This window comes from Mercenaria mercenaria, chromosome 9 (genome assembly GCF_021730395.1).
Source record: "Mercenaria mercenaria strain notata chromosome 9, MADL_Memer_1, whole genome shotgun sequence".
Lineage (NCBI taxonomy): Eukaryota > Metazoa > Mollusca > Bivalvia > Venerida > Veneridae > Mercenaria > Mercenaria mercenaria.
Genome location: NC_069369.1, coordinates 37,514,345 through 37,658,523, shown reverse-complemented (window position 1 = coordinate 37,658,523; position 144,179 = coordinate 37,514,345). Strand labels below are relative to the sequence as shown.

The window sequence follows — 144,179 nt, the reverse complement described above, 5'->3', positions numbered from 1 at the left end:
ATTATATGAAACTTATCTGCATTTTCCTGTCAGATCAAGCATTCCCTCTACAAGAATACCACCCAGCCAACGTAACAGCTTAATTTTTAGCTCGACTACTCATAAAATAGTAGAGCTATTGGACTCGCCCATGCGTCGGCGTCCGCGTCCCGATTTGGTTAAGTTTTTGTATGTAAGCTGGTTTCTCAGCAACCACTTGTGGGAATGGATTGAAACTTCACACACTTGTTCACTGTGATAAACTGACTTAATTGCACAGGTTCCATAACTCTATTTTGCTTTTTTACAAAAGTATGCCCCTTTTTCGACTTAGAATTTTTTGGTTAAGGTTTTGTATGTAAGCTGGTATCTCAGTAACTACCTGTGGGAATGGATTTAAACTTCACACACTTATTTACTGTGATAAACTGACTTACATTGCACAGGTTCCATAACTCTATTTTGCTTTTTTACAAAATTTTGCCCCTTTTTCGACTTAGAATTTTTTGGTTAAGGTTTTGTATGTAAGCTGGTATCTCAGTACTCACTAACTGGAATGGATTGAAACTTCACACACTTGTTCACTGTCATGATCTGACATGCACAAAGCAGGTCCCGTAACTTTATTTTGCTTTTTTACAAAATTATGCCCCTTTTTTAACATAGAAATTTTTGGTTAAGTTTTTGTATGTAAGCTGGTATCTCAGTATCCACTAATGGGAAAGGATTGAAACTTCACACACTTGTTCACTGTCATGATATGACATGCAGTGCAAAGGGTCAATAACTCAACTTCGCATTTTACAAAATTATGCCCCATTTTCAAGTTCGAGTTTTGGGTTAAATTCTTATATGTAAGGTGGTATCTCAGTACCCACTAATGGGAATGGATTGAAACTTCACACACTTGTCCACTGTCATGAGCTGATAAGCACTATGCAGGTTCCATAACCCTATTTTGCTTTGTTACTAAATTATGCCCCTTTTTCGACTTTCGTATTCATTCAATCGACAAGGCTGTTGAATAGTCGAGCGTTGCTGTCCTCCGACAGCTCTTGTTATACTTGGAGGTAGCCATTATACAACAATTTTTCTATTGATGTTGTTCGGACGATTTCAGTTAGCAAACTGGTTGGAGGGTGTGGCAAATTATAATATATGCAGTGACTTCTCGTAGTTTTTGCCGCCAAGTGTGTAGATTTATAAATTTACTAATCAAACCGTTAAACGGAATGTGATGTTTAATAATAGCGGTCAAGTAATCACTTACACATGAATATTAGTGCACACTTATCACCAAAAAAATAAAAATTATTTCTACAAGAAAAAATAAATGCATTGTTTTCACTATAAATTGCCCAAAACATGAAATTAAAAACAAATGTTTGTTTTACATGTAAGATCAAAATATCTTCACCACGAATAGCATATCTTACATATTCACTCATGACTATGCCACTCTTGAAAATATCGCATCTGGTGTTCACTTATCAAAGATATTACAATCTTACTTTGAAGCAAACAAGTATCCTCTATATATTTACGTTCAACTTTCGTAACGGGTGAGTGTCAACGTTTTTTAATTAAGGTATTTTCAACTTTAAGGTTTAGGAGCCTATCACCAAAATACAGAAATATTTTATAAACGAACAACATCGTTACCAATATTTTACCTGACCATTACATGTTCTGCCGTACTGTCCCGTACTGAAAATATTCTGAAAAAGTTGAAAACTGTGTTTTACCTAGTTATGTGAAATTTCAACACTCGCACTCTATTACAAATGCATCAAAACAAACATGTGTAACAGTTCCTTGAAAATGGTGAGTTTTTAAAAGCGCTTGACAGTCTGGAAGTGGGGCCTGTTTAAACAGTTCTTTTTTCGGAATTCAATGCTTATATCAGTATACTGAGACTTGTTTTGCAGAGTAATATAAGTAATATAAACGCTATCATTACAGAAACAACAAAACAATTGTCAGTATACTAATATAAACATTGAATTCCGAAAACAGGACTGCCTAAATGGGACACACTTCCGGGCAGTCAAACGCCTTCAAAACTCACCATTTTCAAAGAACTGTTACACATGTTGGTTTTGATTCATTTGCAATCGCATGCGAGTGTTGAAATTTGCACATAATTTAGTGGAAAACAGTTTTCAGCAATTGTTTATTTTTATTTCTTTACAAATGGCTTTCATTTTCGAAGGGGACAACTTTTTCAGAATATTTTCAGTACGGGACATTACGGCAGAACATGTAAAGGTTAAGTAAAATATTGGTAACGATGTTATTCGTTTATAAAATATTTCTGTGTTTTGGTGATATACTCCTAAACCTTAAGCAGGCGAAATCATTTATAAATCATTATGTGTATGCAATATAAAGATTATTAGACTTTGCATGGAGAAATAATCCTTTTCTTTTACCGCAGAAAACTACAATGTATATCAAAATAATGTAAAATTAAACTTGAATATACATTCTAACACAACCCGATTTATATCCTTGTTAAACAACACAAACAACAACAGAAAAAAATAAACAATTGAAACCGTGTGTTATTATGCAGCACAGGCAATGTTTGTACGTCACAATCGTTACGTCATAGCGTTAAACGGCATAGCAACGCGCTGTTAAGAAAAATAACACAAAGCAGGCAAATATTTGGTTAATATCTTAAAGATTCATAATGCCTTTGTTCATAAAGTGGCTGCCGCATTTTTGTATGAACCTAAAATATGCCTAGTTGATGTTAAATCCTATTTACAATGTATTGCTTTCTCAGATATATACATATTGCCAAAGGCCTGAATATTGATAAACATAACAAAAAATATCATTAAATTCAATGATTATGATTACTTCCCTTTATGGCTTTAACCATATTTGTTCATGTGTAATAATGAAAGTAGTGATTTTTTAACCAGAAGAAAGTCATTTCTTGTTGTTAGGTGCGTCTTTTTATATAAGAGGGTTATGATGACCCTGGATCGCTCACCTGAGTAATATGAGCTACATGTTTCAAATGTCAAGCTGATGCTAAAATATTAAAAAGTAGGTCAGTAGGTCACATTCACGGTCTCTGAAAGTCAGTTTTAAGATCGGTGTGCAAAACTGTATATGCCATCCAAATTTCAAGGCTGTATCTTAAAAAAACAAGAAAGTAGGTCAGTAGGTCTAGATCAAAGTCAAGTGACCTCTAATTACTTGGGGTCATCAGGTAATGATAATCAAACAGTCTAGGAAATATGATCATATAACAATAACAAGTGACCCCCGGGGCGGGGTCTCTATTCACCTCAGTGACATAATTTGAACAGTCTTGTTAGAGAACCACTAGGCAATGCTACATACCAAATATCAAAGGCTTAGGCCTTGAACTTTCAGACAAGAAGATTTTTTAATATTTTTTCCTATACAAGTTTTAAAACTTCGGATCCCCTGGGCAGGGCCTCTTTTCACCCCAAGGGCATAATTTGAACACTATTGGTAGAGGACCACTAGGCAATGCAACATTCAAGGCTGTATCTTACATGTAATCCCAATTTCAAGGCTGTATCTTTAAAAACAAGGAAGTAGGTCAGTAGATCACATTCATGGTCACTGAAAGTCAGTTTTAAGATCGGTGTGCAAAACTGTACATGTCATCCAAATTTCAAGGCTGTATTTTGTTTTAAAAAAAGTAGGTCAGTAGGTCACATTCAAAGTCACTGAAAGTCAATTTTAGGACCGGAGTGCAAAACTGTACATGGCATCCAAATTTCAAGGCTGTATTTTAAAAAACAAAAAGTAGGTCAGTAGGTCACATTTATGGTCACTGAAAGCCAGTTTTAAGACCGGAGTGCAAAACTGTACGTGTCATCCAAATTTCAAGGCCGTAGCTTAAAAAACAAGAAAGTAGGTCAGTAGGTCACATTCATGGTCACTGAAAGTCAGTTATAAGACAGGAGTGCAAAACTGTACATGTCATCCAAATTTCAAGGCTGTATCTTAAAAAACAAAAAAGTAGGTCAGTTGGTCACATTAATGATCACTGAAAGTCAGTTTTAAGATCGGTGTGCACAACTGTACATGTAATCCAAATTTCATCTGTCAAGGTTGGGTAATCTCTAATCACTTTGGATCAAAAGGTAATTATAATTAAACAGCCTAGGAAATATGATCTGAGAAGTTTTGAAGTATTTTTTCCTATATAACTTACAGAACAAGAAAAAGATCTTTTTCTGTGGGTTGAAAGTAAGCGACTGTAGTTATTTTCATTTTCATTTTTGCATCAAATAGTTCGATTGCTTTGAGTGTTAATCATTTTCTATATGACAAGACACAAAAATTTCCGAGACTGACATGGCAAATGAGAAAAGTTCAGTATCACATAAAAAATAAATGACGAGTAGGCTGGTTCCATATTCTTTATTCCTTTTTCAAATAAGGAATAAGGAACTAATTCCTTATTTCCAATTCGGAGAATACTTTGCAAAAGCAATGAGAAAATCCTTACTCGCGGTTAAAAACGTTTCACAGCATATAATAAACATGTTAGATAATAACACGCACAAGTAAGAATAATCAAAGCACTGAAAGTGCTGACAGCAAGCGGCTCTTTGTAGATCATGGATGTCAGTTTGACAGCACCTTGATTTGTCAATATAATGAATAATATTGGAGTGGAACAAACAAGATGGTATAGAAATTGTTGTTGGACAGCAGAGCAGGTGGGGTAGAAGAAAACAACTTCATGCATAACATGTTGATTATGCCATATTTCATTGCAAGCAATTAAAAATTACAGCAGCTGTGGGGTCCTCTATTGTCATATGAATTACTAACTTAATCTCTGGATTAGTTTTCAAGTTCCAGAGAAGCATTACATATAACCATAGGTGCTAATTCTGAAACGAAGGTGGAGTTACGGTTCCTTCACACTGCGGTGTCCGCTAAGGTCCTGTCTTTGTAATAAATTCCCTTGCAAACTTTCTGCGTTATGCTAGAGTGATGACAACTTTTATACAAATTATAATGGAAGATAATTAAAAAAATAAACAGGGTAGCATTTGGTTCTTGGAAACTTTAATTTTCATTTTTAAATTAGATAATTTGTAATGCTTCCGACAAGCATAATAAAATATAATACAGGGAGATAATTAAAAACAATATGTTTTCAGAATGTAAGCGGTATTTTCCACGGATATGAGACAATATGCCTCATAACAGAGGTACAAAGATCGAATAAGGAACTGGATTGAATAAGGAATCAATTCCTAATTCCGTTTTTCAAAAGTTGAACAAGGAATAGAACATATATAAAATGAAAATATTAGTTGAAGAGTAATACAGTATTTTCAAAAAGTAGGTATACATTACCGGAATAAATATGCAATCAGTATTTTCCACGGGTATGAGAGAATATGCTTTAAAATAGAAATATAAAGTTCGAATAAGGAACTGGACATATATTAGATGAACTTATTTAATAAGGAATAAAGAACTGGTTCCCTGTTCCTTTTTTCAAAAGTCGAATAAGAAATAGAACACAAAAATCTTTTCAAAAAGTAGCTATACATTTCCAGCATAAATATGTAAGCGGTATTTTCCAAGGATACGTGAGAGTATGCCTCAAAATAGAGGTTATAAAGTTGGAATAAGGAGGAAATGGACAAACTTTTAGATGGATTTGTCAACTAAGAAATAAGGAACTAGTTCCCTATTCCTTTTTCCAAATTTTGAATAAGGAATAGAACATGCAAAAATAACGACATTTGAAGTGCAATAAAATCATTTCAAAAATTTGGTATACATAACCGTCATAAAATGTTTTAATTATGTAAATGGTATTTTCCATGGATAGGAGAGAGTATGCCTTAAAATAGAGGTATAAACATGATAAAGTTCAAATAAGAAACTAAACTTGGTACTAGATGGGAGTGTCCAATAAGGAATAAGGAATTGGTTTGGCAATCAGCGTTAAATGAGACCAGTACCAGCTCTGTGCACCTATCTGTTCGCTAGCCACTATCTCAGTTTTCCCGTTTTGGGGCGACCCCGCTACTATCTTTTTCGCTTATACCGGCGAAATCGTCGGCGACTCGACATCAAAACCTTCAACTGTCACGAGTTGCTCTGCTTCAAATGAGACCGGTCCCATTACCGCGAGCTTATTATTCGACTTTGTCAACTGGTATCATTCCAGTCCCTTATTCAAACCTTTTACTTCTATTTTGAAGCATACACTCTCAAATCCTTTGAAAATACTGCTTACATAGTTAAAACATTTTATGACAGTAATGTAAACCTACTTTTTGAAAAGATTCTAGTGCATCTGCCATTTCTTTGTGTTCTGTTACTTTTACGACTTTTGAAAATAAGCCTAGTTTCTTATTTGAACTTTATACCTCTATTTTGTAGCTTACTCTCTCATACCCGTTGAAAAATATCGTTCACATATCTAAAACATTTCATGACGGCAATGTGTACCTACTTTTTGAAAAAAAAGCCTGTTTTCTTATTACTTTTATGGTTCCACATCCCTTCCCACAAATTACTGAATATTACAGGTGCACATGTGTATTTTATCAGGTTTAGAATAAATATAAATTATATGATTGAACTTAGACGACAACAGTTTTAATTCTGAACCTTAAGGTTTAGGAGCATATCACCAAAATACAGAAAAATTTTATAAACGAACAACATCGTTATTAATATTTTACCTGACCATTACATGCTCTGCCGTACTGTCCCGTACTTAAAATATTCTGAAAAAGTTGCCCCCCACCCCCTTTGAAAATGAATGCCATTTGTAAAGAAATAAAAATAAACAATTGCTGAAAACTGTGTTCCACCTTGTTATGTGAAATTTCAACACTCGCATGCTATTGCAAATGCATCAAAACGAACATGTGTAACAGTTCCTTGAAAATGGTGAGTACTAAAGACGTTTGACTGTCCGGAAGTGGGGCCCCTTTAGGCAGTCTTTTTCTGTTATTAAATGTTTATATCAGTATACTGACACTTGTTTTGTAGAGTAATATACACGCTATCATTACAAAAACTACAAAACAAGTGTCTGTGTTTTGGTGATATACTCCTAAACCTTTATTAGTTTATAGTTTGTATTTATTTTATGTCTATTGTGAAGCAAGTTCTACAACTCTAGACATCTTATTCCTGATGGAATCCATCCATCGCAACAAGGGTATGGCAGATAAAGAGTCAGGTCCCCTTCTTAATGATAAGTGCCAAACAATGGAGCTACTGGTACCATTCTCAGGCCTGTCTTTGGTATGACGCGGTCGGACATCAAACTTTTCTACCACTACGCAACCGAGGCTTTTATACTATTTTCTTCCTTATACGAAATCAATCCTACAGAAAACCCAATAGAAGTTGCTTTAAGGTCATGTACGAGCTTAATTATCGACTTTGTCAACTGTATCATTCAGTCTTATTCAATACCTTTACTTCTATTTTGAACAAACTCAATCTATGAATTCTTAATGTAAAACATTTAGACAGTAAAAAACATTTGAGTTCTATCTCTGCATTTCTTGTGTTTGTTATTTAATTTTATAGCTGTTTTCTTACTTGAACTGTTTACCCTATTTTGTAACTTCTTGTCATAACTTGAAAAATATGTTCAATATCTAAAACATTATGACGCAATTAGTACCTACTTTGAATAAAAGCGATTTTCTTTTACTTAGGTTCAATCTGCCAAATTATGAAATTACAGTACATGTGTATTTATACAGGTAAATATATATTATGTTGGACTTAGACACAACTTTTAATTTGAACTAAGGTTGACATAATCTACCACACATACTTAAAAATTTTCATGGAAAAAACATCGTTACAATTTTACTGACCAATAAATTCTGCGTACGTCGTATAAATTTCAAAAATTTGCCCACCCCCACCCCCTTATGAAAATGAATGCATTGTAAAAATAAAAATAAAATGCTGACAACTGGTTCCACCTTGTTAGTGAAATTTCAAACCGCATGCTATTGCAAATGCATCAAAACGAACATGTGTAACAGTTCCTGAAAATGGTGATACTAAAGACGTTTGCTGTCGAGTGGGGCCCTTTACAGTTTTTTTCCGGAATTAAATGTTATATTCAGTAACTTACACTTTTTGTAGAGTTAAATTACATCGCTATCATTACAAAAAAACAAAACCATGTGATCTACTCCTAACCTTTATTAGTTATAGTTGTATTTATTTTATGTCTATCTGAAGCAAGTTCTACAATCTTAGACTCTTTTCCTTGGAATCCACCATCGCAACGAGAGTATGGCGATAAGAGTCAGGTCCTTCTTAATGAAAAGCAAAAATTGAGTACATGGTACATTATTTCCATTCTTTGTATGACCGGTCGGTACATCTAACTTTTCTACCAACTTGTAACGAGCATATTAAACGTAAATTGTCTTCCTTAATAAATGTGATCAATCCTAAGAAACAGACCAATAGAAGTTGACTTTTAAATCAGAAATTTCAGCCTAATCTGTGATTGATAGCAACTTGTAGTGCTGGACTGCGATCGTGCGTCAGATGACAGCGAGTTCGTACCATGTAATAGCAAGGTCACCATATGGGTTAATATATAATTTAAAGTTGAAAATGATGAAAAATTCATCTGAGCATTATATTAGAGAAAGAATGCGACTTGAAAACTTGGAATTACTACATTATTGTCCTATTTTACCGTTCACGGAGAGATAAGATGAGAAAATAAAGTTAATTTAGTCAATGACATTTTGTTTTCATTTTCCATTTACATGTTTCATTGTGAACTGTCAAGAAATATGTTTGCAAAATTAAATAATATTCACCTGTATCATTATTTCATAAACGTTGTTAAAGACAAATACGTTGCAAAATTAAATAACTCACACCCGTGTCGTTATTTGATACAAGTGTTCTTCATATAAATAGGTTGCCAAACAAATAACACTCATTATATTATTATTTGATATATAAATATTTCGCCAAATATAACAACACTCATCTGTATCATTATTTGATATACGTGTTCTCTGTATAAATATTTCGCCAAAACAAACAACACTCATCTGTATCACTATTTGATATACGTGTTCTCTGTATATATATTTCGCCAAATATAACAACACTCATCTGTATCATTATTTAATATACGTGTTCTCTGTATAAAAATATTTCCTCAAATCAAACAACACTCATCTGTATCATTATTTTATATACGTGTTCTAAATGTACAAATGTTACAAGATTAAATAGCACTCATCTGCATAATTATTAAATAGACGCGTTCTACATATGAAACGTTAATGAAACAACACCAAAGAGAGAAATCTACAGTCTTTCAATATCAAAATATTTTAACCAAAATTCAATGCAAAAATGAACAGAGACTGTGAAAAGTAGTTGTATTTATTTATTTATTTGTTTGTTTGTTCACTTTTATTATAGAAAAAGCACTAAAAATGCATCACCGAGCTATAGATCATTTTCAGTTCGTCCACGTTTTGACAGGTAAAATACACTCAACCAACAGGGCGTTATATTTGAAAAACATTGTTACGTAGATCTATAAACACACAGTTTGAATTAGTCAGATTTTCACAATTTGCACACGATTTAATCGGCAAATGTAATAGAATACTAAATTAAATGTAGCGAGCCCTTATCAAGATCAAATTATTTATATAAATGTGAGAAACATCTGCTGTGACTATTTGATAAACGACATTGTGTCTGAAATCATTAGTCCTCCACCTCAGATTCATGTGGGGAAGTTTGCAGTTACTTGCGGAGAACAGGTTTGTACTGGTACAGAATCCAGGAACACTGGTTAGGTTAACTGCCCGCCGTTACATGACTGAAATACTGTTGAAAAACGTCGTAAACCCTAAACAAACATGATTTATTGCTAGAATCGTATGTGATCATTAGGAAACATTTTCGTACCTAAAGTTCAAATCTAATATTGTTTAATATTGAAAACTTGATTCCAGAATACTTCAATTTTATTTATTTAGCTTACATACTTCATGTTTCAAGGCAATATTCAATCCGAAAGTTTTTTTCCTACTTGGTAAAGTGAAATCTGCGAACGACAACTCTGCTAGGACTATTTAGTTATCTGTACAGAGTATATTATAGATTGATAACTTACAGGTATGGTATGGTCTTTGGTAAGAAAACACAATTCACTACAAAATAAATATATACTTATGTGATCAACATTCATATGAAACCATACGTTTTGCATATGCATCGTAAGACGTTCATTTATAAAATATTAAATATAAACATCTAATTGTATGTGTAACTTAGTAGATGATAATTAAATATCACATGGGTTTACTTTCTGTGATTTGACTTTTGCTAAAATATTTGTTCAATATAAAGTGCATTGGAAAACCAACATAGTGCGTTTGCGACCAGCATGGATCCAGACCAGCCTGCGCATCCACGCAGTCTGGTCAGGATACATGCTGTTCGCGTTCAAAGCATATTGCAGTTACAGAAACCGTTAGCGAACAGCGTGGATCCTGACCAGACTGCGCGGATGCGCAGGCTGGTCTGGATCCATGCTGGTCGCAAACGCACTATGTTGGTTTTCTCATGGTGCGGCTCATTTGTATTTCACTGCAGGACATTCATTGAAAAGGATATGTAAATGTTTTGCGGAATTTAGGTCATATGCCTCAGGGAAATTCTAAATTATACGCAAATTCGATCCAGAAATGTCTTGACATCTTCCCCAGTTACTTATTCACTTCAGTCTAGACTCGAATGGGTAAAGTCGTAAAATAAAAAATGCAGGAAATAAAAAGGTTATTATACTACGGTGGCTGTTTTGCGCGAATTCGGTATTTCATTTTGTCGCAGCGACACAACGACAAACGCCGTCCCACCAAACGTCGCCCCTCAGAACGGGCTGACATTCGGCTGAGCAACGTTTGTAGGGGCGACATTAAGTGGGGTGGCGTTAGTCAGAGCGACGTTAAGAGGGTCGGAGTTGTTGGGGCGACGTACAGAGATGATCACAAAGTGATCATTGTCTAACCTAGTTTGGCACTTCGTCGGCATGTTTCGGTTCAGTGATTTTGTAGGAGTTATGCCTTGATTTTTCGTATTTTACCTTGTCAACGCAACTGCTGCGATACTACTAGAGGATGCACGATGCATAAAATTGCACTAGTTATGCATATGTGAATCGTCTTTAATTATGCCTATTTGAGATTATGATGCTTTTTGACACTCGTACACATTGCGATTCATACAGTTACCGAGTTCTGTGTTAAGCTGTAGCATATATCGAATGTATCTGTTTAATGATTCAGCATTATGCCCTTGATTATTTAGTTATCAATGTCTATCCACTGACTGATTTCACTACCTAGGGTGAGTGTATGGACTCATCGAGCCTGTAAGATTTACGGAGTTATAACTTGATTGACAATCTATTCACTGTGAAATTTCACAAAATAGGAGTGACGTGTACCATCGTTTATGTTGGATTTTATGGTCGTACTGTTACGTAATAGGTCCTAATCGTGTTAATGAAGACATACGTTTTCTTGAAGCAATCTTTTATCATTATATTTTATTATTATTATCATCGTATTATTACCAGATAATGTAATTAGCATAGTAAACGTAACAATCAATATCATTACCATATTTATTGATTGCAATACCATGCATCATTCTTATAGAAACTTATCCGCAAGTAACGGCAACTGACGGCAGTTAATGCTGTTGGTGACGTAAGATTCTGCAGAAAGTCCTATATAGTTTTATTTCAGCATTTAGTTTCTCTTTTGAAATTGACAAAATTTCTTCAGTCTCGTCCATGACGTCCAGCTACTTCGGCTGCCGATAAAGAAATTTTAATTACATACTTGCAGGGATCTTTTATCACCTAGGAGAAATAATTCGGATTAAACCCAAAGGAAATTTTTGTTCATCCTTTACACTCAAGTTTTGTTAAAATGACCATTTTTTCGTCCGTATTTGCTTAACAATCGTGTGTTATTGATGATCTTTCGTTAGTTTTTCAAACATGAAATAGTTCTTTTAATTTATATTCACAAATTTCTCAAACTCATTAGTAGGGGCCTCCGTGGGCGAATAGCTAAGGTCACAGACTTCATGTCATTTGCCCCTCATGCCACCGACCGCTATGGCTTCGGACCCTCGCTAGTAGGGCAAAGGTCTTTCACGTCAGGAAGTCATCCAGCCAGCTTGCAGAAGGGTCGGTGGTTCTACCAATATCTGTGCTTGATATAAGTCCTCAATGGGGCACTGGGGCTCTTTCTTCACCACGAAAAGCTAGAATGTCGCCAGTATGACATTAAAAGCTAGAATGTCGCCAGTATGACATTAAAACCGTCAAAAAAGGAATTAAAACGCATTAGGAATTAGTATTTAGTGATGGACAAAACAACGTTTGAAGACAAGTTTTTACACATTCAGAACCAAAACTTTATGATTTGCAGTTGGGTGGGGATAAAGACTTTGGAATAAATGAACAGAATATGAACACAGTAATAGATATGTACCTTGTATATAGAAGACCTTTTAAAATCATAGAACGGAACGAAACAAACCAATATCAGGCTCGGTTTCCATCGGGTCAGTTTATGAAAGGTAATTAAATGTATGCGATTCCTGAACCCCTCTAGCATCGCTTAAGTGGAAGCATATTTTACTATGGGGACCTTCGTGGTCGAGTAATCAAGGCGACTGACTCCAAATCACTTGCCCCTCAGCGTTATGTGTTCGAAACCTCGCTTCGGGTGTAGAATTTTTTTCATGCGAGAAAGCCATCCAACTGCCTTATATACGAAAGATCGGCGGTTCTATCCAAATGCAATAATTTCTTCAGGGAAACCTGGGTCTTCCTGCATCATCTAAAGTTTGAAAGTCACCATGCGACTAATAACTGTATCTGTACGACGTTAAACCCAACTAATAACAAGACAAAATATCTGTTACAACATTTAATGAATTTCGTGACTGAAATAATCAGAGTAATAACAACACAAGTAAGGGAATTCTTTTTTAAAATGCATACACTCGTTCTTTGCGTTGTCCTCTTTGGCTAAAATCCTAGGTTAGATTGTATAGAGGTCCATCCAACCACAGTTTCAATACAGCAAATTAAATTCTTGCAGCTTGATCATGATTTTCGCTACCAATTGGGAAGAACAAAGAGTACTATTTTACTTGCCGTCGCCTGTGTCGTTGGTGTTGCTTTCAAGTTACAATGTTACTGCAAGGTTCTCAAATTCAATTTATTACTTAGGTACTGTTAAATACTTTGCAACTGATTTTAATGGGATAGGTTGTGATTTTATCTAACTAGCGGAACTTTTTTTTTTCATCAATCAATATCTACATTGCCCTTCACAATGATGAAATAAAACTTTAGCATATTCAAACTAAATTAGCTAACATACTATATTAATTCATAGCATCAAAGTCGATGTAAACTAAATCCTGCCAGTTGGTAATAAATTTATCATAACTAGTAACAATTTATAGTTGCATAGTCTCAATCAATTTTACTACATTACGTACATATCTCAGCTCCTGCTTCCATATCTATTGTTTTGGTATCAATAACAAATACTTTATATTAACTACATCAATAATATTGTACCTTTAATGCTATACCACACCTGTTGTAAATACAATCAAGAAATATCGAGCCAAATGGAATAGTAAACGTTAGATATTGTTTGAGTATATCAGCACAATAAATAAATTGCAATGTAATAGTTAAAAAACAAATGAGTGAGAAATATTTTTCTTAAGTACAATGCAAATAATTGAATAAGGCTTAAAGACATAAGAACCCCTGTGAAAAACATCACAGAATGAAAACTGTGCCGAATGATTGGGCCAATTCTTACAGAAACAGGTTGGAGAACACCTTAGATATACGTAACAGAAGAGACACTGCTATTTGTCACAAAGCACAAATGTATATCACAATTTCAAAGTGTTTTCTTACATATATATATATTGATAAAAAAGGTGACAAAATGTCCTAGATACTATTAAAGGCACTGACATCCAGATCGTACGACAACAAAAAAGAATAAAATCTATATAAGGAAATTATTGCTGTATTTCTTAAGAATGCTTAATGAGAAAAACTGAACGCATTTGTAACGCGGTACCGGAGATAAACAGCCTTAGTTATAAAGCTATATATTTAACGGGCGCATTTTTAAAAATAGTTTAGAAACAAAATATCATGTTCTTATGTTAATAATATGACCAAAATATTTTTTAAAAGAAAGATAATTTTATCCAAACTCTGGAGTCTAGTCCCTTTAATACTAAAGTTACCACATTTTTATCAATCAAGAAAATTTTCAAAAGGCTTATCCAACTATCAAATGAAATTAAGGGAATGCCGAAGTTCAGGTTTTCATTAAATATTTGATATTCATAAGTCTTAAGGTTGACTCATCGATTTTTTTGGGGGTGTGAGGCACGAACACCCATCACTTCCGGGGAAACACTCATTTTTTCCATTCGTGTATACAAACCCCAAGTCATCCTCACAGCGTGCTTTCTCATCGGCGACTGTACGTAGTGGGTCTCTGCCCATAACATCATAGTCCCCGTCCGTCCAAAAATAACACCCATAATCTGTAAGTACATATAATACTGCATATTATATTGTCGAAACCTACTCTTTATTGCATAGATTCATAGAACTTGATACAACACCTCGACATTTATCAATAAAATTCTGTTCTAAAAAAAAGCCCAAAAGCTAGCGTATACTGAAAGCAAACTTCTTTTGTAATTTCGAATTTTAGTTTCATAAGTCACTACTGTATAATGTGTGACGTCATTTTCTATTGTTTCCGCATCGATAATTCAATTGTCTTTCGTATGTTTTTTAGAATTTCAAGATTGAATAATTATTATTCATTCATCGAATGGACGTCTGTTACTCACTGCGTAACAGAGGCAAGTCTTCTTTGTTGAAACGAGGCTTGAAACAGTGAAACAGAAATTATTAGAGAAATACCTGCACGTAATCAAAATTACAACTAACCACTTATGACAAAAATATTTTCATCATATGTTAGAGATGATAAACTCGTAATATGAAATGAGGCAAATCAGATTTTACACTTTTATACAACTGTGTTGCAACGAAACTATTCACTACTCAAAAGAATGTAAAATTTCGCGAGAGACTTTTCACTTTTCTTATATAATGTATGTGTAGAATTTAGTCATTCTTCACATGATATACAAATAAAACATCTTACAGCCGTCTATTTTGTCCGCAATAGAAATGTATTTCTATTCTTTGTAAACAAAAATACTGTCCTTAGGCAAGGCCAACACTCTCTTAAATTGTATATCGTCGAATATTTGAACGAGGTTGTCTTAAGGACAATTATTGATAGATTACAAATATTATTTATTTCAAGAAAGTACCTATGCGTTGACAACACCAACAGGTCCCACAATTTGGATAGTCTTCATTCTTTCCTTTTGTAAACACATGATATCGATAACTTTCACACTGCTGCCTGAGAGCCTTCAGTTTACGAGCAGGTCCTATTGTATCATTGTCTTCCTTTGTCCAATTGTAGCAGAAAAAGTTGTAGTGGGGGGCTAAAATACAAGTTAACTACTGTGAACGTATATAGTTACTATACCGGATTGTTGAACCTGACGGTCGTATGTGCATATCATTTAAAATACAGTGAGGTCCACTGCCACCATATAGTTTAGTTTATACTAATTTATTTTAGGTCAGTTGTGAAGCAAGTTTTAATAATCACTCTCGACACTTCATTTCTGATGGAATTATCGCCACTAGGATATGAGAGAAGAGAAGCCAGTTTCCGTTTGAATGCTGAGCGCCAAGCAAGGGAGCTACTGGTACCATTTTTCACGTCTTTGGTATGACGCGGCTTGGGTTCGAACCCACAACCTCCCGCACTCGAAGCGGACGCTCTGCCACTAGGCTATTGAGGCGGCTGAATGCCTACATTTAAGATTTGTTCTATATGTGACCATTCTTTTAAGAAATAAATCCTTTACAGTAATGTTTCCATACCTATAAGCAGACGTTTATGTAAAATACCTGAATTTGAAAAAAATTCGCAGTAGCAAAGCGCAGAAATGACTAAAATGTTAGATTTTAAAGCCTAAAGCTCAACACAATAACATAACATCATTTTGAGAATTGCATCGCGGTTCAATATTTTTCTTGTTCTCCGCAAGTAACCGCTAACTTCCCCACATGAATCAGAGGTGGAGGACGAATAATATCAGACACAATGTCTTTTATCAAATCGCCACAGAGAACATACGCCCCGCCCGGGGATCGAACTTGCTACCCCGAGATCCATAGAGCGGGCGGGATTCGTTTTGAGAAACTTCATCTCTTTTTGAGAAACTGCACCTCGGCCTCATAAATATCTTAAACTCATTTCGCAATTCGTACGGCAAAATACAAAATATTTGGCAGTTAGTAATTCAAATTACAAAGCGCAAATGAGACTAAAATATTAGATTTTAAAATCGTAAAAAAATTCAAAACAATAACTTCTTTTTCGGAAAGCTAATCGCAGTTTATATACTGTACATCTTGAATTGCAAAATAGAAGTCCATTTTACAATTCGAATCGCAAATTGCAAAACACTTTGCAGTTTGCTAATCGAATCGCCAAATACAAAAGAGTTTGTGGTTCTGCATTTGAATTGCAAAATGCAAACTTTATTAAAACTGCACTCCAACTTTAATTATAATTATAGTAACACGTCATCAAACTTAACTTGTTTTTGTACGTACAATGTAATGTTTTGAAACGTTACCAATGTCTATCAAATTTATTTGATTTACTTCATACAATTTATTATACTGAATTATCATTATGTTATAATAATGTTAAGATAGTACTTACTGTTAACTCGTTGGAAATACTGTGAACCAGGCCATGCTTCGGTGTTGCAGTTCGGGTATACAATATCAGCGCGACATCCAATACACTTGTTAGACTCCGGCTGGTAGAATACGCCGCGACAAATTTTTCTGTGGTGACATAGTTTGACACAGGCCATAGGATCAAACACGTTCTCATCTTCAAAGGCAGTTTCAGAAGGTTTACATCTATGTCCGGCTAAATTTGGATCATACTGGTATTTGGTGAGGCTTATACCAGTAGACGATATGAAGTTCCAGGTTGTAACGAAAGTCAAGAGACATCCAAACAAGATAGTCCTTCTTTTGTAATTCATGATAGCTTTCAAAGCTTAAGTCCGTAGAAATAGTTTTGAACATAAGACGTTAAGTGAATGTGCTTTGCTACTGACTGTCTAAACGACACGCACCAGTATGATGTTTAATGCTATATTGTCACCTGACTCTAAGCTTTTGAATAAATAATGTCTTTGACGGGGCGCTACTAGGCAACAACGCCTGTTCAAATTCAATAGCACTAAATGAAATATGTATCAGAATAGAATAGTCGGAACTCCAAAACATTTCTATGTGTAACGGTGATCTTCTACTAAACCAATACGTTGAAGATTGTGTGTACGGACATAATTAGCACTGACTATTACTACCAGTAATTTCTAACAAAATATAATGTCTAATAAGTGTTTTTGTTTTAAAGTTACTTACATAATAACCTGTCCAAAAGATTATTGAATATGGACCACATTAATAGTATAACTTATTTGTAATATTGTGTAATATTTGTTATTTCATAATGATTAAAAATACAGACCTATCATTCTGTCCAACAAATGTTATCTTATATGGATTACATGTACTAACATAAAAACATTGAAAATAACATATTATGTCCAGTTATTTGACATACAATGTTCTCAGACAAAAGTTATTAATATTGTTTTCAAGTACTGACATAACCCAATGCCAAACAAGTGTATAGGTATCGCACAGTATTATGGCGTTTTGAAATGTAAACAAACAAAATAGTAACATGAGATTAAGTCCATACGAATCGTTTCCGATCGAAACACTTTACTTCCGAATTCCCTCACACTCCCAATTATGCATTTCCGTAGAGGCAACCATAGATTCCCAATAGAAACAGGCTGGAAACAGGTGGAGCCAGTCATTTATTCCACAAGAGGAGCGTAAATGTGTTCTGTGCCGTTTAAATAACTTAGAGGAGATGAATACTTAATTGTGTGCCCATTCTTTAAAGAAAAGCGAACTAAATTTATCCCTAGAAAATTCTACACAAAACCCAACATCCCGAAGTGGAAAGAACTGCTTGCCACTAGAAGTCAGAAACAGCTGACAAATCTTGCTAAATACGTACGGTTTATCAGGGATGCCTTTAGCCCTTCACAAGTTTAGACTTATAGTTACACTTTACATCTAGGCCTAACTATACTAAAGGAACCAGCGTAGGAGCCATCTGGTCTAGTCGCATAATGGCTGCCAGGTATTTGAACACTAATTTTTCACTTGGCATGGCAACAGAGGTCTAAATTGAGGCTAGTTTCTGTTTAAATTTTATTGTGGATGTATTTTTGACATTTTGGTAGGAAAAATAGGAGAGCAGGTTGTATTTGGTGAAGTCAAGCTCAATTTTAGTATGAGTAGTACTTCCAGGTCACAGCAGTGTGATTTTGATGTCAGTTTACAGTAAGCAAATGTGACCAGAGAAATCTCTCTTAGAAGATACATGACCCCTACTTTTCTCTTCATTTTATATCAGTTTTATCATAACTCTTTAAAATGAGGTAAGGATTTGTTCTCTGAAATGGGTCTAGCTATGTTTGGTAGCTCTTTGAAAACGTCAGTTTTATATAGAATATATAGGGAAAACTATTTAGGCTATTGTGACCTCTATGTATAATCCATCATTATATGTTGTTTTTCTTAATTATAAAAACATGTTCTGTGAAGAAAATTACCATACAATAGATATAAAAGGATGTGTCAATCTGCGATTACTCAAGCGAATACTGCCCCTGTCCGTGTACACAAAATATTAGCACTCTTGTCGTCTTTTTTTTGTATTTCTGTATTCTATTAAATTTAGATAAAACAAAATAAAGATTAACCACTGTTCCCACAAACAGAAAATGTATATATCACCAATATCAAATACCCGTTTGTAAATTTCTTGTATATATGTTTTGTGCACATGTTATTGCAAAATGATTTTTTGTAATCTGTGTTCCTTCAACAAAGTTCTGTACTAATTATTCGTTAGCCAAGCGGTAACGCTCTCTGTTTCCGACTTTTTCGTCCTTAGTTCGATTCCAAAACCCGTATAGTTTTTTTATTTTTAAATGTTATTTAATTTCTGTTTGTTGTTGTTGTTGTTTTCCCCCCAAAATAGGTCCTACAATGACAACTATACTTAGTTAATTTAGCTTCAACTTTTCACTTACTGAAATATTTCATTATTTAACAGGAAACAAACGAGCGTAATGTTGTTTAGATACATATGTTTAATATGTGATCGTCTATTCTCTATGCACAAAATAAAATTACAAAATGGTACATGGTTTGTTTTCTACTTCAAGGTTTTATGAGTTTATCATACGACCATGAAATTATTATATATAAAATTGTTATAAGTAACGTAATACTGTATAGGTACAAGATACTGAAATAAATTACGTTCTGTTCTGTTATGTTCTGTTCCAAAATAAAAGCTGTAATCATATTTTAAATGGGTTAGTTTCAAAACTATGACACCCGTATACTTCTCTTTAAAAGCACTACCCGGCCATTATTTCAGTATTTATCAATAAAAGGAAAATACCGAGAGAAAAACTAATGCACACAATAGAATGTAATCAAAAATATAAAAAAAGTTTTTAGACGGATGCAAGATTCGAACCTGGATTATTGAATAAACATACTTTTCGATAAATGTCCAAACTTTTGATGTTATGTACTGTCAAACAAGTGTTAATGAATATGGATAATTGCATAAACACATTTTTCGATAAAATCTGTTAATGTGATATTGATTTCATGGACATACTGTTCAACATGTGTTAAAACGAATATGGATGATAGAATAAAAATGCTTTTCAATAAATGTCCTAAAATATTGATTTCACGAACAGCCTGTCTAACAAGTGTTAATGAATACGGAATAAAGGATTATTGAATAAACATACTTTTCAATAAATGTCCTAAAACTGATTTCATATATATGTATGTATACAGATTTTGTTATTATTATATCTCATTTCTATTGCCAATGCAAAACCTCAATAGTTATGTTAGACATTCTTACTATTTCTATCCAAAATATTGTCGCTTTTTCTGTTAAACTATTGATAGCAAACAATACTGCCAAATACTGGTGTTTTTGCATGATTTGCGGGTTTTTAAATGCCGAGCAGTGCAGTATCGTTGTACATGTTTTTAAACATGAAACTGGTGGATTTCTCTTAAGGACTTTGATGTCTTAAAAATTGAGAACATATATGAATAAGGAGTGGCGTTTTCAAGACGCAAAATTATGCTCCGGTTATATGACCAAAGATATTGCTTTTTAAGATTTAAAGTTCAGTGTTGAAGATCATATGAAGGTCAACGTCATCTACATATAGGTCAGTTTGTAGATCATGCCACAAGATTTGTTCAGTGCGAGCATGTACTAAATTTGGGTATTTATGTGGGGTGTAGGACCAACGATGTTTAAATGTGACGGTCAATATCATTTATATATAGGTCAGTTTGTTTGTTTTGGGTTTAACGCCGTTTTTCAACAGTATTTACAGTATTTCAGTCAATGTAACGGCGGGCAGTTAGTCTAACAAGTGTTCCTGGATTCTGAACCAGTACAAACCTGTTCTCCGCAAGTAACTGCCAACTTCCCCACATGAATTGTCAGAGGTGGAGGACGTATGATTTCAGACGAAAGGTCGTTTATCAAATCGTAACGGAGAACATATGCCCCGCCCGAGGATCGAACTCGCGACCCCGAGATCTGTAGACCAATGCTCTCCGTACTGAGCTAAGCGGGCAGTTTGTAGGTCTAGTCACAAAGATTGTTGAGTGTGAGTTGAACTAAATCTGTTCATTATTGTGGACTTTAGGCGAAACAGTAAAATCTGGTTCGAACGCACAAACAAACTGACAGTTCAATCGCTTTATGCCCAGAGCAAGTTTAAGAATAATATTAGACCTATATAGTGTGTATGTTTCGGCCTCACTCGGGGCGTTAAATTCTTCATGTGAGGAAGCCATCCAGCTGGCTTACGGAAGGTCGGTGGTTCTACCCAGGTGCCCGCTCGTGATGAAATAATGCACGGAGGGGCACCTGGGGTCTTCCTCCACCATTAAAGCTGGAAAGTCGCCATATGACCTATCCTGTGTCGGTGCGACGTTAAATCCAAAAAAAAAAAAAAAAAAAAAAATGTTTCGGCCAAATATAATACTTTTGTACGTCGAATATAATAGATAAACACGTCCTTACCTATGGAACGCTTAGACTTGACATAATGATTATCAGTTCGTCATGTGCTTTTCCCAATATAATCGGTACAAATCATAATTTGTCTTGTAGATACTAGTAAAACAGTTTGATATGTACATTTACTAGTTTGTCCGGTACATTTCTTAGTTTGTGTTGGGCATTCACTACTTTGTGCTGTACAATTAACAGTTCGTCGCGTGCATTTTCCAATATATTCAGTACAAATCATAATTTGCAGTTTGTTATCATGTACATTTACTAGTTTGTCTGGTACATTTATTAGTCACTAGTTTGTGCTGTCCAGTTAATAGTTCATTATGTGCTTTTCTCAATATGTTCGGTACAAATAATAACTTGTCTTGTAGATAAAACAGTTTGTTATGTTTTAATAAACATAATGTATTAATTATCTTTTCAAAGGTTTATGGAAATAGATAATTGCCGAAAAGAACTTATTTATCACAAATATAATATTTGTTATATGTATGAGAATCCACTTGTAAAGACAAACAGTAAGGCTACACGTTCTGTAATTTTACATAAAATCGGCCATTTTTAAGCAAGAAAAAATGTATCGTTTTTTTTTTTAAAAACAAAAACAAAACTTGTGTAGTTTTAGGCATGGTATTTTTATGCAGAACATGCATATATTTAACATCATAATTGAATTAATCATTATTTGCAAACTTCAACAAAAATAAGTATTAAAAGGAGGGGCCGAAAAATGGGGGACGAAATGACTAATTTGAAATCGCCAATGGGGACGAAATGACCAAAATGGGGACGAGTTGACTGGAGAACGAGATAATTGGGAGACGAGTTGACTGTACATCATCCTCATCTCAGGAGGCAAGGAACAGTAAATTTGAAAACTCCACAAACCTGCGCTGATACAAGTGCGAAAAAACAATTTTGAGAAATTCCTGGGAAATGTTAGAAGGATGTATTGCATATACTTAGCACTTCATCTTGTGACAATTTCAGCCTTCCGATCCCATTGTTTTATGATAAAAACGAGTAAAACTCCGGTTTCATAACACTAAATTTTAAAGCAAAATTGGCCCAATATGCACACCTTGCGCAACCTGTACTGTATTATCTGCAAATGACTGACGTAAAACATATGTATGTTTTAAAGAATATGACCAGACATAACTAATGGTGTGCAGAAAAGTGTCTCATAACATAATTTACTTATTCCGCAAATTTGAGCCGAATCTGGATGGATGGATGGATGACCGTTTCCATTTCGTCTGAATTCCGTTACTCACCTGAAATAAGATTTTAGACCCGACTGTCTACACGGAGCTGGGAAAATCGATTCAAGCATATATTTATTTTACACAATCATTACTTGCAGGAATCCTTAGTTCTATAAACATCATAAATAACCTGTTGAATATAAATGCCTTTAAAGTACCTATTTTATTTAAAAAAACGTACCCGGGCTACAATACGAAACTGGCCCCTGCCACTTCAACCTCTATTTTTGCCGGTACAATGTCAGACACTTACCTGTATAGATAAACCGCATAACGAATTGTTTTTCGTACAAGACGAACTGTTATCTCCGCATAACAAATTAATAAGTGGACATGACCAATCATAATTTGCACCGAATGTATAGTGAAATGTACATGACGAACTATCAATTGGACATCACGAACTAATTAATGTACTGGACAAACCAGTAAATGTACATAACAAACTGCTTTGTCTACATAACAAATTATGATTAGTACCGAATATATTGGGAAATGCACATGGCGAACTATCAACTGGACACCACAAACTAGCCGAAGGTCAACACAAACTAAGAAGTGTACCGGACAAACTATTAAAAGTACATAACAAGCTGTTTTATGCACAGCACAAACTAAAGATGTACTGGACAAACTATTTAATGTACTAGTTAACTGTTTTATCTACAGGACAAATTATAATTTAAACCGTGTTGTAATTTCAAATGAATTTATATTCTGCATTAGTAACATTACAAAATCTCAGTTCTAGTTTTCTAACAATCTGAAAACAATTACTTTTAATATATGTTTTGTTAGAATTTCAAAGGCGTGAACTACAATGTATCTTCATGCCCGTGACTCTTGAGTATTATTTATAAAAAGTATTATTGACGGAAATATAAAAATAAAAAAAATATAGTGCTTATGATTCAACATGTTATTTATGTTAACGAATCTGACATAATTACAAATTACTTTTCAGTGCCAAGAATTTATTCGAGATATTTTTGGTTAATGAACATCGGTACCGTTGGATGCACCGGTAATACCTTCTAGCTTATGTGCATTTCCAATCCATTTGTTTCAATTAATAAGTAATATTGAAAAACAACAAAAACAGTTGTGTGTGTAATAAAGAAAAAAATACTTAACAATGATTCATTCAACAACAAAACAGCATGTAAGATGATAAGCAAACTGCAACATTTAAAACACATGGCAAATCTGCAATCTTTTCACATCCGATCAATGGCTGAATATTGAACATATATATATATGTGTGTATATATTGCATTCTAAACTATGTACCTTTTAAATTTGACAGTACAAACTTTTGTAAACAAATTAAATGATCGCTGAGATGATTTAACTGTTAAATCAACCGTGTCTTATATCTAATATGTACAAACCTACTTAAACTTATAAAGACATCTATTGAATCCATAAACTTTTATTTAAGGATTTTTTTTGGTAAATGGACATTCGATATCAAATCACTACGTGACTAGTAGAAACCAAGAGGGAAGATTCTAGTTGCAAACTATTTCTCGTCTTTCCTCATTCTGTTTGAAATCTATTCAATTGTAAAATTGTTTTAAATGTACGGTATGAAGTCTTTTTATCTCATACGGATTTTGTTTCTGGCTACAGTTTAGTCTTTCGCCTTTTGAAGTAGACGTTTTACCAATCGAGTGATACCGTGTTTTGAAGATCTCGTAATTTTTAAAATCATTAAATTAGAATGAAACCAATATCAGAAAGCAAAACTCATAAATCAATAATGCTTAAAATTATATGGCATATTATAATACAAGTTAACTTTTATGAGTATCATTTTAAAAACAGTTGCTATTTTATTTATAATCTTATTTCACATTGCACCATATGTACTTTTGAGTATGTTGATACATAATGTTTTGATACAACTATTCCTTAACAGGGTATTTGCCCATATACTTTTAATAACCTTGAGAATTATATATATATATATATATATATATATATATATATATATATATATATATATATATAATGTTGATATTATACATCCAAAGAGTTTAAAGGGAAGCATGGGAACAATTCAGTTTTTCAAAATATACCTATTACAGAAAATTGTTTTAGAATTCAAAGTCAGACTTTAAATGTCGATCAATTGTTATCAAAATTAGCATAAAGCAGCATTTCAGTATTAAAGCTTTTTTCAAGGATTTTATAGAGAAAAATACAGCTTTTGGCTATAATTATTTATGGATAATGACAATTTCAAATAATTATATCATTTAAGATAAAACAATACTTAGTTAGTGGTTTCTACCACTATACACCTAGAGACCTTATATTGATATACTATCTGTATTTGTTTCTTCTCTAAATTACAAAACTAAAACATTTCATTTTTCGTCTATATCCTACCAATGTTATGTTGAATGAAACAACAACACCCACTGGATCGTTTTTAATATTTAAAACAATATAACTAACTAAAGAAAGCCGTCAATATCTATCCTTTTTAACATTCATACTTCAATGCAGATTTATATACTCAAGAAAAATAAAGATGCGTACTGGCAACTGATAACTTTTCCCATAATGTTTATTTGTTTGTTTGGGGTTTAACGTCGTTTTCAACAGTTTTTCAGCTATGTAACAGCGGGCAGTTAACCTAACAAGTGTTCCTGGATTCTGTACCAGTACAAACCTGTTCTCCGCAAGTAACTGCCAACTTTCCCACATGAATCAGGGATGGAGGATGAATGATTGGTTTATATTTAATAAACAAACTCAATCTAACCATGTCTGCTATCATTTTGCTTAGTTGTAGTCTATGCTTCCAAAGGATCTTCTTACCCGCCCGCTTAGCTCAATAGGGAGACCACCGATCTACGGATCGCGGGGTCGTGAGTTCGATCTTCGGGCGTGGCTTATGTTCTCTGTGACTATTTGATAAAAAAACATTGTGTCTGAAACCATTCGTCTTCCACTTCTGATTCATGTGGGGAAGTTGGAAGTTACTTGTGGAGAACAGGTTTGTACTGGTACGGAATCCAGGAACACTAGTTAGGATTACTGCCCAGTTGAAAACCGGCGTTAACCCTAAAACAAATAAAACTTGTCTTCTTATAGACTGAAAAATATACAGTGGTGCCGGCATACAGGCCGCATCTAATCAGTTGTTAACTTCGTCTGTATTAATTCTAACAAAACAGTCACATTAGCTGAGTTTCATGTCAAACGACCTAAGCGATATTTGCTAAGCTACACGAATATAACAAGGCGGTTCAATATGAAACTTGTTGCATAATTTAAACTTAAAAGCAGACGGAATATTCATCAAGACTTATAAACACGACCTACTGTTGCATATGTATGATGTGTAGAACAAATGTGCGAATCAAATGTTGTACAAAAGAATATTGTTTTTAATGCAACCATGCCTTGACATTAGTTCAAAAGATAATGATTACCACAGTTGGTTATACTTTTAGGAAGGCAGATCAGTTTAAAAGATATAAATATTTTTGATATAAATATTCAATATCATATAACAGACTTCTGGGCAACATGATGTTGACTTATAGAGTGGTTATAGCTCTGAAATTCAAGAACATTAATTTTGAGAGACAGTAGTTACGTATGTGAAATACAACGCCCAATGCCAGTTATATTTATTGAATGTTCTTTCATACACTAATATCTATATCGATCCCCTATTAACCGAGTCTTAAGGTTAAATCACTAAATACTTTACAACCAAACTTAAGGCAACCTACCAATTTGGTTGCTGGTGACGAAACATGGATTTCTCTTCAAAACTTGGTCTGCTAAGTATTAACCAACCTTAGGTAGCCCTTTTCTACTCTAAAATGATTAAAGATTAACCGATGTTACCTCCTTGCTCTCATCCTGAATATATATGTTTTTTTTTTAAATAATTGATTTCTAAAAGGTATTTTATATATCGTTAGTCCCGCGATAGAAATGTGACGTGAAATCAATTTTTTAAACATTTCATCAGCACATATAGGAAAGGATTGAAACTTCACATACTTGTTCACTGTGATGATCTGACTTGTAATGCAAGGTTCCATTATTCTTTTTATATTTTTTATCAAATTATGTTGCTGTTTGGACACACCAGTTTTTGTTTATATTTTTGTATATATCGAAGTTCCTACAAATGGAAATGGATTGAAACTTTAGTCATCAGTTCATTGTGACAATCTAACAATGCATAGGTTTCGTAACTCTAATTTGCATTTAAAAAGTCTGATATTCATTGGTATATTAGAACTCACTAATTGAAATGGATGGAATCTTCATAAACTTGTTCACTGTAATGATCTGTTATGCAATGCACAGGTTCAATAACTCTTTTTTACAAGGTTATGTCCCCTTTTCGGCTTCTGTATTAATTCATTTAACATTTTTATGGACAAGATCTTTGAACCGTCGGGTATCACTGTCCTAAGGTAGTTCATGTTTCTAAATTTGAATACAGGACGGGACGTGTATTGGTATTAATGAATATTATTTGCATGCCAATGCCAAAGACTTCGTCGTTTTCTTGCACTCGTTAACACATGTACCTGCACGGGTATATTACATTTTTACCTCCCAAACAAGGTCAATCTCTCACACATGTCGATCACAGATATGTTACAGAACGTCAACTTTAATCTTTTTCAATATACAAACACTAAATCGCACAATAACAGTTTCAAATAGTTCTTGAATGTTTGCATTGTAGAACATCTCCCCCTAATTTTATTTCAATGAGAACCCAGTGATGGTAGGTCTATAAATGGGATTTTGGTTACATTTTCATCGTGAAATTATTGTACTATAGTATTGAAGTACGGTTTTGAGCTGATTTAACAGTTTGTTGTTTGACTGAATATTTTGCATTAATCATGAACCCTATTTTACTTTTGAGTTTTATTAGGTACTGATAGTTTTCGTAAAATATATAGTTTACAGATATTTAATAAATGTGTTACTATATATTGTAACAAAAATAAATGTGTTTTCAGCAGGTTATCGCTTTCACTTATCGGTCCGAAAACTCATAATCATAATCTGCCCGGTGAACACGTGCGCGTGCGCGTGAAACCAATGGCTACATAAAACGTTATCATGGTCAGTGCGCTTTCAACATGGCGGCCGAGCGGACGTTGGAGTCGTTATTGGACGTCATAATGGTCTGCCACTGGTCTACACGTTAAACTGTTGTTTATCGCAGAATTACAATGCTTGTTTTTAGTAATAAAACATGACATGCACATATTTACCTTGGAGCTAGAATTCCGAGTTTCAACAGTGTTCGAGTATGTGGTATAAAACAGCATGATTCGCACCATACAATTTCAAAATTTCAACGAAGTTGCAGGTTTCTTCTCAGTGAAAATGTCATGACTGCTTTTCATAAACATAGATTTACTTCTAAGAAAACTGCAGTTTTTTCATGGAATGGCTCAAATTAGGCTCAAATTATGTGTTGTTCCACATTTTTAGAATGGCGAACCATTTGATGAGTTTGATAGGTACATAAATACGAATTTATTGCGCTCCTTACCGCCAAGAAAGTCTGTAATTTGTCTAAATGTGCACGAATAAGTTTAGTGCTCTCACTTATATTGTCCACATATTGACCCTAAATTGCTTACGGGTACGACTAAACACAGATTTTGAGACAAAAGTACCCCCAAACTATTTATCCACTGAAAATTAGCGTCAGGAATTTAAATTACTCCCCTTGAGTAATGCAACCAAACCTATGTATTAAATCAAAGTACTGAGAGGACTGATGGGGGCAATGCATTGCAGTTTCAAGACTTGATGTAACCCATTCATGTCAGGGAAGTACATGCAGGCATTATGTAATGCACTTGTGTGTGGAAAGAAATGGAGTGGTCACAACTTTAACAGTGCACAACAATAAAATTTATTAACTTTGTGTTCAATACACTTCTATATTTTGTTCAAAAGGTAAAGATAAAAATCTAGTCTTGTTCAATAGCAGTTGTTCATCGACAAACAAAAACCTTTCATTGCCAGGTTTGATAAAATGAAAAAGATAAAGCTATACAAAGTATTTCAATTTCTTCAATACTTCTGTTTGCACTCTATGTCCTGACATCATGTGTTCTTGAGAGTCTAACAGAAACAGGCAAACTTGGTAACACTTTATGAAAGTTTCAAGAAAGTCAAAATATTCCAATATGTGAAAGTTTAAAGGAACAGGATTTCCTTGAACTGACATTGAAAAAATCTAGGCTATGTTTTCTAATGTGTACAATACTTATCAATTAAAAAAGTCAGGAATGTTTTTTTTTGTTACAAATAAGCATCATTTTAATAAGGAGTCGTCATTAGTTAACACACAAACACCTGCAAAAAATATTTTTATAGATCTACCTTTTTTCCGTTCCAACTATTGCTAAAGTTCAGTAACTGTTTTCTTAAAAATATACATGATATATGATGATATTACTATTCATATTGTTTGTTATGTTTGTTGATCTAAATAACATTGTCTGTTTCAATTTTAGGTTATTTAATATACACCTTTATTTCAAACTATCAATATCATAATATAAGAAATACATTAAACACTATGAAAACCGTGATTCGTCATATCAATGAACCTACCGAACTGGCGTATACAGTAAGGTTCGAGTAAATTAGGATACGAAACGCCCATGGAAAAAGAACTGGTGGTTCTGCCTTCGAATATCACCATCAGAAACCATTTGCACCCTCAGATAGATGAAATACATTAAACTGGTAACATAAATGTACATCTGCAGGGATGATTACCAAGAAAATGAGGCCAAAATATAACCGATATCTGTGGCAAGTTATCATCGCGGAACGTGGATTACCTCCCAAAAAATTACCTAGCAAAAATTACTCGGTCTGAGAAATGATGAAATACGTATATGTACGCGCAATTATAACAGTATTTAGCGCACTTTTTACGTTAAACGATAATTTTCCTGCAGATAAATACCCATTTGATCAGCGTATATGGCGTTTCTTTTTTTTAAATAAAAATCTGGTAATGAATTTTTTCTTCAGTCCTTTCTCAATGATTATAATTATAATTATGTTAAACACGTCATATACATAATGTTCTGATCTTTAGACTAAAGAATCGGGCACATGTTCAGTTTGGGAAATGCTGTACTTTTCCAGAATAAATGCGTTTCTACTGGCCCTATTGTGAGGTCGGATTTCAGGAAAAAGTTAAAAAAAATATCTCTCGTGATTTGCGGTGGCGTGGTGGTTCCAATTGAAATTACTGCATGCCCGCAAGATTCTGATGTCATAACTTTTGACAACATCTCCATGGATTCAAACCTTCCCTAAATGACATGTATATTCAGGATGCTCTCTCCAATTCGACGCACTCTTTGCGAAATCTGTGATATCGGCGGTTTCTTTGCGTCGGCACCGGCTATTTTTTGCTATAAACAGTGCCCATGTTGGTATGGGAGGCGAAAAATCCAGCTGCCATCCATGATCATAGGTATGTTGCTCAAAATAAGTAGAGCACGGAACATAAGATTGTCTTTTCTATATTTTAGTGTTTACTTTTTAATTATCAGCGATTTTACTCGCAACTCGATAAAAATTTGTTGATGGTGTACTGACATGGAACACTAGCCCGACTTTTTCCACAGTCTTTAACCGGTTTTTGCTTTGATATACAAGCGCACTATTTGTATTCATTTATCAATATTCTTCCAAATAATAAAGATAAATGTAAATGGAATTTTTCAAAACCACTTACTTTCGGTTTTGTCGTGGCACCGGCGGTCTCTCTGCATACCAGTTTTTCTTTTTCTTTTTATTTGATGCACAGGCAGGCTCTCTGCATTACGCACTAGGCTAATGACTATCTGAAAACATTATAGCTTAATTTAGCCTGGGATTCAGGCGTTGATATTTTTTGCTTTGTCATAACATACGCGCTATTTCATGTACATGAACAAGTTGCTGTTACTGGCTCGTTTAGTTTCTGATAGTCGAATTGCAAAACAGAAACACATGAAAAATCGACAGACTGGAACCCAGGCTAAGCTTAATTAATTTGGTGTGTTTATCTGACTTTTTATAACTGCCAACCTGTTTATAGCAAAGAATCGCCGGTGCCAACGCAAGAAACCGCCGATAAAGCATATTTCGCAAGGAGTCCGCCAATATGGATATGCACCGTGCAATTGTGTATTAAATTTTAGTAACTATTTGAAATTCAATTCATTTTTATGCACGTTCTGTGGACAAGACATTTTGATTAACGATTTACAGCTGATTTCGAGATCAAAATATATAATTATACATAATAAACAATCACGAATAAGGACGGTCCGACCAAGTACATAAATATGCCTTTAAGCTTTAAAATGTTCTTAGATTCTAATAGTTGGTGTAAAACAGAAGTAATCTGTTCATAGTTGATTTTACGAATTCAAACATTGAGAGAAAAAAATCTACTGACGATTATTAGATTAGATAATAATTACAAAAACTCGAACAGTCAAATTATTCCCCCCCCCCCCCACCCACCGTGAACCAAATAAGTCATAAATTCAAACTGACGAATAAGTAATGATTTTTTTCTACCTATTCTATTCAAGTAAACCACTGTTTTTTTATTATTTTATTTTCATTATTATTATCTTTTATATAGTATTATTTTGTATAAGTAACATATCTCTTGAAAATATTTTCTTAGACATGCGAAAAGTATTTCATTTTAGCACTCTATTTTCTGAAATAATTTTTTGAAATTGCACCTGCACAGAAAAAAATATTTGAACAGATTGCGAATCGGGATCTATAGGATGTTGCCGCATATTTATAGATTCGCCTACTGATAAACGGTACTGATCGCCGCAAACTGATAAAGTTTCTCCATAATACACATACACAACAGTGTCGAGGCACGGTGATGAAAAAATCAGTAATCTATCGGCTTATCAGTGGCGTTGCAATTTTAATTCCTTAGTAGTTGCTATTTTCACGCGGAATCGTGAACACATTTTTTTGAGCGTATTGAAACTAGATATTGGATTTCAGAATAGGTCACATGATCAAAACAAGTGTCGGTTTCAGAATCGATCACGTGATCAAATCAAGCGTCTTTATTATTTTTACGCTTAAGAAGATCTATTATAATTTATATTTATAATGCAGTTTAATTTTCTTCACATACTGTTGTTGATATAAAATGTGTAGATCTATTTAAATATATCTGGATCGAAAATATAATTGCAAAATGCAATATGAAAGTTATGTTTGGTAAATACTTTGGAACTTGTTTTCTGTGTGTTGTCAGTTTGGTCATAAGCTCGACAAGAAAATTGAAAGACGGTTTGTTAAATCTGGGGTCATTGCCCCCCAAAACATTTTAATACACGCCAGAGCCGGGCCGGGAGCGCATAATCGGCCCGAAATTCATAATGGCTTTCGGGCAAAAGCTCTCGGACCACTATTCATTTTCCGGGCCGATTATCACCTCCCGGCCCTGCCCTGTCGTGTATTTACCTCCAATTAATAAAGGTTCTTGTGTTAAATGCAGACCTGTGAAGTTTGTTACCTTTACATAGAATACGGAAGGCTATATTTTAGTGTGTTGATGCCCTTTAACACAAACACATGCTATATTGTACAAGAAAAGATGTAACAAAATATTATCGTACTGAAATCAATTCATTTAACAGATTTTAACTGCATTTTACAAATTCATACTGAAGACACTAAAGAGATTTGAGGAGTTTAGCACGAGTTTCAACAAACTTCAAATAAAACAAATGAACAGTAATTTTGTCGAAAAGCAATAAGCAAACATTTATGTCCAGTATAAAAACATAAGAAAGTAGAAATGTCTCATTCAGTTGAAAGTTATTTGTTGAAAGATGTCCTCCGTCACACTGAGGATGTACAGAGGGCTACATGCATAAAACACACCAGAAAGATATTGAACAGAGAGTCTGTTCGTGAATAGTGCAAACGTAATGTCATACATCATTGTCAAACCATTATACTCAAAGCTTAATTTGAATAATGTATGTCACCTGGCTAGTCAAGCCATTTAACTCATTAAGGACGCAGATCGCATTTATGCGTTCATTTTAACTCTTATGGAGTACCGCATGTCGTATTTATCCGTCAAAAGATAGCAGGCGTGTATGCCGGGGATCGCATAAATGCGCTATCCGCCTGATAGTACTGCATGCCGCGTGACGTGATTTTACGTTAGTAAGAGTACTAACGACTGCATTGCTGTCAAAGTCAACCAATGAAAATATTTTACTCAAAAGATTTATAAAATAGAGAAAAGTGGAAACTCCACAGTGGAGATATTTAATATAATATGCAATGAAAAAAAAGAAAAGTCTGTAGAAACATGATTTAAACTCGCATGTTTCTGATACACTAAAAAAGTAATATTTTATAGCTACTTCATTAAATTTCGGTTGAACTTAAGGACAAAGCTCATAAAATTCAAGGGAGTGAAGCAAAACAAGCGTTACAAATTTAGGCTGGGAAAATATGCTGACTTGCTGGGTTTCCTTTTACAGTTAAAAGTTTCATTAAAGAAAACGCTTAATTTCACTTGATAATTGACGATTTTGAAAATGTTTACTTTACTACTACTAATTCTAATAATATTGATTATTATTGATTATATTTGTAATTATTTGCATTTAATTTGCATTTGCCTGCGATAAACTATCGAGTTAAAATGCTTTTGTTTTCATTTTCCGATGAAGACATTAGCGCCTGGGGCGGGGCTATGCACAGCTGATTGTTTATCATTGGTTGACTCTCACAGTTGCCAGTATGAATGATATAGAAATGGGCTTCTTTACAATGTATGAATGGAATAGGAAAAACACTTACTACAACTATAATAGTAAAACTAACAATAACCTTTCGTCTGCATCAAAATAATCAATAGACGACAGACGAAACCATGTTTAATCTAGTAGAAAAGGGAATAGATTGTTGTTGTTTTTTTAAATGAAAATAAATTAGATAACAATGACTGAAGATGCATGATTCCAAATCATCTTGGTGATCCGTTCAGTTTAAACTGTAACATAACAAACAATAAGACCTTATTAGACGTATATGTTGATTATAAAGTCATATCTACAGCTTAGACCCAATATCAAATTTCTATCTTAAATGATGAAGACTTCAACATTATGAAAAGGGAATATACCAATTCGTCAATATCAGTTTTGTTATATCTTTTAAACAATACCAATAAATGGTTATAAGTGGTATATAGGTTAAAAGAACATGGCCATACTTTTGCTTTGCTTAACCAGTAAAGAATTGCAGATTTTTTTTTATTTGTTTAGATCAACATGAATCTAGAGGACACTTTGACTTAATGTTCTGAAATTAAATAATATGAGCCATGCCATGGGAAAACCAACATAGTGGGTATGCGACCAGCATGGATCCAGACCAGCCTGCGCATCCGCGCAGTCTGGTCAGGCTCCATGCTGTTCGCTTTTAAAGCCTATTTGAATTGGAGAAACTGTTAGCGAACAGCATGGATCCTGACCAGACTGCGCGGATGCGCAGGCTGGTCTGGATCCATGCTGGTCGCATACCCACTATGTTGGTTTTCCCATGGCACGGCTCAATATTATGTGTTAATGCAAATCAGGCGTAACAGTTAACGAAATCACAATAAATCTTTACATTCCTATTCAGAATTGACAAAAGACGGAAACCAGTAAGTACAGGTACCAGAGAGGACTTTTACAATTTCTACATAGTTGTACGTGATAACTCGTACATATGGGTTTATCTTTCACAAATATAGTACAGAGAAGATACCACCACAGCAACCAGTTGTCTGTATGATTTTACTAATTAATATTTACATCCATACTTATTAGGTAAAAATACAGTTTTATTTCCCTTCTAAACGCAAAGCATGGGAGACAATTGGTTTGAAATTACATTTTATCTAGATCAGATTTAAATATCTTTCTTTAATTTATCATTCGTATGGAAATGATAGCCATAAAGCTGTTACACAGATTTTTCTCCAAAACAAAATATCATTTGCAATAAATTCAAAATATTTACGAATAGTTAGTTATAGTATTCACACACAATATTATGTTGCACCACGTCCTATATGTATACTTAAACCTGTTACTAATAATGGCTTTTATCTAGTCATTTTGTAATACAAATGTTATCTAATTTTATTTTCATTCCGCTAACGTTAGGTGCCAAAACAGAGTTTAAACAAGACGATTTTCAAAAATTAAATCATCTTTAATTATCGACAATTATGGATTCTTGCCTACCTAGCGGGGAAAGTAGACATTTATCCGAGCACGCACCGGGGATAGATATTCCTGTCTTTCCCTAGGGAAAAACCTTGTCTAAAATAGCGTGCACTAAAGTGACGTCACATAGTACTTACTGGTACTATTGTGACGTCATAAACTTTATAAATAATGTCAGGAAATACCCAAACCAATTTGTCTATCTATTTTGAACATGATAGGCAAGAAAAATGATATAACATGTCTGCCTGTGTAAGACTTTTATAAAGTAGCTTATCTGTTTTACCATATCATTTTCATTACTACGAATCTTTTAGTCTAGTGTAAAACCTAGTGACAAATTTTAATGCAATTCTCAAATTTGCATTACCTCGAGACAACTCTACTGTCAAAGCATCACGGCACTAACACGGCACTAACAATGTTAAATGTTACAAAATAAAACCAACAATATGACAAAACAGTAAATTTGTTTCTACAATTTATAATGCTCTTTATTATATACAAATATAAATTCTGTAAAAAAAAATCGACTTGTATTTCACAATTAAATATGAACAGGCAGAAAAAATATCCGTATTGTACCTTTTAAATTCCGTATTGTACCTCCCAGCCTAAACAAACAGTCCAATTTCGATGAAACTTCACAGGAATATTACTTGCATCATGAATTCCACACAGAACTCTGGTTGCCATGGCAACCGAAAGGAAAAACTTTAAAAATCTTCTTGTCCAAAACCACAGCACCTAGGGCTTTGATATTTGGTATGTGGAATCATTAAATGGTTCTCTACCAAGTTTATTCAAAATATCCCCTAGGGTCAAATATGGCCCCGCCCGGGGGGAGGGGGGTGGGGTCACATAGTTTGCATAAATTTATATAGGGAAAAACTTTGAGAACCTTCTTGTCCAAAACCACAGGGCCTAGGTCTTTGATATTTGGTATGTAGCATTATCTAGTAGTTCTCTACCAAGATTGTTCAAATTGTCCCCCTAGGGTCGAATATGGCCCCGCCCCGGAGGTCACATGGTTTATATAGACTTATATAGGAAAAAAACTTTGAAAATCTTCTTGTCAAAAACCGCAGGCCTAGGGCTTTGATATTTGGTATGTGACATCATCTAGTGGTCTTCTACCAAGACTGTTCGAATTATGTCTCTGGGTGGTGAAAACAGGTCCCGCCCCGGGGGTCCCAAGTTTTACATAGACTTGTATAGGAAAAAACTTTAAAAAGTTTCATGTCCTAAACCACAAGACCTAGGGCTTTGATATCTGATACGTAGCATTGCCTGGTAGTTCTCTACCAAGGTTGTTCAAATTAATACCCTGGGGTGAAAAGAGGCCCAATTTTAGATAGACTTATATAGGAATTTCTTTTAAAAAATCTTCTTGTCTGAAACCACGAGACCTAGGCCTTTGTTCAAATTATTACCCTGGGGTGAAAATGGCACCACCCCGGGGTCCCAAGTTTTACATAGACTTATATAGGATGTTTAAAAAAAAATCCTCTTGTCTGAAACCACAAAACCTAGGCCTTTGAAATTTGGTATGTAGCATTGCCTTATGGTCCTCTACCAAAATTATTCAAATTATTACCCTGGGGTGAAAAGTGGCCCCACCCCCGGGGTCCCAAGTTTTACATAGACTTATATAGGATATAAAAAATATCTTTTTGTCTGAAAGTTCAAGGCCTAGGCCTTCGATACTTGGTATGTAGCATTGCCTAGTGGTTCTCTAACAAGAATGTTCAAATTATGCCCCTGGGGTGAAAAGATGCCCGGCCCGGGGCTCACTTGTTATATGTGTTATATAAGAAAAATACTTTAAAAATGTTCTGATCATATTTCCTAGACTGTTTTATTATAATAACCTGATGACCCCAAGTAATTAGGGGTCACTTGACATTGGCCTTGACCTACTGACCTACTTTTTTGTTTTTTAAGATAGAGCCTTGAAGTGTGGATGACAAATACAGTATTGCGCACCGATCTTAAAACTGACTTTCAGTGACCATGAATGTGACCTACTGACCTACTTTCTTAATATTTTAGCATCAGTTTGACATTTGAAACATGTAGCTCATATTACTCAGGTGAGCGATCCAGGGTCATCATGACCCTCTTGTTTGTCAATACATTCATTTTCAGCATATTTTTTTCTGTGACAGATCTTAGAACGTTGAAGCTGCAAATCATATTGCATATAAATGTATTGTGTTTTAGGTGAATTTACATTAATATGTAAATAACATTTGTTTATTCATTTATCTATTAAGCCCGTGTACTTTTATTTGTGTAGTGTTGATCAATGTTTAAATCAGACACATTACATGTATTATTTTTAATTACATCACGTACAGTAAACAGACGTTTTACAAATATTTACTAGATATTGAATTTTTCTTAATACAGGTATTTGTTTACAAATACTGTAGATCATTTGACCTACATATTTGCTCCATACATCCTTTTGTTATTGAAGGCCTGTTTTGATGATATACGATTTTTAAATGAAGTTGAATTTAATTTGACTTTTGCATTTCAACACTTGGTATTTTTTATAGTATTTCACTGAACTAAGTTGAAGGGATTTATCTTACAGTTTAGTACATAGTTTTCATTTTACAATGTATAGTTAAGATTTGTTTTAATTTAATAGGTGCAGTAAATATGCTTATATATGATGATTGCATCCCTTGAATTTTAACTTGACTCGGAACTTAGAAAGATGATTAGATTAGATACTTATATCTACTTCAGACTTCGAAGTTTGAAATTTAATTGACTTTCAGTATAAACTCAGTTAATCTACAAAAGCATTAAATGTATCTTATTCAGGTCTGATATTTTATAGAAACTTATAACAACTTGATATTGTTTTTACTTCGGGTAATTTAAGGATTAAATCTCGGTGCTGTAGGTGGTACTTGTAAGGAGGGCATCATGCCCAGAGAGGAGGAATTGTTAAAGGGTTCTCGCTGTAATACAAAATTACACCAAAGGTACCCCACCTACTGACACACCTGTCATAGAAACTAAATCTAAGAACACTCTTATTATTACACCCCCAGATCTACCTTTCATCCCTGTGCATTTCATGTAGTAGTGCTGCTTCTACTTTTTTTTCGGTCCATCTTAGTGACATTTCACGATTCCTTTCTGTGAGGAAACAGTAACGAAAAATGAAGCGGAATATGATAAAATGGAGACACGGGAAATAATGCTTGCCAAATGACACTTCCCTTTCAAATATACAGGTTTTACAGGCCTACATAACTCTCGTACGCAGTCTTGTAGTTTCTTTGAGGGATTCTTCATCTGTAAACCAAATCTTTATTAATCTTGACGTTAACATCTCATGACCCTCTCGGAAGGGTATGACTATGAAAATTTCAAATAATATTTCAATGCGACCCAGAGACCTTGTGGATCTGTCATTTCTTTTGGCTGTCGCCTTTAATATATTCTCGAAAATGTGTTTGGAGTTGGTCACCTGCCGAAGAAATAAAAAAAATTGAATTGATATCTGCGGTCCGGCTTCTGTTTCAGAGTATAATGTTTTGTTGAGACATATCCGACAGGTCGACAAAGAGATTCGGATGAACCGACAAAGGCCTAAGCCACATCAGAACCAGCAAACCTATGCAGAGGATTTCAAGCCTAAATTGGCTAACCTGGAGTAGCGTGGCAACCACAGATTCAGTAGTCCAGCATTGACAAGTTGGGGGTTATCACGCTAAAGTTGGACGCAGTGACACCATATAACTAGCAGCACCTTCCCCTCTCCGCAACCTCCCGTGCCTGTTTTTTTTTCAACCGCCACAACACCATCTGTATCCACCACATCAATGCTGTTTTAGCAACCTACACAGCAGCAACTTAGACATAGTAGGAACGTCCGTCACAGAGCCGAGGTAACAGGAGTTGTACTCCAGCCTACGACAGAAAAGCCCAATCATTTCTGCCACTGACCACACAGAGGTGGGCACAGTTTGCGATGTCACTCTAATCCTATTGTTATATTTGCCAAATTCTATTCCAGTTCCTGCACACTGCTTGAAGGAGGCAAAAACGTTGTTTCCATTACTTAAAACTGCAAAAGTCTTAGTCTAACTAGCCCACATTTGTGACAAATGAGTATAATTAGTGCCATCATCAAACCAAATTCTGCGACTGAAGATATTCCAAAGGGTAGGAGATATGGAATCATTGAAAAAATAATGAGTATGCATAAATTTTATATGCAGAATAAACTAATTGTAAACATACTATATCTACACATTGCAGAAAAGTTATTATGGGGCGTATTAATGAATTAACGCAGCTGCACATTCGGCGACATGGCCTTTTAAACGTGTAAGCAGTATCCAATGAAATGCACCCACTGTCGGTAATAAAAGTGCGTACACACATTCGCTCAAATATGATAAAATCATCATTGTGTTTAGAACCCATGTAGAATTGAATAGCCGTGACACAGCCCAATGCCAGGCACGTCCGATTCCGCCCAGAGTGTGCTGGTAATTTCACGAACAGACGGAGAGACAAACGGAAACCATAAATTAGAGTACATCTTCTATCTGTATACCAAGTTTCAGGAAAATATTATTGTACTTCGTAAGGTATCACATGAAAAAAGTAGAACATTTGTTATCTAATGTCTCCCGAGCCTTGAAAAATAAAACGAAAAAGTACGTTTGAAGGGTAACTAACTTTTGAATCGTTATCTTGGTCAGATGATCACATAAAATCCCCAGTTTTTTCAAATGACTTATTTTTCAAAGTAAGTCAAGACCGGTGACTTCTTCGTACTAAGTCCACGCAATTTTAGCAAAAACATGACATAAGCTATTATTTAGTAAATTCGTTAAAACTATTTTTTTTCTGAAAACAATAGCATAGGTTTTATACAAAAGCTATATTTAGATTATATGTGTTTTTTATGACCGAGTAAAGTTTTATACTGTAAAATCTGCTGTTTGCGAACGAGAGATTTTCGTTTTCAACAGTGTTATCCAAAGGTGTTCTGTACCAAATGAAACATATATTTGATTTTTAATTTTAATTTACTGCACTATTTAATCAGTCCACTGAAAACATGTAATAAGTAATGAGCTTTTGCACTGAAATTTCGAACTAAATGTATGTATAACAAATATTGACGTTATTTTAAATACACATCTTTTTTTCTGCTCATGTACTATGTCTACAGTATTGACGTATTTTTAGATACTAATCTGTTTTCTACCCTTGTAGTATATGTACGGCATTTGACGTTATTGTGACGTTATTTTAGATACTCATCTGTTTTCTATCCTTGTAGTATATGTACGGTATTTGACGTTATTTTGACGTTATTTTAGATACTCATCTGTTTTCTACCCTTGTAATACATGTACGGTATTTGACGTTATTTTAGATACTCATCTGTTTTCTACCTTTGTAGTACATGTACGGCATTTGACGTTATTGTGACGTTATTTTAGATACTCATTTGTTTTCTACCCTTGTAGTATATGTACCGTATTTGACGTTATTTTAGATACTCATCTGTTTTCTACCCTTGTAGTATATGTACGGTATTTGACGTTATTTTAGATACTCATCTGTTTTCTACCCTTGTAGTACATGTACGGCATTTGACGTCATTGTGACGTTATTTTAGATACTCATCAGTTTTCTACCCTTGTAGTATATGTACGGTATTTGACGTTATTGTGACGTTATTTTAGATATTCATCTGTTTTCTACCCTTGTAGTATATGTACGGTATTTGACGTTATTTTGACGTTATTTTAGATACTCATCTGTTTTCTACCCTTGTAGTATATGTACGGCATTTGACGTTATTGTGACGTTATTTTAGATATTCATCTGTTTTCTACCCTTGTAGTATATGTACGGTATTTGACGTTATTTTAGATACTCATCTGTTTTCTACCCTTGTAGTATATGTATGGCATTTGACGTTATTTTAGATACACATCTGTTTTCTACCCTTGTAGTATATGTACGGTATTTGACGTTATTTTAGATACTCATCCGTTTTCTACCCTTGTAGTATATGTACGGTATTTGACGTTATTTTGACGTTATTTTAGATACTCATCTGTTTTCTACACTTGTAGTATATGTACGGTATTTGACGTTATTTTAGATACTCATCTGTTTTCTACCCTTGTAGTATATGTACGGTATTTGACGTTATTTTGACGTTATTTAAGATACTCATCTGTTTTCTACCCTTGTAGTACATGTACGGCATTTGACGTTATTTTAGATATTCATCTGTTTTCTACCCTTGTAGTATATGTACGGTATTTGACGTTATTTTAGATACTCATCCGTTTTCTACCCTTGTAGTATATGTACGGTATTTGACGTTATTTTAAATATTAATCTGTTTTCTACTCTTGTAGTATATGTACGGTATTTGACGTTATTTTAGATACTCATCTGTTTTCTACCCTTGTAGTATATGTACGGTATTTGACGTTATTTTGACGTTATTTTAGATACTCATCTGTTTTCTACCCTTGTAGTAATGTACGGCTATTTGACGTTATTTTAGATATTCATCTGTTTTCTACCCTTGTAGTATATGTACGGTATTTGACGTTATTTTAGATATAATCTGTTTTCTACCTTGTTTATCTTGTTACGTATTTTGACGTTATTTAAATAATCTGTTTACACTTGTAGATTATGTTACGGTATTTGACGTTATTTTAGATACTCATCTGTTTTTACACTTGTAGTATATGTACGGTATTTGACGTTATTTTGACGTTATTTTAGATACTCATCTGTTTTCTACACTTGTAGTTTATGTACGATATTTGACGTTATTTTAGATACTCATCTGTTTTCTACCCTTGTAGCATCATTTTTTCATGTAAAAAAAACTGTTTTAAAATTGAAAATTGAACATGTTTTCGTTTCCAATTCTTGTTCTAGATAAGTACTTAAAAACAAGTACACTTAAATTTATCATTTACCGGTATACATCGAAAGTTAGTTCAAAGACTTTTTACATTCCAATTATTACAGATCGCTTTTTCACAGGGTTATGGTAAAAAATAATATTTCATGACTTTTTAAAATTCCTTTTAATAAATAATGTAGACCGGTGTATCATAAATTGTCAACTCAGTGCAGAAAGGTGGTACATATTATAGACAAAAGGAAGCAGTTAACCAAATTCTGATTTGAGTTGACGATATACTCTTTTCACAATGTACACGGAAGTTGTGTTGAAATGTTGAAATGTTTATTGTGGAAAACCAGTTTGAAATGCAGTATATCTGCATTATCTGAAGCGAACACAGTTGTAAATATTCAGATATTTTTTATATTATATATATCGGATATATTTCTATTTAGGTATGTAACTACATTTTTTCAGTGCTAATACACTACACGTTTTATATTGTGACAGAACATTTAATTACGAAATTATTTTGCATTGTTCGTAGAAAATAGGTTACCCAATATTTTGCAAAAAAGCAAAAGAAAAAGGACACGGTCGGCCAATATTTACATGTAACACATATTAAACTTAAGATCTGTATATAACATAATGTACAGTTGCATTCTAAGCGTAACTCGACAGAGCATTTATTAAGTAAAACTATTTTTTTTTACTTATACAAATCAATAATTTAACGCTCAAGAAATAATAGTCGTAAACAGAAAAGACAACTTTTGAAGATAAGGGGAAAAAATGTATATATTGTTTTATACATTTCTCAATGGCATTGAACTTTTATTTATTAAAGCTTCAAAGCTAAATCTTTTAACCTTTACCCCAGTATATTTCGAAAATGGACTGGTCCATAATTAAATTTGGTGAGTACCACTTATTTTTCTGACGGATGATCACTGAAAATTTACTGACGGGACCATGATCAGCAGGGACGTGCAGGCTGTTCTTGGTCTGCACTGGACGCAAACGCAAAAAATCAGTTGCCACAAGCTGGCTAAAGGTTAAATACTAACAGTACCGACTGAGCAAAAATCATTTAAGATCTTCTATAATAGCCCTTTTTAAAGTCGTTTGTTAATGAAGGTCGTAATTGCTACTTACGACAAATTTGTTATATAAGTGTTACATCCAAAGTCATGTAACATGCAATCTTGAAATGTGGTAAGCGACAAATGAGACCTTTTTCTTCAGAAGGTGTATCTAAGACCGGCAAAAATCGACAGTTAGCAACAGAAAAGACCTGATATATATATATATATATATATATATATATATATATATATATATATATATATATATATATATATATATATATATATAAAATGCAAAAGTTTGTACCGGATGAAGTATATTATAAATAAAAAATAAACAAGATTACATGAGTAACATTATATTTGCCTACCGGTTTCGTTTATACTCGAGTATAAACGAAACCGGTAGGCAAATATAATGTTACTCATGTAATCTTGTTTATTATATATATATATATATATATATATATTCACACCGAAATGTCATTTTAGGTTTAAGAAAAACAAGGTTACAAAATTATGATTTTATCCTCTGGTTATGGCATCTTCAATGCAATTTCCGGAACTGTATAAGTCATAAAAGGTCGTTGGTAACGTTGGTTACGACCTTATATATCTGGGACGTCGAAAAACCATATGACATTGTTTAGGCAATAGTTGAAGTACTGGAAAAGATCGGACGGTGCTTTCATGTAAGCCAAATCTGATACACCAACTACAGCTTAACCTTTGACCTGCTGGCGGCAAGTGACCAGTGCAGACCAAGATCAGCCTGCACGGACCATGGTCTGTACTGTTCGGTTTTAAGTCAGTACATTTTCAGTGAACACCCTTTCCAATAATAAATGGTATTGCCCAAGTTGAATGACGGACCAGTCCATTTCAGAAATTTAGCAGGCTAAATGTGAAGTGATTCTTAAATTTGATAAAGAGATGTTAAGATACAGCATAACCTCCCGAAACGGCACCTATATCGAGCGGCTACCTCCTCAGAGCAACAGTTACCCCGTTCATATATAGTTCATTTTAACCTCCAACGAGCGGTTACTCTCCACAACGGTAAACGGCCATCAAAAATGTCCCCTTTCGCTCAGCCCAATAATTATAGGTTACTAAATTTTTATCTATCGTTTATTTCCATTTGTTTCACATATACTAAGTATTAAAATAGATACCAAAACGGGTATAACTGATTTATTACCTCTGGCCAACAACCTCCGAACAACAACATCTCTCTGGAGCAACCAAATTTTATATCTCCATTAGATGTTGCTTTGCAGAGGTTATACTGTATATTTTAGTGGAGCCCGTCAACTTAGCTCAGTGGGGAGAGCGTTGGTCTGCGGATCGCGGATCCGAGGGGGCGTATGTTCTCCGTGACAATTTGATAAAAGACATTGTGTCTGAAATCATTCGTCCTCCACCTCTGATAATTCATGTGGGGAAGTTGGCAGTTACTTGTGGAGAACAGGTTTGTACTGGTACAGAATCCAGGAACACTGATTAGTTTAAATGCCCGCTGTTACATGACTGAAATACTGTTGAAAAACGGCGATAAACCCAAAACAAACAAACAAACATATTTTAATGTCCAAGACCATTTGCAATTATTATGAACGTTCAAATTTAAGAAGACACAGAGTGCTGACTACTACTAAAAATCCGGAACCAAAATAAATGATAAAAGACATATAAGATATGTTCGAAGACATTATTACTGTACGTCCAGACAGAAATGATTTCTGTGAAAATTGATTGAGAACTATCAGAGCTGTGTATATGGCAGTTTCAAACTCCAAATATACTGGGGAAATGATTGTTGCAATTAATATTAAAATCAGATTCCCGGCCATTCTGTTCACCGGACGGAACAACTGCGACGTCATCTAAAGAACGTTCTTCCAGATTATACGTCGTCAGGGCGTCGTCAAAACAGCATTCCATTATCACTAAGCAGCTTTGACATAACTTTCGCGTCTTTCCTTTTGCTGTTCATACGAAATGAACTTCAAAAATTTTCAATGGAAAAGAATAGGTTGAATGTAGACTTAAAAGTAAGAACACCCCATATATGTTTAACTTGGCTAGTCATTTAACTAACAGTTTATGTATAGCATAAATAAGATGTAAATATTATATGAAAATACAACCATGTGTTAAAACTTACTTCAGCTGTTTAATTGGCTTAAAAAATCATACTTTTCTACATATACATAAGTAAGTGATTAGTCATTAACGCTAATATTCGTCTTTTCAAAAAAAAAATTGAAATTTGAACATAGTTTATACTCAAGGAGAAGCAGCATGCAAATTTCTTATCCATTCATACACGTGCATGTCATCTATTAATCTATTTAGTTCAGTTAAAGAAAGAAATTGTTAATTATCGAACGGAAAGAAAGAAGTTACAAATTGCATTAAGCGTTTGAAAATATATGGAAGGAACGAAACAAAAATCCGCATTTCGTTATAGGTGAGACATTGCTTTAAATTGGGCACGCTGCAATACAGCTTTTGTTGTCAATGAATGAAGAATGAAGAATGATGAATGAATTTTTTAAATGAATGTTTAAGTAAACATAACTGCTTTACTTAAAAATCTTCCGTGTTGTAATTTTAACGCAGCGGACTAGGATGATACGTAGATATATTATTATGCAAACATTTTAATATTTCATGTCTTAACCGTTTATAAAAAGGGATTGCATGTATTTGCTTTTAAACATCGCATAAACATTTAAAGTTTGTTCCTTCATCTTTTCATCGATACCATAACTGAAATAGGTCAACATGAATCTTTTGTGCAATACGTATTTTACAAAAAATTTGTATGAAAACGTGGGTTAAAAACCGTGGAGAGAAATCTCTGTATAAGAAATATTAAAGTTAAAATGAGCCCGGTTAGCATATAATGTAGATTACAGTTCTTTTATATCTGTAGGTCTTAGATACGAAAATCGGACATACGACAAGACGACTAAGATCATTCGTTCTCCATGTCTTACTGGTGTTTACAAGTCGTACCTTTAACAAATGCTTTTATCTTAAAGATTTTCACCATATGTAAAAATAGTACTAAGTATTGAAATACTAACATCTTACTAAGCCATTATGATCGTTCTATAACACCGGTTCATTACTTAGACAATTTCTTTAAGTATATTTTCTGCGCTGACATTAAACACTACACTGAGTAATAGTTATCTCTTCCAGTTATCTCGAAGTGTTAATCGGTAAAAAAACTCACAGATACAGCTGTTAAATGATGCTAAAGTGATTCTTATTCAAATCTGTATAATCATTTTTCGGCTTTAGCTGAATAACATGGATTTTGACCCAGATTCTGTAGTAATCGGGACACGGAACAGGTGCGCGCTGAGAACATAAACCATTTAATAAGTCTTAAATGACATTGATTATCAGAAGGCACATAGTAAATGGAACGTATTTAGTAGTTTTGTTACACTAAACTAAAATGGTATATTATAATTTAAAGATTTTAGTAATTTATCACCACTAGAGAAATCGAAAGTAAACTTTTTCCCCCGTTGCGTACCTCGCTTATGGATGAATGAGTGGTGGCTGGCTGTAACTGTAGAGTCAGTGTATCCGGTGTCGGACTGTACGCGGTTTCGCACACACGGCAAATTCATGCTCTTCGTGAAAATAAAGCAGAAAATTTAACAATTCTTTGTTATTATTTCACGAAACTTAGTTATTCCCTACCTAATTTGACACCAGGGGTCTTTCCCCACTGGAGCCTCGCTCTGGCAAGTGCAGACAAAACAATAATAACACCAATGGAGGCCAGAAGGTCAGCTGAAAAATTTCATTTTGCATGAAAATAATGACTATGCAAACAATACAATGTGCAAATTAAATTTAAAAATCACTATTCCATCATAAATTATGTCGCTATTTACCTATCACTTTAACCAAATAAAAAAGATTTATGGAAGGTATCCCATTGTGCAAATGTTTGATTTTTTGCTTTAAGTTTTTTTTTTAAAAAACTGAGAACTTAATCAAGTAATTAGAGTTACGGGGTTCACAAGTGATTTAAAAGCTAGGGTTTTATTTTCATGTCAATTGCTTTAGCCTTTTCGAGTCCTATGCTGATCGACATATTGTACTAGTGGGTTACTTATGGGGGATTCTGACCCAACACGAAATTATTTCAGAATCAGCCCAGGACGTCAAATCATTTTGACCTTCTATCACTGAAAGGATACCTCTTGACCATTTAAATTTACTGCTTAGTTGGAATATTTGCAAATGAATAATGTGTTCGTATATGCATATCCAAATATTTTCTGTCTGTACATTCTGTTTAATTCTGAATGTTTCATGTGCCAAACATTAATACCTCTACGCCGTTTGTCTTTTTAAAAACATTTCTTGTTTGTTTTGGTTTTGAATGTACATTAATAATAACATTTAAAGAAATAATTTTCTCAACTTCTCTTGTAATCTTATAGTAAGATACATTTCTATCCACACGCACTTGCTAAATATATACATCAGACATAAAAAGGCCTTTCTTTGCGATCACATATATAATAATTCTCTATAAAGTTTATGTTGCAAACAGGCTGATGAATGATCAGCACCATCATATATTACATAAGTCTGATCTGTTCATCTGAAAGTGAACATGACCTCTGACTAAGAACCTCAAATATATATTTTTTTTGTACTTACTTAAAGTCAATGTGACACATTTATCTCAGTTTCATAGGGATCATCGACTGCCCATAGGCAATGTCCTTTTAAAGGATTGTAGGTGAAGGGGTTCTAAAAATGCTGAGCGGAAAAAGTAAGATTTTAATGTGACCTTGACCTTTGACATTCAAGTCTCAAATTTAATACCAGTCATTTATCATATATGAGTAATTGGTCAGATATGTTTGAGGATTGTATGTCAAGGTATACTAACTTAGGTTTATGTACGTACAGTCACATTGACTTCGACTTTCAACCAATGTAACGTTTTTAAAATAAGTACGACCGTTTACTGTCACATCAGTCAGCAATTAAGGTTTAAGGACCATAGATCAAAGAATTCTTAAGATTATAAGCAGAAACAAAATTACGAACAGGAAGTAGGCGAACAGACTACAGACGGACAGACCTACGCCATCACATTATACTGGGCTTCCGGTATGTAAAATACTGAAGAACTTGTTTAATTCTGTATGTAAAGTTAGAAAATGAAAATGATGTTATAAATGACATATACTGTAACAAAATATAAAGTGAAATAATATTCTACGACTGCACTATCTACCATTTTAAAGAGTTTTACTAAAACCCCAAGCATTGCCTTTTTAGTTAATGTTACAAATACACAAAACTGAATCTATTGTATATATTTCACTTTGTTTCAATAATATTTCATAGACACTTGATTTTTAAACCAAATTTTGTTACTCTTATTCAGGGAACTTCAAGAAGAAAACGTATATGCTTCCACATACCACATGATGCCATATGAAAAACTTTCAACGCATATAGGTAAAACACCAAGTTTAACGAATATACATTTTGCTTGTCAGTACGTTATATTCTATGCTGAAATATGCTTATACATCAGACAGATTGAGTTATTGACTGTCCATACTTATAACACAATGGCGGGTCTGAAACACAAATATAGGTCTAGATGATATTAATCACGTAAGGCACGTCATTGTCGTTTAGCGATCGAGCGTTTGTATGTTTTATATTCCTGAACACAATAATAAGTACCCAGTTAGATCATTTATTCATATCAAATATAGAACGGGACAACACAGAGTAACTTGACGTCAAAAGTGACGTCACACATCCGTTGTAGTCCAATAACCGGTTATTATGCGGCTTTTGGCTATTTGGCTTGGTTATGGGATCCTGTCCTTTGCAATATTTTTGCTAGAATATATAAGTGTCCCATTAAAAATAAAACGAAAAATCAAAACAAAAACAAAATATAAAAGCATTTTTTTTAAATGGAAAATATGTGACAATTTCGATCCCTCCCACCAATCCTACATTGTTGCATTGAAAACGATTCCAGAATAGTTTGTAAATTTACTGTTTCTTAAAACTTCTCGTGTGTCATTTTTATTTCTGCTTATCTTCAAAAGGCCAGAAATTGATATTTTTCCTTTGAAGCAATATATCTGTGATGTCAAAAACAATTTAGTTCAAATATTGTTCTTGTCAATTGCTAACATGTTTTGTGGTTGTTTTACTAGCTATCAGCGATCTTCAAAAACTAGCTATATATAAACATTCTGGGACGTTGGACATATTGAGGAAAGGACGATTTCACCTTAATGATTGTAAGTTATTTGGTATTTTATACAAGTCATCGCTGTATAATTCATTTCAAACTCCAATTAGCCAAGACAAAATCTGAACCGTTACTTTTGGACGCTTGGTAGACAGTGATTTAAAAACACATTGTCTTATCAAATCAAACAAAAAACGGACGGATGGATTAGAATTGTCTTGCAGCTTGCTTAGTCTTGCCCTTAAGGACGCTCGCTACAGTTTCGTAATTTTTTTTCTCAATAATAGATTTTGATGAAATGTTTTGTATTAAAAGGTCATGTTATGATGTACTGAAAAATGAAATAAAAATACTAGGTCACCAGCTTTGTTTCAATTTAATTTGCCCCTAGACATGGTTTTATTTTAAACATTTTTCAAAACTTCTGTAATCCTAAAATATATTTTAGTAAAGTACAAAAATCAACATCAATTTGATTATCTAAGCATTTTTATAACGGAAAACAATATATCTATTTGAAACATGCTCAGAGAAATCAAAAGAACATGATTTTGTAAAGAAAGGAATACCCAAGGGCTATTTTTGCATATTTTTGTCAATTTTAAGTTGGTACTTCTGCTATTTTATCGAGTTTCACATAATAGAATTTAATCAAACTCTGCACATACCTTTGGTTATGTCTACCTAATCTAAAACAAAAAGAAAATTGATAGGTCACCATATTAGATTTCGCTTAAATCAAATTACAACGAGGTTGGGTGTGGCGGGAATTTATACAACGCAGGTTGGTACGAAATACTCATTCAGTGTTTGAGCAAATGACTCAGAAATATATATATGAATTATCAAACGGCAGATTTGAGCGCTGGTTTAAATAACAGACTCCAGTATATGTCGGATTGAAGCAATTTGAAATAAAAGTACTTTAAATGTATATATTTTGTAACAATGGTGATACTTACCCTTACCTTTAGTTAGTATATTATACATTTTGTGCATTAAATGCATGCGAACATACAATAATTTGCGAATTTTTGCCGTACGCGACATTAGATAATCACTTCCGGGCATGCGCAGAAGACCGCACCAAGTCTGCAGTGAGCTACATCGAAACAAAATTGGCACGGTGTTGGGGTAAATATCGACCCGTCCGGAAAAACTGCGTTTAAAAGTTAGGCTCTTGTTGCTCTAACTTCAGACCAGTTGTTGAGTGTACTAGGGTAATTAAACTTTAGATTAATCTTAATTATATATTCTTCTTTTTTGTAACTAATATTAGAGCCTTTCGCAGCGGCAGAATTATTATATTTACACGGTCTTATCTAACTTATTGAATATTGAGTATATATGTATGGAGTTGGCATGCTCTAAACGCGGTTAAATCCCCAATTTTCGTTATATAAGTTACCGATTCTTCCAAGGCGGTGCTTATATTTGCTTATTTGTCCGTTTTGTATTTTATGTTACGAATATTGTCTTGACAGCTGGAAGTTTTTCTTTACCTCAGCCCTACACCATCATCCCTTGCTTTTACACCCTTTCTCCGTTTACTTTGTGCCATGTTAAGTGCTCAGCGTATTTTATGCCAAAGGCAGTACCTTGGTGGTGGCCTACTACGTTCTTTCTCCTGTATGTCGTTTGATTGCATTTTGTATGTATGTGTGCATGTGTGTAAGCACGCGTGCGTACATGTGTGCGAGCGTGTGTGTGTCTATCGTACACGTCCATGTTTGTGTTGCTGTGATTTGCGGTGCAGGGAGATTACGTTTTTCTGACAGTGCCTTTCCCTGTTGAATATTCATTCTAACTTTTATCTACTGCCTCCAGCACCCGCGCCCCTTTATCTACCCCTTTCTATTTTTGTATTTTGCATATTAACTATACTTTTGTTAGATTTTTGTAGTCCCGTTTGCTATATCTTTCCACTATATTTTACTTTTGTCGCGGGCATACTTTGCGATGCATGGCCCTCTGGCGGTGCTTGGGATAGTCTGTGCTTCCAGAAAATCTGCTCTTATCTCTTACTTTTTCATCAACACCAGCTTAAACAAGAAGACTGTGGTACGTCCTGTCACATCGGGGCTGAGAACACAACTTTAAGCATATTTTTGATATATCATCTACACTACTGGCAGTCTTTTCAAACTTCCTGTCTGCAGTATTCTGTTGGATGGTAACCTGCTCGGTACCTTTGACAACAATAATTGTAACAAGCGATTCTCAGTTTACCGTTTCTTTTCCGGTCTTTGAATGTATCATTCATAATGCCGCTGACCCGTGAAGGGAACTTACACAATTAAGAGATATTGTTCTTTACTCCATTTGAAATGTGTCTACTTCAGGACCACTTCATAACATAAAGTTAACTTCCTGCATGAAAAACTGTCTAACCTCACATGCCAAAAACCTCCGGTCGGAAAAATTGCATAAAAAATTAAGTGCTATATCACGAAGTTCAGTGTAATCTACATGTATGTTATAACTCAGAAACAACATCTTATATATATACATAAAACGTTTTGATTGACAGGTGTTAACTGATCATGCCCATCATGTCCGTCAAAATCAGGGAAGCTGACACGCTAGCTGCTTTCAAAAGCCTGTTAAAACCCATTTCTTTATACAATATTTTGTTAACTGACCGATACATTGATGCTTTGTTTTTCTTCTTCATAGAACAGTATTTTATCCCAGGGTCAGTTTAATACCTTTAAATATGTATGTATGTTTATCTTGTTTAATCTATACGTTTTACATTTACAATTTTTGTATGCGTATTTGTTTGTATTTTTGCAATTATTCTGTGAAGCACTTCTGAACGTGTACACGTGCATGAAAAGAGTGCTATATAAATGTGGTATAATAATAATAATATATAATTTGTTACAGGGGAAGAGAAGTACATTGTAATTTGTAAAGGTCATTCGATTACATGGAACATGTGTTGCTATCCAAAAAGATTTGCATCAACAGCGGATATGACCTTTTCAATGTTAGAAATTGAAAGGTAAATGGACGATCTTTTTTGTTTCCGTTCTATGTCCGTTAACTTAGCATTTATCGGATATACTCTTTACAACTGCCTAACCAATATCGTCCGATACTTTTTTTCTAAGTTCAAGGTGCTACCCAAAGAATGCATTTTAATGTGCATCGTTATATTTGTATTTCCTGATTCAGTAAGTCCTTCTAGTATTTTCGCTTTTATATTCTGCATATTTCCGAATATTTATTCATTTTTGATCAGTAAAAACAGAGGACATATCACATAAGCAACAACTTCCAATACCATTGAATTGAGTTTTTATACCCCCACAAAACGAAGTTTGAGAGGGGGGGGGGTATATAGGAGGGAGCTTATAGGAGTGAGCTTGGTTGATCGGTTGGTCGGTCGGTCGGTCGGTCCGTTGGTTTTTGTGGTTTCCGGATGATAACTCATGAAAGACTTGACCGATTTGAATAATATTTTGTACACAGGTGTAACATCAGAAAATACAGGTCAAGTTCGAATATGGGGTCAATAGATCAAAGGTCAAGGTCACAGTGACCCTGAACAGTTAAACGGTTTCCGGATGATTACTTGAGAACGCTTGGGCCTATGATCATATATTTTAGTACACAGGTGTAACAGCATGAAATACAGGTCAAGTTCGACTTTGGGGTCTGTAGGTCAAAGGTCAAGGTCACAGTGACTCAAAACAGTTAAATGGTTTCCAGATGATAACTTGAGAATGCTTGGGCCTAGGATAATAAATTTTGATACACAGGTGTAACATTATGAAATACAGGTCAAGTTCGACTTTGAGGTTTGTAGATCAAAGGTCAAGGTCACAGTGACTCGGAACAGTTAAATGGCTCCGGATGATAACTTTAGAACGCTTGGGCCCAGGATCATATGTTTTGGCACACAGATGTAACATCATGAAATACAGGTCAAGTTTTACTTTGAGGTCAGTAGGTCTAAGGTCAAGGTCACAGTGACTCGTAACAGTTAAACGGTTTCCAGATGATAACTTGAGAACGCTTGGGTCTAGGATCATATATTTTTGTTCATGATATATGATAAAATACAGATCAAGTTTGACTTTGAGGCTAGTAGGTCAAAGGTCAAGGTCATAATAGCACATAACAGTTAAATGGTTTCCGGATGATAACTTGAGAACGCTTGGGCCTAGGATCATGAAATTTAATAGTCATGTTGGCTATGACCAGCAGATGACCCCTAATGAGGTCAGTAGTTCGCAGGTCAAGGTCACAGTGACCCGGAACATTTAAACGATTTTCGAACAATAACTTCAGAACGCTTGGGACTGTGATCACAAAACTTAATAGGGAGTTTGGTCATGACAAGCAGATGACCTGTATTGATTCTGAGTTCCAAAGGTCAAAGGTCAGAGTGACCTTCAACATTTAAACCTTTTTCCGGACAATAACTTGAGAATGCTTGGGCCGAGGATTATGAAACTTCATAGGGAGGTTGATCATGACCAGCAGATGACCTCTATTGATTTTGAGGTCAGTAGGTCAAAGGTCTAGCAAGTTAAGCTTTGACACTGGCTTAGTTCTGTGACAAGGCCATATTGTGGGGATATAATTCGTCACTCCTGTGACAACTCTAGTTTTTCTTGAAGATATGTATTTAAAATCTGGAATATATGTAGTTATAAGTACGTTTGAAATGAAATTAGTATATTAAGTTATGAAATTTTAACTGACGACACTTTGTGAAAACTAAATATTAATTCTAACACGACTAGCAAATAACCTACATACATGTAGAGCAAAATCTATCTCGGGTTATTCTACAATAACCCTCACGCTTGCAATGACGTCATCCGATCCAGGTGCGTAGCACAGTCGTAAAAAGTAGTTACCATTATCTCTAACACTGTTGATACTAGTATGCCCTGTTAAAATCGAAATAACAAGTTCCCAAGTGTGGTTTATCGTAGGATAACCCGAGTTCTTCGTTCTTATGCGAAACAATATATCACTCAGGGCTACGACCTTCGTGGTATATTCGTACGCATAAGAACTCAAAACACGGGTTATTCTACAATAAACCACAGTTGGGAACTAAAATTTCTTAAATAAACAGAGTATATTTAATGACACACGCTTTATGTATCGGGAATCATTTCATTTTGCTTCAGGGATGTAAGTAGTTATGTTACCTGCTATAATGTTTGCAGTATGTTGAAGAAAACTTCAACTATTACTATGTTTATTATACATTTTAGTGCCTTGGACTATGATGATGAAAATGTGATTGGAATTACCATCAAATTCGTGGACCCAACAAAATCCCCAATGGTCTTTAGATGCGATACCAAGGTTAAAAGAAAGGTAATGAAACTAATTAATTATAAAAGTAAAAAAGTACGACAAAATATATATGACTTTCATTTAATAAAATCTGTAAAAGGATCCTTTAGAAGCATAGAATGCAACCAAGTAAAATAATAGCAGACTGTTCATGAGAGGTAGTGGAAAGTGCAACAACCCTCACGTCCCGTAACGCTGGCTTAAGCGGAACTCTGTTTGCAATGAACATTGAGCGGACGCTTTGCAAAGGACCAGAAAATATAACAACAGTTTTGATTTGATAAACGTTTAATTATTTTAATAAACATAACTTTATTAGATGACAACCTCATGACTTCTGAGAAGATGTCTTGGATTAAGTGTTGTTGTATTTTCTGGTCCATTTGGAGTACCCTTTTTTATACATTTCTGCAATTCCAGTATAATATAGGCAGGGGACAAGTAAGTGGTATACATGTATAAAGAAATTGTCTGCTAAATTTTACAATTTTCCTTGTTAGGTCGCGCAGATTGTTGCTTTCACACTTCATGCAGAAATGAGGAAGGGGTGAATTTTAAAGAAATTGAGGATGGGGTAGATAAAAAACTATTCCTAAATTGATAAAATACTCATGCCATGGACGCCTCGTAGTCAGTAGTTTTTGGATAAGGATGTGGTACTATGAATATTGTTAGAAAACAAAGGTCTTCGTGCAAGTCGGCCAATGCAAGATATCGAGATTTCATATAGAGAAGAAACATGTATTGTGCAATACCAGTCGTACTTCTTGGTTTTTCTTCCTAACATACCAGGTTACCTTAAACAGGCAAGATTTAACATTATGAGACACTGCATTATCAATTAATTACGTTTAGATGTTTATTGCTTTTACAACTTGTCTGACCTCGATTTCTTTTACGTTAATGACAGCAGTCTCGTTCAACACGTGGAAGCATATTAATTAAAAGTAAAGTGGAAAATTCGTGCGCACATTTTAAATGGCATTAAAGTGAGGATAATTGTATAGAGTTGTTGAGTTTTAATCCATGACATTCTAGCAGTATATTAGTCAGTTTAATATTTTATGGTCTTTAAGATCATGGTGTCCATTCAACATATGTGTAAAAGAGTTCCGCCGGTGTTATGGGGTGTGAGAGGTGTTGCACATTCCATTCCAACTGTTCTTATTGGCTGCATTCTTTGCTTCCAAAGGATCTTTCTACAGATAATTATTTTGCCTGTTTTCACATTTTGACTTCTAAACCAAATTTCATATCATATTTTTAAGATTTTTTTTAGATTTAGAAAATACATATTCTGAAGTTTGTTTAATGTGTTTCAATATTTAAATGCATTGAATTTTGTGAATACCAAGTTCAGAATTGATAATGGAATAATTTCTAGGCACTTATTTCAAACAATCTAAATTCTGTAACGTAATTGTTTAATGAATTAAGGAGAATTAACACTTTTTGATCTGGAACATGACCTTTCTTGATCACCATATATTTTCAAATCCACTACTTTTGATAACAAACTAAACTAGTGTTTTTAGCTTACTATATGCAAAATGAAAATAAAGAAAGTGAACTTTCTTCACTCGTTTCTTTAAATTAGTATTTGAGAGATATTTATAAATGTTTGGACAAACTATTATATTCACACAACGACTTTGGATGTTCACGATGAGTCATATATAAATCAGCATAATTTTCTTATTCGAGTTTTTTCGTCTTTATTTTGGTGAGCATTCCTTTGTGTACTAATAACACTCGAAACGGTATCATGTACTGAAATCTTGTTCTTTTTTGCTGAAAAATCTTATCTTACACCACCCATTTTCTATCTTTTCAAAGTCTGTGTCCCCTTTAGCAAACGATTTTAAAAATATATAAATTCGTGCTGAGAAATTTTGTTCATAAAAGGAAGCTGTTGTCTCAATTTGTTTAATTTATCTAAAAGATATGGAGAGAACACTTTAATACAGCCATTCTGGAAGCACACAATGACAGCGGTTATGCGAGTGGAGGATCGGTATCACAAGGTATTTCAAAAAATCTTTTAAAAAAGTATTTTCAATTTCATCAAATGCATAAATTATGCATGAAAATAGATGAGTTACCTTTGTTTATTTCCTTGTCTTTGACAAAACTTCAGATGATAGTGTGGATTGTTATTCTTTTTTTTTTTTTGATTGTTTGGATGTTGCTGTAGTTACTTTTACTTTTTTATTAATGACATTTTTTTTATTGAAATGCTATCTCAGCAAATCCATCATCCTTCGCAGTTAAAACGGAATATCAAACATCGGTATGAATTTCTGGTTTGTCTTTTTATCATGATTTAAACAGGCACAACTAGACAAAGCACAGGTTACGATACCATCGCAGATGTGGATAAAGAATGCATATCAGAAGCAGTTAACATTATGGGTAAGATTTTAGGGTTTTAGGGTATTTTGGATACTGGAAACAAAGCGAGATTTGCTGACTTTTAAGCAGTGATTAAGTATAATTGATATAGTCTGTTTTAAATAAATATGGATTATTGATTTATTGATATAACACTTAGAAATTTCCTTTTAAGGAAATGATATAATGGAAAATGAAAGAACAACTTCAAACTGTTATCAAATTTATTCCCAACTAGTTTCGGCTTTTAATGCCTTCATTAGAAGAAAGGGAAGCATATAATATTATCATCGTAAACGATGTTTTAGATTCCAAAGTCATACACATGATAAATATAATACTCCAATCGAATTACCGTGCGTACCAGATTTCGAATGAAGATGAGTCACATTGTAACATGCACACTAGATTTCGCAAAATGATGCAACGAATAGCATTATTTAGAAAAGAACTGATAACTACAGAAAGTAGAAAAAGAAAACAATGAGCTCGACTTCCGTTGCAGCACGTGATGACCCAGATGTAGACGTTGCTACTGATTGTAAAAACAAAACAAAACATACTTATGTTAACATTAAGTTCTTCTTTTAGAAATTAGGGGATTTTCTACTTTTACGAATACTTTTTGGTACGAAACATGGAAATACATTAAATAGCTTATGTAGGGTGAACAAGGATTGAATATTCTAAAATACTGAAAGGTATTTGAAACATAAAATTATGTTTAACTCCACTGACTTGTGACTAACGAATTTAATTACTACGTGTATAAAACTTTTTCAAGTCTTTACGCTGGCCAACTATTGAAGTTCAGCTTAAATATTTCAGTAATCTGCCTTTCATGAAATAAGCATTAAAGGTTAATTGAATGAAATACAGCATATACTTTCTGATAAATTCAGTCTGTCTTGTATATATCTATATAGTTGTTATTTTCTGAGAAAGAATTTTGAAATATGAAATTTACAGGAAAAGAAAATGAACTTGAAGTTACAAAAGACAGAGAGGGACAAAGAAGCTCTGATGAAACTTACGTAAAGAAAGTCTTTTCACCTCCCGTCCAGGAGACAGAAAGTTAGAATCTATAATTGTTATGTTCCAGTACAATATCTATACACATAAACCATAAAAGGTTTTACTCACTTCGGCATTTATACATATAACACCATAGAACTCTATATCCATTTAAATGTGTATACACATATATCGTACAACAATTTACCCACTTTAATACTGATATTGTATACCATAGAGCTATTTATCTTCTTCAATATTTATACATACAAAATATATATACCATAGAATTATTTACCCATTTCAATATTTATACTAGAAATGGCAACGAATATTCGAATATTTGTGCATTACACGTATATTCGATTACTGTTTCACAATTCAAATATTCGGAAAAAATATAAGATCATGAAAAATAAATAAAAGTCAAATGAAAGAAAAAAAATCGTTTATGTTTGCCAAAACCTACTTTCATTATAAATTCGCGCGAAAATGGCTTCCGTCTTTGACATCCGTATCATTTTGTATATTAGCGTGCCGAGATTGTTCATCGCTATGGTGATGACAGTGTACCAGTAGTCAATACCGCTAATTGCTTGATTTAAATCCGTTACAACCCGCCTTGATTCCCGGTAGGTGCGAAGAGTATGTCATTGAAAATGATCAGACAGCACAAAATCGATAAAAAGATGTATTCGAGTAAAGAAAAATTCCGAAAAGTGTAGAAGAAGGGTCAAATGGGATGTATATAATTTTTTTACGTAAATCGAATTATCTAATTCAAATGGCGAATAAATTAATTTCGTACGGCAAACATTTTTTTGATCAGTACACAATTTTAAGACAAAGAGCGATGAGAAAAAATTGTAAGTTTTAATTTGTCAGTGTCTGAATTACTTCCGGTGTTAACGAAAGTAGAATTACTGTCGCTGATCTGGGTATGGTAAACACTATGGATTTTGAGTTGATTTGTTGATCAATTGATGACCGAATATTCGAATATTCGCTCTGAAAGTTGACCGAATATTCGAATATCAAAAATGCTATTCGTTGCCATTCTAATTTACACACCTATTTATCCACAAAATTTCTCTTAGAGTCCTAAACATAACGTATAAGACAAAATTTTATTTCAGTCACTTATTTCTACATAATCAACAATTCAGAAATTGTTGATTTTATATAACAATGTAAGATGATTATCACAGAAAGTTGATGTCAGTAATTTTAAGTGTTGGCACGAAACATAAATGATTTTATTTTATTATCAAAATCAAGTTTCAATCACCTTATCGAATTTATATGAAATCAAAACAATAGAGTATTACAAATATTTTGCTGAATTTAAAAACTGGGTTTCAAAAATGATCTACATCTGATCAATAGTTTTGCATATCTTACAATTTGTATACATTATTCATCAAATGCATTTCAAGATGAATAACCGAAACCCGTAAGAAATTATAGTTTCAAATTTGTTTCTACCAGTTCACTGATTTAAATCATGACACCCTTTTCGTACACTAGGAAACGACCAGAAATACAATACATAACATATCAGGTATACAATATCAATGTAAATGAGAAAAATAAACAAATAGATAATCTAACATTCATCAGTTGTATCAGCTGTGACTTGTAAAATGTCACACGTATTGCAGTAAAACCCCATGATCTCTATATGAGATTGCAACATCTCTTTTGCATAGGGATGATATCATTATAGTTTATTGCGAATTATTGCTTTTTATTCGAATATCTGGACTTATGAAATGTTTCAAGAAACTGTGGGTATATATTTAACGTTCCCAAAATTTCCCGAAAAGACACAAGAGTCCATAAATCGAATAAAGCAGTGTTAATTTACACTTGCATAACTTCTGTGTGGTATATTACCCACATGCTGGGGTATTTTAGAAATTACCAATTACCAAAATGTTTCCCTGCCAGAAAAATAAAACAACACGTTTTATAATTTTTCATGATAATGAGCTATCTGTTCCAGGCTAAATTGATCATTTACATATGAATGATTTCTTCTTCTGAGTTATTTTTTACTGTTTTGTCACAAAAGGAGTAATGAAAATTTCTTAAGTTGTTCTCTAAGAACACATTCTTTAATATGTTTATAAAGTTAGCACTATAATACATTTTATATTGCTTTGGCAAAAGATGGAATAGACTGTCCGGCTGATATCTGCCATGATCGAAGAATGTAAATTTGTGTTAGAACATATTATGAAATGTACGAAACGACATTGACTATTTCATTGCCAACTAGCTATCTTTGTATGCTATCCCTTTAGACGCAGCGAAACATGGTCAGAAGAAACTGCCTGAGAACACAGAAATACAGATGTCTTCCAAAAAGAAGAATTCACATACACATGCTCAAACAGAAAAAACTTTCGAACGAGTCGCTGACGCCGAATATTTATGTACAAATCCTAATTTCAGTAGGAAGTTGCTTACTAAATTTATCGATTTATTTCATCTTACAGATCATTTTATCGTTAATATGATTAGAAAGCATTGTTATGTCTACCATTAGATTTAACAAAATGTGTCTTTTCTGTAATAATATTGAATTCTAAATTTGAAAGTTTTCGTAAAGTGTATATTTATCATTTGATTCTTACTACTTATTTTATCTTTTCATATATTGAAAAAATGACTTTATTTCATGCAGGTATGACGCAAATGGAAAATTTAAAATCACGTTTACCTAAGCCGGGTGATAGAAGTGATGACCACTGTCATCTTGACACAAACGAAATAGACCAAGGTTATTATTTGTCATTGTTGTTATTGCTTTTCTGAGATTACAATATATTTCATATGAAAAGAATTTATAAAAAAATGTATTACTTAACATGAATTTTACTTAAAACAGAACAGACTTTAGCAAAGATGAAGGTGAGTTAATACATTTTGCAGCAGTATGATTTATATAAAGGCAATTTTTATACTGCCTTTATATAAGGCATACTTCAGTTAGCAATGTGGTGTCGAGAGCGATTAATATAAGTTGTAGAACTTCCTTCACAATCGACCTAAAATAAATCATGTATAAACTAAAGGTATTTCTTTTTACAAACTGGCACAGTGGTATAAAGGAACAATGCATGTATCATGCCCGTATGTTGTGTTCGAAAACTGTTTTAACAATCGAAACTTCAGTTGCAAGGGAATTAAATCCTGAAACATCCTGATTACTACGTATTTTGTAATTACTTTTCTTTTCAAAAAAGATTCAGGAAGACTGACATAACATAATAAAGCCAATGCCGAGGCGTGAACTTAATTAACTATTTCACAACAAGTAATACGAAAACGCTTTAGTATTAATAAACACATGCACATATACAAATCGTTGTGTTGGAATTCAGGAGTGAGAAAAAAGCGTCAGTTTCATGTGAAATGTAAACAACCTAAGAAAAAAAAAGATATAACATTCTATTCATATTTGCATCTAATATAAACCTTGCAACTTTTTTGACTTTTTAATTTTGAATTGAAAAATAAACACAAATATGATAGCTGAGTATTTGTTTCATTTTATTAAAGTTTTGATGAGATATAAGGTAAAGGTTGAGAGAGGATTAAAGTTATATTCGAAATCAAACTAATTACTCTTCTTATCAGCTGCAGCACAGACTCAACACAGTAAGAATGTTGATGGTACAGCTCTTACGTTACCTACAGGGCCTCCACTTTCATCTGATATAACTGGTACAGTGTCTTCCTCATCGTTTTGTTTTGTGAAGGGATACTCAGACACCAGTTTAGAACATTCGTCAGCTGATGATCAACATTTGCAAACAGCAGGTGCGGATTCAGACTCATCTATTAAAGGGGATGTTTTAAGTCAGACATTTGTAAAGGAAAAAACGTCGCATTCAGCAGTGAAAGGGTCAATGAATACTGTGGGAAGGCAAAACGAAAGTCTTACAGATCCCACTTCTATAAACACTGCACCTTTTTTTATATGTAGATGATGCAACGTGCCTTTCTTCTCCGAACGAGATTAGACCGAGTACAGTCAAGTCTCAGAACAAAAAGTTCATTGGAACGGAAACATATTCATCAAATAAAGACTGCCTTATGTCGTCTACACATAAACCATCAGTATTATCTGCGAAAGCGGATGCACAAACTTCTTTACATAGAACAGAGGCAATTGTACGCAAACCTGAAGATGATACTCACGAACACACTGACAATATCAGCACACAAAATATCAACGGTTACAATGGAGAAAGCCGAAGGAATGAGTTTGGCAATAAAGAAGATGGTAGCGACCTGCATAGCACAAAAAGTGCCAGTAGTTTTAGCAGTAGTGATAGTAACGCGTCTCTTACAATTCCAGACGAGGATGCCGGTAACGAAAATGAAAAGGTTAATTATTTGCTCTATTAAAAAAAAGAACAATCTTCGCGCCGATCTTTTCAATAGAAGGGCAAATTTTCTGTTGCATTTTCTACAACTGAACAGTCATCAATTTTCCTAAGTTTAATGCTCTAAAGTGCTCAAGACTGTCTTAAGCTGCGCCGCCGGTTGTTGTATCCTACCTGTAAGAGTTGAAGCCCTGTTTAACCACTTCGCTTTTTAGTCATTGTTTTATAACTCTTTATCCAAATTATTTACACTTTTCTCAGATAACTAACACGAAAACACGGTAAATAGCGTCAGAACTTGACCGTAGTAATAGGAGTATGTCGTTGTAAAATGGTGGTTGATATTCTGGCATAATGTGTATTAGTTTTGTATTTAATTTAGAAAATGAATATGGTACAAGTAGTTTGCAGATTATAATACGTTGTGTTCTCTAAAACCGGTATTTTAATAATCTAGCAATTTGATACAATTAAATAACTACGGCATAATCTATTTTTTAAATCTATTGTAACTACCTTTGTAAAGCAGACACAAGATCACTATACGAAACTAAGTTTTAACTACCGTGAAATTTGTCTTGCAGATTTTTCAAAAAGACGCATATTTTTGTTCCGGGCAGAAGAATGTTAAGCAGTAAGATTCCTTTCCATTTTGCATTTTGTTTGGTATTTGGTAATTCTTCTAAAAATGTTTGCGAATTGTTAAACAATTATTTAATAAATGCACGTGAATTTTTAAAATGCACTGTCTTTCCACCGGGGTGTGAATTGTAACAGCTTATAAAAGCGAGATTGTTAAGTGGTTAGAATTGAAATAATGTGTACTTATATTTTATCGTCATCTAATTACAACAAATCCGAGCTCCTGGCTACATGATATTCACTCTATCAATTCAATATATCGATATGTTCATTATTTCTTAAACAAACACAACCATGCGACCGTCATTCCTGTTTAGAAGCATTAGAAACATTGTTATTAATTAAATTATCAAATTTACGAGACCGAGACTTCGAGGTACTTCAAGACATTCAATTTTGTTTCATCAAAAGAAGATTACAGGTAAGGGTAGATTTCCTGGAAGCACAGAGCATCCCAACCACAGCCATAGAGTCATGTATCGCAAAGTAGGCTCACAACAAAAAGAAGCTGTAACAGAAAAATATTGTAGAAGGGTTGCTTCAAATCCATTTTAATTATATGCAAAATAAAGACAGAAAGGGGGAAGAAGCAAGGAGTAAGAAAGTGGGGTCGGGTGTTGGGGGAAAGTGGAGCAACGACGAATATTCAAAAGAGAAAGACAGGTTCCTTAAAAGCAGTAGCCCTACAACGTAAACCACAGCAGCGCAGACAAACACACACACAACTAATTTTCACAAGTAAACAAACAAACAAGTAAGATAAAACAACATTGTGGGCCACCGCCCAAGACGCTCACACACACGCACACATGTACACACATACAAGCTGGAGAAAACAACAGTCGGACACCGCCCAAGGACGGCCGGCGGCCAAATTTATGACAAACCTACGCAAAAATTGTAGGTATATGATAAATTTGTGTTGTATGAGAGGAATATGTTGACAACTATCTAATATCCATAACATTTCATCTTTCAGAATAATGAAGAATGAGTCGATCGGAACATTTCTTGTATGCTATGGAAAACAACAAAAAATGGTAAATTCATAGAAAAGAGATAAATGAGACCATTTTGTAGTGTATTATTATTAATTAAGTAAACATCTGAAAAAGTCTCCAGAACAATAGTTTAGCGGAGACAGCATAATTTATTTTCTTTGCAGTTTGTTTATAATAAATATTTATTCTATCTATAGTTTCTATCGGTGCGTATTTCGCTTAGCATTTATTCATACAAAAATGTTATACCGTTTATTGTTTTTAGAAAATATATGTCATGACCCCAAGTGGTGTTGAACATTTTCGTATTTATACAGAGGTAAATATACTAAAACATTTGTCCATTTACAACTATATCTATATAATATGACCGACATCTTTACAAATAATTGCTTTCTCTTTAAAAATACATACCATTCTTAAAACTATCTACTGCGGAGCCCCAGCGAAAGACCAGTTGAGGTCTGGGAAAAACGCATAAATATGGTATTTAAAAAAATAAAATTTTATAGGCCTTTGAGAGATGTCTAGAAATATTAATGTTTGGTATTGATTGGCTTTAATTCTTCATGAACACTAATAAAGGAATCAGTTAGGCGTGTTAGAACCAGCGGAACTGTAAAAAAATAGCACTCTTTGTCAAGACACACAGAGCACAGTAGTAATATTTTTCTCTATATTATTGTTTTTAACGTTACACTATTGATAATTAAATCGCTTCATAACGTTCAAATATATTATCAAATTCGTTGCTGGTGAGCATGTAACTATACTAGTAATGAGTCTGGTTTTCTTTTCAGGTGAATAAATGTTCGCTTTATGAAGATTTTTCTAATCAAGTTCTACATAATTTGGACTCTTTACTTTCTTATTATCACAATAACAATTTACCGTCCAAAAATTGTGAAGTTAAACTCAAAAGAGGATATAATGAAGACAAATATTAGCCAGTGATGGTGCAACTGAAGAAAATTGGAAAGTTTTCAGCATTTAAATATTTTCCGTATAAAAAATGTCTGGTGTTCTAAACGTACATAAAAAGTTATACATACCAGTAAGTGATCGATGGTCCAGTAGCAAAACACTTAAGACTATGGACCAAGAGGACACGGATTCAATCTGAAAGTTTAGCAGTATTATTTTATCACGGGCAGGCACCTGGATAGAACCACTGATCTTCAGTAATCCATGAAGAATTAAACGCCCCGAGTCAGGCTCGAACCAACATAGGTGAGAGGCATATGATTCAAAATCAATCAGCGACCTTAACCACTCGGGCACGGATGCCCCATCTCTCCATGTAATGCACATTTGAATGTGCATATCATGAAATGGCTGTTATATAAATTTTGGTTGAATGTAATATCAATATCAATAAAAGTTGTGGTATAGACACAGTTCTTGGCTTAGGTTACAGACATATTATCAAAAGAAAATCTTGTTCTGCACATATTCTGTATGAGAATCTGCAGTTGAAGCAGAGGCTTTCGTTGCCTCAAACGTGTTTTCTCAACGGGCAAGTAGAGACGATACTCCAGCACATAACGTAAGCATAATAATTCCAAATCATTGGATTGAACCATTCAAAAGCAAAGGAGTTCACCGGGAGCTAGGAGGATACTTTACTATTAAACGAATAATGTTGTAGTTGCTAACGTCATATAGACGGTCATTCCTTTATAAACCACTTGTCGGAAAACCCTCTTAAATCATGCTGTTCAACTCACCAGCAGAGCGGATATACAAGTAGAAATCTGGATTGAAACGCGAATATCATACAAATTATCGCAGAATAAACTCCGATCTTAGTAGAATTCGGAAAGATATTAAGAGGCGTTGCAGACCTGGAGCGCATGTGATAAATTACAGACTCCGGCATATACCGGATTTAAACGATTTCAATTATGAAGTATCTTTAATGTATATATATTTTTTGTTTAACCTTGATAATACTAATCCTAATCTTTAGTCAGTAAATTATACATATTATACACTAAATGCGTGCGCACATGCAATAATCAGATTTTTTGTCGTTAAGTCGGTAAAAAGCCCGAATTGATCGGTTTCTACATGTATCTCATCAAAGGAAAATGCAACGTAAAAAGATGTCTGTTTAGAAGTAAGACGACGGAATGTGAAGAAACTGTAGCTTTCGGTAGCGTGGCCACGAATAGATACAATTATTGTTAAATTCTTACTCATTATTCCATATAAGAAACGTGTGTTAATGAAGAACCATCTGATTCAAATACACAAGTAATGAAACAATGCAGACGTATAGTAGAGTTACACATGTATGGGCCCACCGGCATCAGACCAGAAAGAGAAAAAATAAACCACTACACCCTGCGTTCTTGACCAGTACGCCACGGAGGAATACGTACTTAATGACCATTAAATATAAAGATTTATAATTAAGGCAGTAAGGAAGTACCATATTTTGAACATAAAATTAGTAGTAACACAATACAAAACTAAGTGTCAAGGCCTTCTTAATAAATATAGCATGCATTTTGTGTATCTACAAAAATCCTTTTTACAGTTGTCGTACGATCGTGGTCAGTGGTTTTAAGAGAATTGTATTTGAAAACACTGTGGTATTCTGTAAAGTAAGCAGATATGATTTAAATGCACTCACTATATAGAATGAATTCAACAGAAACTTTCATAATACATTTTCTACCATTGAAAGATCAATTCAAAATTTCTTATGTTGATATATGAGCCGCACCGTGAGAAAACCAACATAGTGCGTTTGGATCCAGACCAGCCTGCGAATCCGCACAGTCTGGTCAGGATCCATGCTGTTCGCTAATGGTTTCTCTTATTGCAATATGCTTTGAAAGCGAACAGCATGGATCCTGACTAGACTGCACGGATGCGCATGCTGGTAAGGGTCCATGCTGGTCGCAAACGGACTATGATGGTTTCCTCAGGGTGCGGCTCAATTATGATTATTTTTATATTAAATAGACGAATGTGAAGTGCATCTGAAGACACGAAAAGTGTCAAACGATGTCAGTTATAAACGCAGAACCCTAGTAAAATTTCATTGCCGGTATGCATTGAATTGCCATGAGTTAGCTTAATGTTTGACATTCCGTTTCCTTGTGCAGTTTTTTTTTCGCAAAATTTGTTCTTTTTTTACTTTTGGTGAATCTAACGTTCATCTTTAAAATATATATAGCTATATATATATAGCTATATAGACACAATATGTTAGTTGGATACTAGTCTTTATTTTTTGAATATCACAATGCTTTTGTATAGCCCGTGACATTTGAATGTCAGCTAATAACTATGTTACCGATTCAATCTTATTTTATTTCTATAGACCAACAACATGTCCGCTTAGCTCAATAGGGACACCGCAGGTCTGCGGGTCCCGGAATCGTTAGTTTGATCCTCGTGTGACAGTTTGATGAAAGGCATTTTGTCTGGAGTTATTTTGTCCTCGACATTAAATTGGCAGAACCCTTTCAATGTAAACGCATGTCTGTGCTTATCCTACTTTTCGTTCCCAGTTTTTCACTGAAAAAAAAACAGTCAAAGGAAAATAGTCAATTATGTGGTTGGATAAGTGTTACTGAATGAAACGGTGAGCATTTCTTCTCGTAAAGTGTGTGGTGTCAGCTTCCACAATACCTATATAGTTTGAGTAGTGTTAAAAAATAACATATTTTATTATTTAGGCATGGAGAAATTGAAATTTTTCATCGTTATACTAGAATAGAATAAAGTTTGTCCGCATATGCCGACTTTGCTGCTGTCAACGGCCGAGGAAGGCCAACATCTTGACGAGTGTGCAAGGATACTACCTAGTTAATGAAACTTCCCTTGAATCTTTAATGAATGTGCTACGCATTTAGGTATTCAAAATAGTATAATTACACTTTCTAAATATATCAAGAACCTAAACGATTATTCCCATGTCATCTTCTGATTTTAATACAGACTTGTATTCAATTAATAAGCTACACTAACACTGTATTAACCATGTTTCGCAGTCCAGTTAACACGCTCATTATAATTATAAAGGCAGATGCGGACTGGTTATCTCTGTACATATGACGGCTTTTCGAATATTTGACCTGATTGATATATTTGGCCGATGCGTTTAAGAGTAAAAGGTATCAAATTCCAAACATGTGTAAACCAAGGTGTATTTTGTACTAGTGAAAGTTTGAATGAGTCATTATATGTATGATAATACTTTGAATATTATATTCATAAAGGAAAATTCAATTGTAGTTAACGCTTATATAGACTCTGTCGTCTGTCTGATAAGTGGAAATCCCCGGTTGGCGATGTGCAACAGTTAACTTACCAGACATTCCTCCTCATCTGCAGTGATCTGCCGCTTTAGACCTTTCTTAGACTTTTAAAAGCGGTCCGAAATATGGTCAGTTAGCATATTTTTTTTAAGCAGGAGCCTTTCAAAATATTCATTCTGAAAACCGGAAAAGGCACTTCTCGTATATTCTTCCTTGCAAATATTTTACTGGATATTATTTGAAAAGTTCCAAGTAAATCAGAATATAACAGTTATGAAATCATTACCAAAACATGCTTTAGAAGTTCTTCAGACAGGGTACAGTACATTACATCTGGTACAAAGGTAATCTACCGTTCAAGGTAAAACGTTGTTCTGGCATTCTCGCTCGGATATAAAAGTCCCCTTTATAACTTATTTGGTTATATTTTTAGTATTAACTCGATATATTTATCGCAAACTATAGATTTTTATATCCCAAGTTAATAGTAAATAAAATGAATAGTTCTCATGTGCAATGCAGTTGGCATGTCGTGAATGTACCTAAGTCTGTTTTATCAATATAGGTAAGATTCCTTTATGAGCTTTCACGTTTTTACTGACCTGTCATCGAGTCCTTTTCCACCTCAGTAAAAACAAACATTCGGATGATATATATAACTATACCTACAAAGTTATATATCTTGTCTGAAATCTGGCCCTGTTTGGATAATGGTTCCAAATGAGATTATAAACTAATTTCTGTAACTTTCAATGTTTTGAAGACATATAACTCTTTACCAGTTTGAAGATATAGTGTAGTCAAAAGAAACCGTCACTTTACATGTTTCGGAAAAAAAGGTTTTATAGAGAAAAGGTTATGTTATTATGCCAAATAAGGCGGATAAATATTTCAAGGGTCCGTTACATTAACCAATGTTATATCAAGTTCTTTATTCAAATGATTTTTATGACTGAAGGCTATTCTCTAAGAGGGGTAATAGGTTTCATAATAAGATCTGAAACAGGTTAAAGTGCCGAGGTATAGTAGTTGGGTTTTTGTGCATTGTTACTTGTAGATACTTAAGGTAGTTTTTTGACTTTCTGGTAATGTACACTTCATCAGAGGAGGAGGGTATGTGTAGGTGGTGGGGATGTAATGTGGCAGTGGGTAAGGATTTTGGGATTTAATACGTCAGCAGTGATGGAATACTAAGAAATTGAAGTGGGTTTTAGGAATGACGTGGCTTATTGTATGCGCATGTGTGTGCGCGTGTGCGTAGCATAAGCTAAGCAGAAATGTATGGAATTAAATCGAGTTTTGGTTAATTATCATAAATTAAGTACACAGGCCTACATGTTTTATCTAGCCATATGATGAAATTTGATATGCTGATTTTCCTTATTTCCTTCTACCACTTGACATATTCTGTTCCTAAAAACGTTAATTTCTGAAACTGAGTTTTCACCTAGCTTAGTTTACTTATATAATAATATATAAGCTTTCGGGCTTGCCAATGATTATAGTTACACTCTTCGATTGATTAGAGCCAAGAATAAATTCCTTCAGCGAAATAACATCTTTAAAATTGATGATTTTTAATTTACATTAGAACTATATTACTATATAATATTAAAATTGATGATTTTAAATTTACATTAGAACTATATTACTATACAATTTGTGTCATTTAATATATTTAATCATAATGTAATTTTTTAGTAAATAAAATTTAGAGAATGAAAACAAATATTTCAATCTGTTAAACGACACAAAAATAAAGTAACAACAAGGAGTATTGAAAAATAAAGTAATTAACGTTTTGAATATTTTATGCATGAAAAAGTCATAAACCATGCTGTGATTCTTTATGTCATATTGAAATACATTAGGCGTTGTTGATGAAGCCAAGCCTTCCTTTATTAGTACATGAATAATTGAAACAGTTTGGAAATGTTTTGAACAAAATGTGGGCGCTGGCTCCGAATCACCTACCCCTCAGCAGTGTTCTGGGGCTTACCCTTACAATGTTCCTCTGGTCAGATAGGTCTGTGTCTGTACCTAAATAGGATAAATGTGGCTGCCTCGGTATGTAGTGTGTATTTGAACGAGTTTCACATGGAGGGTGTGCTAGATAAATCTTGTATAACAATGATATCCATGTGCCCACCTTTAAATGAGCCAATCCTTGAAGGGGCAACTGCAGTTTTCCTCCTCAACAGTTGGACTCTAAATCCAACACAAATATCAATCTTTTCGTCATTAATAATATATGTACGTAGTAAGGCTTCAATAATTCATCTACCCTACGTTTCCCAGAGGTTAAAATTTTAGCTTAGTAATTCTATAGAATTTCCTCTCGTATGTTCAAACACTACTGGAACTTATTTTTTTCATCTACTTTTTCTTTGAACACGTCTTAAATATTACTGTAATTGATTTTGAGCATATCTATCGAAATCTTTTCTTCTTTACAAACGAAGTATAATGAGCACATTTCATTAATACCAGAATTGTAAAAATAAGAAATTGCCGAGTTTGAGTTCTTTTACATTTTTTATAGAAAACCTAGATCGCAAACTTGTACTTAGTTTACCTTGAGAAAGCACACAGTTTTAACAATAATAATAGATACTGTCTTGAATTAAAATTGTATTTGTGATACTTTATCATTTAGATTTTTATTTTTATGTTGACGTCACATTTCTGTATAAACCACAGTTCCATCATTAAACAATTAAACCACTTATACGAGGGATATTCGAAATGAATTGCTTATTTCTATCTAGAGACTTCAAATTTCAAGTTAGCCCAAAAGGGCTCATTTCATGCCCTCGAAATACTCCCCGTGGCTAGAAATGCAAAGTTTCAGCCGATGTATCCACTTCTTGAAGGCGTAACGGTACGCTGATCTGGGCACAGTAATAAGGTACTGATGAATGGCAGATCCAAGTGCCTGTCGGGACTGGTATTTCCGCCCAGCAAGGAATGATTTCAATCTCGGAAACAAAAAGAAATCACATGGGGCAAGGTCTGGGGAATACGGGGGGTGAGGCAAAACAGTTACTTTTTCTTTCTTCAAAAACGCCGTAACTATTGCGGAGGTATGAGCGGGGGCATTGTCATGTAGAAGACGGACATGTTTAAAACCAGTGGCAGGGCGTTGTTTCTGATAATACTTTTTCAGTTTCTTCAGTACTACGTCTTTGTAGTACTTTCCGGTGATGCTTTTGCCCTTTTTCACCGGCACTTTTATTGCGACTCCTTCATCAGAGAAGAAGATTGCATACAAAACATTCTTTGCACTCAAAGAACGTTTGGCAATTATTGGGCGTTTGCTGTGTTTAGTGGCCCAGATCTTATTGCTAACTTTTCTGACGGGCTCAAAATAATGGACCCAGGTTTCATCACCTGTGACGACATGGCAAACTGCTTTTTGTCATATTTTGGAAACATTTGAAGCAGCTTTATGGCCACTTTAACCCGATGCCTCTTTTGCTCATCAGTCAACAGATGTGGCACCCATCTAGCAGAAATCTTTCTGACTTTCAAATACTTCTTCAAAATAAGGTGGACCGTTGATAGTGATATGCCTACCTTTCGTGCAATATCACGAACTGTAAATCTGGCATCTCCTTTTATGAATTCCTTTATTTTGGAAACGATTTCTTTACGAGATGCAGATTTTGGCCTACCTGATTTCGGTGCATTTTTGATGGACTCTACACTAGACTCAAATTTCTTTTTCCACCGCCGAACTGTGTCATAAGACACACAAGAAGGTCCATAAGCAGTAGAAAGTTCAGTCATCAGCTGCTTCAAAGAACAACCAAGTTTCGAGCGAGCTTTGATGTAAGCCCGTATTTCATCTTTCTTGTCGACGCTTCTACCAATCATTTTTTACTACAGTGGTCAATGATTGCGTGTATTCAAATGACAAATTTTATGTCTTACACTTAGTCTAACATGTACATTTATACACCGTTGTGTAGGTATTGAATAACCCTATACAGGTAGGTATTGGTTTTTATCGTGCCCCACGTGGATATCGAGCTAGAGGACAATAAGCAATTCATATCGAACACTCCTCGTACCTTCATTACATATACCTCCATTACAGGAAACTGACGATTCACCGTAAAACCCAACTCACTCACTCATTACAGGAAAAATTTTGATTTGTACATATTTGATTACATCATCTAATGAAAAGGCAAACGTATTAAAGAAAGACACTTCTCTGTTCATGAACAAACATTACTTTTGAAACTACTATCTATTTTTCCACATTTCAGTACGTTACACACATTATACAATGTAGACAGGTCTACATTTTTCAGTAACTCCTACGAATTGTATAAAAACAACAAGAGTTATGCACAATTAAATCAACAGAAACTGTATGCCAGACACTAGAGTGAAAAGAAATCCGCTGGTTTACTGGACGAACACAGAAAAAGAGAGAGGAAGGTCCTTGGTAATTACTGCATAGGTATAAAACTGCTAGAACTAAAGTAGTAAAATCATGCAGAACTGTGAAACAAAGTGACAAAAGAAATAATAGTATTGTTTAGCCAGCAGACAATTGGAGGCAGAAACTTAAAAAAAAATTTTGAAACAAAGAATGCAGTCGTAAAGAAAAAATATCCGCGAAAAGCTGGCAGGAAGAAATGAAATTTAAAAGGTAAGAATGTTCACTGGAGACTGAATCGGTGCACAAACACCCAATCACCAACACTGACAAGCTAGGTTCTGAAGACCAGTCAATATGAAATAAAGGTCTGGTAATAGAGCATTTGACAATTCTTATGACAGAATTAATGAAATATAACCATTCAACCGATATATAATAGCAACCGACAAACGCATTTGTTGTCCGTAATCCACGAAACAGTGAACCAGTCCTACGTCTTGAACAGTTGTAAAACACAACATATATTTGCGATCGATTTGCGCAAAAACTAAACTATTATCGCCACCAAGAAAAACCTATCAATAAATTATAGAAATTACACATTCCATTAGTTTATATTCGTCAATAATTTATTGCACTGGGAACTACTAGGGTATAACGTTACAATAATTGCAGCCAAGCCTGTTTGTTTGTTTGTTTGTTTAATTACTTCAAATATTCACACTTTCATGGAAATGCAATTGTGATTGGAATTATCTGCTAGCATTCAAAATAAGCCGACACGACTTCCGTATGTAGATAAATATTTAAAAACATATAAACAGCAACCAAATGTTACAGATAGAATAAAGGTGTTTTATGGAGGCTTTTGCCTACTTACTCCATTCCTTGTTTACATTCCAAACAAACTGTTATTCCCACATGTCTGGAGTATGAAGGTGAATTTCTTTGCTATACATTCTAGTGGTATACAAACAATAAATACACCCATTTGATACAAAAGATACCCTCAACCTACGTTCCACTAATGTCAAACACAGTTCTGTGGCTAGTATATAAAAGTCACCTAAACTTTAATTAAGTCGTTTTAAGTTAAAACTTTCAAACAGTCGGAATGCATTTAATAGTAGTTTGTATGAAATATTTCAAAGGATCAACTAATTTAAGACATTAATTCGTTTATAGCTTTGCAAATTGTCTTCTTCTTTCTTAAAAGCAAAATAAATGTTTAAGATTTAAGTCAGAATATAATTGCGGACAAGACATTGCGGAACCATATTTGAATCATAGAATATAAAAAAGGATATATATAATGTTATTTAATTCCATTTTTCTCTTATGCCTAAGTTTCATTAGTATTATAACGATTGTCCACTTCTGAGTTACATGTTTCGTTTCAGGTATATCTGTAGCAGTGGTAGGTGGCGCCTCCATCGAAAGACATACTGGTAAAAAACCGCCTTGTTTTGTAAACGACGACCATACACCTGCTGTTAATTTGGCCTATGAAACCTCTTTACCAACTGTCATCGAAGGAATACGCTCTTTAAGCTCTCATATTGAATCACGTTTACGAGAAGTAAGTAAAGCACAGTTAAACGTAATATCTTCTCTGAAAGTTCAATGTTGTGAAACTGACGAAGCCCCTGAAATATAAAAAGGCTTACTTAAAGCTTCTGAAATTTGACCAGCATATCCACTATTTGTGGTACTATGTAAAAGTCCGTAAATATTCTCAATTGTCGAGGAAAACGATGTCAGGTCCATCTCAAAATTGATCTTCGTCGCGATTGGTCTCGTAACTTTTCGCATACCCCATAAGAAAGACACAAATTATCTCTGCAAAAGAAACGTGAATTTGCTCTATGGATTCCTTGAGATAAATTTAAGTTATAAATTATTTTAAAATGATTAATATTTAACTACATTTTTTGACTCTCAGTAGTAGCCATGACAAGAAACAGTAAAACGTAAATAGCATGAAACATGATATAACTTGTTTTTCATGCGACAGATGCAGTCTTAAAATAAATGAAGTGTACTAATCAACGGAATAAGTAATATTAAGTAAGAACTACGTAAAACTTGTTTTGATCATCCAGACTCCTAATCTGCGTTTTCCTTAGATATTTAAATGTTGAGCAAAAAAAATGAAATTTGCACAAAGACCAAAATGAATTATGTTAAATGTTTGACGCATTTTAGTATATTTTGTCAGCGAAGTTTTAATTAAATTTATTCTGGAGTTTACTTCGTGTGAAAAGTTTTTCTTTCATAACAGTAACTGTTTTATTTTCAGGTAATATTTGGTTATATATTTCTCGACAACAAAAGCATGTACTATCTACCTGATATAATATTTTTAACAGATCGATGTATTTAACTTTTATCAAGTCTACATCAGTCAATTGCAAAAAGGCTTATCTTAATTCTTCCTGCTATGTTATTTTTGATGTTTCCGATATAGGAATGAAAAACCGATCGGTCATGTAAAATATTCGTCATTGTTATTCATAATACAACTTAACTCATTTAATACAATCGCTCAAGCAAAATCTTGTTTCGTTTGCAAAAATAATATCAGCGTTTCAGCGTGATCCTGATTTAGCCATCATAGTGAATGACAAATCGTTATGTAGTTTTTGAATATTGAGACGGACCAGTACCATGAAAAGAAAAGGACATGAAATAGAAGATAACTTAATTCAAACCCCTGATTTTAAGTAGTAAAGTTCCATTTTCTGTTAAAGTACATATTATGTACTTACGGCCATTTGGCATCCTTGTGTGTATTGGTCTGCTTTAACCAGTGAACAAGTTTTCTAATTTTAACGATTATGTTATGAAGAACTGCAAAAGGAGGTATTATAAGGTATACCTTTTAATTCAGATGGAACAAACATATTGTACAGAAAGTGGCAGTTTTATGGAGTTTTCAATGAACATTTCTGCAGGCAATGAAACATTCTTACATGAAGTAAGTTCTTAAAAAGTCTTCTTGATATGTATGCTTTATGGTTGTCTTACAGTTTTAAGAACAGTAATTTCTATATATAAGGAATAATGTTTTTAAACAGAACATTAATTACCCGTGCATATTTCATTATATTTTTCATTATTGATGGAAAGCTTTGGATTATATTCTAACAGTTTCTTTGCCTCACTTTGATTTTAACGTATCACTATTGATTGCCATTAATCTTTAATTCACATATTTGAATAATTCAATGCTGACGCAAACGTTATACATTATCAAGTGAAACTTGCAAACAAAATGTATTTACAATTAACTTCATCTTTGAAATTACAAATGGATTGAAATAAAAATATTTATCGAGAAACTTTCCGTAAAAGATCGCAGTACACTATTGTACGTACAAAATATTTCTTTCACGTTTTGATTTTTAATCGTTACACCCAAGTTTTATATTATAACCCTATATTCTTTTGGCATTTCTTTCAGTTTATTTCCAATCAGTCGTCTTTTCTAGAGACGATGGAGGAACATTACGACAGGCTCAATTTACTCACCAATTACTTGGAACAATTAAGGAAAACGGCCAATGACGATGCGTCTAACAAGTCTTTAGGATCGATCCAAAATCGTATATATGACGTCATGTGTTCCATGAAAATTGTACTGCGATCGGAAAATCAAGATCCTGTCGCTGTTGTTCCAGGTGGAAACTTGTCTGAAATCTTCAAACTGAGCCACCAAAATAATACAAGATGCGAGCAGCAGAGTTTGGAATATATCACTATGTATGATAGTAACAAAGTTGCGAGGTATCTCGCGCCAATGTACGCTGCAGTGATTGACTATCTTACATGACGTCCTAAGCATTAATATTCTGCATGATGAACATCTTAAAAGTGGTAGTAAAACGAGATGATGGAACGTCCATAACATTTTTTTCAGCAATTTGACAGTACACATTTACTATGCTCATACCTACATCGTTATATTTCACAAAATGACTCGGGATTGTTACAGCGTACCTCTGATATTTTTAAGTGTCTTTATGTAAAGAATAAATGACTTTAGAGCGAACACCCCATCTGTTTGTTCTACAGAGTGTGTTGTTCTGGAAAATTTAATAAACTACATTCAATTTGTCTAAGGAAAAGAAAATATTAGTCTTCCTCTGTTCTTGTCTACTTTAAATTTAAATCAATAATTAACTTTAAAACTTTTGTTATAATTTTATCTTTACATTATATTGTGTGATTTATGCGTTATCTTAATATGTCGCTTTTACTTTTTTGTCATTATATTTCAACATAAGATATTTTATGTATTTATTTCGAAACCTCAATCAACAATTTCTTTCCTGAATATTATGCACAGATGAATAATTTAGCAGTACACTTTACGCAATTAGAACGTTTATTATTTACATTACTGAGAAATTTTGAATGAACACTCCATGCGTATTAATTTATGTGAAAAAAAAAAGAATAATGAATAAAAGTTAACAGTTATTCTCTCCTCATGGTATTTAAATTGCGTATTTGACACAAGTATGCATTATGCAAACATTAATTTTCGTATTATTTTTACATCCATCATTTCTTTCAACTATTATTTCATAAGAAAAGGATAAACTGTTCCAAACTCGCTTCCGAACACTTCAGGGAATGAAAAACACATTTTCTTCTAAATGAATACTTGGTTACAATAAAAATGCAACAATAACGAAAAATGCGATAACTTTATAGTAATTATTTATAATAAATCAAAAAGTATCAAAAATAAACGATTTATCTTTAAAATTAGAAATATAACAATTTCGTGCTAAACATTAGCTCTAGTCAAAAAGGTTAAATGTATTTCATCTACCAACTAGTACTAAGTGAAAACAAACATATGGCATCATGAGGTATGATTGTTTCCATATAAACTTTCAAGATAATTTTATTATTATTAATTAGGTAAATCACACCATGTCTTTCTTGTCGAGATTTTCATAATTCTTCTTACCAAGGCTGTAGAAAGTTATTGACTGCTTTCACAGTATAATGACCTGTCTTATCAAACACGTTGCATATACATTCTTTTTGTACACTGTATCAAATTAACTAGTTCGCAAGACCATCGATTGATCATTCTCAATAAAATATCATACGTAAAAAATATTACATTTTACATTTTAAAACGATTTCACGAACGAGACAAAGTTGTGCTGTAATTTCATTGCGAGAACATATTTATTTATTTATTTGGGTTTTACGGCGCACCAACACAGTATAGGTTATATGGCGCCAAATAGGACTACAAATTTTGGTTTCACATCTCATTTACATCGAAATAAAAACATGAGGTATGGAATCAAAATTTGCATACCTGCTGGAATCACAGAGTTACAGCAAAACCAAGTGTTAAGACCCTATTAGTCGCCGCTTACGATCATGCAAGGGTAAGGCAGTGGTTCCAATTCTTTTCATACACAGATCGTCCCAGAACCACATGGGGCCATTGCGAGAACAAGTTTCAAAGGTTACAAAACATGGTCAAGCATAGAAAGTCGTCTTCCTTCTATAATAATTCCTTTATCTCAGAATGTAGGAAAATAAAATGTGCCTCAGTCAGTGTGGGGGGAGGGGCGGGGGGGGGGGTTCGGAGTTCCCCTGCCAAGATATAGTTTTCGTATAAAATTATCCAAAATGTAGATTCCTGAGCGTGTGAAAAGGGCCTCAAACTAAGCTTCCTACGCAATAACACTGAATTGTTTAGTTCTTTTAACGTCGGAGGGATAGTCCACCGAAATGTTTTAAAGCACGAAAATGCTGAATTTTCTAAAACGAAATATAAATGTGAGGATGGCACGTGGGTCCTCCACCTAGATATTTTTTAAATATCCCACATAAACATAAATGGTGAATTCTGTGCGTGTTTTAGGAGGCCTAAATAAATATTTCCGGCAATAAAAGAGTTCTTGTCTTTAAAGTGAGGGGTTTCGAGAGTCCATCACATATATCTTTGAAACACAACGTAAAAGAATGGTAAAATGTGGGCCTGGGATTACTCAAATAATTTTCCAAAATCTAAATTCTCTGTCGTTAGAGTTAGATTTACATGCGAGTGGTATTTTGGGGTCCTCCCCTGATAACGCGTGGAAATGGTGGGTTCTGTGTGTTTAGATGGGTAAGAAATATATCATTTACTTAGAAATGAAGTTTCCTGCGCCATAAGGTATACAGTGTCATGTATCTTATTATTTATCTAATAATATAAATGCGAATGATTTTCTCTAAATATTTATCGCAGATTTAGGCTTTTTTTATCTTCATTTGTATACGACGTATTATGAGAACACCTGCGGAGGGCGGGCGGGCAGCTCCAAAAGTTGTTCGTTATATTTTCAAGGTCAAACGGTCAAGGCCGGATGAGCGACTGAGTTCCATCATGACTCTCTTTGAAATAATATTACGTCACAAAATATTCTTTAAAAGAAATTTAAATTATGAGATTATTATTAATACCGTTTTGCGTTGGATGTGTACATATCCAACGCATTTTGGTAAGGCATTTTTGTAAACTACCAAATTGCGTTGAGTGTAGCGCATTTTGGTAGTAACTACCAAAACTCGGCCGAATTTTGGCAGTGTCTACCAAAACGCGTTGCTACCATTTTGAGATGCAACAAAGCTGCCGCCCACGCCCTCTAGCCCTGGGTTGAGCAGAACTAAACATTTACACATGTTATAAGTACCAGAATATAATTTAGAGACCCCCAAAGTTGTATTCGTACAGTTGCGTACAAGGTCTTATCGTTAGTAAGATGATATGTTCATATATTTCCTTTATAACAGAAAGTGTTGTTATTATTATTGCTATTATAATTTTTGTCATCATCATCATTATTATTATAATTATTATTATTATTATTATTATTATCTGACTTTCAACATAACATCATGGCGATGAATATGTTTAAACTTTCAGATATCTGCAAGATACTACTATCTTACAGTTCAATTTTTTTTTATCAAAACCTGTCTGGATAGTATTTTGATTTTGCGTAACATAATCTGCAAATAATAATACAACACCGTATTGTGCGTCAATCTCGTATTATGCGTGATATTAGTTAATAAAAAAGAATTATATTAACGCTGTCGAACAAGTAATTAGTTCTTAATTCGGAGGAATTAATTACAGTAGCCTGAAGTAATGTACTAATCTACTAGGAGTCAGAGTTATTGTCTTGAGAACTATTTGCTGTCTGAATTAGTTTTGGAAATGGCGAACAAGGGTTTATTATCATAACACTTCACCGAAAACGGGTGAATATTTTGAAAATTGTTTTGACAAAAGAAATAAATATCGTTAATGAAATCCTGTCATCAATGGAAGGAAGATAAAACAATATAAATATAATTTCTGATAAGACGAAACAATTCAAAAGCATCTAAAGGTAAAGGAAACCCATACAATAATGGCTGAAAGTTCAAAGGACAATTTTACAAATAGGCTATCTTTAGAAACACAGGTTGATAACAGTTTGTCTTGTTTGTTCATAATCTGGTTAGCTATATCGAGCGGAATAATCGTACTTAATGCAGTTGTGCTGATACTGCTACTGTTACATCGGAAGTTGTCTTCGATACAATTGGGTTAATATAACAGTAGCTCGATCTGGGATGCTGTATTCGGCTCGAGTGGATTTTTCCAGATCGGATCTCACGAGGCGCGCAAGCGCCGAGTGTGATCCGTCCTTGCAAAATCCACGAGAGCCGAATACAAAATCCCAGATCTATCTACTGTTGTAATGGCCCTTTTATTATATACCTCCACCTTTTGTTTGTCTATTTGTAATCGAACGAAATCTGCAGTATTTTTGTATGGAAATTAAAGACTTTAGGGAACAATTCATCGACCTTGCCGTTTTCAAGAGCAGATAACTCTTTTTCAATACCGGCGACCTGTGATTTTTATTGCATATTTTTGTTTCTTAGATGATTGTCCTTTAATATCCAAAGTTTGAAGAAATTCAATTATTGGGAAAAATTTCGCCCGAATTCTAGCGTACGCTTTTAATACAAGATAACTGCATGGCAAATCAGTTTTAATAATGCTTAATTAATTGTATCAAATGGCTAATTTCATCTAACTGATGTCAGTCAAGTTCAATTCATGTTTTGCTGTCAAATCGTATATGCCTTTCTTTATTATTTCAACTGTCTAACTTGCAATTTCTTTGTTTGACTGTCATATTTCTAGATATTTGTCTCATAAATGCAGTTAAGTACACTTATATCTAAAATAATCAATAGTTGCTTCAAGACTGAACTTCTTGTAACAATGCCTATATATACATAATAATTATGTATTTTGTGCTCATCCGAAAAACTGATATATTTTTATCTAGCGATGGTATGAATCACTAAACGGTCATGAAATATAGCTTAAAGGTCCATAATGCTTTAAATTTTTATCTTAAAAACAGATGAAATATCTTTCATGCGTACTTACATAGTTAGAAAATCACTACTTTTAATATTGCACATGAGCTTTTATAGTTAAGAGTATTAAAGGGAGGTCATAAAAACAATAGATTCAATAAAACATTCTAGTATATTCAGCGATATTCAAACTTCGGACAAATGTTTAAAGAAAGTAATTATCAGAAATAGGGTTTTACAAGAAATTAATGCATTTTAAATTCATAATGGAAATGTGGCAGTCACATTTTAAAAAAAAAGGCGTTATGAGCCTTTAACTATAAGGCCCTTTTAATGATATAATATTAATATATAGACATTTTATGCATCAATGCATTCAACGGAATTCAATAGATTATATCCGTGAACACTTCTGTATTTATATTATTATTAAACTTCATACATCTACTTTAAATGTCTTGTTTGGAATACCTAGATCGAAATCTGCTCAAACACATGCTGCCAGTTATATTCACAAATCATTGTAGAATATTTTTGAAAACTGAAGTGTTTCAACGACTGACGATGTTAAAACTCACCGAGTGGGTACATATTTTCATTTTCAATTCATACAACTGTTAAATGCACAAAGCTCCAGTTTGTTGTAAGTTCCATAACCTACATTTTGACTTCTAGCAACTGTTTCCCTGTCGATTATAGCGCTTTTCTTTCGAGGCCAAGTATATAATTAAAAACTATCATATAGTAGGTCCCTAGTTTAGCATATCACTAATACGAAGCAAACATTTCGCGAGGTGGTCATAGCCTGAGAGAATAATGCATGCGGCGTAGAAACGAATCGTGTTTTGTTAAGTTTCGACTCTAATATGAGTCAATGAAATAGGGAAGCACTATCTCATGGCGTATATACGGCGCCAAATGTGACAGACGTGACGTAAACACGAAACATTGTTTTAACGGTGTTATAATCTGGGAAGTAAAACGTCCTGCGGACTTAATTAGGAGTGCGAAAACGTCTAATGAGTTATTGTAATTGCCTAATAATCGATACAGTGTGTGTGAACTAGAAGCTTGTAACACTTGCCTTGAACACTTGATGAAACGTCTTTTTTTGAAATGAATATCAAATTTAGTAGCATTCGGCGCATGTATGGCGCTCAATTATTTATCGACGTGTCTAATAAACTATTATTGTGTCAGTCCGGGTTATTGCATGTTTTAGACGTTAATACATAATAAACGTGTATTATCCCTACAATAGCCAAATGTCAAAACTGTTTCTACCAACGTGGCCGAGCTTTGTCAAAATTAGTCTCACTTCCGTCTCTATGCCAATCCATTCATTCATCTATGGACTATCTGTCTGTAATAACTTGTCTGGATTCAAACCAAACTTATTGTAAGTTTAGAGTTGCATATTGTCAGTGTGTTTATCATTTGACCTTAATAGAAAAGAATAAAAGAAATAAAGTCTACTTTTTCAACCCCAAATTCAATGATTGTTTACAGAAAAAAGATACTTTTCTTTTCATAATATATATTTCATATGATAGAGATAAATAATACTACGAACTAAATCACCACCACAATACCGAACCAATTACGGCAAAGCGCCAGCGTACAAATGCCACAGAAAGTCCACTAACACAATAAATTATTTTCGATGCTGCTTTATTTTTTATACACACCCGAATTGTACTACACATTCGCACTGTTTAAACAATTGCATATATACTCAAATTTCTGTTTTCATGTCTCACAATTCTGCAGTGACATTTTAGTCTTTTTAACTGATTGGGACCAGAGAAGCTATACTCTCTCTCTCTCTCTCTCTCTCTCTCTCTCTATATATATATATATCTCCCCCCCCCCTCTCTCTCTCTCTCTCTCCCTATCTCCCCCCCCCTCTCTCTCTCTCTCTCTCTCTCTCTGAAAGTTAACTGGATCTCAAGGATACACTGAATATATAGGGATAGCTTGTATTAACGGATATTAAGATGAGTTGACTTTACCATATGTGAGATCCGCCAGTATACAAGCTCGCATTATAAATTATTATATGATAGAGAGAATTTATACGAACCAAATCACCACCACAATATATCAGACCAATTATGGAAAAGCGCCTAGCAGTACAAATGAGCGCACACGTGCCTTAGCAAGTCCACTAACCCAATAAAATTAATTTCGATGCTGCTATTTCGATGCTGTTATTTGGTATATATGTATAATTTGTACTGGGCAAAAATGACCCTCTTGTTTCGGTATAAATGATATTTGAACACATACATGAATTTACTTCAGAATGAAATAAAAATGAAAGAGCACGAGTGTTTTGATCTCTAGCTGCTAGCTCTGCTATAACAATTCAATTATGTGGAATTACAAAACATTTAGCCATATAATAGACAAGTAACGTTGACAATTTATTGAACATCCTGTAAATTAACATACTGCGCGCTGTTGATTTAAAAAAAAGGTCTTTAAAGACCATACTCGGAAGGATCTGTATAGTTAGAATTAATGAGTTAATTAGTCTACATTGATCACAAAGGCATAATCACTTGTTAAGCTCATTTATATTATTCGATCTAATCACTAGTGTCTAAGTGCAAGGCCGTGGAAGCAGACTGTAGCTGATGTAAGCGTAATGAAAAATAATATACTGAGCAAACATCTTGGCAAACGTTATGCTTTATCTGTAATTCATTTTGTAGTTTCTAGTAGTCAGAAACGTTTTATACTGCATGTATATATATAAATAAAAATGTAAAAAAATAAAGAAATAAAAATAATCAATATTATCAAGATGAAAGTTATTTGGGACTGTAGCTGAGAGCTGTAATATCAGTGTCACTGGAAATGACTCTTTTGTTTTGCTGGAAACACGAGGTAAATAGGCCCAGAACAGATGCCGCAAGGACAAAACAAGCTGAAAAATTAAAAGACAATTATTAATAGAATAAGGTTCAATTATAGCATTCCATACACCATAGCAACATATTACGCTTTGAATCACTAAAGGTTATGTTTATATTTTGAATGTAAGCTCATTGTACATGCTCACAAAGACTTCCCATCGACTTTCTACATCTTCTACATTATAAAATTACATCAAAACGTAATAAAATACATTTACTGTACATACATGGTCATACAGTTGAAATTAAATCAAGCATAAATAAAATTTGCACACGAGCTGCTTTGATTTATCAACGGTACATTTTAGATTAATAGATTGTGAGACAGCCAAGTTTGAAATTTAATTTACTGTTTAGCTTAAGGATTCTGGGAAAACATTTTAAAACCTTTATTTACCTGCAGTGTAAAGGCATTGGTCGTACGTGCCACCGTTGTCAAGCAAAATACCTACAAATAAAGTAAAATGATTGCTATAAATGTTATTTTATCGACATAAGACAGAACTTAAGGTTTCAAAAACGTGTACGCGCACGTATATTTACGTACAAAGGAAACTAAACGCCATTTCATAATGGGTATGTAGAGTAATTATTAATGACGTTATTCTACTATGTGTGGTCGTGTTAAGATTTCATTAATGTCGAACATTTCAGTTTTTATTCAGGCTAAAGAACAAGTATATATCACATATAAGTGCAAATGACTATGTGAGCCGTGCCATGGGAAAACCAACATAGTGGGTATGCGACCAGCATCCGCGCAGTCTGGTCAGGATCCATGCTGTTCGCTTTCAAAGCCTATTACAATTAGAGAAACCGTTAGCGAACAGCATGGATCCTGACCAGACTGCGCGGATGCGCAGGCTGGTCTGGATCCTTGCTGGTCGCATACCAACTATGTTGGTTTTCTCATGGCACGGCTCATGTAAAAAAGATTATAAGATTAATACCGAATTCGTTGATCGGCTTAGCCTTATGCTCAGAAAAACATGTCAGAACAGTAATATTACAGATCTATGCTTATCCGATGCAGTTATAGCTTTTTATAGTAAATAAAACATTATTTGGAGAATATCTCTTTGACAAAGACTAAGTACAGTAACATAAATAAATTAAAAAACAATTTATTTGATACGAGTTCCATTAATTTATTTCCCATGTAAGAAATAAATGGTGAAACATCAGAAAGAATCTGTTTTTTTTCTGATGCCAACATTCAAGCACCCAAAAAGCATTTTATTACATAATGGTAAGATGTAAAAACATATTTACTTGCAAACATCGGTCCGAAAAGTGAGCCAGCCCCTCCAAAGAATAACACAAATCCAATAGCCGCTGATACAAATTCAATGTCAACGAAATACGAACACAAAGGAGACACTAGCAAATAACCGTTGCCAAAGAAGAGTCCTAATATTAAATTAAAAATTACGTGGCCTTCAAAGAAGTTCGCAATAAATGGATATATGACTGTGGTAACGGCAACTACGCTTAAGCAACCAGAATATAACCAAATCACATTTGTTTTCTTAAAATTTACCAAAAGTCCTGTGATTAAACGCCCAATAACAGACAATATTCCATTTAGTGAGACCATCATTGCTGCTTCGATTGAGGTAAATCCTTTAAATACAACAAAAGCCGGTAAATTTAGAAATATCAAGTCTGTACCACCGCAAAATGCAAACGTGGCTAAAGACAGCAGTACTATAGGTTTCTTCAGAACAGACCTAGAATACATTCTTACTGTTCCGGTAAGTTTATTGTCTTCAGTTTGTGATTCAGAGTATATTTCACGTTGTTTATGTGTGTATATTTCAAGTTTACTCGGAAAACAAAGAGTTCCGAACGTTATAATATTTGCTGACATTGCTGCCATAACAATGAAAAATCCAGTTGATCCATAGTGCGCATGTGCCAGATCCATGAGAGGAGCAAACGCAAAGATTCCTGCGCCCATTCCGGACAGGGTGATTCCTAACGCAATGTTCTTTCTCCTTCTGAAGTTGAATCCTACAGCAACTATACAAGAAGTATAACCCAACCCTGCTGCAATTCCTGAAAATGAGTAAAGAACATCAAGTTTTTGCGTCTAAGTTCATATACATTCTTGCAGTCTAGTCCAAAAATAAAAAAATAACATTGCTTTACAATAAAAGTATTTACACATGTTAATATATGCAGTTTTGTACTATCCAAAGTCGTTTACTAAATAATTTAATGTGTAATTAAATGTTACAACAACTACCTTTCGTCTACAAATTGTTGGCCAGATTTTCAAAAAAAATAGTTTTATTATTTCTACCTGTTGCGATACTTTTTAATCACACATCCGTGCCAACGAAGAAATGTATGTGAATTTGAATGTCAAATAGATATGTTTACCTGCCGTTACTCCACATGTCAATACTGCGACTTGCATGTTTGGTGCAAACGCGGTTGCCCAGTATCCACATATATATAGGATACCAGATAAAATCACAGATGTCCGACAGCTATACTTGTCTATCACTGCGCTTGATAATGGAGCTGAAAAAGGACCAGAAGTCATGCAATTTGCATCTATATGGTAATTCAATCTAAATCTGTAAGTGAACTTTTGTTCAGATTTCAATCAACAAATTCTGTTATATAAAGATATGTTTGATTATGTAATTTTCTACCTGTTTACACTGGTCTACAAAAATATGTAAAATGAACGCACAGTTAACAGAACTACCTTAATCAGCAAATATTTGCAGTATAGAAAGGCAGAAAGCTTTTGAAGACTGGCAATGGAAATAAACGCTGACACTTTTTGTTTGAAATTGACTGTTTGACTATATTCTAAAAGTAGCTTTTAGATTATACGCTCACACTAACTGACGTACGTTTAAATATTCTTTCAATTATAAAAGCAAGTTTTTAGAAAGAGTTATCCGCCTTGGGCGTTTCTGAAAGGACAAGGATCAATCATCCTCGTAACTTTTACTTATGTCTTATACAGACTCTCCCTTCAATAATCATTTTTAATGTCGGGTGTAAATTTAATATCAAACTACATGTATATGAAAAAGAACATATCGAACTTTCTGTACTAAACGCGACTGCTGGTAAGCCTTGCTGACAAAATCGATAATCTTGTATCTTTGATCGTTATCTTCCGTACATTTACGTCCATCTCCGAAATTTAGCGAGGGTCCATAAAGCATGTTTTCAATAAAATCTATATTTATTGCCTAAAGCTGTATCTAATTAATGGCTCAATGGACACTTGTTTTTACTGGTGGTAGAAAAACGTCAGTAAATATGTAGGCAAAAAGATCTTACTGAAGCCACGTTTTTTTCTGTCTCTCTCCCCCCCTTTTTTTTTTGCTATAACTAAAATAACTATAGATATTAAATTGTTAAAAACACGTTATCTACCTCCTTTTCGTTATTTGTATAAAACGCATTCTATTCTATGAAAACTTATCTTGAATAATTCTTCTTTTTCTCTTTTTAATTGACGAAAGCACATGCATAAACTGTCTGCGTTTAAAAATGAAGATTTATCAGGTTCTAGCTTTTGCATACAATAAAATCAGTTTCATCATTTATTGATGATATTGTTGGTTTAAACGCTTTCTTTTACATGCTTTAATTAAAGTGTCCTAACTCTTACTAAAAAAGAAAAGAAAAAAAAAAAAAGAAACTATAAAAAGCAATATTTATATGCCGATAGATTTATTCGTTCCTTCCACTTTTATTTCTATAACAATAAGCGTAGGTATGATTATGAGATGATTAAATCCAGATCGTGCGAAATAAAAAAAGAGAATCTTTTCATAATTATATATCAGAAGATAACTACTTTTTTCATAAGTCATGAAAATATATAAGAATAAGTTGCATTTAGAATTGAAAGGCGTTTGTAACGGGATACCGGAGTTGAACTGCCTTATAATCACAATACTTTTTTGGGACATTTTTAAGATAGTCAAGAAACAAAAACTCGCGTTTATGTGTTCATCATATATTCACTTTTAAAGAAAGATCATTTTTAGCCTAAACTGGAAGCCAGTTACTTTAAAATTTGACATAATTATGTCATGTCCTTTGCAGTAGCATTATGTTACTTCGCATTATATAATTTACCATGAGCATATTATTTAAGAATCTTTATTTGTTGCGGGTACAAATCTAAAATTGAAGTAGCCGGCGAAAAGCATAATTTGTTTAATTTAAGAATAAAAAATTACTATAAATCTATTACTATTTTATGGACTTTTATTGCTGCAATTAAATGTTTCCTTCCTTTCAACGAAACATGTTTATTGTGTACAGTGTCATAAAGGTGCAAAATACCCGCTATCAGTCCCCATCATTACAATTTATTACCTCCTAATATGGTTTCTAGATTATTTCCGCAAAAGGTAATAAAAGCAACAAGCAATGGATCACTAATCAAGTATCAGTGCGTACGCAAAATTGTGTTTGATTTATTGTACCTGTTTGGAATATCTAAATATTTCAACAATTTTGACAAAAAATTATTGAAAATGAAAAATTATTAATTTGTCAACTATGTTGTTTGAAAGGTGGATAATTTACACAACATTTTAAAATTCATCAGATACATAATTATACGCCCGATTCGGAAAGCAAGAATAGTTTGTTTAAACAAAGAACTATAAAATACAGTTTTATATTACATTGTTATATTATATTTTATTGCTCTTTGGTTTAAAATTGATAATTTAAATAGATGACTGCTATACACATTTTCATTTTTCGATCTCTCTAGTTGCGGAGATTCTAATGTACATGTAAACATGCTAATGATACGGTTCAAATATAATTATATACCCATGGGTGATATTTTGACGGTCTAAAGAAAACAAATAAAATAATCAAGGTTACACTTTCTTTTAAAAACTTGTGGGTGTAATTTTTTCACTAAAAACCTGTATATATCTATTGTTCCTTCTTTCAGCCGAAATATGTGATGATAAGACGTTTTGTTTTCAACAAGTTTAAAACAGTCTATGTAAAAAAGAGCTAAAAATTGATAAATAATGATGATCTAAAACATTGGTTGACTCGGACATAGACATTTAGCAATTCAATTCAATTCAAATTTATTGGCATAATCAGCAAACAAGTTGCCTTTGGCCATTTACAACACAAAAAAAAAACTATGGCAAAGACAAAAATAAATACAAGTACAGTGTAGTAATGAATATTAAATATACCTATATATATACTCACATTATCATACAACATACATTTAAGAAACAGTTAAAATTTCCAAGGCATTTTTCCTAATTGACATACATTCTTTAATATATTTAGCTACTTTTACTTGCAGACGTTTACTTTTTGTCGACATAAGCGTGAAAAATTTCTGTACACAAGGCCAAGAAATATTGTTAAAATATGTTCTTCTTACTGTTCTATATGTGTCACAACATAGCATAAAATGATATTCTGATTCAACTGTATCTTGACTACATAGATTACACAGTCTGTTTTCTCTTTAAATACCTCTATATCTACCAAATTCAATCTCTAAGTTGTGAGAAGACAATCTTAAACTAGAAAAATGTTTTCTCAGATCATCGTTTGTGATATTAGATAGATAATCTTCGAATACAAAATCTGTTTTATATTTACAATAGTAATCCAATTTTGGCATGGTGTTAATAGTTCCTTTAGCTTTAGATCACAAAGTGTACAGGTTAAAATTAAACGAGTCGTCTGCTTAAATATTACTTCACGCATTCGGGAAACTTCGGAAATTTCCGAGCCGAGTCTCAATTTTAAAAGTAATAGTGATTGTAGAAAAAGCACAAAAGGTAAGCGAAATAATGAAAATATTAATTTTATTTATACACAGTTGAGTTGAGCACTAATTTTTCTTTGCAACATCACCGAAGCAAAAACGATTATTTTTTCCGTTTTCCTTATTTTGAGCGATATATCAATGAAAATGACCCTAAATTTTGTCCAAAATTAGACTTTTATTATTGACTTCAATGGAAAATAAGGGTGGTAACATAAATGGTTCAAAGGGTAAGTGAAATAATAAACTTACAATTTTTAAAATTATATCATCATTTAGAGGAAAGATTAAATCAACGATTGCCACCGAAGCAAATTCGTTATTTTAAACCATTTAAAAGATATAACGAATAAATCGAACTTATCCTTCTTTATTTAATGTGTCAAAAAATCGATAATACCGATTATTGGAAAAATTGAAAGTTCAATATGAACAAGCAACATTGATCAAATTAAAACTGTGAAAGGGTACCTTGCCCACTTGCGAGAATTTATCTATGTTATCATAAATTTATTATTAAATAAATGTAAGCTGCGCATGTGAAATCTTATGGAAATGCGATTGTTTTCTTTTTCAAAATATTTATATAATAATAAAGTAATGTCTTTCTCACCTGACATACACCCCAAAGCTAACTGTAATGATCCTGACAAGGAGGTTAGAACAACACTTTCATTGTATCTTTCTAGAAGTATTTTGTGGATAATTCCTGTTCCGTAATTATTAGCTCCAATTAGGCAGCATGTCCCAAAACTGGCAAACAGTATCATATAAGACCAGCCTCCCTCCAGATGTCTGAATTCATTTAATGTATTATCTCTATTAGCAGCGTTTGTACGATTTTCATTACTGTTATTAACTTGATTTTCAATTGTGTATATGACATAAGTTTCTTTCATGTCTTGAGCTAGTATTAATTAACACTGATTTTTGTAACTTTACTGTTTGGATATAAGTAATTATTTAAAATAAAGTTACTTGATATTTACTTTTATATCACGATGCAACAAGGTTATCGTAAATACTATATGGAGGACGGGATAATTAGTGCATTGCTACGTAATACTGTTATCAAATAAAAATGCTTGTGCACTGAAGCGGAAACGATCGCCGCAACCTGTTTACGTACTGTACAGTCATCACGCGGGACTGGTATACATTGCAGTTAAGCTTATCATTGGATCGTGAAAATGTAAGGGAAAATGTTTTGAACTAGTTTACGGACGTAAGGAATGACGTAACACAATACAAACGGTGATAGATTGAAACTAATATAGAACAATTACTTGACATGTTCCATATCTAAAAACAAGGTTGTATTAACTCGATTCTAGTAATTCATATACCTTGTTACTTGAGACCAAAACAAGAGCACCGCCTCTGGATGTGAACGTTCGTCTATAAGCGTTTGAAGTATGGCAATATGCAAGAAAAGAGCTATCATACTGGTTTTTGGCCTTCTTACACACAAGCTGTCTGTAAAAAGTACCAAAGCTTCAGGAAATGAACACCTGAGGGAATATAAGCGATTTTCAAAATGAAAAAGAAAACAATATAGACAAAATGCAGTACAATGTTATGATTCTTGATCTATTCATTAATCTTAATAGCAAACGAAGCTATAACACTTATGTTTCTGAGAAAAAAAATAACCTAAACAAAATCTTAACCTATACCGACACCGGTGCCAACGACCAAGTGACAAAATTACCACAAGGATTTTCTTTAACCGAAGCCCAACCACCCCAAAAATGACAATCTAAATATTACATATATACCATTCAAACATAATGAAATTTCGCTCAAACCAACACAGTTTATATGCGGTGTTAGACACTGAGCGATAATTCACTTTATTATCCAAGTGCGAACAAAGTTAACTATGAAGTAAATAAATACACAGAAACCTCTGTGAGAGTAATGCCAAGCAAATTCATACTAAAAAGAATATATTCTGTCATCTTAGCTTTAAGAACAAATATTAATACCAAAAGGCAGTTTTCATTTTTTTTCATTGATAAACCTCCCTCCCTTGCAACGTAAAACTAAAAAATAAATGTATTATTGATACCTGTCAAGCCCCTTATAGATTCTTACCTGATAGTAGAGTTGTTGTTCTTTACGGCTACGTACATAACAATTATCTCGATAAACATCTTGATAAAACTCACCAAAAAAGAAGTTTAAAAAAAATAATTGTTGAACTTAGAAATCGATTTTAAATTTTGTCTTTTTTTAGAGCTCTTTATATACTATATTTAAAGTATGCTACTACTAGTATATGTATATCTCGGTCAATGACCTTGGCAAATTTACAGCGTCTAACATTTAAAAAGTTTAATACTTATGGTACAAATACGTGCAAGAGTTATAAATACACAACAATTCATTGTCAACATACAGTTTACTTTTTTCTCAAGTAAAAAAAAAAACACAATAACATTGAGTCATTGTAAGAATCAGTCTTCCGTGCCTGTTACCGCATGGCACGCCATACTGTTGAAATAATCTGTGATGTTTACTAACTACGCCTATGTATGCTGTTGTATATAAATAGATTTAAATAGATTATAACTACAGTTACGTACAGGTAAAAAATCATCAACGTTCTTTTTTCAGAGTTACATGACATTACATTAAACAAAACATGATAAAGTTTTTATATATTCATTATCACTTCAAGATATGCATTTAAATTTACATTACTCTATGTACAAAGCACGAGTTTAATAATTCGTAGAGCAGTCCTCTTTAGCACACATTATATCTCGTTTAACGCAGTTTTCAACATTATTTCAGTATGTAACTGCGGTCGCTTAGCCTAAGCATTCTTCCTAGATGCTTTACCAGAACGGAATAGTTCTCCACAACTAGCTGACAACTTCTTCCCATGTATAAGACAGGAAGACGAAGGACTTCAAATATTTTGTCTTCATTGAGAAAATTCGTCTCGACCAAGGATATATAGAACTTGCACCCTATCGATTGTCAGCCGTGTAGCCTCTGAGCTTATCAGTCGAGTTGTACATACACGTAGTCTTAGAGCACTACTTTTTATCATACTGCAACGGAATACAAAGGATACTGTTACTAACGAAAATAATTTGAGTATCCATAGAGCAGGTAAGAACAAAAATACAGGAAGTTGGAGAATGTATAATTTATTTTTGATGTTAACATGATTACGGGGAAGTATTATACATGTATACGTTAAAGACAAAATTAAATTATATTTTCTGGTCTGATAAAAGAATGAGATAAGAGAAAGTGTGATTTGGTTAAACATAAAAATGCTGAATATGTTTTGTTATGATATTTTTTTTTTCATTATTGCAAAGTCCTTTAAATTGAAAAATGGAAATACCCGATCAAATTTATTCGTATTCGGACTATTAGTAATAACTTCCTGACAAGAGAATATGAGAAACTTCTGATCCCATGCAGTTATTCACAAAATGCAGCTATTTGCGAGTGTGTCTTTCGAAATTAACTTAGTAAATACTTTAATACATTAATCAGTATTTAGAAACGGGTACAGTATAATTTTAGAAATGAATTAGTTACGCATCAAAAAAAAAAAAAAGAAGACATATATCTACATATATCATAGAATATCATTATGTTATGATTACACTTAACAATAAAGACGTTGCTTTAAAAATGTTTGTACGTTTGTGTTTGTTTAATCCTAGACAAAACATTAGACAAATGTATATAGTGTTAGAGTGGTATGGTGCTTGTAAGAAGTCACCCATTACAGTAAGATTATGACTTAGCAAATAAAGTTAATAATAGAGGCGTACAAGTCTCGAAGGACATTAATTTACAACATTACGAAGCGTGAAAGATACTAAATCAAGCATTACACTATCTACCTAACAATTGACGTAAACGTACTATGCTAAACAAATATAGAAATAAGTTTGGCTGAAAAAAATCTAGGAAAAAGGCTCGCATACCTCAAAATATTATCATGTTTTCGTGATAAATAATTTTGATCTACGTTTTTTGTAAGAAACGTACATTCTCGGATTCATTAGCATATGTAATTTGTGTTTTCTATAAATTATAATGTACACCAAGAGTAGCATTAATTCACGCTCGGTCCATTTTGTTGAGACTATCATCAATACATTGAAGGATAAACAAAGAGGGCAGATATAAGGCATTTTTGAAAGGTCTGAGGAAAGTTAATTGTCCCGTGAAAAGTGAGACTTTATAAAAACATTGAATTTGCCTTTTCGCCTAAATGCTCATATCGCAGTATTTGTCGCTATAAAAACTATTTTAATGAAGACGTAAAAATAAACATCCTGGGTAGATACATTATGTATATTTATAAAACGTTAAGATATATAACCGAAATACCCTAAATTTACCTATACATGATACGTCATCCGTAAAACTAAGATTGGAAAACCAAAAGATAACTGTATCAATACAAGGTGAAATTGTTAATTTCTTTAATCAGAAACGAATATGAAGGCATTAGGACAACACTCGTGATAAGATACATATAAAGGTATGTTTTGATTTTATCTGTATGGGCATCTACCGAAAAAAAAACTTGTTTCTATATTTGATAGTAACATACAACCCTCACAAACATTTTTATTTTAAGCCCTGCTCCCGTCCTACCTTTTAACCTTGAATTGTCACTGAAAAAGCATGAAAATTCTGACTATGAACAGTGACGCCTGTCAGAATAGAGTCTATTTTATATACAATGTAGAGACCGTACCATAGCTCTTCGAATACTTTGATTTTTCAAACTGAAGTGATTTTTACAAGTGCACCGGTTACGATAAAAATGTAAACAACGGACTCTGTCTATGAAACGTTGAAATGAATGAATGACAGTCGATCTTAGTCATAATACTGGTTGACAGTGAATGCTAATGACTCCGTGTGTTGCAGAAAGGTATTTAGTTTGTAACTGTAATTTCCCATCAATTGAAATCCTTTCAAAACTGGTAAAATAATTACTTATATTTGGACAAAACTCACCGTCTTTGCCGTTCGACAGCTGCAAAAAGGGCAAATATAAAAGATTCAGTGTAAGTAATATTTCCCTGGTACTACCAGTTAGTAAGTTCATACTCTGAACAACACGTCAGAGAAATTTGGGCAGATTTGACCGATTATGACGTTGGCAGCATTAGATTATATTTTTTCTTTACACAAAAATTGCCGTTATGTAACAAAGCGAATACGCCGATAATCCGGAGTTCACCGATTATTGTTCCAGTTCACGTAATGTAATCCAGCAATTAAACTGCATAGCTATTAGCTACTGCTGTTATAGGGAAGTGGTAGAGTGACTGCCTTAGGTGTGAGAGGTCCTGGGTTCGAGTCCCAGTTAGAGCTTAACTATTTAGATTCTGCTAAAGCATAGTTTTGCTGTTAATACACTGTTCCAGATGTTCTAAATTTTTAGCACACAGTATCATGGATCAGTAATTAGCAATCCAGATCAAAGTTGAATGTTAAATCAAATGCACCCAATTAGAAACTATTGACTATATTATGTCCCTTTGATGTTTATGCTCTCCATGTTCAAGAAGAGTTACATTTCCTTGATCACAAAATTTTCGTTAACATGAAAATATTAAATGCTCATAACTCCGCACTTCTGGTTAAAATATTATCTATATTTCTGTTTTTGAGAAATATATGGACATTTGTCTTCATTTCAAAGTTTTTAACTTCAAACCTATGATTTGAAAAACTTAGGTACTATCTCTATACAATGACTTATCAACTTTTTAGGTTAACGCCTGGCTTAAACAAACTGAAATGTTAAAAAATTGTAAATTACCTTGCATTTAACTAGTCATCTCAAATATCACGATGTAAACAAAAGCTAGGCTAAACATTCTACAGAAAGTATATCCGAATGTCAGGATCAGCCAGACTATCTTAACTTTGTGCTTTTGAACATTACAGGAAGACATTTGGATACATTTATTTTCATTATATCTCTTAAAGTGATCAACGCCCATGCACTCTTTAATCCAGGAAGTTCTTTTTATACTTCAATAGATACAAAATTGATATGTATGTGATATTATGTTCAAGTACGAACTAAGTCTAGATTGATGAGTTGTTCAATTTATAGTTTGTATTGAAGGTAACATCGTAAATAAAAAGCAAGAGTGATATCAATTTCGTAAAAACCTAATTATTTTATTACATTTGCCCACGGCAGTCTTGTTCAGTAAATTATATAATTTAACTAATACATTTGCTTGTTATACGCCAGATACTAGTATCTGGGGGCTATACTGGAATACGGTCCGTACGTCCGTCCCTCGGTCCGTCCGTCCGTCCGAGCACACGATTGACATCTTAGTTGGTAGGAGGTGTGGTCTAGGACAATAGAAATCCTTTGTATTCATTTTGTAACCATTTAAGTCTTTTGTCCCTTAAGGAGGAACCACACTATAACTTTTTTTCAGAGCCCACGTTATTGACTGGTACCAACAAAAACTGGAAGATATTTCTGATTTAGATCTGTGTATATTTATACGTTTAATGCATCAGTGACGTTTCCATGACGTCGCAAACATGACCACTTCGCGCACTTTTGACGTCAGATATACGGGGACAAAATCTGCCTTGAAATTATTGTACCGGTGTCGCGTGAATATCACACGCGTGGTAATATTACCACGCGTGTGATAATTACGCGGCGGCGTGAGAATCGCACGGTTCCGGGTATAGCCGTGATAATCGCACGGGCGGTCTTAGCTTTAGATATATATACCAGTATGATACATAAAATTATTCAGGAATGATTTCTGCATCAATGGGTATAAAATAATTCGGTGTTCAGGAGCGTATCAATTCGGGGTTGTGCATCAAAGCCACATACTTTGAAAAAAATGGGATTTATTTTCATAAATATAATCAAGTCTTTCTTTTTAGAATAGTTTCAATATTTTATTGAATTGGACTGATATGAATACTAGGAATCCGGGGGCGGACAATGATTAGGAAAACACGTGCGTGCATACTAAAATATAATAATATTTTTGGTAAAATGTTTATTTAAGGGAAACAATTATATTCTGTATAAGCGGACTATTTATGTGCGTGGAAACATAAGTATAGCATTGCATGCCCTCCTTTTTTGAAAGAAATAATGAAATCTACCATTTCGAAATAAATTTATAAAATTTTTGTGTAAATTTAATGATGACTTTAAGAAACCGGGGGCGGTTTATAAACTGTTTTTTGATAGAGAAATATGACGTACGGTAGGAAAAATTTTGGGGTTTTTGTTAGTTTTGACATATATAAAAAAAACCCACGTACAAGATTTTCAAAAGATATTTAATTTTCAGGTGCTAGCAATGGTGTGTGCATAAAAGCAACATGTTTTAAGGGAAAAGGAAGTTTTTTTGTTTCTTTTTTTTTTTTTTTTTTTTTCATAAACAAAATGATTGGGCCCTTTTTTAGAGTGTGTTAAAATTGTTAAATCTTCTCCTACATTTACTTTAAACCAAATATTATAACTGATAAATTTTTAAAAAAAATCCGGGGGCGGAAAAAACGATACGAACTTTAAAAAGTCCAGGGGGGTAGTGGGGGTTTTAAACTACGTAAAGTCTAGGGGGGCGTTATAAGACCTTTAAATGCAAAATGATTCAGAAGGTTTCTGCGTCTTTTTTAAAAAACTTTTTTTCCAAAGGCGGGTTGAGGCCATCCAAGGGTGCACACAAAATGTAAAAACCCCTTTGAAAAAAAATTTTTTTTATTTTATTAAAAAAAATAATTATTCTGATTGAGCAATTATCTGCGGGGTAACAGAGCATCCGGGGAAATTTTAATTTTTCGAATGATTTTTCCGTGTAGTAATTAAAAACAAATGTTTACCGAGTTTTTTCTTAAAAGAAAAAAGACAGAAGCGGTTACTTAGCATTTTTGGGTTCCGTGGGGCCGTTAATATTAAAAGGGGGACGTTTTTTAGTCAAAAAGTTGAAACAACTAAAACGTTTTTACCCCTTCCGGGTTAAGACAGTATAGAATACGGTACATGTATTAATTTTTTTCAAAAATGATTCCCCTTTTAAATGGGTAATTTTTTTTTATTCGTGTGAAAACTCGGGGGGAGCCCCAAAAAGAACATATTTTAAAAAAAGGGAAAATTTAAATTTAAAGTATTTCATTTTAAAAATTTTCTTTAAAAGGTTTCCGTATTTGTGAAATTTCGGCGGCGTGAGAATCAACTTTTTACGGTATACCCGTGATAATCGCACGGGCGGTTTTTTTTTTACAATATTTCCCAAAAAATGATGTTTAAAATTATTCGGAAAGATTTCTGCACCCGGATATTAAAAAAATTGGGGTTTTCAGGCGGTATAAAATTCGGAGTGAGCATCAAAGCCCCATCCCTTGAAAAAAAAAGGTTTTTTATGAAAAAATTTGCCTTTCTTTTTAAAAGTTTTGTTTTATTCAATATTTTTTATCTAAATTGGACAAAAAATGCTTAACCACGACTGTAAATTATAAAAAAAATCCAGGTGGGGGGATGGGCTTTTTTTTGCGGCGTATTTTGAGCTAAAAGCAACTATTTTGAAAAAAAAAGGGAAAAAGAAATAAAGAAATTATATTAAAAGTTGTTTAAGGTTTCCGTTTTTTGCGAAACTACGCGGCGCGTGAGAATCACAGGGTTTCGGGTATAGCCTGATAATCGCACGGACGGTTTTAGTTTTAGACATTGACTAATGGTAAATAAAATTATTCAAAAATGATTTCTGCTAAACGGGTAAAAAAATTTTTTGGATATTCAGGCGCGTTAAAATCGGTCGTGTGTTAAAAAGCCACATCCTTTAAAAAAAACGGCGTGAGAATCACACGGTTTCGGGGTTTAGCGGATAATCGCACGGGCGATTTTATTTTAGACTATTACTTTGAAACGAGTCCCCAAGGGGCAAGAGTCGGCCCGTCGGTGACAAAAGGACCGGAGTTGCACACGAACTTGTCTCACTGAGACAACTTTTGTGCCAAAAGAAAAATTGTGTCAGGTTTTTTTATAATCCCCTTTCAATGACAGTTTTGCCGGAAAAGGGTTCAATTTAGCCCACATTTGCCTTTAAATCCAAGTGGCCTTAATTTGAGATATTGACCAGGTGTTTGCGCGCGATACCCCGTTCTGGGTGAAGAATTCTCCCAAATTATTTTAAAATCCCACATTCAATGAAAAAGTTATTGTCCGGACAAGGTAAATAATAGCAAATTTGGCCCCATTAAACTCCAAGGGATTTTTACCTTTAAAGTATGACCCCCGGTGTTGCTGTGACACCCCATTCATAGGTGGCAATTGTGCCAGGTATTTTTAAAATCCCACTTTATGACAAGTTTTGCCCAACAAAGTAGTAATAGCCGTCTTTCCCTTTAAACTCGTGGACCTTGCCGTAAATTTTACAGGGTGTTGCAGCAAACCGCCGTCTATGATTGGTAACTTTTGTGATAGTTTTTTTAAAAAACCCACAATCAATAAAGACAAACTTAGGGTAGGACAAAGAAAACGGCGGTCACCGAACACCCTTGGACAACGGGCTTAAAAAAAAACGGCGTGAGAATCAACGGTTTGGGTATAGCTGTGTAACGCACAGGCGGTCTTAGCTTTGGGCATAATAACAATAGTTTTAAAAAAAATTATTCGGGATGTTTTCTGAAACAATGGGTATAAATCTTGGGTATCAGGCGCGCATCAAATGGGGGGTGTGCATCAAAGCCAATACCTTGGGTTTTTTTTTTTTCATATAAATAACTGTTTTCTTTTTGAAATTCTTTTTTTTATTAATTTTATTAAATTGACATATATGCCAATCTCTCTATCAACTTTATGATCCTAGTTATCATCTGGAAACTGTTGCTCCCGACCGACTGACAAAACATCGAGCAAGTCTGCAAAACAATATACCCCCCTTTCCCCGAAGGGGGGCAAAAAATGAAATGTGCATGTCAGAGAAAACAATCGACCCTTTTTTTTGATTAATTTTCAAATTTCCCAAAGGTTTCACGTTTGATGCGCAGTTTTTTAACCCCCGGGACTAACCCCTTGTTACTAATAACAGGAAAAAAACTCTAAATTCTGGATAAACAAGGGTTGACGCAGGAGGGAAAGAGACCTTAGACATCAATTATGGGTAGATTTACAGCATGACTCATATATTACCCCTCGGGTAATGAAGTTAACAAAAATTTTTTACAAAGTGGGTCAATAAAAAAAAATTTTTTTAAGTTATGGGTTTAAAAAACTCAAAGACTCTTTAAAAAATTTTTAAAGATTTTTTTAAACAAAAGGGGGGGTTTTAAAACGGGGTTGGGATTAAAATGGAATTTTAAAAACGATCTTTTATGAAATTTTCAAATTTTTAGTTTTATTATAAAAAATAAAGGGAGGTTATTTGTCATAAAATTCAGTAAAAAAAGTTATCTACCCTTTTTTGCCCGGGTCCATTCATGGCAAAAGACATTCAATCGTATCTTCCGGGTTACGGGGAAACCCCATTTTAACAAAAAAACAAAGGGAAATGTAACTTGACATAAAATCATCAATAAAAATCTACAATCATTGTCTCTGCCAAACAAATGACAATAATGAAATTTAAATGGTCCTATATATTGCTTACGAGTAAATCCATTTTAAAAAATCAGGAAAGGAAATCAGAGGTTCTGATGTAGAAGATAACGTAATTTTCACAATAATATATAGAGAAGTATTCATATCAAAACATTAAATCAAAGGTTTTTAAACTACTTATTTTTTAAAAGGAGACAAAAACCCTTTTCAAAACCAAATTTCATTAGAAGCTGCAAAATTATTCATTTACATAAAAAATAAAGGGGGTTTTTTGTCATAAATTCAGTCAATATTTTTTCCCCTGACTGTCCAAGAAATTTGAGGCATAACATATCTTCATTTTTAAAGCTGATGACCCATTTCTTTTAAAAATAAAGGGGGGAAATTGACTTAAAATCTGTCCAAGTTATCTACCGATTGTCTATTTAGCATGCTCGACTATTCGGTTCTGGATAGTGGCCGGGCACATTAGAACAGGGAGCGTATGTTGTGTTTAATGACTCCAACGGCGGATGGATATTGCAAAAATAATAAGCGGGTTTTAAAAATTTTAAGTAATATGAGAGATAAAGATAAAGTGTATCAAAACCATAAAAAGTACTTTTTAAAGCAAAACGGGCAAAATTCTTTAAAAATTTTTGTGCAAGATTATGATCTTGTTAATTGATGGGGGTGTGATTGATGATGTTGAACACTTTTTTAAAGTTATTTTATTTAATGGTAAGACTTAGTGTTGAAAGCATTGTCAAAATGTTTTGCAAAAGTGGACTTGTCAAAAACGAACAATTTCAAAGTCCAAAAGGGACTAATCACCAAAATATCACAGTGTTATGAAACTTTGCCTATGTAAGAACAATTTTTAAAAAACAAGTGCAAAAGTTTCAAGGCCATAGTTAAGTCAAATCCTTGGGGGAGTTATGACTCTTCCCTAAAACTTGGTAAAAGATGAACTTACTGTTGAAAGTTTCAAAAATGTAAAAAGGCCCCTTTTAAAAAGGGGACTGGTAAGAAAAATTTAAAAACCTGGTGAAATCCAAATGTTGAACCTGGTGAGTTGATAGCCCCCCTTATTTTCAATTAATTAACTTTAAATGAAAACCTCCTAGAAATGGGGTTTCTATAAAGTGCCACTTGAAGAAATTCTGAATAAAATCATCATATATGTATGAACTCCACTGGCGATGATCGCCAAGAAAGCACTGCAACTTAAAAAGCTCATGTCGCCTAAAAAGAAGAAAATGTGTCACTTAATTGCAGTATCAAATGACAAAAAAATTGCATACTGAAATAGAAAATTTTGTTTTTTCCCAAAACTTTTTCCTTTAAAATCTTTCTTTTTAAAAAGTCTCTTTTTGCTTCTAATATGCTACTTTATTGAGGTACACGACATTCCACTTAATGTCAAAAAAAAAAACAACAAAAAAAACAAAAAGAGGGCCTGAGGCCCTTAATCCTCACCTGTATCAGCCTTTAGGACAGTCTTAAAGGTCAAAAATCATAAAAAAAGCAATCAAAGAATTATGGAAAATTATTAAAATTTCTTAAAGTTATTTTAAAAAAAAACAAGATTTGAAAAACTTTTTGTAGAGGTCCACAGAATGCTACATGTAAAATATCTAACCCTTGGGTTTTGGGTTTTTTTTAGAAAATTTTGAAGATTTTTCTATGTACAATCAATTAACCCCATGGGGCGGGGTCTGATTTGAATAAATTTTGTAAAAGTTATGGGCAATGTACTTCAAAGTCAAGATCTAAGCCTCTGGTTTTTTTTATAAAAATTTTTTTTGAGATTTTCCTTGTAAAAATAAATGACCTCTAGCGGGGTAATTTGACCGGGGGGACAAGATTTAAAAAATTTTTTGTAGGGTTTTACTGGCAATGCTACAAGTGAAATATCTAGGCTCTGGGCCCCTTCTGGTTTATTTTAAAATTTTTTTGAAGATTTCCTAGGAAATCAAGTCCCCCCGGGGGCGGGTAAAGGGGGCCCCAAAGGGGAATGTTTTGAAAAAATTTTGTGGGGTTTCACAGGAAAATGCTAAAATGAAATTATAGGTCAGGCCATTTTTTTTATTTTTAGAAATTTTTGTTTTTTCCTATGTAAAACAAGTGACCCTGGGCAGGTCAATTTTGACCCCGGGTCATAATTAAAAACTTTAGTAGAGGCCCACTAGGAAATACTACTGTAAAATCTAAGCTCTAGGACTTTTTTTTTTGGAAGAAGATTTTTTTAAATATTTTCTATGTCCCATTTGGGTTTAACCCTCGAAGGACGGACGGGGGCGGACGTCACTTTTCCCTCCTGCATCGTAGTGCGGGGGGCATAAAAAAAGGGGACCCCTTTTGTTTTTTTGCGACAGTGCCCCTTGTCAAACATGTGTACAGTTTTAAAAAGAAAAAGATATTTAATTTAAAGAAATAACTTGAACAATGTTTTACCCCGGGTTTGGAGTGAGTAACATTGTGTTGAAGAAATCCACCTTGCCTCACAGCTCCTTGATGTTTAAAAAGGCAAAACAAAATATTGATAAAAAACTTAAATATCACTGACCTTGAAAATTTTCTCTACCCAAATTTTAAAAAGTATTTCCCACTGGTGAAAGGGGTGAGTTCTCTTTAAAGTTTTACGGAAAGTAATTAATTTTTTAGATTACTTTAAAAAAAAAATCATAGGCAAGTTTTTTAAAACACAGAGGTAAAAAAAAAAAAATAACCCTTTTATAAAAGCAAATAAAAGACTTCAGTTTTTACACTGCCCTAATTTTGGTAAGTACCAAATTTCAAAGACAAAGGTTTCGTATTCATAAAAGATCCCCAGATTCCTTACAAGAAAAATTTTGCAGTATCAAAAAATTTTAGGGTCAATTGTCACCAAATCAAAATATAAGAAAAAATTTTAACTTTTTTACAAACTTTAAGTATTTTACTCTCTAAATCTTAACTTGGGAATGATTTTAAAGCTAAAAAATTTGTAAAATATGGGCAAAGTTTTTTTTCCCCAATCCTATTGTCATATTTTTCCCTTTTTAACAACCGGATCTGAATATGACACAAAAAATTTTCATGTCTATATAATCCCATAAGGGGCATGTTGCCAGTAAAACCTGTATCTGTAGACTAGCCCTAGATTTATTTAAAAAAAATATTTTTAAAATTGTGAATATGCTAGTCCATCCTTGATTACTTTAAAAAAGTAATGTCTCCAAAACAAAATCACTAAATTAGACTGGCTTCTGACACTTTTCTCAAAGTAAGAAAAAAGACAAAGGTTAAATTTTGACAAATTTTAATTTCAGTCAAGTGGCATCTATGAAATCACTAAATTTAGACTGGCATCTAAAATTTTTACTCAAAGTAAGAAAAATGACAAAAGTTAAATTTTTTGACAAATTCTTAATTATCAGTAAAAAGGGTAGTCATGAAACACAAATTTAGACTGGCATTGACACTATAAACATAAAAGAAGAAAAAAAAAAAAAAGTTGTTTTTTTTGGGGACAATTTTTAATTATCAGTCTAGGGCTAGCTATGAAATCACTAATTAGACAAACCCTAAACACTTAACACAAAGTAGAAAATGACAAAGGTTAAATTTTTTTTGGGAAAAATTTTTAAATTATCGTCTAGGGGCTATCTAGAAAACACTAATTTTAACGGGCATCTGACATTTACATCAAGTAAAAAATTTGACAAAGGTTAATTTTGGACAAATTCTTAATTATCAGTTGTGGTAATCTATAAATCATAAGTTAACTGGCATTGAAACATTCATCAAAGTAAGAAAATGACAAAGGTTAAATTTTTTGGCAAATTTTAAATTTTCAGTCTAGTGGCTGTCTATGAAATCACAAAATTAGTTGGCTCTACATTTTTACTCAAAATAAAAAAAAAGACAAAGGTTGAATTTTTGGAAAAATTTTTAAATTATCAGCTTGTGGCTGTCTATGAAACACAAAAATGACGGGCTTGACACTATTACATCAAAGTATAAAAAAGAAAAAGGGTTTGAATTTTTTGGACAAATTTTAATTATCAGTTAGGGCTAGTTTTTGAGATTTGTTCTTATCTGTAAAAATTTAAACAAATACTTTTAAAAAGAACCATTCACCTTTCTTTAGATCTGTAAGAATTTTCATCCTTACCTAAATCTTTAAAATGTGGTGACAGTGTCCAGCGGGAAATATTGGTTTTTTCTCCCATTAAATAAAAGGGGTCTTTTTCAACCATTGACTTTGAAGTACCAATCTGAAATTGCATTTATATGTGTTGATAATAAGGGTTTTTTACTTGGGGGATCACTATGAGAAATTTTCTGAAATGCAGACAACAATTTTATTTTTAAAAATAAAAACACCACTTGGAATATACTTTTTTTTTGTTAAAATTTAAAAAATCAAATCAAAAATGGGAAAGTATCAATGGTCATTTTTTTTGTTATATAAGTTTCCCTAGTAACATAATGTATAATGTGAAAGATTTTTTTTTTGTTGCATTTTTTGTAGTAACTGTAATACATTAAACCCAAGGGAAAAGATCTGGAAAAACCCGCTTCATTTAATAAAAATGTGTCAAAAATTTTTTTTAATAACCATAAGAGCCTTTTTGAAGAAATGTATTTTAGAAAAGTAATACTTTGGGGTGGTGAATTAAGGTTAAACCCCCCCCCCCCCCCCCCCCCCCCCCCCCCCCCCCCCTGATTTCAGGGAAAAGGGAAAAAGCTGACAAAAATGGAGACAGTTAAGGAAATTTTTCTTAAAAATTTGGGCCCTGTTTTTTGACCCGAACATTTTTTAAGTTTCCAATATACAAATAGGAAAAAGGGGACAATTACCCCCGACCCCATGTTTTTAACAAAAAAAAATTTTTACAGCTTTATGAAGGTCCAAAGGCCATTTGGGAAATTATTTTTAAAACGGGAAAAGCGTTTCATTTAATCTTTTTATCATATCAGGAAAAGTGACCCAGCCCTCCGGCACCCATGTGTTCATGCCATGAGCTTAAAAGCATTTAAAGTAAGAACATTTTTAATAATATTTGAAAAAAAAATACCAGTGAAATTTTACAGTATACGATAAAAAAGAAGACAGGGAAAATTTAAAAATAAAAGAGGGGGAATTTGCCCATTAACACAGACCTTTTTTGCTTTTAATTTCAATACCCCCAAAAATTTTTTCAAGGAGTTTTGCATATCTTTCTTAAATGGTTTTTTTTAAAAATCTTTTTTTTAATTAGAATGTTATTAGACATGCCCATGGCAAATAAAAAATGGGGTTTCCCCGAGACAAAAAAGAAAGAAAAATTACATGCATCATATTTTTTAATTTGCTCACAATTCAAAAACTTTCAGTTACAGAATTAAGTATTTAATTACACTTCTATCAGAAGTCTAAAGTGAAGGGGCTTACCTGCATAAAAAAAATTTTTAGTGTTTAAGAGATTTTTTAACCTGTTTTTAAGTAACCTGACTTAAAGTTACTTTTTTACAATTTGTTTTTTAAAAAAATAATTATGCACAAATTTTTATTTAAATTTCGCATGGTTAGTTCAATCTTTCACCTTTATTTTTTGGGGGGAGGGGGCACTGTGGTGTGGCCCAAATAGTTAAAGGGCTCTGGCTTCAAAACATTGCCCCCCGTCAAAGTGGTTTGAGCGCATAGAGGGTAATTTACAGATTTTTCAATATATATTGTTTTCATTTTAAATTTTTTCAAACTTGCTGTATCAGATTTTTTTCCCTGGGTTTAATTTAAATTTTTATTAAAAGACAAAGAAAAAATCCTTAAGTGACCCCCCCCCCCCCCCCCCCCTCAAATTTCCGATTTTTTTCCCCATTGGGTCCGTTGATTTGGGTCCAAAAAACCCCGAAAATTGACATGTTTCCTAATTATTGTCGAGAACCAAAAATTTTATTGCCCACCGATTAAATTTGGTTTTTTTCTGGTTTTGCATTTCTGTTTTTTTTTTCTTTTTTCTTTTCGAATTTCAAAAAAAACTTTAACTGTAATTACTAATATTTATTGCTCGTATGTTGGTAATTATATCCTGGCCAGTTTAAAATTTTAACTTTTATAGGGAAGCAATTCTCGACACTCCTTTTCAATAAAAAAAATTTTTTAAGGAAATTACAAGTTTGTTTATTCAATGTTTTTGATTTTTTATCAAAATTAAGCAAAAAAAACCCGAAAAAAAAATGATAATTGCTGAATTTTATTAGAAATAAAAGAAGCGTTCATTTTTTCATTTTTAATAGATAAAAAGGGATTGGACGGGGAAAGGTTTTATATATTAAAAAAAGCTAATTTTTCCCAGTGTTGTCTAAATAATTTTTTTATTTTTAATAAAACCGGGAATTTAAGATATAACTTTCAAAATACACATAAAATTTTTTTATTTTTAAAAGCTAAGTCCTGATCTTTTTTACATTTTTGATAAAAAAAAAAAAAGCATGATAGATGTAAAAATAAAATATGATAAAAAACACTGTTTTTTTTCCCACACTTTGTGTTTTAGCCCTAATTTTTAATCAAGCTTTCTTAAAATCCTTTTAAGGTGAGAACGTTTGCATAAAGGTAGAAAAAACACCTGATTTATTTAGCACGTGCTACGTAGCTTATTATGAAAACGAACAAGTCTATCAAAGGCCAGATTGTGTATTGGCCCACCTCCAAAACCAACCCTTTTCATCCCCATAGGCCCACCCCGGCCCGAGAATCAGGTCTTTAATTTTTATTTCCTAACAGGAAACAGAACAAAATTGCTTGGTATTTAACTGTTCCCGAAAAGGGGTTTCAAAAAGCTCTGCCGAGCTTATGTTTCCTTTTCACAAAGCAAAGGGAAATAAAAATTCCTTTCCTTTACCTATTCCAAATTAGCCAAAAATAACGGCGCAGATTTTGAATTTGGGTGGTTTTCAAAATAATGAAGAAAAATGGGGCTAGGTTGAAAAACCCATTTCTTAGGTGGTCACCCATTTTATATGATAGCAATACTTCAAAAATTTTAAGGAAAAAACTTTTGGGGGAAAATGTTGAGAAAAAACCAAAGATTTTAAAAAAAAATTTTTACTTCTTTGGAAAAAAAACCCATCAGAAATAGTTTAGCCTTTAATTTTAAAAAATTCAGGAAGAGGGGGGTAAATGTTGCAGTGTTTTTGAAAGAAATATATTAACAGTTTATTTTAAATATATGATAATAAAAAAAGGGGAATGTGAGGTTTTTAAATATTTAATCAATTTTGTGGAGATTGGTTTTTAAACACCTTTCTCACAAAAGACGAAAAAAACTTTGCTAGAAAAATTTTTGCTTAATGAAAATAAAATTAACATATTATTACAAAACCTATTTTCCCCAAATTTTGATGTTTTAAAACATGCCAAAATTTAAAAATGTCCAGTAATCTTAAATTTTTAAAAAATTTTTAAACTCAAAAAAATTTTGTTATTTGCAATGCCCGGGGACACATCTGAAAATCGTATAAAATTCTTCATAAAAATTTACTGTTAATTTTTTTTCACAAAGAAAAAAACAAGGGTTTTCAACGCATTGTTCCCTTTTTAAATGAAAATAAGGACTTTAAAAAAACCAACACATTGAAACATTTATTCTACATGCTTTCCCAAGGGTTGAAAAGACAAAATGCCATGCATGGTAAAATGTGACAGTAAAATTCATACATTAAAACCTTTATTTGTTACAAAAAAGTCACAGGGGCAAAGTGCAGCAAAATTTTTATAGAATATGTTCTAGTAAGTAATTTTTTTCAACTACACAGTTTCACTTGTGAAAATTTACTAATGTGGGTAAAACTAAGCACTTGTGAAGCAAAAAAATTTTGTTTCCACTTTTTAAATTGAAACGGTTTCTTTTGAAAAAATGCAAACAATGAAATTCTAATTTATCCGAGTTTCTTATATAATGGTATATTAAATGAAAGTCAAAAAAGGGGGAAAAAGGGGACACAAATTTTGGCTTTGTGAAAGTTTTAAACATCCCCAATATGCAAATTAAAAAAACTGCTTTTTATCAACTGTAACTCCCTTTGAAAAGGGAAAAGAGCCGTGCCACGAGAAAACCCAAAATAGTGGGTTTTATGACCCGCAGGTCCAGACCAGCCTGCCTTCCACAAACCGATCAAGAACCATGCGTTCGCTTTTAAAGCCCATTGGAATTAAAGGGAAAAGTTAGCAAAAGCAGATCAGACCAAATGTCAGATGGCCGGGCGGTTGGATCCCTGCTGGTCCTCCAACTATGTTGGTTTTCTCATGGCACGGCACAAATAAAGTATAATCTAATTTTTTTTTTTAAAACAAAAAGAAATCTGACACTTAACAACAAAAAGTTGCAAAGGGGACGTTTTGGGTGTATAGACTTCATCAAAGTCTGAAAAGTTGATCTGTTTTAAAAAAAAAAAAACCTCCCTTTTGGGTTAAAAAGACTTTGGGTTTAAGAGTTGTCTCTTACAAGCAATCCCCCGTTTTTGGTCTTGTCCCTTTTGGGTTTTTGTTTTTTTTGGCTTGGAATAAGACTAAAAAGAAATCTTCGTAATCAAAAAAATGGATATAGTAGTTTTTGGGAAAAACGGGGTCAGATTATAAAAAGTAAAGCCCGTTAAACAATTTTGAAAGGTTCTGAATAGTTAGAATTATTTGTATTTAAAATGTTAAGTCAACAATTTCTTTTAAGTGGGGAGTAAAAGCATATCGTTAAAATTTTTGTAAATTAATTACCTCGTACCACTGTTGTTTTTTGGGCTTAGTAAAAAAAAAAAAAAAAAAAACGGGGTTACCCCCAAGGGCCTCAAAACAAAAAAAAAAAAAAAAAAAAAAAATACCTTTTTTCACGCTGAAAGGATAAGATTTAGAAAAACGTTAGGACTTTAGAAAATTGGGTTTTGAAAATTAGGTTTACAAAAATTTTGGTTTTTTCACATATTTTTGTGAAGAGGGGGCCATCCAAGGTGAAATATTGGGGAGAGAAGATGTTGGTAATGAAAAAAGAGTATTTTTCTTTAAATGTACAAGTTTAAGCTTACTGGAACCCTCTCGAGTCTCTTCTTAATAACCCATACTAGTGTCTATGGAAAATCCTGACCCACTGGGGGGTCAACCCATGACCCTGGATTTAGTGAGCCAAAAATTTCTAACATAATTTAACTAGGTAAAATAATGGGAACCGTGCGGGCATTGGTTGATAGGGCTATTTTTTGTCCTCAGAGGGGGAAACCCCAGGTTCGATTTGGCCCAAAAACCATTGCGGTTGGGACCTTGGGTAAGGCCCTTTTTCACGGTTTTCCTAGCTAAGGCCCGTTGTAAAGGTAATACTCGCAAATTGTGGGGGGAAGGTTTAATGGTTTTAATGTTTTTAAAAAAGGGGGCGTTCGAAAATCTACAGAGCTTTGTTCATTGTTTCACAAGCGCGTTGATAAAATTTACCTTTAAACCCAATCCCCTTTTGATAAATAATTTTTTTTTTTTTTTTTAATTTCAGAATTGGACACAACAAATTTAAATATAGAATTTAACGGGGTCAGCAGCCCATGAAAATTTTATCAGAAATGCTTCCAATATTTTGGTCTTTCGAGGTTTAACCGTGGAACACTGCCCACGTATATCCCATAAAAAATTCTCGTTCTCCTCTTTCCATATGATATGGATCCCGTTTTTAAATTTTTTTGGTTACATTCCAACGAACATCTAATTTCGGATCACTTTTTTTTGAATTTTCGTGTTGAAAAAACCCAATAAATCACCAATTACAGCTGCTTTGAATTATATTTTAAAATTATGGCCTCGGCCAGGCTTTGGGGTGAAGAACTTCAAGAAGTCTTAAGAGCTCCGACCAAAAGGGGATTATTTTAAAAATGGTTTAGTAAACTACTAATCCATATTATATTGGAAAAAGAAAATAAGAAAACAAGTGACGCAATCAGAAAGTCGAACTAAAACATTTTATTTCAAAAGGCGATCTACTTCTTTCGTTTTTGCAAGCTCCCCCATCTTGTTCTTCAGGGGGGAATGATGAAAAATTAAAAACTCGAAACACGCTTTTTTCAAAGGGTAATTACACCCCAAAAAACAGATATTTTCCTATGGGTTGCAAGCAGTTTTTTGAGTCTTAAATTAACAAGAAGTTTTTCGAAAAATAAAAGGACATTTTTTTTAAAAAAGCAATCATTTTTGCACCCGCGGCCATGTTTTTTGTAGATTTTTAGACAAAAGGCTTTTTTAGAGCGTGTAAAATTTATTTTTGAGTACTATTCAAAACAACAGACCCATGTACAATTATTTAACACCCCTAGCAAATTTTTAAGCAATCGATTCGTGAAAAAGTAAGTTACTGTGTTCTGCAAATTTTTTTGAAACACCATAAAAGCCGGTAAAAAAACGTCAAATTTGGGGATATTTCAAATCAAACTTTAAATTCAGGAATATAAAACAAAAATTAAAAATTTTGTCGTAAATTAAAAGTATCTTTGGAATTTAATATGCAAAATTTTGCAAAAAATTGGCAAAGAATAACATTTGGGCAGGTTTTGAAAAAACATTTAATAAACCGTGGACCGGGGCAGACCCTGGAAAAAAAACACGCTACACCGGGAAATTTTTAACGTAAACCCCCTAAAATTTACAAGAAATGAAAACTGCAGGAAATCCAAGATGATTTACTCGGAAAAAGCTCTACGTTTTCGCGTAATAAAAAGAGCCAAAAAGGAAATTTCTTTTTTCTTAAATTTTTCCCAAAAAATGCTTCGCTCAGATTAAAAAAAAAAAACCCTCCGTAATTTTTTTTCCAAAAAATTGAAATGTTTTACATAAACGTCCTGTAAAATGTTGTAAAAACCCGAAAGTTTACCGGCCGTTTTGTGGCTAAAAATTTTTTAAGCATCCTACAAACGTTTTGACGCTGAAAAAAAAAAGACTGAATGGAAAAAATGGCCTTTAAAAACATTCTTCCTAAAATTTTCTCCATTCTACCCTGGTGTATTTATTTTTTAGCCACCTAGGAAGTGATAACCAATCTCCCCCTGAAACCTAGAGGTGTTTTGAGAGATAACATTGTTTTTTTGTATTTTTTTTTGCTTGGGAATTGGTTTATTAATTAATGACATATCACATCAAATTAGGTTAATAGGTAGGGAATTTGCCTCTTTGTAAGTAAATTAAAAATAGCTACAAAACAAAGCTAATTTCATGCAGCTTGGTAAGATTTGTTTGCCAATGGGAAAAAAAAACATTTATAAAATGCAAAATTTTACATGCAAGATTTAAACAACAAATAAGAAAAATTCTTAAAAAATAATTTTAAATACATATTATTGTCTTTTTTCTAACACTGTTTTTTCAGTTATATGCACAAACGCAATCAAAACACATCAAAATAAAGTTATTTTCATAAAAAGTAGTGTATGTATTTGATAGAAGATGTAATAAAATGAAAATAAGTAAATATTTCAAACTATTTTAGAAAAAAAACTACTACCCTAAAAGGATTATTTTTGGAAAATTTTTTGAAAAGTACTTTTGAAAATTTGAATTTTAAAAACAATTTTGTGATTTTCTATGTGTCAAATTGATTGAGTTTTTTTAAAAAACATTTTATTTTAGATAAGAGACAGTTTTGAAGTTTAACAACAAATAAAAAATTTAAATAGAACCCCGAAGATGATTTTACTTTTTGTACACAATGAGCATTGTATATCGCATGGTAAAATGAAGGTTGGTGTGCTGGGCAAATAGTTTAATCTTATTGTAAAAAAAAAAATTTTTTTAGTTCTTTTTTTTCAATGGGCATCGTCCTTGACAAATTTCACGGGGTATGAAAATAAAAAAATAATTTTATGAGATTTTTTGCATTTACGGTAGATGATGCACGTTTTTTTTGGTGCAGTAATTATGTAGTCTGTTTTTTACTGAAGTGTGTTTTAAACAACCCCCAATTTTTACATTTTTTTTCCGCACTCAAATGTTTAGACCCGTATTTTAAAAGAATATCTCAACCCCTTTTCTAGGCTCGTAGCTGGGGTTTTTTTTTATTCCGCTAAATTTTGACAGTTTGAATGAATTTTGGGCACAAATTTTTAAGATTATTTTATTGTTTTTAAAACTAAGAACGTATACCCGTAAAATTGTTTAATCCCACAGATGGCATTATTTGCCGCATAGCGGCGAGCGAAAAAGTTTATATTTTTGGGTTGGTTTAATTTTTAATTGCCATTGCTCAGTGAATCTTCGTTGGTTTCTATTTATTTATTCAATTTTTTCTTTTAATTTTTCATTTTCGATATAAAAAAATCATAATAAAAATTTTTAGGCTTCGAAAAAAAAAACAAAAAATTTTAGCTTGAACGACGGTAGTTTTACAGCTTTTTTTCAGCGAAAAGCATTCATTTTTTCACAAAAGTCCGGTTTTATTTATTTTTCTAAAAAAAGTTACGCACCAAATATATTTTTTATTGGTCCAATTTTTTTAGAAAGAACCAAAAGATTTTTTTTAAGACCAATGAAATGTGCAACTGAAAAGCGTTTTGCAGAATTTAGAGCTATTATGTAAGGTTTTAAAACAAAAAAGCCACCACATTATTCTATAAAAAAGACAATTTTCAAATCTCCAAACACCCCCAACCCATTTTAAATTCCTTTAAATATATTTTCTTGAGGCAACATTTATACTGTAAAAAAAATCCAAAGAAAAGTAGGGGTCATGTTTGATGCAAGAAAAAAATTTTTTGGTCAAACGGACACACCGTAATTTTTACACTGAAATGCAATCACAAAAATTTTGGGGAGGGGGGTATAATAAATTTTTCATGTTAAATCAGTTTGGATTTTTTTTCAAAATGCAAATGCTACCCTATGTAGTAAAAGGCATGCCCAAAATGATTTCAGCCAATATAGCAATGATTTCAAGGAAAAAAAAAACCTTCTTACAGCAAAAAAAAAAAAAAAAAACTGGAAACTATTTGAATCCGCCATTATGCTTGGCTATTTATGTCTGTATACCTAAAGAACAGTATTCGGGGTGCGGTTTCCGATGTAGATAACAACAATCCCAGAAGCGGGACGCGGGTACAGATAAACAATCGGCCGACGCAATAATGCTCGCGCGGGAGAATGAGTTAAGGTTTGGCAAATAAAAAGTCTGTTTCGGAACAGCTAAACAAAAAGGGTAGGTAGCTAAGTCCGCCCGTTTTTATTTTCACATTTTCAATTTAAAAATAGATTTTTATTTGATGATGATTTTTAAACGGAAAAGCTCTACGTTTTCGCTTAATAAAATGAAGCCAAAAAACGAGTTTTGTTTTTACTTAAAAATTCCACAAAAAAAGCTTCGCTAAGCATTAAAAAAATATCCATTTGCCCCTTTTTTTTTTTTAAAATGAATATGTTTACATTAGTATGTTTTCGAAAAATGTCAAATTTTAGAAAGTTTTCTGCGGGTCGTTTTAGGTAAATAGCTGTTTTAATGCGTTATACTAGGGCACAAATTTTTGTTTTTTCGACGTCCCGTTTCAAAAATTTTTTTTTGAAGAATTGACAAGTTACGCAAAAATTTTAGATAAACGTGAAAATTTTCATTGTTTTCCCATTTTTTTTTTTAGAATTGTGGTAGCTTTTATGGAATTTTAACACAAAAACGGAAAAACTACATTTGTTAACATACTGGCCCGTCCGGGGTATCTACCCTTCAGCCCGAAATACGGAAATATTATGTTTCTGGAGGTAAGTACTAATTAAAGAATAGGTGAGATATGGGTTCGTTCTAGGGTAAAAATAATTAACATCATGGGGAAAAACTAGTGTAAATTTCCCCTTTTAGTGACCTCATTTCTGCGTGGTCATATTCGAAGTTATGCAAGGTAATAAACATGTATTATTTGAAACTTCTAACATATACAAAATTATTGCTAATACATTTTCCGCAAAAGAGAGTTATAGACCTGAGCCTATTTAACAACGCAAATAGTTAACATATTTTATTTACTTTGTATAAAGCGTACCATATTTTATATAGTAATTTTACAGAAATGACCAAATTTGTCTATAATAGCATAAAATATTACACATTTGTTCAGAGCAAATTGGCCGATCGGATCACGTGCTTGGTGTGGTCAAAAAGACATGTAGACTCAGATAATGGCGCAAGTTCTGCACGGATTTCTCGACGTATATTTTACGATTTTTATCGCTTCTTTATTACTAGATATACAATATATTACTCTAGATATCTTAATGAAAGTTACATTCATTTGTAGAACTATTCAAGAACTATTTCATAAAGGTATAGCGCAAGGCTCAAACCCGACCCCAAGGGTCGTCCAGGCTCGAACATGGGTGCCATCGATATCGTAACATACCTGCTGCGGCGGGATAAGAATTACCACCTGACGTCGAAGAAAATTATCTAACCTTATCATAATCACACTCGCATACAGTCAATTGAAATCATGCAGGGAAACATGATTAACTTGGGTGTAAACTGAAATATACATTGAAATTTTCACTACGAAATATTCATAATTTTAACACAGCTACTGCGTTTAATAGATATTTGAACATTAAATTCCCATAAATAGAAATGCATCATTAACACTGAATATTTACATCAGCATTACATAAATTTACACCCGTTTTTGTGTGAATATCAGTGGTTATTTTTGATGCATAATCTATTTCTAAACTTGTACACAATTGTTGTGTGTCACGCGCTGAGACAGTTAAGTTGTAATATTTACATCCATCTTTGAATAATTATTAAAGTTTACAAAGATGCGTTTATTTACATATACTTTTTTGTATTTTATGAAACATGCTTTGTTGTGTTATTTTTTTATCCATTTGTATCGTATGTAATGTAAGTGTACCAATATTTCAGCCTTCTAAAACTTAACATTTTACGACCATTCATTTATCTGATAATGGAATCGCATCGTCGGAATCATCATCCGACGGAACTAATATTTCATAATCAGCATGATAATAAATAAATATTTTCATCATTTTAAGAAAGATCTCTGGCCGACGACATTATTTTACTCTTTTGAAATACAGTATGAACGAAACACAGCGGAGATCGTCTTTTTATTTTCATTAACATTACCGCATAGGTTTACAGACATTTATTTTAACATGGGAAACTAATTATTAGCACAAAATAGTAATTATTGCATCAAAGAAATAATAGCCAGTATGCAAAGTAATTTTTCTTTTGTCAAGATTATCAAAAATTAACAAGTACTTATCGCAATCATCATGATCTCGGTGCCGCGACTATACTCGTCAATTGCCGTCCTGGGGAGTCCTGATAACGCGCGTATAGTCGCATATCGACGCTACAGGGGTAAAAAATAAAACGCCTATGTCGCATTTCACCCCAGGAGTTAAAAAAAAACATTACGAGAATACACTTTATTTTTGTGAAGAATATTTTACACAACTAAGGCTCTTAAAAACACTTTTGGCGAATATCAATTTATTTCTATGGAAAAAAATGTTTAAGGTAAGTTTTGTCCGTCATAATCGTAGCTTGCTATAGGGACGTATAACGCTAATTTTGGTCGCTTTTTATCAAAAAAATTCTAAATTTTCTTTTTTTTAAAAAACTTTAAAGATAAGATTAAAAACAAAATTTTTTTTAAAAAAAATTGTTGGAAATTTTATCTAATCGAATAAAAAAAACAATTGTCTTCTCCGTAGCCCCCGGGGGGAACATTTGCTGAATTTTTGCCTTTTTGGGCTTAAAATTTTTGCCGAAAAATAGGAAAAACGTGTTTATAAAAATTACTTTGGCGAAATAAACTGCAAATTAAAACTTGTTTTGACGAAAATAAAAATTTAAAAGTTGTGACAAAAAAGAAAACTCTTTTGCCGTCTGACGTAATTTAGGATAAAAAGCTGTTTTTCCTACTTTCCGTACGGAAAAAAACCCAGAGTTTTTATTACTTTCACAAAAATTGTAGAATGTTCCAAACACAAAATTTTTAATGAAATAACTTTTATAAATTATATCTAAACATTGCCCTGAGAAATATATAATTTGTATATTTTTATCGCCAACTTTTTCGTCGGGGACCGTCTAAAAATTTAAATCTTTTTTCGTGAAGAATCCCCCATACTTCGCTCATATATTAATAAGGGGGGCTGGCCTTGAAAGGGGGAGTCATATTTTCAAACCTGATGTCCGTTTTAAATAAAATCCCTTTGTTGCGGGGGAAAGAAAGTACCTAAAAAAACACCCCACTCATTCGAACAGGGTCGACTAGGGGTCAAGGCATATGTCAAATTCGGTAATATTCTCAAAATATAAAAATTTTTTCAAGCAGTCCAAAAAAAAATTAAGCCTACCATCACTGAGTCCAATGCCCCTTTTTGGGGAGCAATTCTCCGGCTCCTGGGGGACGGGCAGTTTAGGCTTGGCCAGCACCCTACTGAAAAATAAAAATTTTTTTTTGTGCCTTCTGATACCCTTGCTTTGAGTTTTTCTAAGCTTTAAAAAATTTTAATTGGGAAAGGGTGGGGTATATGTAAGCTAAACCCCCCCAAAAACCCCCGGGAAAAGGTGAAAAAACTTACTTTTGTTTTAAATCCTGAACATATGTTAATTTAAACATTCTATTCCTCCGGATTCCCCCCCCCCGACCATTTCAATTTTTTCAAGTTTAGAAAAGGGGCCCCCTAAAAAAGGAAAAAAAGGGAAAGAAAAAAAAAACCCAACGGTTTTGAAAACCTACCAGACATGGTCAAAAAGCCACCAACTCGTCCGTGACTGGCCTTTTACCTAATAATAATATTTTTACATTTAAATTGAAAATTGTTAAAAAAAAAACGGCGGCACTTTAGCTACCTACCCTTTTTTTTAGCATGTTCCAAAACAAACTTTTTTGCCAAAACCTTTAAAAGGCCAACCCACACCCCGTCATTTTTTCAGGGGCGAAAAAATGTTACTGTATATTTTAAAAAGTTTTTTATAGCCACAAAACGGGACGGGAAAAAATTCGTTTTTTACTATATATTTACAGGACGTATTAATGTAAAACATATCTATTTTGGTAAAAAAAATACGGTGGATTTTTTTTAAGCTGAGCGAAATATGCTTGTGAAAAAAATTTAAGTAAAAAAAAAAAACTCGTTTTTTTGGCTCTCTTTTATTCGCGAAAACGTAAGCAATCCGATTAAATCATCATTAAAAAAAAAAAATTTATTATAGTTATTTAAAAAGTAATAAAAAATGGCGGCACTTTAGCTTTCCCACCCTATTTGTTTAATGTTACCAAAACAAACTTTTTTTGCCTAACCTTTAAGGCCAACTTCCATTCCGTCATTTTTTTCGCGTCGAAAACTGTTAGTAGTGATGCTTAAAAAATTTTTTTAGCCAAAAAAAACACGGTAAAAAAATTTTCGGTTTTTACACTATTTACGGGCGTATTAGTTAAAAAATATTAAATTTGGTAAAAAAAAATTTCGGATGGATTTTTTTTTAAAACTGAGCGAAAACTATTTTTTTTTGGAAAAAATTTAATAAAAAAGAAAACTCGTTTTTTGGGTCTCATTTTATTACGCAAAAAACGTAGACAATTCCGATTAAATCATCGTCTGGAGTTTCAGTCAGTTTTATTTCTGTATTATTTTTGGGGTTTTCGTCAAAAAATATTTCCGGTACAAAATTTCAAGGGAGATTTTGTTCCCGTATATCTGACGTCAAAAGTGCGCGAAATGGTCATTTTTGCGACGCTGGAAACGCACTGATACTTAAACGTAAAAAAAACACACAGATCAAAATCAAAATATCCTCCGTTTTTGTTTGGGACCAGTCAATAAAGTGGGCCCCTGAAAAAAAAATTATGTGTGGTTTTCCCCCTTTAAAGTGGCATTCATTGTTTACAAAAAAATATAAAACCCATCATACCAAAACCCTGGGGAAAGTCCTCCGTCGGGCCCGGCTATTTTTCACAATTATTTGCCAAATTTCCTCAAACCTTGTAATTATTATAGTACCAAGCCTATTTAACAGGGGGCGAAAAGGGGGTTTCCCTTAGATGTTTTACACGTGTTATGGGCCCTTTTTTCATTATTTTTTTTTTATATTAATGGAAAAAAAAGTCCGCGCTATTTCTCGGTCCTTATATCCAGGCTTTTATCAAACCTTTTTTTTCATTGGTCCAAATCAAGTTGTGCATGTGAAAACACGTTCCATTTTTAATGGTTTTTTCACAAGTTTTGGCCCTTTTTTTTTTTTTCTTTGTATGTAATGGAAAAAAAAATTGTCCGCACTATTTTCTGTCATTGTATGCCAGACTTTTATCAAACCTTGTTATTATTATCATCGGTACCAAGAGTAGTTGTGCATATGTGAAGCACGTTCCATTTGAATGATTTTTCACCAAGTAATGTCGCTTTATTTGTTTCAAATATGAATAGAGTTACATTGGAAGAACACTGTAATGCCTTTACCATGACCTTGACCTACCAGCCTACTTTCTTCTTTTTTAAGATATTGCCATAAAAGTCGGACCACTTGTAGAGTTTTGAACACACATCTCAAAACTGGGTTTCAGTGACACTGATTTTGACCTACTGACTTTCAGTGACCTTGATTTTGACCTACTGACCTACTTTCTTCTTTTTAAGGTACAGCAATGTAATTTGAAGATCTTATAAGTTTTGCACAGCATTTTTGTGCATCTTTGTACATTTTCTCCCTGAACAATATACACATTCAATGTATCATATTTTCAATACCTCTGTTCCTCTGACAATAAGCTGCTGTCTCGGGGTATTCATCACCATTTGTGATAGGTCTTGTTATTACAATTCGCATCTCAGTTAATTAAAGTTATACATTGAATAGTGACGATAGCTTCCTATGATGTCTAAAATTGTTCGAAAATCATAAATCTTATTTAATTCACTTCAGTTTGCCAGATCACGAAGTTTTCAGGGTGAGCCGTTGTCATCTCTCACCGCTCGTCGTATCGTCCGTCAGCCGTCCGTCCACACTTTTCTTCCAACGACCATAAGGCGAAGTTGGTGACACTTGGCTTGAATGTTTTTTACTATAGGTGGTTTTCTTCAAAAAATGTTCAAACCGTTCCACTTGAATGTACATAAAGATCGCCGGATTTGAAAATATGAAAATCTTCAAACGACATCTCCTCCTAAATCACCAGTCTGGTTTCGAAATAATTCCACACAAATGTTCCCTGGTTAACCCTTTACCAAGCTTATTCAGATCATTCCGATTCATCAAAAACATGGGGACAAGAGGACGTGGTCACTTTCTCTATATGTATATAGCGGAAACTTTTAAAATCTTCATGGCAGAAACTGCGTGGCCAATGTAAAAACAGTTTTACACGTCAAATTTTATACAAATAGTTTTCAAATTATTCTGATTCGTAAAAACACATGGCCGACAGAGGGCATGGTCTTCATCTATATGTAAACAGTGGAAACTTTAAAAAATCTTCTTGTCAGAAACTGCATGCTTAATCTAAAAATAACTATACACAAATGTTCATTTAGTGACACTTTACAAAGGTTGCTGAAATGATTCTGATTCGTCAAAAATTATGGCGGCCAGAGCTAAAAAACAAACATTTTTCAAACATCATTTTCTTCTTAACCGCTGGTCCGATTTTGAATTGATTTCAAAGAAATGTTCTTTGGATGAGTGTCTATCAAGTTTTTTTCGAATTATTCCGACTTTTAAAAACAAACAAGGCAGCCGGTGGGCGTGGACACGTTTTGCAAGTAAATATGTAGATAGTGGAAATGTAAAAAGTCTTTTCAGAAACAGCTGGTCCAGTTAAAAAAACGTGACATGAATGACCCTTGGGTGACTCTTTTCCAAGTTTGTTCAAATTATTCTGATTTGTCAAAAACATAGCTGCCATAGGACGTGGACACTTATCCTTATATGTATATAGTGGAAACTTCAAAAATCTTCTGGTCAGAATCTGCTTTCCAGACTTTGAAATAATTTTACATGGATGTTCAGTTGGTGACCCGTTACTGAAACTGATTAAATAATTTCGATTCATCAAAAGACATGGCCGCTAGAGCTAAATATAAAAACAATCGTCGAACAACGTCTCCTAAACCGTTGGTCTGACTTTGAAATATCTTTACAGAAATATTTCTTGGGTGATCATCTGCTAAAATTGTTAAAAGCCGTCTTGATTTGTCAAACAATATATAGTCCTTTGTTCCCCATATGGCTCTATGGAAAACATTCAAAATCATCTCCGCGGAATCTGAAGGCCAGTTTTCAAAGAAATTTGGCAGACACGTCACGTTTCTTGTTTTACCTGTCTGAGCCGTAAAAGTCTGGTGAGCGATATAGAGCCATTATGACCTTCTTGTTTAACAGGGATTAAATGATATAAAATGATCAACAATTTTGTAATCACTGAATGACATCTCTATCCAGCACTTAAAGTTTGAAAGTAGCCATATGACCTAAACTTGTATCGGTTTGACTTTAACTCCTTAAAACAAGTCAAACAAATTTATCCTTTATGTATTACTTTTATTTACTATACATTATTCGGTATTCTTTATCTTAGGAGCAACGAATACATTGTAGAGAGACAGTTTACCAATTCTAGGATGTGATGGCTAGTACACGAGAGACAACTGAGATAGGTATTAATTATATATCTATATAAATTCTGTAAAATGTACAGTTTGTAGTTTACAAGTAAATACGAATAGTAAGAAAAATCCGTATTGTACCTTTTGTATTGCATGTTGCCGGGCTATTCTTGTTTAATATGCAATACCTGGCACAGTTCTATAAATAGCGTACACAAAAATTATACTCAGTTCTATTTTAAACATCAATAAACTGTTGAAACGTTACGGATTTCATACGAAAACAAAACAACAAACAAAAAGTGGTGGTATATAATAAACGGGTCATTATAACAGTTGCTAGATCAGGAAATTTGTACTGGCTCTCCTGGATTGTGCCAGGCCGGATCCTGCCTACCAAAATCCACTCGAAGTAAATACAGCATCCCAGATCAAGCTGCTATAATTGCAGTAACTCTATCATACATATATTTATTTTCCAGAATATGAGTATAGCGTATTTCTTAGCACATTTAGCTCACTGCTTGTAATATATGATAGGATATCTTTGTGACAGACATATTAAGGTTTAGGAGTATATCATCAAAACACAAAAAAAATATTTGGTAAACTAATCACATATTTGCCAACAATCCACCTGACCATTTTATGTAATACCGTACTGTCCCGTAACACTGAATACATAAAATATTCTCAAAACGTTGTCCCCCGTTAAAAATAAATGTCATTTGTAAAGAAATGAAAATAAACAATTGCTTTCACTAGAATTAATTCTTTTTAAGCATGTTAAGGAGCGAATTAAATATAACAAATAACATTAAATGTAGCAGCTTATTTGATGGTGGTTTAGTGATTTAGGTTTAGTTGAGGACAATGAAGACAATTACCAGTTGTTTCGGTCATATACATGCAACATATCAATTGCAAACTTTGTACATGTCTTACATGTACATAAGTACAAACTACTGTTTAAATTTTATGTCAGCTTTAATAGGTCAATAGATTAAGTATGTTAAGTTTAGTAGCAGGACTGAGCCAAGAAAGCGTAATGCATTAATTGTCTGTTAAATGGTGTAAGACGAACACAACTGTTAATAAATTTGTTTGATACAGCAAGATATGAAACGTGCAACTGTGTCGGAATTCAATTTGACTCGAAAACTTTTCATAGTGGATGAAGACATCAGGTGCCTTTCATGGGTAGGCACCTTGGCAGAGCCAACAACCTTCCGTAAGTTAACTGGTTCACATTTTCTCACGAAAGAATTTTGCATCCAAATCGAGGTTTCGAACCCACAGCATTGAGGGAAAAGTGATTTTAAGTCAGCGACCTTGACTGTTTGTCCACGGATGTCCCCAGACTTTGAAATAAGGAAATTATTATCTGTCTGTATTTCGTCTTTTCACATTTGTTTGATTCAAGCTTGTGTTATAACATATACTTGTCAGATTTTACTGGTGACAGTTAGTAAGTTAGTGCATGGAATAGTTACTCGCAACCCCTATTAGTTTACATAAAATTCAATCTGATATTCTTTGATATTCTTAGGTGCTAAAGCCCAACGAAAACTTTTAGAATATAAGAATTGCGGTGGATTACTCATACTAGAAGAAAAGAAATATTTTTTCCAAAGTAAAAAATGTAAGTATGACTCTAAATATTTAACGATTTTCTGAAATTAACAACGAAAACCGTTTGAAAGATCCCTGGAAATTCTGCTTAGTTATTGCTACGTACAATATACAAGACCAAACATTACCAAACATTATGTGATTTAACATTTGTCTTCTTTCCGTTAAAGGGGTTCAAAGATATTTCATCATTTCAAAAGGAGCAAAATCTTATTGCACATGGAATTTTTACTGCTTTGCGGATCAATTCGCGAACAAAGCTGAATGGACATATTCTATGTTAGAAATGGAAAGGTATTAAACTTTACTTTTTCAAGTGTGCTTCAAGTATTATTTTGTTTTATTAAATGAACTAATGTAGTGATAGCACTTCTCCACTACAAAAATCTGGAACTACTAAAATCTGGTATCGATAAGTTTTTCACATTCGAACCATATCTTTGTAATGTATTTTATACACATAAAATGTATTACTACTTTCTTTTCGTCTAAGTAAAGAAAAGCAGCAAGCTATCCATTTAAGTCGAATAAATCCATTGCGTATTTCATGCAGTACTTAAAAGCGTCAAAAGCCTATTGAAAGCTTGTTACTTCAACGAAGCGGCCGCGGTGTCTGATCGACACATTTTGTAATATAAATATCTGAGAATGTTCAACTGATGAGTCAGAATATGATTCATCTTGCTGACATTTTAGAAGACAGTCTTTTCACAAATACATGTATATTTAACATTTCCTTGCGTCACCCTATATGATTACTAAGCAGAGAATATTTATTTGATATTTTTTACGTTTTATTTTCCAAATTTTTCATTTCCATGTTTATGTAGCTATATATAACAATCATGACAGCGCTCGTCTACAGTATGTTACAGGTAGTTTCTAAAATTAGGCGTTGTTTAAAATGATTGGTAGGCTGGAGCATTTTATAGAATGGCTAACGATTATAGTCATTTTATTAACGGCTGATATTTCTAGGTATTTTGCAAAATGCCTGGAAATATTTGCAGGCATTATAGTGCAAAGTATTAAACTTTCAACAATATATTTTGGTGATATGGCGGCAGAAGACAACAGACAAACCTTAATTAATTATAATGCAAAATATTAAATGAGCAACATTACATTTAAGTGGTATGTAAGACAGTCCGTTATTTGTGAGAAAAATATTTGAAAATAAGCAACATCTGCAAATTTCAAAAGTATATCATAGGCTGCTTATACATTTTATTGTAGATTTACAATATATAATGACCATATAATACTGTGCTGCGCGAACTCCATTGGCTTCCTGTGCAGTACAGGATAGAATACAAAACTCTAACACATACACATAAGGAACTCGATGATCAATCACCGGCTTATGTAGTGAATATGTTAGAAATATATATACGCCATCGAGAAATCTGAGATCCCAAAATAATGCATTAAGACAATTTGGTGACAGGAGCTTTCAGACAGCAGTTGCGAGGTTATGGAATGCCCTCCCATCTGGCATAAGAGCCTACAAGATCTTGCAAACTTTCGAAAAAGCGTTAAAGACGCATTAGTAATCAACTCTTTTGGAACTAATCTCACTAATTACCTGGTAGAATAATGTAGGTATTTATTCGGGCAATCAAGAACTATAGTGTGACAGAATAATATAAACAGTGTTTTTTTGTTTATTTGTTTCTTTGGGAGTATCATAGATGTTCTCTTGACAGTTTAGATGGGGATTGACCCAATTATCCGGGACGGTTTGCATGCTGTGATGCATTTCACAAGCATCACATTGGTTAAGTCTGTTTGTTCAAAATGTAGGATATCTTCTGTTCTATTCTGTTCTAACCTGTAACTTTATAGATCAGTTAATTGTTTACGCTATTGTATTTTGTTTTGATCTGCTTACCTTTAATTAAAAACGCTATGTATCTTATTACCGTAATTTAATTTTAAATGAATTCTATAATAGTTCAAGTACCTTTTTTTATTGAACATAATATAGATGCTTTTGTGTAAAGCACTTTTGAACGTATTTTATATGAAAAGAGTGTTATATAAATGTGGTATATAATAATAATAATAAATACAATACTCATTTATTTTATATGCGAGATCTTGACGTAGAACTGTTCAGATTTTCCACATTCAAACAGCGTTTGTGTTACATCTGGGTTTTATTTTTGTACTACAACCGTATTTGGGGAAACCGTGTCCATCTCAAAGCGAATTTAACTTAATAGCCTTCTTCAGAGAACTTTCGCTTTCTATATCCGCATAATATCAGGGTGATGAACAGACTGTAGGTAATTTCAAACTGATTTCTCATATATTTTCAATTAACAATTAAGTGATCATCTTTTGATCCACGTTTATAACCAGTATCTGATCATACTTCTTGGATCACTTTTACCACGATTGATTACACTTCTTGATATTTCCTTCAATATTTATCCTGGCTGCCATCCCAGCGTTTGACATGAGCTTTAAATGCAATGCCATACATGCCTTTAGCACAAACATGATACAAAATTTGGTCAGATTCATTTTCTTTTTGACAAGTCGTTTTGTGCTTCTGCATTGTAGAACATCAAACATGAAAATATGACAATCACCCATTGGAAATTTCCTGGAGCAAAAAGGGAAAATGATCTCTGACCCTATGAAAATAGTGTCAGACCGGATGTCCTAGATATTGCAGGGAAAATGATCAATGATTGTTTAATTGTAGTAAGTTTGGAAATAATCTGCGTAAAATTCAAGTCCTTTTTAAATATTCATGATTGCTTTGTAAAGGGAATTTATTTCTTGATTCAAACAAATAAAAATATCTACTAAATTATAGTCTGAAAATCAGATCTCAAAAGACATAACAAGTGGAGACAAAAATAGGTTTTGTATTATTTCGTTCACTGAAAACTAGTTCGCTTCAAATATATGTGCAAACACCGCCTCCATTTCCGTTTCTGTATTTGAAAACGGCACAGTATAGCCATTGATAGAAATTTCATTATCCTTAATTGAATTGTCCAGCCAGCTTTCAGTTTCTGATATTGCAGTGGTTAAGGTTTTTCTGCGTAAATGCTTATTTCTGACATTTTGGTAACAAAGACCCGGAATTGAGACGTTAAAAGTGCATGCTCTTTTTGCAGGAACATTGGATAGCATTAAGTGAGTTAAACTGTAAAGGTAGTTGGTATTTTTCTTATCCCACTTTTTGCCATTGTCGGTCATACCTGAATTATTATAAACAATTTCTTTATTATTTCAGTATAATTAAAGGCATTTTACAGAACGGCTAGCCTTGTAAAACTTGAAGTTTCAAATGACTCGGGTCAGTAACCATTGTCCATGCAAAACGTTCACAACTAGTTAAAAAGCGGTATAATTATGTACATAAATGTCAACATTACGGAGCCTTTTTCTCTGTTGGCAATTTTCATTGTCAAAGATTGCATGAAGAGAATGTCATTTTTAGCACTATGCTATTCAACCTGGCGTCGGCTTCGGCGTCGGCGTCACATCTTGGTTAAAGTTTTGCATACAAGTATATATAGCTGTAATTTAAAGTCATATAGCTTTGAAACTTTTTTTTTCTTGTTCTATGTCAATTACCAACCTCACTGGGTCAAGACCCATAACTCTGACATGTATTTTGGCCACATTATGCCCCCTTTTGGACTTATAAAATCATGGTTCAGGTTTTACGTGCATGCTACCAGATGGTATTGAATTGAAACTTCGTGTAAGTGATTTTCCTTTGCTTTCATAACTTTAGGTAACACAAAAACATGATAATTTTCTACTTGATAGTAGAAGTATGTTCTATCATCTGAATATGACCTAACCAACTAACTACTCGAGGGTTCAACGCAATAAGGGCGTATCTACATATAATTACTATATGTAGATACGCCCTTATTGCGTTGAACCCTCGTACTGTACTTTGTTTGGATCAGAACTGTATCAGCCACAAGCAAAAAATGCTATTGTATTCATTTTTCAAGTTTCTAAAAGGAGGATTATGGATCGATAAATCATAAATAATGATACCTCATGCGCTAAAGTAGAAATATTAAATGCCCTTGAATGTGATCATAATTTAGCCAACATATTGATATGCGAGAAATGATAGACAATTATATTTTGTTGTAATATTTTGAAACGGACATATGCCTACCAACCAACACATATATATGCATATCATCTTTTCGGTATCTCATTATATTTTATATCCCTATAGCATCTTTTTATTTATACAGATGTATCATGATACCTCATATAAACGTACATCCGTTTTTCTTTATCTCTTCTTGTATTTCTAAATATTTTTAAAGTAGACTATGTGATTTAAGTAAGCCAGTACAATAATCTCTCGATATTTAAACTGATTGTAGCCAAAAGCATCAATTCGGAAAAACCTATCGTCAGTGTAAAAATCATTCAATACAGTATCTATATTTAAAAAAGCATGAAGTTAAAGGGAAGCTAAAAAGATTTTCTTGGCTAAAATTAGTTTTCTTTACAATTGAAATTTGATTATATTAGGAACATTAGAACATGAGGTTTTTGTTTCTAAATTATTTTAAAAATGATAAATCATGAAAAAATATGTGTGAGTCTTGAATTGAATTAGGGTTGCCTTGGCAATATAAACTTTCCTACCATCCTGACCAGTTCACCATCCATAAATCCATACTTAATGACCGTTTAGATACAGTTTTGTAAGGCAGTATACATTTGGTTCCCAGTGACGACAGAACAGTAAGACAACTAGTTCATATGTGTTTCTATAACATAAAATCTGTCACAAACAAAGCTACAAATTCTTAGTAAGAAATAAAGCAACAATTTCCTAATATCTTTTTTTTCTGACGTACAATCTTTAGGTCAGTCCCTTTAAAATGCATATATTCTAGTTACGTTTCAAAGTCAGATATGTTTTTGCTACCTTTGATAATGGAACAGTTTTCTTTTGGGTTTATGTTTACAAATTAGTATGATTCAAAACACTAAAATTGCTATTTGATTATATAGGAAAATATGGACAAAAACAAACATGTACGCTTGTAGACATGTCGACAGACCTGTAGTTTGATTCCTATGTAAGTTTTGGAAGTCCCTCATCGTTGCGGCGACGGCTTACATTTGTAGGATTCTCTGATACATATACTTACCATATGCCATTTAGTTCCAGAAAAAATGCTAGGACAAGTTTTGTTTCAGACGTACATGTACGTTGGGTGTTATGTAGGTTGATCATTCATACGGAAGTATTGTAGTGTAATTCAAAGATGTTTCTTAGTAATCCTTTTTGTGAAGTGCAAACAAAACATAAAATTACTTTATCGACAAAAAGGACATCAGAGTTCGAAATCCAATATTGTACAGTGCTATAGCTATTTATGTTACATTTTGTTGATTAAATGAACGTTAATTCATTTACATCCTGTATTATTACTTTTTTAGCATGGAAGAAAGATCTGTGTCTCACTAGTTTGGAAATATGCTTACTTTCAGTGTCAGAATATATGATATCGAAAGCGACGATGTTATTGCATTCAGAATTGTATTTTTGGATCCAACAATACCGAATCTAATTCTGGGATGCGACACAAATGAAAATAGGGAGGTTTGTATTCATATCGTTTCATACGATAAGACAAGGTCTTGGAATAAATTGTAGGTACTAGTTATGGGCAATTTAACACTAAGCATGTTTTATATGAGGTCGATTATGTCATGACTGTGGTTGCCTCTCCACATTCTAGCTGATTTAGTCAAAAGAATGCAGGGATAACGCATGTTTTCTTCGTGTTTTAACATCTGCAGAATATCGAGGGATTGGTTGGTGCCAGAGCCTGGTAGAGCGAGGGTACTAACGTATCCCGAATGATTCCGAAGATGTTATAACACGAAATGAACATGCGCTAACACTAATCTAGCATGAAACACATTCAAACTAATAAAATAATACGAAAAAAAAAAATGAAATGCGCGGGAATGTCTGAATTGTTTTTTTTTTTCACGTTGACGTCATTTCCATTTGAATTATCCGTTTTTGGACCGTTACATGTTTACGCTTTGCCGCGGAACGCGCTTATGTTAAACGTGTTTTAACAGCACATGTGCGCGAGAATCTCTATGTTAACACACGTTTTCTATTCTATTACAACACTTTTGAAAAAAGCTAAAATTACAGTTAAATGTTGTTCGTTTGTTATGCACGTTATTCACTTCTAACACAGTATGTACATGTAAAGTTTAAAATTATCTCCAAACACCATTTTCTTTGAATATTCGCGCTTCTTTAAACTTGTCGTCAACATTGATATTATTTATATGTCGTATAAAATGTACATCTTTAATTTTAAATCAAGATATGGATGAATCACATAAATGAAGCTATCGAGGAAGCTCATTCATATTCTGCGTAAGTTCTTTGTTTTTACTTAAATTATGATGCACACTTAATCTTTTTTCTTTTTCGGTGGAGTAAAACATTTCTTTTTGTATTTCCTCTGCATTTCAGCTAATATTTTGATATCATTGAGCAGTGAGGTTGGTATCATTTGAAGCGAAAATATATGAATTCATAGTAACATTACCTATTTACTGTAAATAAAAATGAAACATTGGACCATTATAGAATTGCAGGCATTAGTTTAAGGTCGCTTACTTTAACCCACTTGCCCCACATCGATGAGGGTTCGAGTCTCACTCGGGGCGTTGAATTCTTCATGTCAGGAAGCCATCCAGCTGGCTTACGGAAGGTCGGTGGTTCTACCCAGGTGTCCGCTCGTAATGAAATAATGCACGGAGGGCACCAGAAGTCTTCCTCCACCACCAAAAGCTGGAAAGTCGCCATATGACCAATAATTGTGTCGGTGCGACATTAAACCCAACAAAATAAATAAATAAATAGTTTAAAAGATACAGAATATTAAGATTTTATATGCTTGATAATTAGAATTTATCATTCGGAAATTAGCATTCTTTTTACATCGAGCGTTTGGCATTTAATGCTAAATGTATACCATATATCACTTTGTGGTCAGCAATAAGTATCTTACATTTAACTTTATTTGGCATTTAGCATGGTGCACCAGCCTTTCATTAACGCTACGAACAAAATCAGATTATTTTTGTTCTTTTCGTCATTACAATCACTTTATAGTCCTTTTAAAGTCGTTCAAGTACGCTTCTGTGGTTGTTTGTTCAGGACTCACCATGAATGCCAGTCTTTGTTATATCAGTTTAAATAGTTGACCCTTGTGGCTGCGCATGTAAAGTATTTTAAACAAATCGCGAGTATACACGTTTAGAGTGAGGCGATTACAAGGCCGTCACGGACGGTCCCGCCACTTTTATGGCCGAGGATATTATCGGCCATAATCGGCCGTACAAGTTTTTTCGCATTAAATTTCATCAAAGTGCCTAAATATTGCCTTGGTAATTATCCACAACGAGTGGTATCTGTCATGATTGCCCGCACACTTCTGCACACTTCGTATCACACGTATGGGATTAATCTTAATTAAACGATTATTTGATGGATCTTTAATCCGGTATGATTTAAAGACTATCTCTTTATTTATAATCTTTAATTATTGTATGTTAAAAAATGAAAACAATAGTGTTTTTTCGCGGCGTAATAAAACAAAATTAAACGAAAGTTAATTTCTTCTGCTTATTTGGGCTGAAAAGAAACAAAAAATGAAATGAAATGAAAAAAATATAGTGGGAATATCTGTATCAGACTGAACCGTTGCATTAAATTTGATGCCATCGCGTGATGAGACTCATAGAGGGGTCGAAGTAGTTGTTTTCGATTTCTTGGCTGACACACAGAAACTGAAATACATCAACATTTATAGAAATCTGCTAAAATTGGACAACTGTTGGATAGTTATCATTGAAAAATATTATGAAATTGACTGAAAGTCTTAACCGAATATGCTTTCAAGATGCAAGAAAAACGCACTAACTGGCAACCGAAATCTTCAAATTTTCTCAGGGGAGACCCCCACCCCCAACTCCCCTAAAAGAGGGTGAATATCCCCCCCCCCCCCGTCGTGCTCTCACCCATCCCCTGCTTTCGGCACTCGTGGTCCCATGGCCGGACCACTTTTTCGGCGACTTCTGAAGAAGAAGATGTTGATGAAATAATATCAGGCATCGATATTTAAGCGATAACGTAACGTGTTGAGATGTTGTTACAATTTATCGTTGAAACATGCCTTACGTTTTAAGTTTCAGGGGAAGTGCATGTCATTATCTAAAACTTTCTCTCTCGGTAATCTTCAGGCTGTCCCTCGCTCTGTCTCTCTGGTCAGTTTGCTCTGTACGATAATTTTCCTACTCTTATCATGAAAAGGATGCTATATCAATTTTGTATAAAATGCCACGATTTATGTGAATTACAAAAAAAACTAATCTATGTTTGATTGTATCTTTAAAACAGAGACAGTGGTTTTGCAAGTGGAGGCTCTGTGGCGAGCTGTAAGTTAATTTATAAAACAAAACTTATGTAATGCATTTCAGTTTCCTTTAAATACTACAATAACGTTGAAAAAATGTTCAAATTTTATTTTGCTTTGTATATCACATGTATAAAAATAAAACTTATTGTAAAGAATTGAAATATTATGGCTTAAACTAGTGTTTGTTGTGATTTTTTTCCTTACAGTGCGTACATCAAGGGATTCTAAATACTCTAAAAGAGAAAGTCATAATAAATATGACACAATAGAAGATGCAGATATTGACAACATACCAGGTAATACAATGTACACATATTGTTTTTAACCAGCCTTTTACCATCTCATCTCAAATCGGAGATTGTTGTGCACAAACTCTAATGCATGCTCTGCTTCTATCAAAAAGCTTCATATGCGTAGACTAAAAAAAACAAAGAAAAATATCAAACAGGGAATGCCACGCACCAAAAGCGCAGCCTCCTCAAAACGAACCCCCCAGCACGCAAACGCGTGCACCACACACACACACACACACACACACACACACTCAAAGCTTACACATCAGGACAAAACGAAAAACACACACACACACACACACTCAAAGCCAACACATAAGGACAAGACGAACAATAAGCATACACACACGCGCGCACACAAAGTCAACACACAAGGACAAAACGAACAAACAAGGGAACACAGTGGGGCACCGCCTTGGAACGGTCAGTGGCAAAAACACCGCTGGGGAGCTTAAACCGGTTTATGGTGCGCACCCAACCTCACTCTTACCCCCACCATGTTCCAAAGACATGGGACAGTGTAAATAAAAGTAATCCCCTCCAGGTGAATCTCTAACAAACGTAATGGAAACAAAAAGGCATGGCATGTAAAACACAAAAATGCTCGTGTATAAATATATAAAAAGCAAACCTTAAGAACCAAAAACGTATGTACTCAATGCCTTTTCAGAAGACAGAGCAACAAGAGAAACATCCTTAAGGGCCCGACGAAACAGGCCAGAAGACAAATATCAAAACAGTTCAGTCCTGGTAGGATTTAAAAACTGCTCATCATAGAGTCCTCCCCCTCTTCCGTCAGACGCAATCAAAGAGGGAAGCGTAGTGTCCAACTGTAAAAGGGTTGAACACTAAACATGCGGTATGTCTCAAAACAGTTGGGTCGTAACCTCTTTTAATAAAACGTTTGATAATCTTTTCAAATACATTTGGAAAATTACCATGACCCAAGATCTTACGAAGTTTGTAAACCACATCCGCATAAAAAACGGGTTTAGAAATACCTTCTCGCAGAAGTGTCTTTAAATTACTATTGTTTGTTGTGATTTTTTTCCTTACAGTGCGTACATCAAGGGATTCTATCAAACCATGTATGACCTTTTCTGTTAAATACATATTTTTTTCAAACAGATTGTAAATTGAACTTAACTACATATATATCGACGGCGCTTCGTATTCTCTAAAAATATATCATACCTTTTCCGTTTTATACTTAAGAAATAATATATATCTCATTTACTGATTTGTCGCTGAATAAAATCATTGTTTGGAGTTCAGATGCGAAGGAATTATATCACGGGGGCGCATCCCGATTGATATAATACGCATCTGATCTATATTATTTCGATTCTAACACGTCACCAAGGAATTTAAAGTACATCATTGACGACATTCATTAAATATTTGCCTATTTTCCGTTGGTTTCTTTTCCAGCGCGCCGCCATGCCGTTTAACGCTATGACGTAATAATTATGACGTCCGAAAAATGAATTGTTGTATAATAACAAACAGTTTTCAGCCTTCTTTGTTTAATAGGAAAATGAATCGGGTCGTGTAAGAATTAACAAATAATCAAGCCCTTCGAGTGGTTTATCGTCTAGTTTACCACGGTTCAGAGTTCAGATGCGTAGGACTATTGAAGCATCTGAACCATGAACCGTGGTAAATTAGACGATAAATCACAAGAAGGCCTTGGTTGTTTTCATTCTGACATGCTCAATGACATATTTTAATAAATATTATGCTGGACTTCATTTACCCAAGCAGCAATGTATCGGACGTCATGCGGCATTTTGACGTCATAATTGACGTCATAATGCTCTCTTACCCGTCCGCGCGTCAACCGTTGTTTATCGCGGAATATACAGCGCTTGATTTCCTACTTTGTTTTACTGGAAATCAAATCGAGCCATGTTAGAATTATATTTAATTAATTTCATAATGTTATTAAATAATTATGTTATTCCAGTCTGGTTTTGTTGTTTGGCATTCCTATTGTTCCGAATTGGCAAATTTAAAGATATAACTATCCGTTCCTGCTGAACATGTATATATGCGTACGGATGACACATGCACGTTAAATCGCACAAAACTAGTAAGAGAACCATCAACTTAAAGATAACTTTATTGTGCACTAATAGTTTTGTCGCTTTCTTTTGACACAGTCTATATATGTTTATGTTTCAGAAGCGTGTGAAAATCGTGCTCATCACCAGGAAACAAAACACAGTACAGACGGTGGGATTGCAGGTTCTGTTAAACAAAGCAAAAACAGACAACAAAGGAATTTATACAATAACTACGAAAATGTCGGGATAGGTAATGTGACGACAAGTTGTCGGGATAAGTAAAAATGTGGCGATAAGTTGTTTACCCTTTTAAATACGCAACCTTTCACAATGTTTGAGGCTATTGCCATCAAACGTTACCGAATACTTCCAAATGCTTAGTATTTTACTCTTGTACTTTGAGGGTTCAGCAGATTAAAGAACAATGACACAATGATTTAAGGAAAAGTAACGGTTTCCGATAAACAGTTGTATAACACGTTGGCCAAGGCCATTAAAGTAGATAGTCCTGGTAAACTATCTGGTTACTATCATGTGAATCAGCAATACAAACATTTCAGTAGAATTTCAATTGTTTTAATCTGGTGAAATTAACTTAAGAAGTTAAGATTAAAGACGCCATAATTTCCTCGGTTGACAGCACAGTCCCTGATAGCACATTTATGAAATGCATGAATTACCTTATTGCCGATTTGGGCAATTATACTTTTTATAATAGTTTCATATAACAGAGAATTATTTAATAATTTCACAATAGCACTGTCATCTAAGTACACATTTGAGAATTGTACCTTAATGATGCTTATATATGTATTCCAGATAACACTTGTAATTTTGAAGAAACCTCGGCCAAATTTCCTTTTTCGGTGGAAGCAACTAATGGTGTGTAAAAAAGGTTCAGTTATACTAAGTGGTTGTAGTTAGTAGTTTAGATTATATGATTTTAAACCATTTTCGCAACTTTGCTTTAGCAGTCATATAATTATGTACTGTTGAATGGTTATTGCCGATTAGCATTAAATCGAATTGTTATCAGAGCTATTAAATTATTTTCAATACAACTGTACATAAGTTAAAGTTGCCGTTAGCGAAATTTATGTTGTCTTTTTATTTCACTACTTTTTGTTTGTGCTCTTGTAGTTGTTGATCATTGTCAATTTGTGGGTTTACACGGACTCAACAGTATAAAAGGAAAACTTTTGATTTGAAATTTTAGTTTTAATCATGGACAAATATCTCAAAATATGCAAACGAATCTACAAATTTTATACGACCAAAGGAAAAACAATTTACAATTATGAAAAAGTTTCAATAGAATCTACTTCGCAGATTTTTCTGTACTATCTTTAGTATAAGCTGGATGTTCTTAGTATATCTTCAAAGTTTGTATTTTGAAAAATCGTGGTTTGCTCTAATTCTCCATAATAGAACTGTTATAATCTGAACATGTAGAACTACCTTAAACAAAAATGAAAGAAAATGTGTTTGCTTTTGTTGGGTTTTACGTCATTTTAAGTCGCACTGACGCAGTTATAAGTCATATAGCGACTTATCAGCTTTGATGGTGGAGAAAGACCCCAGGTGCCCCTCCGTGCTTTATTACATTACGGGCGTTCACCTGGGTAGAACCAAACACCATCTATAAACAAGCTGGATGAATCCCAGAGAAGTTGAAGTCCCTGGTAATTTTTTTTGTTGGGTTTAACGTCGCACCGACACAATTATAGGTCATATAGCAACTTTCCAGCTTTGATGGTGGAGGAAGACCCCAGGTGCTCTCCGTGCATTATTTCGTCACAAGCGGGCACCTGAGTAGAACCACAGACCTTCCACAAGCCAGGTGGATGGCTTCCTCACATGAAGAATTCAACGCCCCGAGTAAGGCTCGAACCCACATCGGTGAGGGGCAAGTGATTTGAAGTCAGCGACCTTAACCACTCGGCCGTGATCCCACATCGATGAAGAGCAAGTGATTTGAAGTTAGCGACCTTAGCCATGGAGGCCCCAAAATCAAGGCAAAATCTTGTTACGGAAAAAAATGGATAACACTCTGTTTCAAATTTGGTAAACTATTCCAAATTTCATCATTTTAGTTAAATTATATATGGCTTAGGTAACTGTGTCATTGATACACGTACGTTGTAGTACTAGAGCTTACTTAGCACCGTGTGTAGAGTTTTCGTGTCTGGATAATTAATTTATTAGACGAATTGATCACAGCCAGCCATATGATTTGTTGATAAAATTGCGACAATACAGTGTTAGACTCATGTTTTTAATATTCAGAGTCGCAGGTGGCGTTGCGTGCTCCTGCGGACAAATCCTCTATGCAAGAAGCGATAAATAAACGGAAAGGTGTTGTTGTCAACCCGAACAGTTTAACTGGTGATACAGGTAAATCCATTTAGAGCAGTATTTGTATTTTCATGTGTTCATGAAAAAATATTTTATGCAGGAATATAATTGGCCAGGAATAATTTGGACTTACGTTAAAAACTATTTTGAGTGTTTCTATTTTCAGTTTAGCGTTTTATTTGTAAGACACGCCTTAAGAAATCACGGTATGTTATTTTAATGACACAACTGCAAAATCAAAAAACGAATGTAAAGTTGTTAACCGCTATGATCGCTATCTATTTTGTACAATCGAATAGCGTGATTTTATCAAAAAGAACCAAGTCCGAAGTACTTGAGACACGAAGATCCATATTTTCCGTATTCCATGGGACAGCTTACAATTTCTCCCAATATAGTCGTTCGGAAATGCTGCCATTGTATTGAACGTTTTGTTTGCAGACGGTAGTAAAGTACGAAAAATATCAGCGATAACTTTCTTACTTTTGAAGTATGAGTGCTCAGTTTCATAGATAGAACCTTTCCTATATGATCATTTTACTTTTGAATCAAAATTTTATGAACACTTTTTTTTTCCGAAATATTCGGTGCTGGGAATAAACACGTTAAAACGTATTTCAGTCTACAAATATTAGATATTCTGATTATGGTTTGAAATAAAGAGGTTATTTAATAAAAAAGCTCAAATCTGAACAGTACATTTTCATTAAAAGCAAGTATTTTACCGTATAGAACGACCATATGTTTGCAAGGTGGGTCTGGTAAGCAATCTTGTAGGCAATTAGATAAAATATGTTTAAACCATTCTTGTAAGCATGTCGAAACTTCAAGAGATATGAACAGACAATACTTTGTAGTAACGTTTGTCATAGGATTTGAGTCATAACAGTACAAGGCACCGAAGGCAATGTTCATGTGAAATTGTTGGCAGGTCGATTTCGTAATTAAAATAGTTTCAGTATATTTAAGCTAAATTTTACTTTTTGCTACATGCACGATAATTGTTTTTTGTGTCATGACATTACGTTTGTCTACACAGTGAAACAAATATTGCACTAACCTGTATAGATTTTAAGTGAAATGAAGAGTCTGTTTACGAGAAGTTATCCAATGTGCAATATCTTACAGGCCTTCCTACACAAACCTCAGCCGAACTCTACTGGTATCATTTTGTTACCCCCCTCCCCACCCCCACACCAAAAAAAAAAAAAAATATCCAAAAGTAAAAAGCCACATGTGGCAAGTCAGACTGATGTTGTTTAAAGAAATTAAATCAACGCTGTGTACATATATGTTTCACAGAAAACTACATTTTTAGAGCCAGAACTTGGGTTAACACACACTTCACTGATACCCAAACTTAATATTATGTACATAACGGATGGTATTGATATCATTTGTGTCCATAATAATATATATTCATACCGTCAATTTCTTGTTTTAGATAAACAACTTACACAACCATAATCATTAATTACATGACGGCCGTTACTACCCTGAATACAAACTTGGTATGCAAGTATTATCCTTAGTTATGCTACCACGAAATTGCACTGTAATGGAACTTTGATATATAAGGAGTGATTTTACATACCAATCATCAAGATGAATTTTGAAATAAGTGCATTATTATAATACACTGTTTGATATTAAGAATAACACGACGAACATGAAAGCAACAAATATGATAATATTTCATGTCTTATTTTTTTTTTTGTAAAACGAAATGGCACAAATCAGCAACCTCTTACATCTACTTAAACGGAAAATATATTCGCAAAAGAAGTAGTAAATAGCACACACCTTTGCAAAAATTTATCTTTTGAAAGATAAAAAAACGTAGAAAGTCTTTACGATCGAATGTTAATTGAACGCAGACTATATTTTCATAATACGCTTTCGCAAAAATAGTTAAAAGTTTAAAGTACAATCCGTAGATTTTACATATCAAAGTCGCATGTAAAGTAATTCAGTTTGTAGAAATATAACATATGCACTTGTTGCCATTCGATTATTTTTCATTTCATGACTTTTTAGGTGTGGTAGATTTGTCTATGCCGGCAAGCCTAGGAAGATCTGAGTCATTTGTTTCAGTAGAAACTGCATTTGAACCGTCACTTTCCCAAGAAACAATGTCCAGTTTACATGTAACAGCTGGTTCAAGTCATATCAGCAGTGATCGAAATACGAATGCAGAAGGCTATCAGAACAGAACAGTTTATAACCAGAGGAATAGCTCTAGCAGTAGTGGCAGTGATAGCTCATTTGAAAAGCCTGTGTGTTTCAGTGAGGTAATCTCCAGTTTTTATTACCTTTTGTTGATAAATGTTTATTTCTTAAAACAAATACGAATAGAAGGATTAAACTGTTATAGCACGTTTCGTTGAACTTATTAGTACTATATAACTGTTTGAACTCGTTTTGGTAAGTTAGCTAACTCATTTTTATTATTATGTATTACCCTTTCTTTTACAGGATTTTAAACCACGGGATTATTTTTGCGAAGATGGGCAAGATCCTAATGAGTAAGATCTTCACAAGTCAGTTATGATTAATTGAAAAGTCGTTTCGACAAATTGTTATCTCATCTTTGTGGTAAAGTAGATAGCATTTACATAATTGCCATATTTCTAAGGCCTAAGTCGTCCTATAATTCTATGTTACAGCAGCACACGTTCTTTTAAAAAAGGAAACTGATATTAAATAGGTATAAAACACATCTGAATTATATCATTACTTAATCAAAATGTATTGCAGTAGGTATATTTCAAAAAAGCCCTCGTCAGCTAAGCAGAAAAGTTCTAATCAGTACATTTAAACTCTTGTGGTGATGAAATGTGTATTTTTCGTTAACTAGAGTCACTAGTTATTCATTCCCATACATTATCTGTCCGTTATGTTTCGAAAATAATGTATACGATACTAGAAAACAATTTGCAAGTTTCATTTCAAAGCTAGGTGACACCGTACGGGTTTGCAAGTTGCATTTTAAAGCTAGGTGTACGGAGATATGTATTTGGAACTACATAAAAAGTTCCTTTTAATGTTGTTTTTATCGATAACTTCATTCACATTTCCGTTCTTTTATGCAAACTTATGTTGCAAAACGTAAATCTGCAATCCCGCTATAATACATATTTCTATGCATGCAAAAACATTAATTGTCACTTCGGAGCATATTTATTCGCGAGTGATCCGTCCGTCCATCTCTCGCACACTTCGGTATTGAACTTCACAAGCAAATGTACCGCAAGCATAAGTATGTTCTGTTTAGCAAAATGTTGATGATTAGATTCAACAATAAATTTCTTTATATTTTTCAGAATAATGAATGGCATGTCTGTAGGTACTTTTTTCATTCAGGGAAAAAATAAAAAAATGGTAGGTCTTCTTTTGTCGATAATATGTAGCAATATTAAAACTTAATATACACTGACTAACTACGTAACTCCAATGTAATCATTAAAGTTTTTACCAATATTTTCCTAGGATGACATAATTTCACTCCACAGATATATAGTCATTCTATTTACCTCTACAATAACTGAACTATTCCTGGACAAGTAGACAGACAGCTTTTAACAAATACATATACATAAAAAGATGTCTCCTACCGGTAAACAACTGGTTCACTCCTTCACATAAACAAGTCAAACGAACAAGAAAGACAAGTGCTCAACCAGAAAAGGAAAGACAACCGTACAATGTCAAGACAAGCGTTCTTCAAGAAAAGAGGAGACAAGTGAGCATCTAGAACAAGGAAGACAAGTGCATATCTAAAACAAGGATAACACGTGCACATAGAGACATAGGACGACAGTGCGTATTTAGAACAAGGAACAACGTGAACATCTAGAACAAGGAAGACAAACGCACGTCTAAACCAAGGAAATCAAGTGAATATCTAGAACAAGAAAGACAAGCGCACGTCAAGAACAAGGAAGACAAGCGCATATCTAGAGCAGAGAAGACATGTGCACAGTTAAAAGAAGGAACAAGTTCATAAAGATAAAAGCACATGTAGACAAACGTCTAGAATAGAGAAGGCAGACGCACTTTGAGAAAAAAGAAAGCAAGTAAAATTCCAAAACAAGAAAGAAAATTGCACGTATGGATTATTGAAAACAAAAGCACATCCAAAATAAAGGTACACAAGAGCACATTTTGATCAAGGAAGACAAGTGCCTTTTAGAACAAGAAAAAAGTTTACATCTAGAACAGAGGAGAAAGTGTACATCTAGAACAAGGAAAACATGCGCATTTCTAGAACAAGGGTGACAAGTGCACATCTAGAACAGAAAAGACACGTGCACATCTCGAACAAGGAAGACAAGCATAGATCTAGAACAAGGAAGACACATGCACATCTCGAACAAGGAAGACAATGGTAGATCTAGAACAAGGAAGACACATGCACATCTAGAACAAGGAAGACACGTGCACATCTCGAACAAGGAAGACAGTGGTACATCTAGAACAAGGAAGACACATGCACATCTAGAACAAGGAAGACACGTGCACATCTCGAACAAGGAAGACAATGGTAGATCTAGCACAAGGAAGACACATGCACATCTAGAACACAGAAAGCTATTGCACATCTAAAACAAGGAAGAAAAGTGCACGTATGGATCACAGAATATAAATGCAAATTTAGATCAAGGAAGACGAGTCGATCAACCAACTGATTACGGAAATGAATCTTATTTTGTTTAAAGTACATGTATAGACCAATTAAAGTGGATAACTAAAGTGATATTGCTTATAAATGCTTTGATTATATTGTATTATAGAAGCTGCACGTCATGACCCCGATTGGTGCCAAATGCTTCAAACTGTTTGAGCAGGTACGTATGCATTTGAATATGTCTAAGTTCGATTTTTTAAACTATCGTTGTACGTGGTCTGTTTACGTTTTAAGTCATTCATCAACTTTAAAACGATAAATCAATAAAGCGTAGGAAAGGGCTTGTTAGACTTGGAGAGCATTTACTTCTTCGTGGTAACTTTATCTTTTTGCTAAATTTTCAAAATTGTACTTTAGTAATACGGAACAGTAATTTTACAAAATTTATCACTCACACCGAGTCATATGAACTTATATTTCATTAATGTAATATATTACAAAAGGAAAACATTCTCGTTTTGAGATAAATGATTTGTAGTTTTGTTAGATGTTTGTTTAGATAAATATTTTATGTGTCTTTTCAGAATGGAAAAGTATCGCTATATAGAGACTTCAGCATTTCCCCAGATTCCGTTTTCGCTTCCTTGGGCAGTTTTCTAAAGCATTACAGCGTCCATTGTTTACCTAAAGATGAGTACAAAGTCAGACTTGAGAGAGGATATAAGAACTTTATGTAAGGTACCGTGAAATGGTACGAAACATGATGTTATCATTTTCGACTGAGCAAAATCCGAAAATTAGTAAAGAAAGAATATATAATAATGGTGATTTTTGACAAGAGAACTTTGAAATCTGAAACCGGCAAAGCCTAGGACAAATTGAACCTCAAGACAAAATGTTTATTATGATATAAATAGGTGAACATTTTGCGCTAGAAGATGAAATCTTGCCCTCGTTGTTGAAATAACTTCTACGTTGACAAGTTTTTCTCGTTAAAACATATTTCACCCCATGTATGAATACATTATGCATCACAAATAATTGTATATATTTTAGAATCTCAATTCTTATTTTATTGCGTATAGGATGACATTTTGTACCACATGTCTCATTATAAGAAGTACAGGTATCACAGATAAGTTTTATTTATATAAACTCTTTTTTTTTATTTGAATTTGTACAGGATGCTGTTTTAAATAGAGTTGAAACCCTATCTTGTCTTAACTGCCTTTCTGTAAATAAACCTATTTTGGATCTACTGACACTAAACGGAGAAATGGCCATCGAAATTTGTATGTTTTTTTACATTAACGGCGATGTTTCTTGAGAAGTCTGTATGGAATTTACACACATGCACTATTTCTCTGACAAGTTTGATAATTGGCATAATTGTTGTTATGGCCCTTGATATAGTGGAACTTTTATCTATATATTTCACAGCTGACGTAAGAGTAACATTTTTTAGCAGTTTTCATTAAACTTTTATAGTATTTACGGATATGCGATCTAAGACCATCTAATAACCCGGAAGGGTAGAATCACAAATATGTTGATTTCAACCAAATATACCATAAAAATGACTAAACAGATAAAGGACATCATTTCTAAAATGTGTAGAATTCTTATCCACGCGGAGGTTTCGTCCTATTTTGATTCATTTTCCTAAACAGGAAGAAAACAAGGTTATGTACTGCAAATGACCGAATAGTTAAATGACGCCTCAGCTACTCTCTTTTGTGCAATGTTGTGATGGGGAGGGTGTGGGGGGGGGGGGGGGTGTCAGAATCACAATCTATACAAATTCGAACCCTTACTATTAATGAAAGCTGTCATCCAAATATGAATTTCAATCTTAACCTCTGCAGTTGAATTTCAGTCTTGAATTCTGCAGATGAATTTTAGTCTTAAATTCTGCAGATGAATTTCTGTCTTAAATTCTGCAGATAAGTTTCAGTTGTCACTCTTGTCCTTACGGGACTCGCCATAGTCCCAAATTGAACAAGTTCCATTTTACGATTGATGCTTCGGAAATTTAAATTCCATCTATTGGTTCTCTAAAGAAGTAGTTATTTAACGCAAATTCCCTAATGCAACTAAGAGGTTACTTACTTACTTCAGATAATTCAGAAAAGTAATCTGTCAAGTTTGAATAATTTTGAATTCCTCTCAATTAATGTTCGGAGTTTAGAAAAGAATTTATATTAAAATTTTAACTAAGTCTAGTCCTTCTTCACTGCCCTCGCTAAAATTTCCATTTATATTTACATTTGTATAATGATATCTTTTGCCGACCTATCTCTTGCAAAGTGTTTCAGTGCGTTTATCCGCTTTGTGGGTGAATATTATTTTCGTGGTCTTCGCCTTTTGAATTATTTTTATGTAAATATGATGTCGTTTAAGCTATAAAGATTTATATCTAAATGAAAAGATGTCTTACAAATAAAGCGAGGCCTTTTGGTACCGTATTTTACAATATTCTGTTCAAATACCGGGAACTTGATCTTAAAAATGAAGACTAACGCTAATTAGACTAAGTGTAAAACATGGCTGTGTTCTTTCTATCCCTTTTATAGATTTTTTTAACGATACCATACTAAACCTAAGATTAATTTACTAATTTTTAATCTATCCATTATTTACACGCAATTGTTTTTTCATAAAAGAATGATAATAGATAATGCACAGATATAACAACACGGTAGTGAGTTACTACATGTATGTCGGTCAATAGCTATACATAGCTAACGTTGTTTATATATGTAACACCGACTTTAAATAAAATTTGTATCTTGTATCTTGTGTTGAGCCATGTCAGTTCATTTGTCTATGAAATATTAAGCGTTATTAAGCTTTATTGCCGCCTAAATTGCAAATCGTGTACCTGCTTGCATACCCGTAGTATATCATCATAAAATTGTTTAACTAATCAATAGATTGGCTAGGAACACGTAGATGTACATGACTGAATTTGACAGTTAAAATATTTGTTTAATGGACGTTTACGTGTTAATTTTGTTAAAATTACAATGCGTATACTTCGACACCGCACACTTTCATTGAAAACCTATACAATGAGTTTTGATAATTGATGATGGTATTGCTATTGTAGACCAAACATATATCCTTATAATTTATGCTTGTCTTTGTTAAAACACTCTTACGTTAGAATGACGTCACGTTTACGTGCAGTGACGTCAAAGTTTTTGTTGCGACCAAGAAAGAGCGCGTCTATATTTTGTCTACTGTTTTAGATTAAGGGCATATTAGAATCGAAATAATTTATAGCAAAATTGTGTTTTAACACTATTTATACACTCGGGCGGTAATACGTCGTACAAATAATTTCACTCGGGCTGCGCCCTCGTGAAATTATTACGCCCGACGTATAACCGCCCATTGTGCATAAATAGTGTTAAAGTACTCTTTTGCTATACATTATTTCTTAATTAAAAAACTTAAAAGTCTTGATACATGTAGATATTTTGAATTTGCCATATAATGCAATTTTCTTTTGTTAACATTTTCAGGTGTTTAAAAAAGTGTTATATTTTAATTTGTTGATAATATTTGTTACTAGATTTGTTTTGTATTTTTATAGAAGAGGGCTAGTATATCATATTATATAAACGAGTTCTGTTCTTATTTATTATTGTTTGTTTGCTCTTTTGGTTTGTTTAAACA

The 144,179-nt window shown here is 33.5% G+C and overlaps 3 protein-coding genes across 7 annotated transcripts; 2 read left to right on the top strand and 1 right to left on the bottom strand.

Annotated features, from left to right (window-relative positions):
• The first annotated feature begins 42,268 nt into the window (after nt 1-42,268).
• On the top strand, nt 42,269-65,476 carry LOC123546951 (uncharacterized). 4 transcript variants are annotated; one of them, XM_053551242.1, is made up of 14 exons: nt 47,768-48,555; nt 49,278-49,364; nt 52,205-52,322; nt 54,556-54,661; nt 56,583-56,664; nt 56,972-57,052; nt 58,001-58,105; nt 60,352-60,501; nt 60,735-60,830; nt 61,691-62,443; nt 63,027-63,076; nt 64,064-64,124; nt 64,351-64,404; nt 64,886-65,476. In XM_053551242.1, exons 1-10 carry the CDS (start codon nt 48,522-48,524, stop codon nt 62,041-62,043), a joined length of 1,212 nt encoding a protein of 403 aa, XP_053407217.1. In that variant the 5' UTR covers nt 47,768-48,521; the 3' UTR covers nt 62,044-62,443; nt 63,027-63,076; nt 64,064-64,124; nt 64,351-64,404; nt 64,886-65,476. The 4 variants fall into 4 exon arrangements, with proteins under 4 accessions (XP_053407220.1, XP_053407219.1, XP_053407217.1 ...); XM_053551243.1 differs by having other exon boundaries at nt 47,769-48,555; nt 60,352-60,483; XM_053551245.1 differs by lacking the exons at nt 47,768-48,555; nt 49,278-49,364 and adding an exon at nt 42,269-42,408.
• A 17,595-nt stretch (nt 65,477-83,071) lies between these two features.
• On the bottom strand, nt 83,072-92,122 carry LOC123546953 (monocarboxylate transporter 10-like). 2 transcript variants are annotated; one of them, XM_045333640.2, is made up of 6 exons: nt 91,229-92,122; nt 90,496-90,677; nt 86,465-86,608; nt 85,352-86,137; nt 84,477-84,527; nt 83,072-84,090 (listed from the first exon to the last, which is right to left on the bottom strand). In XM_045333640.2, the coding sequence occupies exons 1-6, from the start codon at nt 91,324-91,326 to the stop codon at nt 83,975-83,977; spliced, it is 1,377 nt and encodes a 458-aa protein (XP_045189575.2). In that variant the 5' UTR covers nt 91,327-92,122; the 3' UTR covers nt 83,072-83,974. The 2 variants fall into 2 exon arrangements, with proteins under 2 accessions (XP_045189575.2, XP_045189574.2); XM_045333639.2 differs by lacking the exon at nt 91,229-92,122 and having other exon boundaries at nt 90,496-91,198.
• A 2,159-nt stretch (nt 92,123-94,281) lies between these two features.
• LOC123546952 (uncharacterized) lies at nt 94,282-142,247 on the top strand. Its single transcript, XM_053551241.1, has 16 exons — nt 94,282-94,404; nt 121,033-121,111; nt 122,610-122,702; nt 122,863-122,986; nt 128,195-128,306; nt 129,055-129,107; nt 131,139-131,176; nt 131,364-131,453; nt 133,635-133,766; nt 134,336-134,398; nt 135,803-135,910; nt 137,909-138,162; nt 138,347-138,396; nt 139,195-139,252; nt 140,665-140,718; nt 141,083-142,247. The coding sequence occupies exons 2-16, from the start codon at nt 121,081-121,083 to the stop codon at nt 141,233-141,235; spliced, it is 1,413 nt and encodes a 470-aa protein (XP_053407216.1). The 5' UTR covers nt 94,282-94,404; nt 121,033-121,080; the 3' UTR covers nt 141,236-142,247.
• Nucleotides 142,248-144,179: the final 1,932 nt, after the last annotated feature.

What these genes read in the sequence shown, in the direction of transcription:
- LOC123546953 (XM_045333639.2), bottom strand. Translation starts at nt 90,781, where the DNA reads ATGAAAGAAACTTATGTCATATACACAATTGAAAATCAAGTTAATAAC. An exon ending in GACATGTGGAGTAACGGCAG is followed by an intron (nt 86,138 to 86,464) that starts GTAAACATATCT and finishes ACTCATTTTCAG; the next exon opens with GAATTGCAGCAGGGTTGGGT. An exon ending in CCAATGCCTTTACACTGCAG is followed by an intron (nt 84,091 to 84,476) that starts GTAAATAAAGGT and finishes TTAATTTTTCAG; the next exon opens with CTTGTTTTGTCCTTGCGGCA.
- LOC123546952 (XM_053551241.1), top strand. Translation starts at nt 121,081, where the DNA reads ATGGCTAGTACACGAGAGACAACTGAGATAG. An exon ending in ACGAGAGACAACTGAGATAG is followed by an intron (nt 121,112 to 122,609) that starts GTATTAATTATA and finishes TGATATTCTTAG; the next exon opens with GTGCTAAAGCCCAACGAAAA. An exon ending in CTACGAAAATGTCGGGATAG is followed by an intron (nt 133,767 to 134,335) that starts GTAATGTGACGA and finishes TATGTATTCCAG; the next exon opens with ATAACACTTGTAATTTTGAA.
- LOC123546951 (XM_053551242.1), top strand. Translation starts at nt 48,522, where the DNA reads ATGATGCCATATGAAAAACTTTCAACGCATATAG. An exon ending in TCAATGTTAGAAATTGAAAG is followed by an intron (nt 52,323 to 54,555) that starts GTAAATGGACGA and finishes TATACATTTTAG; the next exon opens with TGCCTTGGACTATGATGATG. An exon ending in TGGAGGATCGGTATCACAAG is followed by an intron (nt 56,665 to 56,971) that starts GTATTTCAAAAA and finishes TGATTTAAACAG; the next exon opens with GCACAACTAGACAAAGCACA.